At 42.0% G+C, this 144,179-nt stretch overlaps 1 protein-coding gene across 3 annotated transcripts; it reads right to left on the bottom strand.

Moving 5' to 3' along the window:
- Positions 1 to 7,219: 7,219 nt before the first annotated feature.
- On the bottom strand, positions 7,220 to 111,896 carry LOC148028368 (cyclin-C1-1-like). 3 transcript variants are annotated; one of them, XM_087690188.1, is made up of 11 exons: positions 111,750 to 111,896; positions 101,214 to 101,286; positions 101,016 to 101,056; positions 81,385 to 81,491; positions 46,378 to 46,417; positions 28,149 to 28,193; positions 10,094 to 10,212; positions 8,506 to 8,620; positions 8,207 to 8,251; positions 7,976 to 8,123; positions 7,220 to 7,883 (listed from the first exon to the last, which is right to left on the bottom strand). In XM_087690188.1, the coding sequence occupies exons 3-11, from the start codon at positions 101,045 to 101,047 to the stop codon at positions 7,770 to 7,772; spliced, it is 765 nt and encodes a 254-aa protein (XP_087546314.1). In that variant the 5' UTR covers positions 101,048 to 101,056; positions 101,214 to 101,286; positions 111,750 to 111,896; the 3' UTR covers positions 7,220 to 7,769. The 3 variants fall into 3 exon arrangements, with proteins under 3 accessions (XP_087546314.1, XP_087546315.1, XP_087546316.1); XM_087690189.1 differs by having other exon boundaries at positions 101,214 to 101,277; positions 111,750 to 111,836; XM_087690190.1 differs by lacking the exon at positions 101,214 to 101,286 and having other exon boundaries at positions 111,750 to 111,863.
- Between the last annotated feature and the right edge of the window lie 32,283 nt (positions 111,897 to 144,179).

Genomic DNA, 144,179 nt, shown 5'->3' on the forward strand with positions numbered 1-144,179 from the left:
ATGAAAGCTACTAATATTCTAACTTTCCTCCCCATTAATGTTATTAAACCAAAATTCTGAAATTCTCTTTCTATGCATAACTTAGCAAAAAATGAAACAAAAAATGTGATCTTATATTCGGTATAGAAGCAAATAAAAACATCTAGCAAACAAGCTTATATAGTGTTTTATTCACCATTATAACGTGGATACTTAGGAGCAATGGAGAAACCAATGTTGAGTAGATGGAGCAATGCTATACATCAAACAGAGTTGTAAATAGCCTCATATACTTTTGGGGATATTAGAAATTTTCTACCACATCCTACTTTTTGCATTGGAAACTTGATAGCTTTGACAAGGTGGGATTGCAATGTAACTTCAAGCTTTGATCGCAAGAGCTTGAATTTGCAGGGATTTACTAATGCTTGTCGGTACCAAACCCCTCTTACAACTAATGAGCCTGCACTACAAATACTCCCCCATGCATCTTCAAGAAACACATCAAACCTCCTAAACTTCTTTGTGCATTTCAAGATGTAGAAATCCACGAGCTCTTCATTATTCTGTGGAGCTCTTATTGTGAAAATATCACCAACACAAAGTGCATCGATCAAAGCATCATGGTGTCCTTCATATGTTGGATCTTCCATCTCATCTTTATAATCCACATCATTTGAAGGTTCAAGGATAACATATTCCGATGAGGGAACACATGTTTTTTAAAAACACCTTCTCCAAAGGCCTTGGTGTAAGCACTACAAAAGCATGAAAGCTGCCTACACCTTAGAGCCGGTTCCATTTTTCAAGGAGTATCTAAAGACTGTTACAATCCAAACACATGCACCCTTTCCATGACTTGAACTAAAAACATGTTGTGGTATTTTTATACTTGTTACTGTACCATATAAAGCAATGAAGTAGAAAGACCTCTTTGCTTTGAACTCTAATGATGCATCATTTGACCACACCCAATGTTCCTTGAATGACATCCCTAGCTCTTTCAACCATCCAAAATGGAGCATAAAACAATGTCAAACAAAAAGGATATCATGGGTTTTATCATCAGATATATAGAAATGATAGTACTTTGGGATAGTACTTGCAATATGCACATATGTAATGTGAAAAAAGATTGCAACTTGGCTAGTCTAAAAATAATGCATGGATTGCACTTCATTTTGTTATTTGAACGTGCAATTTTTTGCAAAATCTACTACAGACACAACCACATCCTCTGAGGGAACCAAAGCAAACACTCTTTAAATTGCTATGTCTACCACCTATAAACAAAATTATGCTTTATAAACTTCCCCAAATGATCCCTAAATAGTATGAAAAGTTATGTGCACTGCATCTCATTCATTGATACAACTTTTCTTTTCTTCTTCTTCATGGTATCTATACAACCAAGTTGAACATCCTCAAATATCTTCATTGTTACCATATGTGCACAATATGATTCCTATTCATTAGTCATTGAAAAAATAAAGAATGAAGTGGCAATGATGGGTGCTCGCCACCTATAGTGTACAAGCCTATGCATACTATAAGTGTAGTGAATACACAAGTGGTGTAGGTACATGCACCTTTATCCCCAACAAGTTATCAGGTACTTCATTCTTATTATCCACTTCAGGTTCCTCCTCGTGATGGCTGTCTTCTATTTCAATCATTTCACTTTCACTTTCTAGTTTGGGCACTTCCTTAACATGATTGTTTTCTGCTTCTTTAGACACTTCATTTTTACTATGCAATTTAGGCGCTTCCTTGACATGAATGTCCACCATTGCTTTGAACAATTCAATAGCACAAGCTTTAATCAACTTGAGCAATGCATTTGTGATTGCATGTCCAAGCCATAGCAAATAAGCAGCTTCTGTGAAGGTCCACATGATGTGCAGTCGCATGAATCAAACATTTTTATGCCAAAAAACTAGAAACACTATCCTTGGGGCACAAAATAGATTCCCAAAGTTGTATAATATTGGAGAAAGTTTTTGTATGAGAGTAGCATTTCTCATCTTGACCACAAATATCACATTGACAATTGCACTCTTTTCCATGTATACCATAGGAAACTTGTCTTATATGACCTACATCATCCCTAAAAAATGACATTTACACTACATACGTGATGTAGTAGCAAGTGTATCGATCTTGAAGCTTGCATACATAGTAAGGCTTCAACTACTCAAAGGCCCTTTGTTGGATTTGCACCTCTAGATGACTTTATTTAAAGGCAAGAAAGAACTCTACTTGCATTAAATACATATAATTAGTAAAGTTGATGAAAAGTTTCCAACACATTACTTGTTGAAAACAAAATACTAGCTCTCTTGGGTTGTAGATTGGTAGTAGCTTGGAAGTAGCACATTGGTATTGAACAAAAAACATTAGCTCTCTTAGGTGTGGTAGAGCGATAGTAGCATGGAACTAACAAACTAGAAGCGATAGATTGGTATCAAGCTGGTGACCAAATGATAGCTCCCAATCTGCCTACTGGGTAGCACATTAGTAGTAGATTGGTAGCATACTAAGAGCAATAGACTAGTGGCATATAAAAGTAGCAGATATGTATAAAGCAAGAAAGAACTTTACCTACATTAAATACAAAAATTTAGTAAAGATGTTAAAAAAAATCATAATATATTGATTGTTAAAAAAAAGTAATGCTTTTGTTAGTGGCAAACTAGTAGCAATCTAGAAGTAGCAGAGTGGTATCATGTTGATAACGAAATGTTAGCTATCTTAGGTAGTAGAGTAGACCTGACAAACTAAAAGTGGTAGATTGATATTAAGTTGAAAACCAAATAGTAGCTTCCAATCTACCAATGCAGTGACACAGTGGTAGTAGACTAGTAGAAGTGGTAGATTGATATTAAGTTGAAAACCAAATGGTAGCTTCCAATCTACCAATGCAATAACACAGTGGTAGTAGTAGACTAGTACCGATGCAGTAACACAGTGGTAGTAGACTTGTAGCATATCAAAATGAACAAATTGGTAGCATACCAAAACTAGCAGATTGGTATCAAGTTGAGAAAAAAATGATAGCTCCCATGTTGCCAATTTGGTAGGACACTAGTAGTAGCCTAAAAGCAGCTCACCCCAACTAGGTAGCACACTAGTATAACGTTGGAAACAAAACGGTAGCTCCAACCTACTGATCTGATAGTGCACTGGTAGTAACATGGCAACACCCTGATAACACCTACTTACCAAAAAGCAGCACCTCGATAGCATCCTAAAAGGGGCTAAAAGTGGAATGGTACCTTCCATCCTATAATATCCCAAGCTAGTAGCAGACTGGTAACTCTTAGATAGTAATTTTCGGGACCTTGAGTATGGAAGTAGTGTGGTTACTCTAACAATAAGTCAACGTGCTAACATAGGAGTAGATTACAATTTGTAATCACCTAAACCTTTCATTGGTTAGCAATATGTTAGCTTCCAATGCTTACAGGTAGCAGGTGATATTGGAATGGTATCCCTTATGTCATTAATAGGGTAATAGCTATAGTTTGGTAGTAGAGTGGAAGCTAATATTGGACTGTTAGCTGACAATACTCTAGTAGTTGAGTATTAGGTGGCAGTGGATTGGTAGTTGAATCAGTGTAGTAGGAATCTAACAATATACTAGTAGCTAACAATTTTGTGTCAATGAGAGAAAGAAGACAAGAATGTGTGATAGACAATGCAATTGCATATTGGACTTAGTGTACAACCATAGGCAATTGAAGAATGATCAAATCAATCATAGAACTGATGCTAGAATGAGGAAAACAAAATGATGCATTGGGTGTCATGTGTACACTTTTCTCCAAATACACTTTCAGTAGAAACCCTTTTTGTTGGTCAAGACATGTGTATTGTTTGTCTAGAAGGATACTACTATGTTTGACTTCCTTTGTAAGTACACTTTGTGCATGGCCCTCACACAAATGCAATGGCAACATTGTCTCCCTTGTGTTGCAATCAAGATCTAACTGCATAAAGGTTTCTTTGATGCATACCAAGAAGCCATGATGTAGTTGCTATATTTAGTTTCCTCATTTGGTTTGCAAAATTCAACATCATGTTACTTGCCCGTTTCAAGAGCAACTCTTTTGAGCTTTTTGGTTTCTTCATTGCCGTGAGCGTGTTGTGCAATCCATTCATTAAAAGACTTTGCTTAGCATTGGGAACCTCAGGTCAATTACATTGAATTTGTAGGCCTCTCAACTCTTGGTGTTTAAGAAACCTTTTGAGGATCTCCACCTTCTCCAACTTGCCAAGGCCCTTTGTGCAACATGTGAAACACTCCAACATCTCAGGACAAATTTTGTGTCATTTAGTGTCAAGTAGCCTAACCTATGTAATTGCAACATTCTTGGCCTTAACCTTTGCATGATATTCCTGCTTCCTCTTTGCTTCATACTTCTTGATTAGAGCTTTTTTGGATGAGTTACATTGAACTGGCCCATTGTATAGGCATGTAGTAATATAATTAACAAATGGGATCTCCATCATGTGGATCTTCAAAAGGAAAAGTAGAATGGAAAAAAATTCATCCCAATTCACAAATACACACCACCATAGGTTCCAAATGCAATGGTGTATCTATTAAGGGGGGAGAGAGAGAGAGAGAGAGAGAGAGAGAGAGAGAGAGAGAGAGAGAGAGAGAGAGAGAGAGAGAGAGAGAGAGAGAGAGTGTGTGTGTGTGTGTGTGTGTGTGTGTGTGTGTGTGTGCACAAATACCACGACAGAGAGAGACAGGGAGAAAGTATAGTAACTGACTTATAGAATATCATGGGCCATCAATTGGTCATGTTCAATTATGTTAGTTTAAATGTTTAACTTGAAGATGCTTCATCTTTCAAACAAAGGTTCTAATTACATTAAAGAGGAAGCCACAAGCTAGCTATTAGTGATGTCTGAGACATAGGTATCAAGTCCACCTATTCATGCTTACACCACAAAGGCTTTGACCACGTCAATTTGCATAATTAAAGACATCCCGTTGGGTCTACATAGCATACTTGATAGCAATCAAGGTGTTACCATTTTAGAGACTCTCTCTTATCAAGAAATGATTTTATGGCGTATATAAAAATCCCATTCTTCAAGCTTGTGGTGCTAATTTTGTGAAATGACAATATTGGCCTAGCACAATGTATGTCCCTTTGGTCTATTATCCCAATAGTCAAAACCTAGCAACTTCAGACCCTTTTTTTTGTTAAAAGGCTTGAAGTTTGAAAGATGCCTCAAGTGTGTACCCAAGGTTTGAACTCTTGCACACATGTACACACCTACACTCAAACCACTTGAGCTACAACCATGTTGGCAAAGTTTTGGACTTTAAAATCCAGCCCATGAAGAATCTAAGTCTTTCCTTTCCCATATATCATTTTCCATAATCCTAGACTTCTACCTACATTTGAAAGTGACAAGTATGCTGTGAAACTCGTCTTTCCATGCATTTGCCAAAATCAAACGAACATTCATTTTTATCATATTTTAAAAATTATTGTGAAAGATGATTATATAACCAACATTGCAATCCAAGAAAACCCTTGACTACATGTAGAAAAGATGCCATATCTTGAAAAAAAACCATGTTGGCTAGGCAATCTATGTTAAACATGTTTGTAATAATATGAATTTTAAAAAAAAGTTGGATGCATCTTATTTACATAATCTAAAAGTAGCCTCCACTTATTGATGTTGTAGAGGCCTTGTACATTGCCTATAACATAAATTTTTGGTGCAAACATGAGAAATATGTATAAGAAAACATTTAGCACCACTAGATTAGCCCAAATCATTCATGTCTTACCACTTTTTAGCACATTAACATAGTCTTGCAACTAAATGGTTGTCATTAGAAGTGGTAGCTTGTCCGATAGATGGAGACTCTACACTCCAATTGCAAGATTGTAATGGTCTTTGTAGCAACACAATCACCTTCTTGGGCTGCTATCATCCATCTTTGACGCTCCCCATCAAGTTCCTTCATATTTTCCTTACCTTCTCTTTTAGATTCAAGGCCACATTTGGTTGCATAATAGTATGTTTTAGTTGTCTAGCAACCAATAAGTGCTTTATCAATTCCAACCTTAGTAGACAAACCTACCTACCTAGGAAGTGATGAAATAGTATTACGTAAGGGGATTGCATTATCAAGATGGCTTTTGCTAGTTGCACTTCATAAACACCACATCATGCAAAATACAAGCCTTTAAACAAAACAAGCTCCAAAAAATCCTGTACCCATGAAGAGACATTATTCTCTCAAAAGAAAAACACATTCCCAAAACAAAAAATGATCGTATCTATTTGTGATAACTTCTAGGTTATTGAATAATGGCAAGCAATTTTGGATTTGCACTTGATACTTGGTACAAGGTTTACTCCGTATTATATAACTTTGTCAAATTTCTTCATTGAGAGTGTCAATGCCTTTGAGACATCTAAAAGGAGCTTAATATAGCACATGCGCACACGCACGCGCACACACACACACACAAAGGATTCCTTTTTTCTATTTCTTTTCATCTAGCAGTATGACATCCATAGAGAAAGTGTTTTGCACATGTTCCCTTTCAAGCAGTTGCTAAATCAACATAGCAAATCGAACACCCGTAGCCAAAGTTCTATAAAGCCAAAGGGTTAAAATACCAATAGGATGGCTTGTGGATGCTTGTAACATTCTAAAATGTTTTATCAAAATGGCATATATTAATCACAATCCTTTGCTTATTATTAACAAAATGGACTTACATTTCTAAGTGGCATACGCACTATATCAGCAAGTAGTAGATCATCTTCAGTAAAAGTTATTGCTACTATCTGTGAGCAGCCTACATGTAATTAGCAGACTATTACATCTATTGGCAGTTTACAAGCTAAGTATTAGAAAAGTATTATCAATCTACTCTTTGCAGCGTCATTAGTACCATAGCTTTATCCCAAAGTGCTCATGGTATTCTTCATGTGGACTAAAGCTACTAGTGTTATTAGCAGTCCGCTACTGGACAACTACCAGGGTCTTTTTATACCCTTGAAAGACAATAAACTGGGCTAATCAAGAGTACCTTAGACTCTTTGCATTCGAGACCATCTGGGCTTTAACTAGAATAGGTCGAAAGAAGAGCAAAAGCCCAAAACTCACGACACAACTTCACATCACAATCGCAAAATAACTGCGAGGACCATTATTTCTATCCATTGAAGGCATTACATTCGATGAACAAGGCAAGAAAGCAAAACACAAATCATTCATGGAGACGATCTAGCATCGAAAGTCACATGCCCTGCCACTAGCATCATGTTGATTGCACCATGGAAGCGGATTCTGGAGCAATCTTATAGAAAAAGAACAACTTGAGTTCTACTGTCTACTTATGTAAGGTGCAGTCTTGTGCTGGTGAAGAAGCTTTTGACAACAGGATGGTCACGCAATAGTTAACCTTCAAGTCTGCACAGCACTATTAAGAGAAGACCAAAATAGTTTACCTAGACTAATATTGTCAGTTCCTCCCTTTAGAGGACTTGCTTGATCCAAATACCCTCCCTCTAGAGGACTTTGGTTCTGTGGCTACAGATGATTAAAGCTACATGGTTAGAGCATGACTCGTATGGTCCTCCCTCTAGAGGACTCTGGCTCTGTGGCTGCTATGATATAAGCAACCTACGAAAGTTTGTCGGAATATGTGAGCCTGAAATATCTCCTCACAATCAGTGTTAATCCTTCCGGACCACCCTCCACTAAGAGTGGAAGTGGCCAAAATCATGGTCTTATGTACACCTCATGTTCTTGCTCGAATTTTGCTCAATGCCACGGTTACTCTGTCATCAAGAGGTGAATCAACATCCCGATAATTGTCATAAAAATCGAGAATCGCCATCAAGATGCTCTTGATCTGCAGAGGCACACTTGTAAAAATCATTATGGTTGTCTTTCGTTATAGAATTGAACAATCTGGATTCATATAAATTATGTCATAAGATGAACCATATTCAAGTCGACTCGTAGCTCCTCAAACCATCCGAAAGTATCCCTCTCCTTGTATATACAGGCAAGAAATATACAAGCCAATGCTATCATATGCGGAGGATACAGCAAAATGAGGTCTGTTCTGTACGTGTCATTAACCAAAGACCTGCTCATACCAGGCAACTTCATTACTCAAATATCATAACATGTATAAAATCACATAGATTGGGCCTTATTTAGCAAACTTACCATGCATCTGAAATAAGGTCATTTAGTCCTGCATCCTGCAGGAATCTGTTTGAGTAGAAACTTGAATGGTTAGTAAGAAGACTTGGGATAGCTACCCCATTACTAATAAGACTCGGAATAGCTTCCCCAATGCAATTGAAAGGAATTAGATGATGGCACAGAGTAACCAGTTTTTAGAACACCCACATTATGAATTAAAACTGTGCTACTGCAGTTGCACCTTAATGACCAGGGTGACTGTAATCTGCAAGTGTCTTCTAACAAAAGGATTCATCGCTACTTGAGCTTGGGTAGCATACCGTACAAGAGGCCGATATGGATGATATATAACAAGATAGTAGTCAAGTGCTTCCAGTAGCTTCATCTCCATCTCAAGGATGTCTTTGACTTCATATGAGCTTCTGTCATCAGGTACTAAAACAAGCAATAAAATGAATCAAATGGGCAGTTATTCAGCAGGAGAAAACCATATTCTACAACAGATTCGCTACATGCACTTTACACTAACATGGAATATTTCACAATCTACAAGGTATAGAAATGCAGAATTTACTACCCATTTATGAAGTTACTGCCGTAGAAATTGCAAAATCCAGACCTAAACCAGAAATTGGGATAGTTCAAGGAAACTGAATAGGAATCAGCTTAAGGAATTACTATATGATGGTGTACAATAACCAAGCTAGTTCAAAAACACCAAATAAAAGCATCTGCAATTTTAACAAGAAACACATAAGACACCAGAGAAGTAAAACTGGCAAAGACATTGTTGGTTTTAAAAACCATAGGGCTACAGGCTTTGCAAAAAGGGTACAAAAAAAGGGGTACTCGGTGCTTGTACAAAAAGATGGAGTTAGAAGGCAAAGAGCCATATTCTGCTGCCAGTTTGCACCCAACTTCTACAGAGAAGAACACATCCTGGCTCCCAAAGGAAAAGGAAGCCTCTGCTACTGACTCCTTATCTTCATCTCACTTTTGAGACATGCCACGCTAGAGTGCTGCTAAAATTCTCACACCTCTGACTCTATCTTGTGAGCTGCTCTTGCTGCAAGAATTCTCAAGTGAGCAGTAAGACCATGGTGTCGGGTGACTTTGATGCCTGGCTAACAAGAGTCCAAAGCAATATCAGAACTCGTGCATCACAAAACTGCTCCCCAAGAGATTCTTACCACTGACAATAACCTCAGAGCTCTCTACCAGATATCCTAACCCTGGCAGAAGCCCCACACGCACTGTATTTGAGCATCATTTTGTCATGGCTTTGTTAGGAACAGTACACGGGATGGTGGACCTGCACTAACTGCAGGCCTACAGCAAGTCCTTTCTAGGTCAGCCGCCAGATGAATTAAAACTATCCTTGAGCTCAAGAAAAATGCATCTAGTGGACTAAACGGAAGTGCATGTGTTAGTGGTTAACATTTAAGAATGAGTATAGACACATGTGCTAACAATCCTGGCAGGGGGACCATTGTTTAACCCCAATATTACAAAGTCTTGGTAGAGGGAACCTCATGTGCTCTTAACTCTACCTACTACTGATGCCATAACCCCCAGATTGCATCTTGGGGAACTACAATTTGCATAGGGTCCAGAACTACCATTATAGACTGTGTACCGAAAGCACACTACAAACCCTCTCATTTTGGGACACTACCCTTTTGCATAGGGCTCAACATTACCACTATGGACCCTGTAAAGCACAATGAATGCTGTAAAGTGCAGCCAAGCATGTCACAAATGGTTCTTTAAAAATACAAATATCACTTTTGAATTTGTTTCATGTCTAAAATTCTCTGGTCCTTGTGCCATCTTTGCAGGAAAACCGATAAGATAACTGTTGATAATGTTTCACTACTAAAAACTGCCCAAAGAAAAAGGACAACTTACATATCTTCTTCATGTAAAATACAAGATGCTTTGCTGGGACTGTGCTCTCTTCAGCTTTTGAGGAGAGATAAAAGCATGTTGGAGCTACCAGACATGGATCAAACTCTGTGAAGCTTTTCCTGAAACATTGCAGGCTAATAAGCAACAAAGAGTGTAAACTAGCAGATAACTTGCAGATCAAATTCCTCCTTAACTATCAGTTACACATGGATATTTCTCTAGAGTTGATCGTATATAAACATTACTTGCATATGCATGGAAATTTAAGTATGTTGGGATCCTCATACAATTTTGGAGAACAGATTTAGCCATAAAGCCAGTATTTGTAGGCTTTCTTGTGCTTATTGTTTGTGCAGAAAATGCCAAACCCCTGAGAAACAAATGCATCTATTTCAGATTTTGTCTACATGACCAAAAACAGGACAAACTGCAAATAAGCCATCAACATGGACTGTACTAAGATACTCTACTAATCTTAACGTAGTGCGGAGCTCTTACTTGCCAATTAAACCTTTCGCTTGATGCATTCCAGGATAGGCATATCCCCAAATATTTGACTAGCTCATGGGTGCTCTAGGACCTGGCCACAACAAATATGACATTTCTTTATCCTAAATGGTAACATTTTAATCGAGCCTTGATACAACTGGTCACCCGGACCTGGTTGATCAAGCCTCAGGGAGCCACTAATTGGCAGTGGAGACAGTAATCAGTTACTATCAAGGATGTGTTTTCTTCCAAGTTACAAACTACTGCGATAGCATAACTTCATTTCGGTAGGAGATACCCATCCTTGGACAAGGGTAGAAGGGTTTCCATCATTCATGGCCCCTCTAGAGTGCTCGTTACCTGAGTTACTTGCAACCCAACTGCCACATGAGGTAGGTAGAACACAGACATGAGCATCATGGACATTTTTTCCATCATTTCGATGGCAATAAGAAAATTAGCAACCCACTAAAGCCTGTGCCATAAATGTGAGTCAAAATCAGGCAGTACAACACCATGAAGTCAACTGGCTTCAATCACAGCGTCCATATACTCTAGCATGGGATGAGTGGCATAGAAGGGAGCACTAGGTGAGCAACCTTGTCATATTTACTAGTGAAGTTTAAAATATTCTGAAAGCTTGTTGCTAATAATGGGTAGTCCCATCTTGATATAACAAATCTACTCCTACCATTTCTTGTCCAAGATATGATTTTGGTCATCACCTTGTCACCTAAACCCTATGCATGATATCCACTTCAATTCATCCCTACATTAATACAGTGAGGGTCATTAGGAGCTTTCTCCACTCAAACCACAGTTCCAGGCACTACTCAACTTTTGGTCCACCTGGCTGCCTTTTGTTTCTTGCCCAGTCTGAGTCCGTTTGTCTACATATCGCAGCTTGTCATTTTGGTGACTGCACTTCACATACTTAACCATTTGGACCATAGTTGTCAGGTATGAAAGGTATGATACTATATGTTATGACAAAATATGGCACTGATTGGTACCTTAAGATTTTATAAGGTATGGTAAGATATTAGTATTGAAAATAAAATTTAACCTGATTATTTAAGACTATACATGATAGAAAGCCAAAATAGCAATGGCATTAGAGTTTATAAGATAAATACATGATGGTAACAGGCCAAAACCTCTTGCACAACATGCACAGTGTGCTATAAGCAGATAGATGGGAGTGGATATATCATACATCACATATAATACAAAAAACCAAAATGTAGGGTGGATGGAGAGAGACTCTTCAAATGAGAGAGATGTGAGAGTGAAGGTCAGCATCAAAGCTCAGCACAAAAAACAGTAGACAGTAGAGTGAAGCACGACACCCAATGCAATAGACTGAAAGAGTGTAAACTGAAAGTACAAGGTACAACCCTTAAACCTTAGGGTTGTAGGGGGGTGTTCACACCCGTACACGGTAAGTGCACACAAGTGTGTCATAAGCACATATGAAATAATACCATAAGTCTGGGGTAAAAAACCTCTCCTACTGGGAGTAAAAAGTGCCCCAGTGTCCTACCCATCACCGACACTCCGATGTGAGCGTAGGCGTAAGTGAGACGCGAGTGAAATACCCAACAAGCCCCCCTAGAGTGAAGAGTGATCAAGTGTACAAGGAACATCCGCCACCAAAGGAGATCAAATTTAAAGCGTGGCGAAATGCTTCAAATTTCTCACGAGAAAGAGCTTTGGTGAAGATGTCTGCCACATTACTGGTGGTAGGACAATAGACAAGGCTGATATCACCTGCATGTAGCCTCTCTCTGACAAAGTGATAATGTATCTCAATGTGTTTCGTGTGTGCATGAAACACTGGGTTCCGTGTCACTACAATGGCACTTTGACTGTCAGTGAACAAAGGAGTAGGCTTTGTAACAGATACATCCAAATCAGCAAGCAACCGTCTAATCCATACGCATTCAAATGTGGTAGTGAAAGCTGCCTTGTATTCAGCTTCACATGACGATGTGGCAACAGTGGACTGTTTCTTGCTAAGCCAAGATATGCAAGACGAGCCAAGAAAGAAACAATTGCCACTAGTGGAGTGACGTGAATCATAATCACCAGCCCGATCAGAATCATTGTAAGCATGTAACTGCAGTGGTCCCCCCTTGGCATAAAGCAATCCAAGAGATCTAGTACCCTGCAAGTAACGGAAGACACGCTTAACACCTTGCCAAGGTGACATACGTGGCTGATGCATATATCTGCTCAGGGCTGAAACTGCAAACTGTATGTCCGGCCTAGTGTTGCATAAGTAAATAAGACATCCAACTGCTGGAGCATATGTGTGTATATCAAACAAATCACTGTCATCTTGTAATGACAGTTGAAGTCCAAGTTTCATTGGTGTACAAACTGGCTTGCAATCCTGTAAGCCAAACTTCTCAAGAAGTTTACCAATGTATCTTAACTGTGATAACCCCATACCTCTAGCATCATGTATGAACTAAATGCCCAAGTAATAATGCAAAGACCCCAAGTCTGACATGTCAAAAGTTTGCTGCAAATTGTTTAAATGCTGAAATCTAATCAGCATGTGTCCCTATAAGCAAGAGATCATCAACATAAAGACAAATGATCAGCATGGATCCCCCCTCTTTACATACGTAAAGGGTAGACTCAGATGAGCTGTTTATGAATCCTTGGCTAAGCAAGAAAGCATCTATCTTTGTATACCAAGATCTAGGAGCTTGTTTCAAAACATACAAAGCTTTTTTCAGCTTGCATACCAAGTGTTCCAAGCCCTCAACTGCAAAACCAATGGACTGCTGTACATATACTTCCTCATAAAGTTTCCCATGTAAAAATGCAGTTTTAATATCCAACTGATGCACAGTCCATCCATAATGAGCAGCCAAAGTAACCATAGACATGATGGTCGTCATACGGGAGGTAGGACCAAATGTCTCCTCATAGTCAATGCCTTTTTTCTGTGCATAGCCTTTAGCTACAAGCCTTGCCTTGTATTTGTCAATGAATCCATCTGCATTCCGTTTGAGCTTGTAGACCCATTTTGTTCCAATGGATTTCTTCCCAAATGGCAAAGACACCAAATCTCATGTTTGATTCTTAGTGATAGAATCCAATTCAGCTTTCACTGCTGCCATCCAATGCACACTCTGTTGTGCATCTTCAAAACATTCAAGCTCTTCTTCAGCAAGGGTGCGCGCTGCCATAACAAACTCCATGGTATGTGCAGTATCATGCATACGAGCTTGCCTTCTAGTACGACCAGCCATGGGTGCATCCGGATGACTATCTTTCATAGTCTGTAAATACCATCTAGGCATTTGTCTTGCCTCTTGACTGTGCATAAGCTCTTGCTGAATTTCAGTTTCAGCACTTTGCTGAATATTCAAATCAGCCAATGGCTGATTTTCTGCATTTTCCAAAGGAGTAGCTGGCTGAACATTGAGTTCACTTGCTGAAACTCCAGCTGAATCACCAAATGTAATGGGCAGCAGCCCTTCAAATACATCACGGGCAGCCTGATATGTATCTAAACCAGTCAGGGACAATTCTGATTTTTCATCAAATATTACATCCCTACTGACAAACATCTTTTTAGAAACAGGATCATAGAGTCTGTAGCCCTTGCTCTCACTACTATATCCCATAAAAATGCATTTAACAACCTTGTTATCCAACTTTTTCCTGAGTATCTTTGGAATATGTGCATATGCAAGGCACCCAAAGGTACGAAAGTGTCCAACAGAAGGTTCTGGCTGTTCCAAGCCTCAAAAGGTGTAATTTTCTTCAATGCTTTGGTGGGGCATCTGAACATGGCAAGCACACATGACGGCTTCCATCCAGAAACTGTGAGGCAAGCTCTTTGCCTTCAACATACATCTCGCCATCTCCATGAGTGACCGATTCTTTCTCTTTGCAACCCCATTCTGCTGTGGAGTATAAGCAGTATGGACAATGCCCTTTTGCTTCAAAAAAAAATTCAGCATAGAGGACATGTATTCCCCCCCTCAGTCCGAACGGAGAGTCTTAATTTTACAACCAGACTGGTTTTCAACAAGTGCAAGAAAAGCCAAGAATGCATCATACACTTCTGACTTTTTGACCAAAGAGTAGACCCAGCAAAATCGAGTAAAGTCATCAATAAAAGTCACAAAATAGTAACATCCTCCCGATGACTTTGCCTGCATAGGTCCACATACATCTGAATGCACTAACTGCAACCTGGCTATTGCTCTAAAAGCAAAATCACGGGGAAACGAAAAACGATGCATTTTCCCCAAAATACATCCTTCGCACAAGTGCTCAGGAGGTCTCTCCAGTAGAGGTAATCCATCTAGCATCTGCGCACATTGTAAGAGCATCAAGCTGCCAAAGTTTACATGCCCCATCCTAGCATGCCATAACTCTGCCTGTATCATAGCAAGAGTAAGAGTGGATGTCAAATACGTTGATTGATCAACTGAAAGAGCATCCAACTCGTATAACCCATGACATAAAGTGCATGTCAAGACCAAAGTCATGTGTTCTTTGTCTCTCACCATGCATCGGTCATTATCAAATGTGACCTGCAATCCACAACGTGCCAAAGAAGAGACAGAGAGCAAATTCTTCTTTATGCTTGGCACAAATAAAGCATCCTATAGGCGGAGAATAGAGTCATCAATGGCTGTGACCACAATCTCCCCAATACCTCTAACAGGGTATGATGCATTGTTGGCACACTATACAGACTTGCCAACTGGAGCTACATGAAAAGATGCAAATAAATCTCTGCGAGATGTAATATACCTAGAAGCACCACTATCAAAAAACCAAGTGCCCGCATCCTCAGTAGAGCTAAAAACTTGATCTGCCAAAGAGGTGTCATAACTGCATGTGTAAAAACAATAGTCCCTATTTGCAACAAAGGATGCAGATTCCGTAGCAGTGGAAGGAGCATCAGAAACAAACATTCTCGACTCCTTTTTCTTCTCTTTAGCAATGCGCTTTTTGCACTCAGTGATGTAGTGTCCTGGTTTCTTGCAATAATGGCATTTTTCCTTTTTGGCTTGCGTGCCCCCTTGTTTTTTTGTTTGCCTGGGATGTGCCAAAAGTCCCAGAACTCTGCAGAGCATTCTTCACTTGGCTACCTTTGCCCTTCTGTCTAGCCATAAAAGCCTGCTCAAAGGCTATAGCATCCACACCACTATTCCTCCGTGTTTGCTCCTCCTCTAGAAGCAAACAGACTAACTGAAGAAAAGTGATTGGCTGCGCGGCAATCTTCATTGTGAGGTTTAAAGCCGTATGAAAAGCCAAGTACGAAGGAGGTAATGAGTTCAAAGTGGTGGATATCATCTGTGCATCCGAATAGTACTCATCAACATTCATGAGTTGCTCTCGCAAGTTCTGAATTTTGTTCAAGTGATCCTGAATAGAATCACCTTCGTTCATTTTCAATGTCTCTAGCTCTTTTTTAGGAAAGAGATGCGAGTCTCATTCTTGCCTACAAACATCTACTCCAAAGTTAGCCAAGCTTCTCGTGAAAAAGCTGCTAAACGAATGTGGGGGATGATTGACCGCTGAATTGCCAATGCAATCAGTGACAAAGCCTATGCATCCCGTGTATCCCATGCTTTTTAAGCTGCTATTCTTTGGGAAAGTGGCTGAACTGGAGCAGGTTGAGGTGCCCGTGGTGCACGTCCTCTTGGAGGAGGAGCAGTTGAAGCCACAACTCCAGGTCCAGCTTCTTCTCCACTGACATAATCCCAAAGATTTTTAGCCACAAGTACATTCTTCATCATGAAGGACCAAAGTGAATAGTTATTTGCATCCAATCTGTCCTCCTTGGATACATAGGTGAAAACATCTCCTCCCTCATTTGCCATGATTTTTCAATTACCGAAAATGCAAAAGAGCAATGTCGAAGCAGAACTTCACTGGAAATCTGAAAATTTCCAAAAATTACAGGAAATAACTTTCTGCAATTAGTGTATAGAGGTGCACTCTGTCAAAACTGTTTGTTATGCACGCAGTCCAACGTGCAATCAGTGTTCAGCAACACTATACCAGTAAAATCCCCAAAATTTCCTTGCCTCGGGTTTGTCAAAAAAAGTCTGTCAATGACTGTAACTGCAGTGAGTATGCTAATGTTCCTAGATAACATAAAAGCCCCAAAATTTTTGAAGAACATACCCAAAAAATTTGCATCCAATGTGTCCCAGACACGGTTCTAAATGTTCTAATTGTTGTGTAGGAACTCTTGCTTCCAAAAATTGCAAGATATAAAATTTTTTTTTTTAAATACCAGCAAAAAAAAACGCAAAGCCGCCACATACGCCTTCGATGGATATGGGTTGACTGGCGTTGGGCGTCGCAGGCAAGCTGGCGGATGTAGCGACTGACGTTGCAGGCGAGCTGGCAGGCTTGGCGACTGACGTTGCAGGATAGGGATAGCGCTGGACGTCGGGTGACGAGTTGGAACTGGCGGCGCTCGAGCTGAGCTAGCGGGTGACATGGGTACGTGTAGCAGTTGGCAGGCGACGCTGGTGACGGGCACAGGGGGCTGCGCTAGGCAAACAGACGAGTTGTGGACGCAGGTTCGAGACGGCGCAAGGAGAGGCAAGCGCCTGACGTCTAGGCAACACGAGCTGGATGAGTAGCTGACGAGGCAGGCACTGGCGGGGTGAGAGCTGTCTAGCGCGTGAAGGACGAAGTGCTACAGGACAAGGCTCTGGTCGAGCAGCTGCAGTCGTGTCGAATCCAACGGACAGAGTTGGAGCTCCCACAAGCTGAGCGGAGCTGAGCTGAACGGAACCTCGACTGAACAAAGCCAATGCTGCTCTAATACCAAATGTGAGAGTGGAGGTCAAGATCGAAGCTCAGCACAGAAAACAATAGACAGTAGAGAGTGAAGCACGACACCCAATGCAATAGACTGAAAGAGTGTAAACTGAAAGTACAAGGTACAAGAAAGAGTGTAAAAGGAAAGTACAAGGTACAACCCTTAAACCTTAGGGTTGTAGGGGGGTGTTCACACCTAAACATGATAAGTGCACGTAAGTGTGTGTCATAAGCACATACGAAATAATACCAGAAGTTTGGGGTAAAAAACCTCTCCTACCGAGAGTAAAAAGTACCCCAGTGTCCTACTGATCACCAACACTCCGATATGAGTGTAGGCGTAAGTGAGGCATGAGTGAAATACCCAACAAGAGAGAGAGAGAGATGATTGCTTTTACGGAAAAAAAAAGAGAGATGATTGCTTTGTGTTGGTTGTTGTTCCAAGCTTTGTGTGAGTGTCAGCAGCCCTAGTCTTTGATTGTTAGTAGGTTCTTCCTTGAGACTCACGGTATTAAGCATGGAACCTCTAGTACTTCTATTTCATAGTGGCATAAGAGAGAGAGAAAGAAAAAATAGTGGCCATGTAGGGATACAACAAGAGGATCAAACAACACATGTCCAACTGCGTGGCTGAAAGAGAGACAGATTTTTGGTTCCATCCAATCACGATCAGTGGGTATAGCATGTCATACATTCCTTATGAAATAGTACAAGGTGGCATTTAGATTGATCCTTGAGCTTTGTCTTGTGTTGCTCATGTTGTAGGGGGATCTCACTCACATCTCTCTAGTGTAGCCTTTGTGTCGAGTACCCCTGTATCCGTGGTCACCCCCTATTCGTATGGTTGCTGTGTGTCAAGTCATTGCTTGGAAGAAGTCAGTAAGCTATGATTGATATTCCCCTCTCTATGTAGTGCCTGCCTATAATAATGATGTGCAAAGCCTCTAAATCTCGACTAAGAATCGGCCCACCAGTCTTGGGACTCCATGGTCTTGGAAGGTGTCTCCTCGAAATAGCGTGGATTATCTATAACTTAGACTATGCTATAGGCTTTGCATCTCCAAATATAGTGCTTCTCATTCTCCGCCTCCTCCTAGCATAGTCTGTAGATCCGCTTAGCGTTGGGATGTGGGCTGCCTTCCCATCCTTAACTTCGCGTGTGTGTGTGTGGAGAGAGAGAGAGAGAGAGAGAGAGAGAGATTTCTTGCAACGTGGTTTGGATTCTAAAGTGGATATGCTAGAGTGTGAACCCCAAGATGTATTGTAGCAATAGGTTCCTCCCCTTGCACCTTCTACATTGCACGAAAATGCTAACATCGATTCTCTTCAGGTTGGACTGGTTGGTGAGTTGTATCCTGCTTGTCAAGGTTAGGCATTGAAGGATGCTTCATGGGTTTTGTGGTTAAACGCCATGCTCGACAGGACTCTCGTTCAATTGCTGTGCAATTGGTCGCTAATAATTTTACGCAAACTTTTCAACACAAGGGAAAAGGCTTTTACTCTAAACCTCAACTTCAACTATCTCGTGTGCCAGTAGTTGCACTAGCAAGTAATGGTGCTTCTAGTTCTGCGTTGAGGTTGCCTTCTCAAGATGCATTCCGTGCTCAACAACATACCGTGCATCGATTGCTAGATTGCAAAAGGCAGATCTTGTGGATGTTATTCGCCATGAAATGCAGAGATTTCAGGTTGCTAAATCAGTGGATGAAAAGGGGAAAGCGATGATCCAGTAGTTCTTCTCCCCTTTATTCATCACGAGGCTCGCTTTATGGAATGTTAAAGGGGTTTCATTGGCTAGCAAGTAATATAGGCTATGCAAGACTGTCTTTGCAAGTCATTGGGATGTTTTCTATCAACACTCGTTGACCGTTCCACCTATGTTTATAAGGCTTTGCTTCATTCTTTGCTGGTGGGCCTCCTCAACGGAGTTATGTTGGCTATGCGGTCTTCATCAAAGCCTTCCTTGGTCCATTAGGATGTTTGGGGTAGGTTCTTGGCCATGGAGGTTATGTATGAGGGGGAGGTACTGTGGTTGGTGGGTGTGTATGCTCCGAATATGCCCACGACTATCATCAACTTTGGAAAGATTTGCAATCCCTTTGCATGGCATATCAAGGGGATATTATGGGTGATTTTAATGTCCATGTGTCTGGATCAAGCAGCTTCGCCATACTTGGTTATGGATGGTCTTGAGCATCAAGCACGGGATGCTATGGCCATCGTGGCTTTGAAACAAGACATGTGGTCATGGCTTCATCCTTATGAGTTAGGACTTACATGCTGATATATTCAACATTTGGAAACCTAGGCCTGTCTAGATAGAATGTTCATTTGCCAAAGTGATTTTTTAAATCCAACTGAGTTGACATGTGGGTGGAGAGGCACCATGTCCTTTCAAATCATTACCCCTTGGTTTTGGAAATGACTCATCAGCCCATGCATGCCTTCAAGGCTTTGCTTGCCTTTATGTTTTAATTAGTCTTTTCTATCGAACGATTAGTTTATTGGGTCCATGCAACAATTGATTGGTGAGTTCAGCACACAAGTTTTGTACGAGGGTATTGATGCATGGCTGCCTTTTAGGGATAATGCTTGAGCTTTGTCCTAACAATATGGTATTCATCATGCCTTTCTTTTTCGTGCTATTGTAGTATTTACACTTTGCTGAAACAATTAGTTAGTGTACAACAGACTGGGGATAACTCTAATGACTTGATCACATGTTCTGAATGGCTGAAATGTAGAGTTCAAGCTCTTCAAGAGGAAGAATATGATAAGTACAAATTACTGGCTCATTTAGATGCTTTGCACGATAATAACTATTAGACTTATCATTTTTTTAATTGTCTACACTAGAAATATACCCGCTGTTCGTCTGCCTGGTTGCGTGTCGTCAGCTCGTCTGACTTCGCCTAACGCAGTTTCTGCCCGTCTGACTTCATTTGTTGCACCCGCAATGCCTGCAGCAACAATCGCTACTCTCCAGCATCCATGACTTGTCGTGTGCCCTGCAGTGACCACAGCAAACTGTCGTCTGCTGCTCGTCAAATCTGCCGATTGCTGCCCACCTACGGCACTTGCAACTCCTAAGCTATCTCGAGGAGCGTGCAATCCTTGCCAGCTCTGATACCAGTTTGTTGTGCCCGATGGCGCAAGGATCAAGACACACAGTGCTTACACACAGTAGTAGAGACAAAGAGAGAGTGCAGAGTAGTGAGAAGAGTGAGCACGACTTGTGGGTACAATGACGAGTGTACCACTTTAGGTTTTTGGATAGATATATATATGAAAGTACAATGTGCTAAGGGTGTGTTAACACCCGTGCACATATAAAAGGCACGATGGCCCTTTATTCTCAACACAATATGGAACTGGTCCTAAGCCTTAGACAAACCATTAGTCCAATTTGTTCCAATGGCTGCCTCTTCTAGCCATGCAAAGATCCTGGCTTATTCCAAGAGAACTCTGGGGGTAAGAAGCAACAGCAACAAAAGAAAAGAAAAATAAAATATTTATATAAGTAAATAAGAAAAGCAACTGTAAAAAGTATCACCACCTGGTGACACATTGATTCATCTCTTCATTTCTTGCCCTCTAGTGAGACAAATTTGGAGCTTTGCGTCCTGTGTGTGGACCTCAATGAGTAGGTAGTAGATGCCCATCTATTCTTGGGTGTTGGGCAAGTTGCCTTCCTCGTTCACTTTGCAATCGGATTATCCTTGCCTCTTCCACTTTCTCAGATGGATAGCTCTCTGGTTTATTTGGCTTAAAATAATGTCTCTATTTTTTGTTCTACCGTAGGTATCCTTGGACATGTGGCCCGTGTTCGAGGATTACTCTTATGGCAGATCTCTTCTATGATTTCAGCAGACCTGGTCCTCCCTAATGTGGTTGCTTCTTGGCTAGATAAAGTTTGCTCTACTCTGATTGTGCTGTATGTATGATACTTGTATGCTATGTTTTGGTAGCCTTTTGGCTTGGCTTGTGATTGACTGGATCTTCACGGTTGTCAAGAAGACCTGAAGAGAGAGAGCTTTTGCTCATGTAGTAGGTTGTTTTGATAGCTTGATGGCTTCATTACAGTTGTTACCATTTTGTTGGGTTGGCTTGAAGGCTTGGTGAAAATATTTCCATACATTAATATACACTTATTTACGGAGAGAGAGAGAGAGAGAGAGAGAGAGAGAGAGAGAGTTATGTGTGTGTGTGTGTGTGTGTGTGTGTGTGTGTGTGTGTGTGTGTGTGTGTTGGATAATCGTCTCTATAAGCATCTCCCTGGCATTATCAAGGGTAGGATTCAAGAATATCCTACATAATGCATTGAACATTTAGATGGGCATTTGATTATGCTAAGCACTCTAAGCAAGAAGTCATGCTAGTTTAGTTGGATCTTGAAAAGGCTTTTGATTACTTAGATTGGTCTTCTGTGGTAGAACTTATGTATGTTATGAGTTTTGGTCCGTGAATGTCTTGCTTGATATATACATTGTTAGTGCAAATGCCTCTTCACGAGTGATGTTGAATAGTGAGGTTTGTGAGCCATTCACTCTTGCACGCTCGATCACACGAGCTTTCCCTTTGAGTCCCTTGTTCTTGGCCTTGGCAACACATCCAATCCTCTCTATGTTATCTCATTTGGTGGACACCAAAAACCTGACTAGTATTTCTCTTCCTTTTGGCCAACATTTTGTTGGCCAATCATTAATTGATGACACTTTCATGATTCTCAAAGCAAAAGAGATAACCTCCACATCGCATTGGACATTTGAAATATTTTTAGATATGCTTTGTTCTTCATATTAATGCTACCAAATCCTCCCTTATTAGTTGTACTGAATCAGTACTAAATCAGATTTATAGTCCTAACAATAGCAAGATACAGTGATTCTGAAACTGGTCTATGACTCACATAAAGTGGTAGTCCCTTCAATTAATACCTAGTCTTTTCACATACACACACAAACAAAGACCTCACTTCCTCGCTCAACACCAAATTGGCCCAGAAGTCCGGCGCCCCTTTCGATATTTCTTTATCAATTAAAAGATGGAAAGTTACAAAGGAAAAAAAAAAAGAAATGTTTCAAAGTACAAAGCCTGTGAATAGTTGGCTTTCATATTTTCTGAGTAAAGTTTAGTTGCATGAGGACAGTACAGCATATCTAGGAACAACATCCCAAGTAGAAAAACACTTTCCGTGACCATAACTCAATAATTCAAGTGTAGAATTGCAATCTACAGAACTCTGTATTTACTGTTTTTCATATGTTTCTTGACATGTACTCAGCCTTATTCCATTCCAAATCTATTCCATCTCAATTGGACTCCAAACCCTTTGAGCCTCAGCAGAAGAGCAAAGAAAACACAAAACCGTACATTCGATTGAATCAGCCCATCATGCAAAGCATTTCCTTTGAGAATAGAGAGAGAGTTGACCACAGGGAGCAAGCTCTACCTTCGTACATGAGTCAGAGATGAAGAAGTACTCTCCACAGCTAATGTACTTGCAACAATCTGCCCTCAGCTCCCAAAAGAAAAAAAATTCACGCTCAGATCTACCCCTCCTACATTCAACGTTGTTGCTCTCTCTCTTTTGGGAATTTATGCCCGAATTGTAACACATGGCATACACGTAACAGTTTTCCCGTTTAAACCTTCCGATCTAGAATTCTCCATGATCGGTATAAACTTTAACCTCAGCACAAACTAGAGAATTAATCTTCGTGCAAAAACGAAGATAATGACGTGAACAGATTTTGGGGTCCAAAAATAATAACTCCCTAAATTTTAGGGATGGTGACCCCTGCATTCCTCAAGTTGTTCTAAGCAACTTTTATCATTGCAACCACATCAAAAAGTGTAATGCGGCTCAGTTACGGTGACTTTTATTTCGTGGACATTCTCATATGTGCATCTTCTGTCTTGGCCAGGCTCATTGTCTTGCACCATCTCCAGTGGCTAAGCTACATAGTCCCAAACCACTGGCATTCTATTCTTCAGTGCCCATTCAATCTGGTCCCAAGGCTCAGACAACAAACCATTAGTCCAATTTGTCCCAATGGTTGCCTCTTCTGGCCATGCAAAGATCTTGGCTTAATCCAAGAGAACTTTGGAGGCAAAAAGTGACAGCAACTAAAGAAAAGAAAAATAAAATATTTATATAAGTCAATAAGGAAAGCAACTACAAAAAGTATCACCATCTGGTGACAAATTATCCTTTGGTAATATTGCAAGGCATCTCAATTTGCCTTGGATGGCCTCTATCTTGAAGAATCTTACTAGACATATCCATTTTATTTTATGCAAAAAAAAAAAAAAAATGTACGTTGGTATCTCTTGAATCTCTTGGAGCCATGTTTTCATCATAGAAGTATGGGTGTTATGGCTATTCTAAATACACAAATGCACATGGTTGCTCTTCATTGGTCTCTCTTTTATGCCATGTGCAATGATCAATACCTTTGGGTCTTTATCACTCGTTTCTTCCAAAAAGATTGGGTGGTGCATGGTAATACAAGTATTCAAGACTCTTGGTGGCATGTTCTTAATGCCAATTCCTTTCTTGTCATCTTCCTCTTTCTTGGTCACTTAGTTGTGGTATGCTCATGTAGGTTGGTTCTTCAAAAGGTGTAGTAGCATCCTACATAGGATCGCCTGCTCACTAGTTCTTTTTAGATGGAATTGTTGGCTATGTAAAAGTTACTCTCTTGGGATGGGAAAACAAGAGGACTGTCCTAAATTTAATCGTATGGCATGCATGGGCTTATCTTATTTTCTTTATGCCACTTTGGTGAGTTGTAGTGGGTTGATGTCTTTCTACACTGCAAGGAGGTTTTTATTTCCCAAGGATATTGGGACTTATGGGACTAGCTTTTGATGATAGTGCAATTGAAGGAGCCCTTCCCTACCCTTGATTTTAGATCGTCCATGGCATGATTGGGAATGACTTCATCTTGAAAAGGCTTTGGCTAACCAAGTGTATCACCTTATGATTAAGGATGACCACTGGCTAACTACTAGGCTAATACTATTTGAGACTTGCATAAATCTCAAGTTTGGTGGAAAATGATTGGCATGGAGGACTGACACATGATGGTTGGTGAGCTTTCCCTTACCTTGGCGCTTCAAATTGAAGATCCTTCAAGACAAGGAAGCCTCGCAAGTCTTATCTCAATGCCTAACAATCCCATTCTTGATGCTATGGCCGTTGAAGCCCCAATGATCCAAAATACCTAGAGATTAAGAAGATTATCTCTCTAGAAAAGAAAACCTCGAAGGATAAGAGCAAGTTCAAGAACTATCTTCTTCAATATTAATTTCTCTATTATCAACAAAGACTATATGTAACCAAAATTTAGGAGTTGAAGAAGATCTTGTGGGAAGGTAACATAAGCACAAGATTTGAAGTCGACTTATCCTTTAGCTCCTCAAATGCTGAAATTTTCACCATTGTCCACTTAAAAGACACCCTTCTTTTGCACAGCATATAATGGAGATGCAATTTCAATAAAACTACGCATCTACTTTCTATAATAGAAACATAGATTTCCTCAACCTTTGCAGGGTCCATACAAATGCCATCAGTTGATACAATGTGCCCAAAAAAATTGGATCTCATGCAAGAAAAGCTTACTCTTCTTGCCATTTATAACCAGCCTATGTGTATGCACCGCATTCAACACATTCTCCAAATGCTTTCTATGCTCTACCTCATTCTTTGAGTAGACCATCATGTCATCAAAGAATGTCCACAAATGCCCTATGTGGCATGAAGATGTGATCTATCATTCAATTAATATGGAAGGAGCATTCGTAAGCCCAAAAGACATGACAATAAACTCATACAATCCAAAAGATCTCCTAGAAGCTATCTTGGGTATATCCTCTAGTCTAATGTGAATCTCATGATACCCACTTTTTAAATTAATATGGTTGAATACGGCTGCCCCCCTGCAATCTATCTATATTATCATCGATCGGAGGGATGAAAAACCAATTCTTTATTTTGATTTTATTTAAAGCATGATAGTCAATGCACATATTCCATGAACCATCCTTTTTTTGGAATCTACACCAAGAGCATTGGAGAACAAAAGAGAGATTAGTTAGGCTGAATCAGTTCTTTTTTCAACAACTCATTTACCTCACTCATTATCTCCTCCTACAAGGCTGCACTTACCCTCTAGGGTGGCTTATTAGGAGGGTTACTTGCAAGGATAATATCTATGCCATGTCGTTTGGCCCTTTAAGCGGTAGCTACCCTAGAAGTGAGTGAGAGAAGTAATTAGCATACATTTTTAAAAATGAAATGCAATCCTTTTCTAATATAGATATGTTCCCAACATTTTCATTATCAATCTTATCCTTGGTGAAAACCAAGTATACTAAAAGGTGATTTTTCATTACTTTAGAAAATGGCAATAATTGATAAACCAAGGAGAGATTTTCCCTTTCAACTTACATCCAAAGTACGGGCCTTGCCCTTATGCTAAATAGTGATCATTTTAGCATGTGAATCAATCACTTGATGCATATGATGGCACCAAGCCATATCAAGTAAGATATCACAACCCTCAAGAGGCGCAATGAAAAATTCTTTACTGTCCATATATCCCTGAATGTGCAAGATAAGCTTCCCAATAAGCAATGTAGAAGGCTTTGTATGGGCTTTAAATACAATACCAACTTCTCCCATGGGTCCCATCTCATCCTCTCATATGCCTAGATAGCGTGCCATGTCTGTGGAAATAAAGTTGGCTCATAACCTATTATCAAAGAAGATTTATACATGCTGATCTCTGATTTTTTCCCATACTCTGCATAATTCTTTAGCATCACCATTGGGTTGATCACTAACAACATCTGACACCAATCCAAGTGATGTTTTGGGCTTCTTTTCCTTAGGATCTCCTAGATTTTTTGATTTTCTAGCTTGCTGGCCTGTTGGGACAATCCTTAGTCATATGACCCTTCTATTCACAAACAAAGCATTTATTCGCAACCCTTAATTCCCTATGTTGTGCAATTGATTTTGCCTCTTTCTAGCTTGATTTTCAGATTTATGCTTTCTCAACACTTGAAACTTCTTATTTGGCTACTCAGCACTGTCTTGGGAGCTAGAATCTTTCCCATACAACAATGCATCAATGGTAGCAATAGTTTCTATGAGGTGAGACATACTAGATACAATGGAATTAATGCAAAAATTCTTGATTCCTTTAGGTAGTCCACATACATACTTTTCCACTTGCTCATGAAGAAGAACTAGACGATAATAAGTCACTGGCAACAAGGCATCCCAAAACTTCTTAGTAACTGCTCCAAATTATTGCATTCGGTTACATCAAGCTTATTTCAAGATGTTATGATGTCCACATCAAATGTACCAATCAACCAATCCGATATAAGTATTTGCTTGAATTGTATCCATATTGACAATACTCTACATTGCATTAAGAGTGTGAACCACCACTACAATGCATTCCCCTTCAAGAAATTGACTATCTTCAGAATCTTAAGAGGATTCTCCAATTGTTGCAATTAATGTGGGTACTTATTGTAGCAATGAGTATCATAGTGGAAACTATATGTATGAGAAAAATTGTTTCTTTGAAATAGATGGATGAGGCTTGTAGTGGCAATGAGAATGAGAAATATTTTGGGGATAATGATGCTGTATGTATTGCAAACGTATGGCTGTTAGGTTTCAATCACACTTGGGATGCAATCGATGAAACTTGCCATCTTTCAAGAGATGGGTATGTCATAGGGACCTCATTTATCTCTTGCTCTTTGGGCGCGTCCATGACATTGCATAAGTTGTGTTGAACAAGACCATTAGATTTAAGCATTGTGAAGAAACAATGAATTAACTACTATGTAAGATTGTGCATGCATTAAATATATCAATTCAAATGGACCTTAACTCTTCTCATCAACTGAGGATTGAGACCAGGATACGGTCCAAAAATATTTCCAGCAGAGCAGCACACATGTTTACTATTGCTGTATGCAGCCTGAGACAAAGGAGAATTCCATATGCCATTGTTCAAATACTTTGAGAAGAGGAGAAGGTTTCACTCTCTTCCATGAGAGTTTTGTAGCTCTTTCTAAAGTTGACTATTCAAACCAGTGACATTTGGGACTTTCACAAAATGAGATTCACAAGCATAGGTAGAGATTACATAGGAGCAGCAGACCAGCCCCTCTAGGACCACTGCTGACTCTAGGTTCCAACAGACCAAAGTGCACATAGATTGGTCAAGCCAGATGACCCAGGTTTAGGGGTTTCACCTGACAATCCAACCTAAATAGGAGGATCCAAGAGACATCAGAGAGGTCCTCCAGATATTCTGCTCCACAGGAGATTGATTACATGTTGGAAAGGCTTATGTGGGGAGTTCATCAGTTTCAGGCTATTACTACCACCCGCCCTGTTTTCTTCTCACCCCTTTAATCACACCATTTGTCACACCTCTTTGATAGCACACCCTACAGATGGTTGTATTTCATAAGGCATTTCATATGCCTTTGGTTCTCATAGCTCATATTAGCATTTTACTAGACATTAATATAACCTTTCATTCCTCCCATGCACACATTCTAATGAAGTTGAATGTAGCTGCTAGCACCATCCTGCTTTGAATCTCAACAAAAGGAAATAGTTGCAAATCCAACAGAGTTACTATATGTTTTCAATGATTCATATTGGAAATATAATGTAAAATTATCATCTTACTAGTGCAAAACTTACCTCGTGTATATTCGCCTGAAGTAAGTTATAGCAGTTGCAACAACTCTGCAACATTTTCACACAAGATCTTGAGCTGAAGGGAGCATCATTTGCTTGATAGAAAGAACATAGAAAAATTATACACAAAGTAAAATCTACCAAAAGAATCACGTTCAAGATGTCGAGGATTCTTTATACATGTCCAACACACACACACATACATCTCCTTAGAAGACAGACATCTCATTGATGCAGAGTTTCCTTTTTCTATTCTTACTTTTAGATCATCGACATGTTTTCTTTTTATAGGACACTATTCACTTTCTAGTCATATAGGTATGTTTTTCATCTTCTGTCATTCCAAATGAGTAACACATCATCATTGTATGTATTGCTTTGCTCTCATAGGCCACATTGGCCTTTTAGATACGTTAATACTCTCTCTCTCTCTCTCTCTCATAATCTAAGTGGCTACCCTTGTGGTAAGCCACTCATTTTATCAACCCACTACCCCAGGTCCAAATCTTCTTCTTTTTAAATTCCTCTACTAAATGAACCTATGGATGTAGAAATTGAGCTCAAGACCATTTGGTCACCATGTGTTCAGCTTAACCTCTCTCTTTTTTTTTTGTGAATAAGTTTGAATTAATGTGTAGAAATATTTACATCAGGCCTTCTCGCCAACTCTCTCTCTTTCCCAGACATTTTGTATGTAACATTTTGGTCTCATGAGCCAACTTGGCCTTTCATAGGCGTTAATCTCTCTCTCTCTCTCTCTCTCTCTCTCTCTCTCTCTCTCTCTCTCTCTCTCTCTCTGTGCACACAATTTTTGTTAAATAACATTGCATTAACAATCCATTTAAAAAGAGGCTGATCACTATAAATGTGTGTTGCCTAAGAAGACCAAAAGCACCCATTGAGAAGATCATATTGAAATCTGCCCAATTCATTAGTGACAAGGCTATCAAAAAGAGATTTTGACAGGCAGTTGGTAATAATAACCCATATGTGCAAATTTCCCCTCTTTTTGGGTCTCAAGTATCTAGGGCATGTGCTATTTCCTATATACAACTAGGGCTGGAGTGAGGTGCTCATCTAGACATATATTTTGTCCTTTCAAGGCTCCCCTCCTTGACAAGAAAGCCTTCTTGTTTTCCATATCTTCAAACTTGAGAAGGATCAATACCTTCATAATACACCCACATGCCATGAATCCATAATCGACACCTCATTTGCACCAATTTTTGCCCAAGTGGTTCTGCTTCTTCTTGCCAAGTGCCTTTCTCAACCCAACCCACTAAATGCACCCACAAAGTGCACACTCTATGGTATGCTTCTTCCTCGAGAGTGACATTCATGACCTCTACCTCTTCTATGGGTATCATCGTTTGCTTTTTAATCACATCAATCCATTGCAAGGTTTCCTCAAGCTTTTTCTGCATTTGTTTAGTCATTTTAGCCCATGACTTGATTTCTTTATCTACATACACATGAATCTCTCTTATGTCATGTACCTTGGGGATAATCTGGCCTTCCTCTCCTACATACAACTCCGCATATTTTTGGTAATCTTTCAGCCCATTTTAGAGTCCCACCATTATGTGACTTTCAAAAATGTTTTCTTTCATTGTTCAAGATGTCCTTTGCATTCCATGAGTTCTTCTCTCAACTCTACAATAACCACATTCCTTTCATCCATGTCATCTTTTCATGCCACAAATTGTGTATAGAACTCTCCCTCCATTTCTTCCTCACCTTTCATAAGCATTGTTCCACATTAGCAATGTACATTGTGTATAGGATTGGATGGGTCACTAGGACAAAAAACAAAAGACTCAAATGACAGCCCTGCTTGACCAAGTGCGCAAGAGCGAAGGGATTATTGACACCACCATTCAGCATAACCTGTGAAAAAGCATCATTACTAATAGTGTATATTGAATCAGACATAAGTGACCCAAAACCCATTGCATGCATAAGTTCCACGAGGAAAGACTAGTCCAAGTAGTCAAAAATGCAAATCTAATTGAACCAAGACCACCTCTTGATTGGAACGCTTTGCATAGTCAATACCCATCTGCACATTCAACACATTGTGCAAAATGTTTCTTCCCTTGATGAATCCATACTGATGGGGATGCACAATGCCTGAGAGATGCTTCCAAAATCTAGAGATGATTAGCTAGTACCTTCAAAAAAAATTTATCCATGGACCCATCAAAGAGACTGGTCTCCAATGCATCAAGCTATTTCTTTTTATCTAGAGTTCTCAATATGGGGGCCTCATCATCCAGAGAGCCTTCAACCATGAGACCATCAAAGAGCCTTCAGCAATCCTTGCATCTGAAGCTATATTTCAATGTAGAAAGTGCATAACCAAGGAGAAGAACAAGTTAGGGATGTCTATTTCTAATGCACCTTCTACTGCTACTGAGTCCTTTGTTGTAGACACGGACTATCGTTTTTACACATACAGTTATGACTCTTCTTGTGCTGATAGAGCATTTAGCTCTACTAAGGATACGAGCACATGGTTTTTGTACAGTGGTGCTTCCAGGCACATCACATCTTGCAAAGATTTGTTTGCTTCTATTATTGCAACCCTAGTTGGCAAGTTTGTACAATGTGCCAACAATGCATCATACCCTGTTAGAGGTATTAGGGAGATTGTGTTGACAAGCATTGATGGCTCTATTCTCCACTTGCAGGATGTCTAGTTTGCAACACGCATAAAGAAGAATTTGTTACCTATTTCTTCTTTAGCAAGGTGTGGTTTGCATGTCATCTTTGATGATAGCGGATGCATGGTGAGAGATAAAGAACACATGACTTTGGTTTTGACTAGCACTCTATGTCATGGGTTATATGAGCTGGATGCTTTTTCAGTTGATTAGTCGGTCTATCTAGCATCCACTCTTACTCCTACTATGTCACAAGCGGAGTTATGGCATGCTCGCATGGCGCATGTAAACTATGGTAGCTTGATATCTATGCAACATACACAAATGCTTAATGGTTTACCTCTCTTGGAGATACCTCCTGAGCATATATGCGAGGGATGTATTTTGGGAAAAATGCATCGTTTTTCATTTCCCTGTGATGTTGCTTTTGGAGCAACTACCAAGTTACAGATTGTGTACTCAAATGTATGTGGCCCTACGCATATAAAATCATTGGGTGATTACTATTGTTTTATCATTTTCATTGATGACTTTACTCGTTTCTACTGAGTCTACTCTTTGGTGAAAAAAAAAGTGTATGATGCATTTTTGGTTTTTGTAGCACTTCCTGAAATTCAATCTGGTTGCAGGATGAAGACTCTCCGTTCGAACCGAGTGGGGGAATACATGTCCTCTATGTTGAATTCTTTTTAGAAGCAGAAGGGCATTGTCCATCAATACACTACTAGAGATCGGTCACTCATGGAGATGGCCACAAAAGCAAAGAGCTTGCCACACAGTTTTTGAATGGAAGCCGTTATGGATGTTTGCCATGTCTTGAATAAGTTCCCCACCAAGACATTAAAGAATGTCATGCCTTTTGAGGCTTGGAACAGCCGAAAACCTTCTGTTGGGCATTTTCATACCTTTGGGTATCTTGTATATGCACACATTCCCAAGGTACTCAAGAAGAAGTTGGATAACAAGGTTGTTAAATGCATTTTTGTGGGGTACAGCAATGAGAGCAAAGGATATAGGTTATATGATCCTATCTCTAAAAAGGTAGGGATGTGCTTTTCAATGAAAAATCAAAATTATCCCTTGTTGATTTTGACACATCATGCTGCCAATGATGTATTTGAAGGGCTGCTACCCATTTCTTTCAATGATACAGCTGGAGTTTCAGCAAGTGAACGTAATGTTCAGCCAACTACTCCATTGGGTAATGCAGAAAATCAGCCCATGGCTGATCTGAATATTCAACAAGAGCTTGTACACAATCAGGAGGCTAGACAAATACCTAGATGGTATTTGCAAACTATGAAAGATAGTCATTCGGATGCTCCTATTGCTGGTTGTACTAGAAGGCAAGCTCGTATGCATGATGGCACACAAACCATGGAGTTTGTTATGGCAGCAAATACATTTGATGATGAGGAGCCTGAATGTATTGAGAATGCACAACATAGTGTGCATTGGATCATGGATGGCAGCAATGCAAGCTGAGTCTGATTCCATCATAAAGAATCAAACATGGGATTTAGTGTCTTTGCCTATTGGAAAGAAAGCCATTGGTACAAAGTGGGTCTATAAGCTGAAAAGTAATGCAGATGGATCCATTGACAAATATAAGGCCAGGCTTGTGGCCAAGGGCCATGCACAGAGGAAAGGCATTGACTATCAGGAGACATTTGCTCCTACCTCCCACATGACTACCATTAGGTTTATGGTTGCTTTGGCTGCCCATTATGCATGGACTGTGCATCAGCTTGATATAAAGACTGCATTTTTACATGGGGAACTTCAAGAAGTGTATGTACAACAACCCATTGGTTTTACAGTTGAGGGATCCGAACACTTGGTCTGTAAGCTGAAAGGCTTTATATGGTTTGAGACAAGCTCCTCGAGCTTGGCATGCAAAGATTGATGCTTTTTAGGTCTATGGCTGCTTTGGCTGCCCATTATGGATGGACTGTGCATCAGCTTGATATAAAGACTACATTTTTACATGGGGAACTTCAAGAAGAATTGTATGTACAGCAGCCCATTGGTTTTACAGTTGAGGGATCCAAACACTTGGTCTATAAGCTAAAAGGCTTTATATGGTTTGAGACAAGCTCCTCAAGCTTGGTATGCAAAGATTGTTGCTTTTTTACTCAGCCAAGGGTTCATAAACAGCTCATCAAAGTCTACCCTTTACATGATCTTTTGCTTACAAGGACAGATGCTGATCAGATTTCAGCATTTAAACAAAATTTGCAACAAACTTTTGAGATGTCAAATTTGGGGCCTTTGCACTATTACTTGGGCATTCAGTTCATTCATGATGCTAGAGGCATTGGATTATCACAGTTGAAATACATTGGTAAACTTCTTGAGAGGTTTGGCTTATAAGATTGCAAGCCAGTTTGTACACCAACTGAAGTTGTGATTGCATGATGACGACGACTTATTTGATATCCATACATATGCTCCAACAATTGGATGTCTTATCTACTTATGCAACACAAGGCTGAACACAGTTTGCAATTTCAGCCCTGAGCAGATATATGCATCAGGCACGCATGTCACATTGGCAAGCTGTCAAGCGTGTTTTCCGTTACTTGCAAGGTACCAGAACTCTTGGATTGGTTTATGCCAGGAGGGGGCACTGCACTTACATGCTTACAGTGATTCTGAATGGGCTGGTGATTATGATTCTCGTCACGCCACTAGTGGAAATTGTTTCTTTCTTGGTTCATCTTGCATCTCTTGACTTAGCAAGAAACAATTCACTATTGTCACATCATCATATGAAGTTGAATACAAGGCAGCTTTCACTACCACACTTGAATGCGTATGGCTTAAGACGCTTTTTAGTTGATTTGGATGTATTTGTCACGGAGCCTACTCCTTTGTTCACTGACAGTCAAAGTGCCATTGCAATGACACGAAACCCAGTGTTTCATGCACACACAAAACACATTGAGATCCATTATCACTTTGTCAAAGAGAGGCACCAAGCCCCCTATTACCACTTATACCCTCACCAATCCAGACAACGCCTCCCCCGTGGCCATGCACCTTCCTGCCAACTTATCCCAGCAACTCATCATCATCCCCCCTAAATTCAGCTAGGGGATGGCCCACCAGTCTTTGAACTTCATCAATGGGTTCTTGACTAAGCAGCAACATCAACATGAAGACTTGGTGGCACAGGTGGAGCGGCTCAAGCAAACCAACACCGCCCTCTCCGAGTAGCTCCACAAAAGGACACTACTCTCCGGAAGCATCGGCAAAGGCTAGAGGCATACCAACACAGCTAGTTGCCTTTGCGAATGACATCAAGACTAGAGCGCAACAGCTGAAGCGAGACAATGTCTTCCTTCAGTCCGCAGGCAGTAGGACTGTGATGATGTGGCAGGCTATGTGGTAGCAGGTCTGTATAGGAACAGCAGTCACTTGGTTGGAATCAGCTCCAAACTGCGTGAAGAGGGCTGGAAATCAAGTGCCAATGGATGGAGATAGCAATGGACAGCTTCAACTGAGATGTCCTCCGCGAATGGGGTGTGGGCAGCAAGTTGAAACACCTGAAATCTGCAAAAATGAGATTATAGACTGAATTGGAGTGGATGGCTTATCACTACAAGAGAAAGGCCCTATAGTCACGCACTGTACACGCAACGTTTCTTTTAAATAAACAAGGTTTCTTTATTAATTAAGCATGTTTTGGGGATGTTTAAGCAAAGCTAATGAATTTTTAGCTCAACAAGTAGAATTGGCACGGGTACTGTCAACTTGCTGGGATGGAGGAGGTGGAGGGGCAAAGATTTATGGATGAGTCAGGAGCTATGTCTAGGCATTAGAGTTTGGCTGGTCCGGGACTAGGAGCAAGAGTTGATCATGGCAGCCAAGAGTTCTCGGTGGAGCTTTTCCCATCGCTCTAGCCATTTTGCTTTCTAGTCATGCTGAGTTTCTCAATGATCTCTAAGGCGAGCGGGGTCGTGCCATTTGGACTCTCTACTTAGGCTACTCTAGTCTCTCTCCCTCCTGCAAGCTGTCCTACCTGCGTTTTTAGTCTTTCTCTCTCTTGCAAGCTAACCTGCCTACGTTTTTAGTCTTTCTCTCTTCTCACTGCTGTCTGCATCAGATCCAGCTTCTCACTGTTGCATTTGCTGGTGTTCGACATCCAAATGCTGCCTTGCTACAATTCGGGATCTGTTCAAAGTACGACACACTCTCCAACTCATTACTCCTGCCCTAATCCTTGAGATACAAGAGTTCAAGGTACGGTATTCATTCACTGCATAGTGTCTTTGCTGCATGAGCATCGTATATTCAATAGTCATATCACTTCATTCATTCACTGTGTTCATTGTCTCTGATTTACTCTAACCCTAACTGTGTTCTTTTATCAGTCTATGCTTTGTCGTACGGTTTCTGTTTATGTTTCTGTGTTAGGGCATTTCTTTATATGGTATCAGAGCCTGGTACTCTCTAAGAAACCTAGGCCTTGGATCTGAAAGCTCTACACAAAAGCAAAAACAACAATAGATTCAAATGACTTCGAACACAACAACATCGATTCAGTCTCCAGAACCAACTATGCCGAGAACCGAGCAAGACTGAGCCGATCAGCTTGCTCTACAAAGTTCCAACATGGTGGAAGACACTTTTGATTACATGGAAGAAAAGCTAGGCAAGCTGACCTTTGAAGAATACAAACTGATCATAGCTTATGGACGAAAGAAGATTGAGGAGCTCGATCAAAGGATTGCCCTTCATGAAAAGCTTCTAAATGAAGGTATACATGAATTTCTCTCTTCAGATGTTACGCATAAATCTGATGATGTTGCAGGGCCGTCAAGACCTCCATCAAGGATGGGCCCTCCTCTTGGGGAACAAGACCCGGAGTATGTTCCTTTCTTTCATCCTCTTCCGTCCACTCCAGTGCAAGGTACTTTGGATTCGTCTTTTGTTCCTTCTTCTTTTACCTCTTCTGCTTTGCAATATTCTGGTAGAGATCATGTGGAAGAAAGAGTCCAGTCTGTTGAATACGGAAAAGGTCCTCCTGAGGACTAGTTCTTGTATATTAACACACATCATCGTGGGGATTATAAGAAAAAGCCAGGTACCTTTTCTTCTGACCTTCCTTCTTTTCTGTCTACTTCACAAAATCAGGATGAATTTGGTGTTCCTTTTTCTTCATTACATGGTGCATCATCATCTTCACATTTTCATTTCCAATCATTAAATGATAAAAATGAACAAACTGCATCTGCACCTCACACACCACATTTTCAAAACCCACCTATCCCACCGCATTCTTCCGTTGCTTCTCCACTTCCATTCACATCATTTACATTTCCATTTCTCACACCTCATGTCACACCGGGGGGTTATGGAAACATAGGCACATCCTTTAGGACCTCATCCTTCCCTCAACTGGGTGGTGTTCCACCTACTTCACACACATTTTCGAGATCCTTGCAGTCTGGGTATCTCCCCCAGTCTCTCCCGAGTGTGAATCAGTTGACTCCACAGTTTGCCTCCATGGGTTTACCTAGTGGACCTTCTGGTCATATTGTTGTGCCCCAGCCTAACTTTGGAGAGGGCTTCCGTGTCCCAGTGCCTCCACCTACACCGACACCTTATGGAAACATTCATGTTCCAGTGCCTCCGCCTCAATCGGCACTCATTGGACACTCACAGCCTACTCCTCCCTACCCACCTCTACCCATCCTCCTACCTATCAGACATATCCACCTCCACCATCTTATCCCCCACATCCATCTTACCCCACCTACCCGACACCTCATGGTTCTAGCTCATCTTCTGCCAAGTATGCAATGATAAGACTCGTTTTAATAGGCCAAACTTTACCACTTGATCGAACTTGATGAGATATGTCCTTAACTCCAAGGACCTATGGGATCTTGTACAGGGGTTGGAACCCCAACCCAATCCCGCACTTGTCCCATACATGGTTATTCACTCATGGAAGGCTAGGAATGCCTCCGCTATTGTCAAGCTGATGCAGGGCTTATTGCCTGAGTTTCATTCTTAGCTTCAACATTTTGACTTAGCGTCTAAGCGATGGGCACACTTGGCTGACCGCTATGTGGCTCGAGATAGGACCCGTCATATCAATCTTTACCATGAGCTTCAGCTTTTCAAAATCATTGACCAGGATGACTTGAAAGTCAAGTTGCCTAAGTATCGGCATCTTCTCGCTGAATTATCCACTACAGGGACTCTTGTTCGATCAGTATCATATGAGTTTCTCTTCAGAGGGGACTCTTGTTGCTCATTCTCAGAAAGGGCAACAAGGGAAGGGAAAACAAAACCAAACCTCCACTCAAAATCAAAATCGAAATCAAAAGCAAAAGTAAAATCAATCCGGGGAATCACAAGGAACATCCCAATCTCTCAAACCTTGATGGCAGAATGTACCTAAAAAGAATAGATATTGTCAACATTGTCAAAAGGCTAATCATTTTGACGACGAGTGTTGATCAAAGGCAAGAGGCACAGCACCAAAATCTAGGTCACAGACCCCCGCCCCTCAGTCGGGCAACCCCCAGCAAGGAAGGCATAGTGATGGCAAGGGACAGTTTAAAGGTCAGACTTATACTACCACCGCTCAACCATCTCAATCGACAACGTTCTCAACTCCAGAGGGCTTGTCTAATAGGTCTGCAAAGGCCCATATCGTCTCCATAGAGGCATCAAATGCAAGTCTCGTCCACATCTGTGAGTTGCCTCCTGATGAGGTTACCGCAAAGGCCCACTCGTCACAGCCAAGCACTTCAGCTCCTGTTTGGATTGTGGGCAGTGGGGCTACACATCATATGACTCCTATAGCGGACATTTTTCATTCCCGAGCCCCTATAGCCGAACGGGTCCACGTAGGAAACAACTCCTCGATCAAGATTTAGACTCAAGGTTGCGCCAGTTTTGCCACTGATAAGGGCTCGGATCTAGCTTCCTTGGACAAGCTATATCATGTCCCTCAGCTTGGAATGAACTTGTTATCTATTTAGCAGCTTTGTTGATCGGGGCGAGCAGTCTTCTTTACAACCACCACAGTCGAGGTCCTTGACTCTCAGACTGGTTTAGTGATTGCTCGCAGTGAGGCACAGCCTAATGGCCTATACCACATGACACATTTTCTGACCAAGCTGACAGCTGAGGGTTCCATGTTCCATAGCTTCCAGGCCTTAGCCACATCTCGGGAGCCTACGAACAATGAGCGCCTTTGGCATTTTCGCTTAGGGCATCTTGGTTATGACTCTCTTTATGAGTTGTCACGCCGTGAGCTGGTTAAGGGCCTTCTACGCTTGAAGCTAGCTCGAGATGTCTGTAAAGCATGTCAGCTCAAGAAGCACCACCATACCCCATTCCCTCACTAAACCTCACATCGTGTTGAGGTGCCTCTTAGATTGATTCATGTTGATCTCTGTGGGCTGACATCCAGTGCCGCCTTAAATAGCATGTTGTACTTCTTATAGTGGATGATCACTCCAAATACATGTGGGTGTACTTTCTCAAGCATAAGTCAAATGCTTCCACATATTTTTCCACTTGGGTGCTACTCATTCATAACCAAACTAGTTGTCGTGCCGGTTGCATAAGGAGTGATACGGGTGGTAAGTTCATCTCCCACGAGTTTTCAGAGTTTCTACAGAAGCATGGCATCTCCCACCAGCTCACATCTACGAAGTCCCCTTCTCAGAATGGCATCGTAAAGCGTAGGAACTCGACAATCATGGAAATGGCACGCTCTATGCTATTCACAGTAGAGCTCGTTGAGCGCCTTTGGGTCGAGGTTGTTAACACTTCGGTGTACATTCTCAATTGGTACCCGACTGCGGAAAGACCTCATATGAGGCATTTTTTTGACTCTCGGTCTGTCATTTTCCACTTCAGAGTCTTCGAGTGTCGTACATACACACACGCCTAATGACAAGATAGGCAAGCTCACTCCCTAAGCTGATCTCCTTATTTTTGTGGAATATTCCTCTAAAGCGAAAGTCTATCATCTGTTTAATCCTCGGACAAACAAGGTGATCGTTAGGCGGGATGTCGTCTTTGACGAGAGGGATATCGTGTAGTCCTCTGCACAAGACTCCGTTTCAATTCCTTTTTCCACATCATCAGAGATCGTGCTTATTGAGCCTAGTCTACTTCCCGCTCCTAACATTTCCGCAAATTCTTCCGCTCTGAGGCCCCCTCCTCGAGACCCATTACCTTGTTGCTACCGGCAGACCTTGCGGGATTCAAGGATCCTACCACTAGATTCCACTCCGGAGGGACCTAGAAGATCTGCTCGACTTGCTCCTTAGGCACCATTCGCGTCGCTTTTTACAACTCATTATATAGCGCATTTTGAGTCGGATACATGGCAGCAGGAGGCTCTTCAGCACCCTCAATGGTGAGAGACTATGGAGAAGGAGCTAGAGAGTATTGACCGAAATGAGACTTGAACATTGGTGGATCGTCCGAGCCATAAGAATGTCATTGGGACAAAGCGGATTTTTAGGACCAAGCTAAAAGCTAATGGGACTTTAGACACGTACAAGGCTCGCCTTGTCATGCAAGGGTTTCGACAAAAGCATGGCATTGATTATGAAGAGACCTTTGCCCCTACTGCACGGTTGACTTCCTTTCGGTTGCTACTCGCGCTAGCCACTCACTGCGGTTAGCCAATACATTAGATGAATGTCAAGAGTGCCTTCCTGAATGGTTTCTTGGAGGAGGAAGTCTATGTGGAGTAGCCACCGGGCTTTTCTTTAGGGACCCCTAGGAATAAGGTATTCCGCTTGCATAAAGCTCATTATGGGCTGAAGCAAGCGCCACGGTCTTGGTTCCATAGGATGGATGAGTTCTTGCAGACTCACGGATATCATTCTATCCCTTATGACCCGAACTTATATGTTCAATCTACTGCAGAGGGGATTAGCTATATCTTGCTCTATGTTGATGACTTACTTATCACATGCTCAGATTCTACTGCCCTAGCAGAAATCAAGGCTAAGCTTAAAGCTACATTTGAGATGACAGACCTTGGTTTATTGTCCTATTTCTTGGGGATGGAGATAGTTCGTTTTGGGGGTAGTATTTTTGTGTCACAGCAGAAGTATGCACTTCAACTCGTGGACATTTGTAACTTCATCCGCACTGTCACGATGACATGATTGTAAAAGGGCACTTGGACAAGTGAACAATTCCCTTGCAAGGGCACTGTCCCAGTGGCACTGTTGCATAGCATTTTGCATGAGCATGATATCTTGCATCTCCCTTTGCATTACCCCATGCATGAGTAAAAACCCTAAAACAGAGAACGGTTCAAGAGAGTTTAGTGGAAACCCTAATTTTTTGGGCACCCTTCCACATCTATAAATAGACAGGCTGCCCCCATTCAGCCTCATTCCGTCTATAAAGGTTTCTCACTCCACATGTAAATTTCAGCCATCAACCTCCTTCCACGTGGCTGTCCAACCCTCCAGACTACTGCCACTCCATCCGTGTTTGCTCCTATAGCTAGTGCTTTCATCCATGTTGACGTCAGCTGCTGGCGACATTATCATCTGTTGCGATCTGATCATCCAGTCATCGCTAGCCACATCAGACACTGTTTTAACCTGCTGTTTACAGCAAACTGTGCACGGTTTCCAGCCTCCAATCAGCGGTACACTAATGCGATTACTAGTTTCCAACCTCCAGACTGCTGCGTTTTGGTGACCAACCTGCTGCCATTCACTATTCAGCACTCCTACACTCCGACTGGTGGTCACAACCTTGGGATCCGTCTCCGGTGGACGTCACACTCCGACATTGCTCTGCCCTTGAGCACACTATACACTCTTACATCCATTTACAGCATTCATTGACATTCGAGTTTCTGTGCTTGAGTTTTGAGTTTTGAGTTTTGAGTTTTGAGTTTAGGGTTTTAGTTTTTCCCTCTGTGTCTGTCTGTCGTGTTTCTCTCGTGGTCGTACACTTTGTGTGTCCTCAGTGCAAACCCTAGGAGTTTTCTTCACATGATACCATGTCAAAAGACGACGTACCAGCAAGACAGTAGGGTTTGGAGAGGAACACGGAGTGAACTCGGCAAACATTGAGAAGAGAAGAGAAGAGAGAAGAAACTCTGATAAATGGAATGATGAAGAACTGAATCATGGAGTGAATGTGATACAAGGGAACAAGGGTGTCGTAGCACAAGGAAGATGATGAAGACAGCCACGAACCATGAACCGCAATGCCCTCCTGAAGGGGTGTGAGAGCAGTGGAGAGGCTAGAGAAAAGAGGTGACGGCTGATTCACATTGCGGTTCATGGTTCGTGGCTGTCTTCATCATCTTCCTTGTGCTATGGCACCCTTGTTCCCTTCTATCATATTCACTCCATGATTCAGATCTTTATCATTCCATTCATTAGAGTTTCTTCTCTCTTCTCTTCTCTTCTCAGTGTTTTCCGAGTTGGGGTGTTGAGCTAAAAATGCATTAGCTTTACTTAAACAGCCCCAAAACATGCTTAATTAATGAAGAAACCTAGTTTATTTAAAAGAAACGCGATCCTAGAGAGTTTCTGTGTCCCATAAGCACAAACCCACTTGGGAGGGCCCAAACTTTCTATAAATACGCATGTTGCCCTCCATTAGGTCTACAATCTCGTTTTTGCATATTTCAAGTGTTTCAGCTTGCTACCCACGCCCTGTTTGTGGAGGACATCTCAGCCGAAGCTGTCCATTGTTGTCTCTATCAGTTGGCGCTTGATTTCCAACCCTCTTCGCGCAGTTTAGAGCTGATCCAGCCAGGCGACTGTTGTTCCTATGCAGACCTGTTGCCGTACAATCTGCCACATCATCACACTCCTATTGCCTACATTTTTAATCTTTCTCTCTCCTGCAGGCTGCCCTGCCTGCGTTTTTAGTTTTTCTCTCACCTATTGCCTGTGTTTTCAGCCTTTCTCTTGCAAGCTGTCTTGCCTGTATTTTTAGTCTTTCTCTCTCCTCATTAATGTTTGCATCAGATCCAACTTCTCACTGCTGCGTTTACTGGTGTTCAACATCTAGAGGTTGCCTTGCTGCGATTCGTGATCCATTCAAAGTATGTCACACTCTCCAGCTCATTACCCTTGCCTTGATCCTTGAGACACAGGAGTTCGAGGTATAGTATTCATTCATTGTATAGAGCATCGTATATTCAATAGTCATATCACTTCATTCATTCACTATGCTCATTGTCTCTGAGTTACCCTAACCCTATCTGTGTTCTTTTATCAGTCTATGCTTTGTCGTACGGTTTCTGTTTATGTTTCTATGTTGTGACATTTCTTTACAGCAGCGAGACGGCAGGGTTTAAGGGGAGGAACACGGAGTGAACTCGGTAAACATGGAGCAGAGAAGAAAAGAGAGAAGAAACTCTGATAAATGGAATAATGAAGTTCTGAATCATGGAGTGAATATGATACAAGGGAACAAGGGTGCCATAGCAAAAGGAAGATGATGAAGACAGCCACGAACCACGAACCGCAATGTCCTCTTGAAGGGGTGTGAAGGTAGTGGAGAGGCTAGAGAGAAGAGGTGACGGACTGAATGAATCACGCGTAAGGAATGAATGAGAGAGTGGCCTATAATTAGGCACAGTCAGTCTAGGATAGCGCCCCTTTTTGGGGTTGCAAATCCTAAACACAAAACGCAAAAACGCAAAAAAAAAAAAATGCAAACTCCGGGTGAAGGGTAAAGGGTTAGCTAAAAATGCATTAGCTTTACTTAAACAGCCCCAAAACATGCTAATTAATGAAGAAACCTTGTTTATTTAAAAGAAACTCATCCTAGAGAGTTTCTGTGTCCCATAAGCACAAACCCACTTGGGAGGACCCAAACTTTCTATAAATACGTATACTATCATCCATTCTGTCTATAATCTCGTTTTTGCATATTTAAGGGGTGTTTCAGCTTGCTGCCCATACCCCGTTCGCAAAGGACATCTCACCCAAAGCTGTCCATTGCTATCTCCATTAGTTGGGCGCCTGATTTCCAGCCCTCTTCACACAGTTTGGAGCCGATTCCAACCAGGCGACTGTTGTTCCTGTGCAGACCTGGTACCACACAGCTTGCCACGTCATCACAGTCCTACTACCTGCGTTTTTTGTCTTTCTCTCTCCTGCAGGTTGTCTTGCATGCATTTTAGTCTTTCTCTCACCTGTTGTCTGCGTTTTTAGTATTTCTCTCTCCTCATTGTTGTCTGCATCAAATCCAGCTTTTCACTACTGCATTTACTAGTGTTCGACATCCGGAGGCTGCCTTGCTGTGATTCGGGATCCGTTCAGAGTACGACACTCTCTCCAGCTCATTACCCCTACCATGATCCTTGAGATACAAGAGTTCGAGGTACAGTATTCATTCACTGCATAGTGTGTTTGCTGCATAAGCATCGTATATTCAGTAGTCATATCACTTCATTCATTCACTGTATTCATTGTCTCTGATTTACCCTAACCCTAATTGTGTTCTTTTATCAATCTGTGCTTTGTCGTACGGTTTCTGTTTATGTTTCTATGTTAGGGCCTTTCTTTGCACTACCATTCTGTATCAAGCTCGACCGCTATATTCAAGCTTGTTGCCCTGCCTCGGACGACCGAACTGTCTATATTCCAAATCCTTTCCGACCGTCCACTCAGCAACCTTGACAACAAGGCCAAGCATACACTACCAATTGGCAAAGGTAAATAGGTCGCCGCAGGGGAGCATGACGTCGCCCTGAGCAAGGTGGACCCTTCACCCAAGCCACTAGCTCCGAATTTCTTCACTTTTCCGCCAGCACCAATTCCACCGACCCCAAGTGGTAGCTCATGGTGGAACACTACAAGGTGCTCAAGCAACGTTATACAAAAGAAAAGGAGCGGATCTAGGTGCTTTAACAAGTGGTATTGGAACTGAACCGAGACTGGAAGACAGAATTCGACCTCCTTTGGCAAAAAGTCCCAAAAGAAGCGTAGGCTTGAGTGGCTCGAGAGATGAAGAAGGCCGACATTTGTTGCCCCAACCAGGATTCCGCAAACCACCCTTCCCAGAAGTGCCACCGAAGTGCGAGACTCCAACCCAAGGCTGAAGCCCGAACAAGAACCGTGCCAAAGCCCGATGCTCGAACCCCCCAACCCCAATGACCCAAGCCAGGATCAGGGAGACATCGATCCTCATCTAGACAATCCACTCTCTGAAAACACCTCCGCCTGCACTTCCGAAATCATGAAGTTAGCTAGCATCACCCAACTCCGAGCTCCCCTGACTCAATCCAAGGCCCTCTTCTTCAAACGTTGGCACCAGATCCACACCCTCCTCAATGCCGAGTCCCGACACAAACTCGAACTGGAAGGAGTCCATGCCTACCTCCTACGGATCACTTTCGGCCAAGCTCATCTACCACAATGTTCCACAACCGCCCCTCTGGACTCACATTGACCTATGGCTACACTCACACCACCTCCAATACAGCCCCCTCCCACCGCTCCACCACCCACCAAGAGGCCCAACACCACCTCGACTTTGGTCCCCCACCTAATTCCAACCTAGCTCACCCTCTACTACCTCCCCTTCCACCACCAGCCATTCTAGCCCCCACCTCCGCCACCACACTAGTTGCAAGCTAATGATGCGCCCAACACAAAACATGATAGCAACATGAGTGACTAGTTTTGTGGGTCTGACTCCACCTTGCGTACCAGTGTTAAAGGTGGCGGCATTCAACAGCATTTAAGCTAGAGTCACCAGCGGCAAATTAAGGAGTCAACTAGTCCACATCCAATAAATGCTATGGCACACGGCACATGGGCAGAGAGAATGTTCCATGGTCTGATATGGCACATGGGCAAAGAGAATGTCTTGTTGAAAGCAATGGCCTATATTAAGAAGGGGAGCCAATCATGGTAGTTGGTTGTTGTTCCAGCATACTCATACTCTCGAAGGTCAAGCCGCAAAGGGCCCTCTTGCTCCATGCCGTATCCTACCTGAGTCTTTTTGCTGGCCTTCTTTGACTGGCATCCTGGGTGCTCTCTAACAATAGAGCTATATTGTACTATCGACAGTCATCGAGCTTGGCAATAGTACTGCCTTGATCATTGTATCTTGCAATTGTTTAGTCCCCTGTATTGTGTTGCGACTATTTGGTCCATGATTGATGTACTAATTTCTACTTCAATAATACATTGTGGATTGAGTTTGAGTACACTTGTGTTTGATCTCTATGTTGTGATTATGTCTCGCTCTCCAACCTGGGCACTATATGTCAAAAGTGATGTCAATGTCTCTCTGTCGGCTCTGAGTATGCCTATCGTCAATTCTGTGGCAATTGTGCTTGGACATCAATTACAAGCAACGGCATACTTTGACTTGTGAGGCATTCACTAATATTTGGATAAAGATCATCTATACTTTTAGAGGCTGTTCAAAGCAATTCCATGGAGAGACAAGAGGCCTTTCTAATTATTTGGGATCAAACATCATCTTCCATAAAGGCATTTATTACAGATTTTTTTACTATTTTTAAAATGTTATCAATGACTATCCTTGAGGGGTCTTTTATTAAATTTTCTTTTTAGGAAATAACTTAGTTATTCATAGCTTTCTAACTAACAATCCTCACCTCCCCTATTCAATAAGACACAAGTATACACATTTGAACTTACACGGGCTCTCTCTCTTTGAGCTCTTTGGTACCAAAAAACATGATAATGGCTCCTAGGGAACTTCCTCAACTATAGGAGACATTAATGGTGTTATACCATTAAAGAATGAAAGTCCCACCTTTGCACACCTCTTACTCTACGTCCTTCAGCTCCTCTCTTGTAGAAACACCTAATCCTCATGAGTTGTTATTGTAGTTTGCTAAGCAGTTTGCCTAGTATTTGCTTTCATTTCCAACTTAAAAATTCAAAAGCAGGGTCATGTAAATAGTTTCATAAGTATTCTTCAAGCACATTAACTATGAAATATTATTGCATCATTTGGCTCATGTTCTACTTGATTTGTAATTTGAAGAAATGTTGATTGTTTTCCTCTACTTCTTGTCAAGCTCCATATCAATCATTTTTGCCATAAATATGACATGAATCATTATCTTCCATGTTTAGACCATTTGAACATGAAAATTTCGTAAACACATTCCTTTGACATCAGTATCAAAGTCAATCAGCTTGACCAAACAGTTCTAGGACTAAAAGGTTCTCCTAACAGATAGTTGACCTTCTTTAGTGTACATAAACTAATGGCTAGTACCACAGGAACAAAACTCTACCACTTGTTTGCTTCCTAGCTACTTTGCATGCCAAGGAAGTCACCTCGAAAGAGGCAAGAGAAATCAGTAAAACTTGCTGCTCCTCTCAAAATAAAGTCTCGCAATGATTAGGGTGGAAATAATGGCTTCCATTGAAATACCAAGTATGGTGCTCTACTTGTGGAAGGCCTGTATGAAAGGGTCGCACTAACCTAAAAGAGGCTTTTTTCGTCACCAAGAAACTCGAAAAATCCAAATCAAAAACCTATTAATATCATATAGTCAACATAAGCATACGCTTTTTCTCATTAAAATAGAATCAATTTGTTTTTACCTTTGCCTTACTTTTGCATGTTGTGCCAAATACCTTATACCTGTGAAAATAAAAACAGGGGCGGGGGGGGGGGGGGGGGGGGGAGAGGGGAGACATGAGGCATCAATAATTGTCCTTGAAGAAATTAAATCAAGTAGGTACACACTACATGCTAAATCAAGATGCAAAATCAACTCCAGTATAAAGGGAACTAAGACTGAATGCAGGATTTTGAACTTCAATCAGTACATTCACAGTGGAGCAACATTAATTTCAGCATTGCAAAAATGAACTTATTAATAGATGAATAATAAACTTCAATAACTGTGACTAATGCCAGGAAATCCACAACCGCATCATTGAGATCACCCCCTCTGAAAGGGATGGGGTGTACGAGGAAACCACTGGAGAAGGTGGAGGATGGAAAGGAACCTATTGAAAAGATGGTGCACAAAAAGGAACGGTTGTAGCAAGAGACAACTGCCTCGAAGGACCCTGCATAACAAAAGGAGAATGGAACCAGTAAGCCCACTCTCCTACCAACCTATCGCCACAACAGCTTTTGTAGAAGAATCCTCAATACAAACAGCCTACTCGATGAAGACAACCCTAGTACCAAGCCTAGTAAGGCCACAAACTAAGAGGAGTGAAAAGCCAAAGTCCAAAACATAAAGGGCATGTGAAAGGGAGCTCAATGCATGATCCAAAAACAAAAATGTGCCAACACCACTAATAGGCACCGATGCAATGTCACCAACATGATTGACCCTTAGAAGGGCATAGATCCTACAACAAATCGCCTCATAGAGTCATATGACTTGAAGCTCCACTATCAAGCAGCAAAGGCCTCTCAAAAGATGAGACAACCACTGAAGAAGTCTCCTCCAACTAAACAATATGAAGGAACATTGACTCGTGGGTAACCGCAACAGTAGAGATATAAGGATCGGATACTTAAGCTCCATCATTCACTCCCAGACAAAGGTGAAGGTACTTCTTCCAACCTATCTCCTTTGCATGTGTCCCCTTCCCACAATATGGACATTTAGGCTTCTTTAAATCGGAGTCAAGGCCTAAAGAACTCCCCTGTCGTTTAAGATTCGACTTCCGTTTCTTCTTCTTCTCCCCTCCCAAACCAACAACAAAAGCTTTGGTGGAGGTATATCCACTTGCAACCTCTTTCGCACGCTCATCATGCTCCAAAACAAGCGGAGCAAGCTCCTCCCATAGAACCTTCTCATGGATCCTCGATGTAAGAAGGCTAGTGTAGAAGACATCAAGCCAAGGAGATCGCAACTAAGTGAAAATAATCATGGCCATGTCCTCTAAAGAGATCATTCTACCAAGGGATGCAAGCTCAGCCCTCGCATCCTCTAACCTATTGATATCATCCTTCATGGAAGGAGAAAGAGCAAGCATCCATAATGTCTTTTGATGTTATAAAGAAGCATTTTTTGTCCAAACTTCCACTACTTTCCACAACGTATGCCATGCAATAGAATGAAATCCTATAAGCTCATAAAGAGAAAAGATCAAACTCTAGAGTTGAGCCCATCCCATAAGGCCACACGATCCATCAACGCTCCAACAATGGGATCCTCCAATGGACGAGGAATAGGGTGGGTAACAAACTCCCAAAGATTGAAGGTATCAAGGATACACTCCATCTTACAAGACCAAAGCAGGTAGTTTGAACCATCAAGCCAGTCTTCTTTGGGCAAAGAAGGAGTAAAAGCACCTGTATAGAGGGTGCCATGAATGGTATATGAAGGCTAGCACAACCGGTCTTCTATGAAATATGGAGAGAATGGGGAGGAGAGGACACCCATGCAAACGCGCTAGGTGACCTCTATTCTTCGCATGAACTAGCATGAGAAACACACCATCATTGTATGTATTGCTTTGGCCACATACGCCACATTGGCCTTTTAGAGATATTAATATACTCTTTCTTTCTTTCTTTTCCATGAGGGATGCAACAAATACTAGACTAACTCAAGGATATGCAGCGTTGGGTGGCTTGGAGAGGATGTGCTCAAAGGTGCAGTTTTAGGAACCCCATACCAAGATACGGCTCTTTGATACACTCGTCATCTCTACATTACTGCATGGAGTATAGATATGGGGCTCTAGTCTAGATTATCGCAGTTGATCATAGGTTGTAGATATAATGGTTGGAGGTTGATGCAAAGATCCCTTGTATCCATGATTTCCAAGATGATCAGATGTAAGGCCTTGATACCACAAGAGATCACCAAAGCTGAGCTACTAGCTACGCCAGTTGTAGTGGAGGCCCTCACATGATCAATCATTTATGTACAGACTATGGGATCTACCTAGACATAGATATGCACAACTAGCTCTTAAGTCCTCTCAATAGCTTGGCACGGAGGGTGACACTTCATGTTGGTATGCATAGATGTCAGCTTGGTTTGAGTCACATGGCTTTAGCATGGACAAGCTATCCATTGTTGTCAGGTACCAAAGGTGCGATACGGTATGGTATGATAAAATATGGTACTAAATGGTACCTTAGGATTTTATAAGGTACAATACGATATTAGTATGAGAGAAAAACTAACTTGATTATTTTGGACTAAAGATAATAGAATAGATGTTTAAAGTCTAAATAGCATTGCTATTAGACTATATAAGATGTATATTTAAGGGTAACATACCAAAACCTCATGCCACATGCACAACATACGCTACTATTACCTACAAGTTACGAGTACATAGATGGGAGTGGATACATCATACACAAGATTGTACAAATAAGAATAGACTTGAGAGAGAAGGTTGAGAAAGAGAGAGGCTAGAGAGAGAGAGAGAGAGAGAGGAGGCTTCAGCAAGAGAGAAAAGAGAAAGAAAGAAGGAAAAACAAAGAAAGGAGAAAGAAAGAAAGAAATACGTAGGCTTGGGGCAATGGCCAAAAAGGGCCAGTTCTTTCATACTAAATCGTACGAATATATACGGTACGTTACATAGATGGGAGTGGATATATCATACATAAAGGATCGTACAAATAAGAGTAGGCTTGAGACAGAGAGCACGTTGAGAAAGAGAGGCTAGAGAGAGAGAGAGAGGCTTGAGAGAGCTAGAGACACTTGAGAGAAAAAGAGGGTGTGAGAGGCTTGAAAGAGAGAGGGAGAGAGAGGCTTCACAAAGAGAGAAAGAAAGAAAGAAGAGAAAAAAGAAAGGAGAAAGAAAGCAAGAAAGTTGTAGCCTTGGGGAAGAGTGGCCAAAAAGTGCCAATTTTTCGTACTAAATCGTACAAATATGTACGGTATGGTACCATACAGATCGTACTATATGAATCAATCCGTACTACATACGGACACAACCTTGAGGCTACCCCCCCTCCAGTACTCCCTTGATGCACCATTGCTTACGCTGAGCACATTGGCAAGATTATCAAGATGGATCTCACCCAGCTAGATGTGAGGAGGACATGGTTGGCACCAGAACAAAAGCTAAGATGACATTCTATAGAGAGCATCTTCTCCAAACCACAAATGATGGATTTATTGTTCGCTCGAGATATATAGGCACCCACCTCTCACATGGAATTAAATGTGCTATTGGGCAGTTGTGTACTTCTTCACACCAATCAAAGATTGAGACTGGCAAATACAGTCCATACCACCAAAAAGGCGCATATGCCAGATATGTCAACTAGAACCAAAGACAAGGGAGCACTATATTTGCCAATGCCCAACATACTATGAGATTCAAGCCACTTCCACTATCTCTTTAGAGATGAATTCGGACCATTATCTAGAGTCATGGATTACACGAACCAGCAATGCCTTGGTCTCTTCCACTTGGAGATACGTTGGCTTCGAGACTTGCTCCTCAAGAGTAAAGCAGCTTTAGGACAGCAAGACCCCACTCAGAGACAACTTACTAATTTCTTCACAAGAGAGACCCAGGAGGTTTTAGAGCAGCTACAGCCCCAATCTTCTATGCATACACGAGGGGTATTGATTGATTGAGCCATCCACCTTGGTCAATCTAAGCATTTGAGACCCTGATACAAGCCCTAACACTACCACACACAAATATAAGAGATTATTGCCCGTGCTAGAGCCATACCTTAGGCTTCTACTTCCCCATGAGATCATATCTGTTGGAACTCTTTATTTGTCAGCTAGAGCTCTCTTTACTTATAGCCCTTGGTCTACGTGTATTGTTTACTACATTCTTATTTATTGTCCTTTTTTCAAACATTTGTACCATCACACAAATTATTGTAACTCATGGTCTCATAGGTCACTTTAGCCTTTTTATAGACATTAATATATCATTTCATTTCATTTCATATATATACCTCTCTTTTATTTCGTGAAGATAATTGAATTAAGTAGAAAATATTTACATCAGACCATCAGGTCAGCAGAGAAAAAAAGCACAAATACAACTAAAAGTCTACCACAACTACACATAAATGTCACTCGGAAAGGACAGCTGGAGTGGAGCAAACAATATCCAGCCTGGGAGAAGCAATGTCACGAAGAACCAGATCAGCTGAGACCATAGAGGAGATCTGCCATAACACTAAACCACGAACACGAGCCACATGACCATGGATACCCGACACTGAATCAAAAAGGAAGGCATTTCGAGTACGTCAAATATGCCACAGGGCTGTCCATCTAAGGAAATGGAAAAGGAAGGAATAATTTGAGTGCAAAGAGGACGAAGAAGTCATCTTTCCCATAATCCATGAACGAATTGATATCCGGTGTTGAGTTGCCGCGGACCACACACGGGAAACAAAACTCCAAATTTGTCTAGCAACAGGGCAAGAGACAAAGAGATGAAGCACTATTTCATCACATGTAGTGCAGGATTCCGCTCTTTCCTATATAAAATTTTGCAATATTTGACCAGGGATGATTCTCTATATATAGTGCCTTCAAAAGAACTAGCCTCAAGGTTGCCATATGCAAGTTAACATCCAACAAAGCTACTCTCCCCATCCTTTTAGGAGTATGCTACCACAAAATCCACACCTGGCCCAAGCGATTCCCTTTCTTTTTCCACAACATGAATTGGATAGGTTGAACCAATTCCAGAAAAGACTTTTTGGTCCAAGGAAGCAGAGGCAGGAAAAACGAAATCATACTGATCATGATGCATTGAGCAACCTTAAGTCTCACATGAAGAGGCCAGCCTTGAGACTTCTAGTACATGAACTGATCATGAATACGAGATGACATCCAATCTAGCAATGCACGGAGAGCTACATCCACACCAATAGGATAACCCAAGTGTCTGGTTATGTTTCCCTTAGAAATCACAATTCCATGCCAGCCCAAGGCCTGCAAATCATTCTCCGTGCAAGAAAGCAGTGTAGATTTCTGAGTGTTAATATGAAGTCTCGATGCCATAGCAAAAATATTCCATGCAACCATTGTTCGATTGACATTCGAGCAATCAACCTTAAGAAACATAAAGGAATCATCGGCCAAAGATTGCCCCAAAAGTTGGGCCCCACTGGGAAGAGTCAAACCAACAATTTCACCTTGATCGGCCAACTTGTCCAACAATGAAAGTATCGAGTGAGTGACTAAAGCAAACAGCAAACGGCTGAGAGGGTAGCTTTGCGGAAGAGACCACGATAAGGCAATTTCATCTGTGATCCCTCCATTAAGGGCGATGCGGGCTATAGCACCCTGAATAATGGTATCCACAAGAGAAATCATACGAGGCCCAAATCCCATGGTAGTCATTAACTACCGCAAAAAAGACTAACTAACATGATCAAATGCCTTTTCAATATCAAGTTGAAGCATAACAACCTACTGGGCTAGCTTTAGCATAGTCAATCTCCATTTGAACATTCAAAATGTTGTGCATTATATTCCGGCCCTTAATGAAACCATATTGGCATGGATGAACCAACCGCGGAAATACTTTCTGCAATCTGTTGGCAATTAGTTTAGAAAAGATTTTATATAAAGAACCCATAACAGAAATGGGACTCCATTGTTTCGAGGAGGATGGAGAGGGAACCTTAGGCGATTGTTGGTGGTGCAATTGCTATTTGGAGAGCAATGGATCCTTGGCAAAAGGAGGAACTAAAGCAGTAGGCACATCAAAGTATTTATCTCCGTGGCAAGAATAAGTACGAACAGGTTCCTATGTAGAGGAAGGGTCAAGAGGTACCATGGGTATGGAAGTCTCCTTTGCTTTCTCCTCATTGCACCGACCGTCCATCCTTGTATTTCCAAATCCAAAGAAGAAGGCGACTCATTTTCTTTAGATTGATCGGTCTGAAATGTTTGCGGCTAGGTAGAGGTTGATGGCATGTTTTGGTCCTTGTCCATGAGTTGATCCACCAAGGTACTCTTTCAATCTGGACATTCCGCCATGAAGTGGCCCAAGTAGGCACACAAGAAACAATGACCATCAAATGTATCCCCCTTTAGCTATAACCAAAGAGGCCACATACCGCTACATTTGAGGTACAAATAGTTGGGCCACTTTTTGGTAGTATCCCAGAGCATGCACAATCGGTTTCTATTGACTGCTTTTAGACTTTGGGATACTAGTACATGGCCTACTACAGCCAAGGCATCCTTGAGAAGGCCCCAATAAACAGCCGGGCAACTTTCGACTTCCACCCAGATTGGACATGCCTGCTTCAGCAAAGACTCGAAGTCTACCATTAGCCACCATGAAACAATGTGCACCAACTCTTTAAAAAAGCAAAGAGGCTGCTTAGCAAGGAGAAGATCTCGAGCCAAAGTGGAAAGGAACACAACCTCATGGAATCCGGGCAGACTAACAAAGTTCTTCTCCACACGATTGGTCTGAAGAAGAGATGTCAGTCACTAACGGATGCGGACTAGCACGTGCAGCCGGCCAATGAAGAGAACGGCACCTTGCTCGTAGAACATAGAAAACGAGCAAAGAACCTCCTAAGTATTGACCTATGTATCCAAAATCTCCTCCTTTGCACAAGCAAGAATAACTCAATCATTATGCTCAACATACTCTTCCAAAAAGGATTTTGCAAAGTTAAGCAACTGTTCCCGATTTGCTTCTTGCAAATCCTGCAAGGAGGAAGCCACTTGAGCATATAAGTGAGGCTGAGCATCACCCAAGTCATGGGCTTCAAGAGCAACAATAGGTTTAGCATGGAGATCCTTGTGTTTGACAGACAGCTGAACATCAGTGAGGGGGAGGAAACATCTCTTCAATGCAGGGCACCATGTCTTCTTCCAGCACCTTGTCTTCCACATCCATGTCCAGATCCAAGGCAGCACCAGCCTGATCCACATCCTCCATATTCAAGCTGGCCATGACAAGGCAGGGCAGTCAACTGTTCATGCTCTTCATGCGGTCAGCTGTGATGCCTGCAGGTACAGCAGGTTCGCAAACCTGCAGTACTGCACAGGAAAGGGCATCGCCAGGCAGCAACCTGCCATAGGGACAGCCCATACTCTAGGCAGAACGCAGGGACAGTACCTGCAGAAAGGGTGCAGGTCAGAAGGCGCACTGGGAAGGAGCCATCCCTCGCGCGCCCCCCCCCCCCCCCCCCCTTCTCTCTCTCTCTTTCATAGCCACCAAAAACATCAAAAACATTCAAAAACGAAATGCTAGAAATGCATCTGTAGGTTTCTTTCAGGAGGGGGTAAAACAAGAAACATGGGTTTTTTAATAATGGGATTTTTAATACTTTTAAACTACGGAAAGAGTTTTTAAACCTCTATGGAACTTTTTCTTGAACCAAAAAAGGCCAATTAAGCTCAAATGATAATACATGAGAGTCAATTGAGAATAATTATTACATATCCATGATCCATTATTGACGTATGTCAAAGTCTAGTCTTTGGACAAGCTATAATATGGTTCATGCCTCAAACATTATGATTCATATGGGACCATGGCAGCCCAACACCCACTGGATTTTTCAGAAGATCAGGACTAGGGACTTAAGGAGGAGCTTTGAGGTCAAATTCCTAGCAACTATTATTAGAGCCTCAAGACCTGTACTACCAGGGCTTCACTAGCTACCCTCCACTACAGCCGAAGAAAAGAGAAGGCAGCCTCTGCTCTTCAATCACCTTTTGAGATTAGATTCCGGCCACACTCTTGGACAAAGGACATAGTTAGTGTGGGAGAGATTCTCTTTACAGGTTGTTGTATCAGTGGCAGATTTGTTTGCATTCCCCAAGCCACCACAAGAGACTCGGAGATAGAGACTACAAGGGCTCAAGGGAGCCAGGGTTATGATTGAGGTTGTGACACAAGGAGTTCCACCAAAATGGAGGATAGATATAGGCACCTCTCAGACTTGGATCAATCTCTTCTCTAGAGGGGACATTCTTCTAGCACTCTTTGCGACTAGCAGAGATACAACATTTACGTTTATGGTTGAGGAGGATGGCCATCTCCAACAAGAGGACCTTGAGCAAACAACATTCACTGGATGCTCCAAACAGAGGATCAAAGTAGTCACTCATTTCGAGAGAAAGTGGAGCATTGACTCAAACCCAACCACCTATCTGGTTGATGGATGGAGATATTGGGCTTACCAAAGGAGACCTCCCAAAGACTATGGAGGGATCCGCTCATTGATAGACCTTGTGATGTGCCCTTCTTTGGCTACACTACTAGGTTGGGGAGGAGAATACAAATGAGCACAATCAAAGCATAGCCAACAGCCTCCCCCCATTGGCTCAAAGAGGGAATCACAAAGGAATTCCTATGCAACTTTTGGAGAAGGCTACATGATAGCTTCAAGCCTAGGAAGATTTCTCTCTTCCTATGCCTTGTAGCTCATAAGGGCCTAGCAATTGGCACATGGCTTGGATATGGCAAGGACCTAGTAGCACGTGCAAGATGTGACGAGCCAATCGAGACACAAAGACATTGCCTTTGGGACTGCCCTAGAACCCAAGAGGTGTGGAGGAGAGCCCTCAAGATGGTATTTCACGGTACAGACCATGGTGGCTACCTCAAGGGCTATAGCATGGGTCATAGATGGGGGCCCAGCATGTGGCTATGAGAATTTTCAAGGGAGCTACTCTTTTCTCATTATTGGACAGCATCTGAGCGCGATTCTCACTCCAGATTAGTCACAAGCACAGTGGACTTAGGGACATAGCCACAGATGGGAGTTGATTGCCAATATCACAGCCTGGTATATTTGGACTATGGATGCAGCCACGTCATTGACCTTTTGGATGTATCCACAAGAAAGACTCTATCAAGGATTTGGACAAAGATCGTTCACTCTCTCCGAGGGAGATGGGAGAGGATGCAGGGCAACTTTGAGAGGATAAGGAAGAGAAGAGAGGCTTTTCTATGATTATGGAATTCATGCACTTTTGTCCACACTATCCCTCATATGGTTTGGTATAACAGCCCACCGGATTGGTTGTTCACACAACCATTGTATCTCTAACGTACTTAGTTACTCTTCACAGAGTTCCTTGTACTTTGTATTTTACCTCAAAGTATTTGCTAAGGTGTTATCAATAGAAATTTCTTTTCTTTGAAAAAATTTTGAAATAAACATGTTACATATCCAATATGGAATGGGTTGAGTTGCAACATCATGATTCTTATTCCAAAACAAAATGACAAAATGTCAAAATCCAAAATGAATGATGATATATCATAGATATTTCTTAAATGACACTATAGTCATACAACCAACTCAAGAGATAAGAATAGAAATCAGAGTGACAGAGTCCAATAAGTAAACAAAGCCCCAAAAAAATAAGTCTATCATCCAAACTCCTAAGCCTTCAAGAGTCACTACTTTGACTCAATGTCATCATCATCAACATCACCAATCAGCATCATCACCACCACCGCACCACAACCATCATGATGATGTTTAACATTACCCGACACTTTTTGTCAAAAAGCCATGGTTTCTTGTTCCCTCCCTAACCCCCCCCCCCCCCCCCCGAAAAATAAATAAATAAATTTAATAAAATCATGTTTTTTACTATCAGAGGCGTTTCTTACTTAAAGAAATGTTTCATAAGTTTTAAATTCCACCCCCTCCCCTCGAAAAATAATTAAACAAATAAATAAAATTGATAAAATCATGTTTTTTACTATCAAAGGCGTTTCTTACTTAAAGAAATGTTTTGTAAGTTTTAAATTCAAAGAAATGGATTTCTTTGATGCTATGTGACTCTCTTTTTCTCATATTAGGTGATTTTTATCAATTATAAAACAAGTACAAGATTTCAAGATTACAAGGTGCAGTGTGGCTCTAGGCCATCATGGATAAACCAGATACAACTGATTTAGGAACAACAAAAGACAAGATTACAAGAGGCACACCTGACAGCATGGCCATGCTACAAAAGATCACGAGTTTTGACATGATTTCCCAACATGGGTCTGAGCCTTTGCCGCCAATGTCTCTAGTACACCGTCTCCAAAGAAGTCTCCAAGAACTGCAATAAGGGTTGGGTCTCTGATGTTCAACCCACGAGAAAGAAGGCACATCTATAGGGTAAGAAGTAGAGCTTAGATACTAGCAATCCCATGGAGTGATGACTCTACCAACAGCATCAAAGGCCAAATAGCAAGAGGGCCACATGCACGATGATGATTGGCTCAATTGCTACTGGTGCAATTGGTATTTGGAGGGCGATAGATCCTTGGCAGAAGGGGGAACTGGAGTGGTAGGCATGTCAGATGATTTATCTCCGCAATGAGAATAGGTACAGAGAGGGTGCTCTGTAGAGGAAGGCTCGGGAGATATTGCAAGTGCAGAAGTTTCCTTAGCTTTCCCCTTATTGCGTTGTTTCCAAATCCAAAGAAGGTGGTTGCTCATCTTTAGACTCTAAACGAACTGAAGTGTCTGGGGTTGGATAGAAGTTGGGTAGAAGTTGAAGGCATGCTTTGGTCCTTGTCCATGGGCTGTTCGCCCAGGGTACTCTTTCGGTCTTGACATTCTACCATGAAGTACCCAGTTGACCACACAAGAAAAAGTAAACAGCAAAAGTACCCCACTTTAGCCGGAAGCAAAGAGGCCACATGCCATTCCAATTGAGGCACAACCAATTGGATCTCTTTTTGGCGGTATCCCATAGCATGCATAGTCACTTTTTGTTGGCTACCTTTAGGCTTTGGGGTACTAGCACATGGCCTACTGCAGCCATGGCATCCTTGAGAAGGTCCCAGTACACAACTGCACAACTTTCCACTTCCACCCACATTGGACATGCCTACTTCAGCAAAGACTGAGTCTCCTGCTGGCCACCATGGAACAATATGCACCAACTGCTTATCAAAGAAAACAGGCTGCTCAGTAAGGAGAAGATCCCGAGCCGAAGTGGAAAGAAGCACAACCTCATAGAATCAACATGGACCAACAAAGATCTCCTCCACACAATCATTCTAAAAAAGAGATGTTAGCCACCACTGACCGATGCAAGCTAGCACAGGCAGCCCGCTAATGAAAAAGAGAATCACACCATGCTCATGGAATGCAGAAAAGGAGCCAAGAACCTCCTGAGTATTCACCCGTGTATCCAAAGTCTCCTCTATGCAAGAAGGAATCCCTCAATGATTATGCTCAGCATACTCCTCCAAAAGAGAATTCGCAAATTCGAGGAATTGTTCCCAATTTGGTTCTTGCAAATCGTATAAGGTAGAAGCTACTTGAGCATACAAGCAAGGTTGAGCATCACTCGAGTCATGGGCTTCAGGAGCAGGGATTTGTGATGCCTGCAGCCACAGTAGGCGTGCAGTCCACAATCTACCACAAGGAGGGATAGGAGCAACAGGAAAGGGCACATGGACAGGAGCATGCACACTCTCTCTCTCTCTCTCTCTCTCTTTTTTTTTTTCGTAAAAGGTAATTGTATTAATTACGAAAAAAAATACAAGATTACTTGATTACAAGATACATGACGACAGTCTACGTCATCATGTGAAGAGATTCTAAGTGCTACAAGTTACAACTTCATGGCAAAGATGCAGAGGAAATTGCCCTATGCCAGGGACGTAAGTCCTCCCTAGAGAGCAAATCAGAATGCCGGAGAAGATCCAACTGCCAATACAAGAGGCCCTTAAGCCTGGCAATATGCCGCTGAATATTATAGGCGGAGTCAAAAAGAAAAGCATTCCGGACGGTCCAGTTATGCCAGCAGCCCCAATATCGAAGAAAATGATACACGAGCTTCATATGTGGCTGTGCAGGAGCGGGGTATTTGGGCTGACCGAAAACCCAATCAAAGGGGCGCAGGGTGGAACCAACCACTCCTTGCCAGACAGCCGACATAAATAACCAGACTTTCTTTGCGATGGGGCAAGAAATAAATCGGTGGCGAGCAGATTCCACAGCAGTGGTGCAAAAGAAACAGTGGCCATTGGAGATTCGTCGCTTGGAGAGAGCCGAAGCAAGCGGAAGACCACCAACCATCATTCGCCAAAGAAAAACTTTACATTTGAAGGGTGTCTTGTTCAACCAGCCCGCCATGACAGTTTCCCTCCACCATGACCGGGATTTACGTAATCCCCATAAAGCATTCACTTTGGTGACGAGCCATTGATGATCTTTAATCAGAATATGATACACTTGGTTAGCAGAGGCTTTGCTTAAGGTCAGCCGGCCTTGTAGGTCCCAATCCTGCCAGGGATGATCTGAAGCAAGGGCAGGAAAGGGTTGTCTGCACTGGAGCACCCTCAAAAGCTGTTCCCATAAAGGCCTGTAACCACGAGGGATCCTGAAAAGCCGCCTGGCTGTACGAAAAGATATAAGCACATTACGACTGGCAAGGGTGGCATCCGCAACGGAAGACAAACCCAAACGGGCCATCCGGTTGAATTGTGGTCTGAGGTCCTGTTTACCTTCCCATGCAAGTAAACGGGAAACTGCCAGCAACTCCAATTGAAAAGAATTAGCAGCCAAGCGATCCTCCGCTGGATGCCACTGGGCCTTCTGGAGGACGTGTTTCCAAGAACACACCAAATGAGTGAGCAGCAACGAAGAAGAACTGGAGAACCGCGAATCAGCATTAAGAACATGCCACCAAGAACTCCGGATCTGGGTATTGCCATGTTGAAGCCCCTGGCCCTCAAGGAAATAACGGGCTATATCGACCCATGGATGATGATCCGAGCACATGGCGCGGAAAAGCGACCAACGGAGTGCCTGCATGTGAGTTTGGGCATCTAAAATAGCTCCGCCACCCATGCGTTTAGGAGTGCACGCATGCGACCAAGAGATCCAAGAAATACCTGCATGCAATGAGTCTTTCTTCCATAGCATGAAACGAATGGACTGAGTAAGAGCATTGAGAGTCGTAGTAGTCCAAGGCAACAATGGTAAGAAATATGTGAGCATTGGCAACATAATAGTCTGGGCCACTTTGAGACGAACATGGAAAGGCCAGGCTTGAGATTTCCAATACATAAACTTAGCCACCATTTTCTGAGAAATCCACTGCAGCAATTGCTTTGGGGGAACATCAACACCCAAAGGGTACCCAAGGTGCCTGACGATGGAGCCACGAGGAACAACCAGACCCTGCCAGTCCAAGGACTGCAAATCGGACTCCGTGCAGCTGAGAATGGCTGATTTGAGTGCGTTGATGCGAAGGCCGGACGCCTGACCAAAAAGGCCCCAAACATCCAAGGCTATTCGAAGGTTATCCCTGTCCGCACGCAAAATCATAAAAGTATCATCCGCCAGGGATTGGCCAATGAAGTGCTGTCCTGTGGGAAGTGCTAGTCCTGCCAATTGAGAAGAGGCTGCCATATGAGATAACATCGAAAGAACTGGATGTGTGGCAAGGGCAAAAAATAGAGGGCTCAAAGGGCATCCTTGCCGGACAGAGCGGGCAAGGACAACGGGCTCAGTAACACCTCCGTTCAGCATGACCCGCGAAGACGCTGCAGTGCTGATAGTGTATATGAGACTAGACATCCGCGGACCAAAGCCCATAGCAGACATAAGTTCAGCAACGAAGGACCAGTCTAGATAGTCAAAAGCCTTTTCCAGGTCCAGTTGAATCAGTACGACTTCCTGATTGGAATGCCTGGCATAATCAATTGCCAGTTGAGCATTCAATACATTGTGTAGGATATTTCGGCCCTTAATAAAACCATACTGTAGAGGGTGCACAATGGCCGGGAGATGCTTATGGAGCCGATTCGCCATTACTTTGGAAAAGATTTTGTATATTGAGCCCATCAAAGAAATTGGGCGCCACTGTGTCAACTTAGATGGCGAAGGAACTTTTGGAAGCAGTTTAATGAGGCCTTCTTTCCATGAGGAAGGCATGATCCCCGTTTCCCACACCTGCTGGAACAAGGCCTGCAAAGGTTTCACCAGTTGGGTAGCAAAAGCTTCAAAGAACTCATTAGTGAGACCATCCCAACCCGGGCTTTTATCCTTGGGTAAGTGTAACAAGACGTCCATAACCTCTGCCTCACAAATATCGGACTCCATAGTAGTTTGCATGTCCTGCGGAAGCTGATTACGGACCAGGTCATAAAAAGCCGAACGGGCCTGAGTAATTTGGGCCGAAGGGGGAGAGGTGGAACCGAGAAGGTCATGGAAATAATTTCTGCACATATGCACAATAGTCTGCGGATCCAGGATAAGGTGGCCTTCTGCATCCTCGAGTCTGGTCATATTTTCTCGAGCAGGAGAGGCATGGAGCGCTCGAAAGAACTTATGGGTCTGACATGCACTATCTTGCAAAGTTTCCATCAGATGTTGCAATTTGGCCTGCTGATATGATTTTAACTGGAAAGCTTTAATAAGATCAGCCACCCGCATGTCTAGTGCAAGCAGAAATGCATCATCCGGAGTGTCGACCAGCAGAGAACGAACCAAAGCCAGCAGATCCTCTGCTGCCTTGCGACGTTGTCGACAAAGAGAGGCATGATAAATCCCATACTGTCGAGCAATCCGTTGTACATTAGAGAGCAATCTTTCAAAAGACGCAGTGCCCTGAGAAGAGAAGTCCAAGACAAATCGGTCAATCAATTGCTGCATATAGCCCTGAAAGAGTGCATGCTTCAGGTAAGATGAGTTGAAGCGCAAAGGGAGTCGGTCCAGAAATCGCTTGAAAGGTGCAATGGGTTGTGCATGCAGCTCAAGCTGCAGAGGGAAATGGTCTGACAAAGCATATTGCTGCAACACTTTGATGTCGAGCATCTCAGGAAGAAAGTCATCATTCTGCATGATATACATACGATCCAGTCGTGACCATGTTGTTGCATACTGAGCCGAATGGAAAGTAAACCCTGTAGAAGACGGGTGTAGCCAGGACCAAAGATCTTGCTTAAGAACAGAAAGAGCCAACTCATGCCACATACGACTTTCAGGAGCGTCCATCACCGAATGCTCCGATGTGGACTGAGAAGAATCCACACACATATTAAAATCCCCCATGAAGAAGCCTCGTCTGCCAAGTGACAAGGAGGTCTGCAAAGTCTGCCAAAGCTCCCGACGAGATAACGAATCATTCGGAGCATAGAGGCCGAGTAACCATAAGATCTCCCCTTGGAATAAAATTTCAATCACCAAAAAGCGGCCATGAACATCATTTTTAATAAGCATAGGCTGATATTTGTCATGTACAATCATGAGCACCCCCGAATAATGCATGGCCTTAGTCCCTGCATAGAACAGTCGAAAGCCATTGCAATCCACTACTTTTCCGGCTTCACCGTGACTCTTGTGCTCAACAGCGCACAGGACATCCCACTGATTTTCGTGCAATACCGCCCACATGGCATGTTGTTTGTGGCGAGAACAAATGCCTCGCACATTCCACGTGGCTATTTTCATGTGTAGTTAAAACCAAATCAGGTACGAGGCACCGCTTGCCTTGATTTGACCTTGTCAGCAAGAATGTCCAGGACTCCCTCGTCCAAGAAATCCGCCAACACAGCAAAAGAGTTCTGAGGACCAGATTTGGAAGTAGACGGCATATCTGCTGGCTTGGAGTTGAAGCGGGGGTAACGACGGTCCCATGGGGTAATGACATTACCTCTGGTATCAAATGCCAGCTTAGCAGGGGGACCCTTTGGACGATCTGAATACATTTTCCTGGCAGGCTGATGACGTGGGGCAGAGGAAACCATAGCAGGGGCAGCGCGCTCAGAAGACAACATTTCCTTCCGGCGCATATATGTACGCATGGAATCTTGTGAGGGAGTAGACACAGTATTTTCCATGCCCGCAACAACCCTGTTGCCTTTTTTTGCTCGTACTTCCACCCAATCAGTGGCACGGGAATCTAGACCCGAAAGCTGTTGTTTACCTTTAGCCTGAACTTGGGGCTGGTGGATAGTATCCAGTGACGGGGCCTCACACACCATATCTTCCGTGGGCAGCACTGCATGGCCAACATCGGAGGTATGTTGCTGTTCCGGGCATTCGGCCATGAAATGCCCCAACTGTCCACAGGAAAAGCAATGCCCTGCGAAATTGCCCCATTTCAATCGAAAGTGTAACGGATGCATGCCCGAGCAATTAAGGCGCAACCAAGCAGGCCTTTTTCTTGCAGTGTCCCATAGCATACACAAGCGGTTGCGATTCACTGTCCGGAGACTGGGAGGGACGAGAACAGTGCCCACCGCGGCCATAGCATCCTTCAAGAGTGGCCAATAAACAGCCGGGCAATTTTCCACTTCTACCCATACAGGGCATTCACGTTGCAGCAGACGTTGAAAATCTGCCATTGGACGCCATGGAACCACATGAACCAACCGGCGTTCAAAAAATAAAGGCAGTTTAGACAGGAGAGCAGCACGGTGCGTCTCTGATTTCAACAGAACCTCAAAAAACCCCCGGGAGCCAACAAAAATCTCTTCAACACATTCCCCTTGGAGCAAACTGTGCAGCCACTGGCGAATACGGGAAAGCAGGGGGATTCGACCAGTGAAGAAGAGTATCACAGCGCGATCATAAAATACTGAAAAGGAGCGCAGGACAGTTTTTGGGTCCACGGTGGCGTCTAGAACATCTTCAGGCGCTGAGTCGGAAAAGGCTTCCTGATTATGTTGAACGTAATCGCCAAGCAACGTGTTGGCAAATTCCAGCAAATGCTCCCAGTCAACATCCTGGGAGTCCACAGGATCCGAGGCAACCTGAGCATATGAACGATCCTGAGGAACACCTATCTCTTCCGGAGTATGCTTGGGACGTTTACCCGCAGGCTGAATATCAGGACCAGGGGGCATCTCTTCATTGCACGGAACCATGTCCTCAGGTTCCTCGGCATCAGAATCCGGGCCAAGTGCTGCCACTGTTTGGTCGATGAAATCCAGATCCAAACCAGCCATCGTATGACAATTTGATCTTGAAGGAGGACTGACCCTGTCTCTCTCCCGCTCTCTCTCTCGCCCGCTGGTCTGTACAGATGCGCTGTCCAGGGGTGTATTCTGCAAAGACAGCTAATAAAAGCTGAGCTGTACCTGGCACCGTGCAGGGGCGGAAGGTCAACGGGACAGGCTGAGGTGCCGGGCAGGAATCCGTCGAGGTCAAGGGACAGGGCAGCAAGGGCGACCGTGGACAGGGCGTTTAAAGCAGGGCGTCAGAGACGGTGGTGGACAGGGCGCCAAGCGAAGAAGGCGGCGGCAGGCGTAGGGCGTGAAGAACAGGTCGCGATGGATGTCGTTAGCGGCGCAGGGAACAAGCACAAAGAAGGTCGAGGAGGCACAGAACTGCAGGCGACTGGGCGGAACGCGAGCAGCAACTGGGCACGTCAGCGACTGGGCGGGACGTCACGCCGGGCAGCAACAGGGCGGAACACGGGCGCTTCGAGGGAGAGGGACACGGCTTCACGCTGCGACAGCGCAGATGAAGGGGACAAGCGGGCGCGCAGGATCAGGCGAGGGCAGGGCGGCGCGACGCAGGGACGCCATCGTCAGATCTCGCGCTCGCTTACTCTCCTCTCTCTCTCTCTCTCTCTCTCTCTCTCTCTCTCTCGTCTCTCTCTCTCTCTCTCTCTCTCTCTCTCTCTCTCTCTCTTTCCCGTGAAGATAATTGAATTAAATGGCAATATTTACATCAGACCATCACGTCAACTAAGAAAAACAAAACAAACACAAATCAAGCCAAAAGGCCTCTAAGACCATAACACACAAATATCACACAGAAAGGACAGCTGGAGTGGAGCGAACAACATCCAACCAAGGAGCAGCAAAAATGAAGGCATTCCACGTACGCCACATATGCCACATAGCTGTCCAACTAAGCAAATGGAAAAGGCAAGAATGATTTGATTGCAAGGCGGACATAGAAGGCATCCTTCCCATAATCCACGAACGAGCTAATATCCATTATTGAGTCACTGAGGACCACACACAAGAAGCAACAAGGCAAGAGACGAAGAGATGAAGCAATGTCTCATCGCGTGTAGTGCAAATTACACAGCAACTACCACGGGAGATCTTGCAAGCATGCAACACATCCCAAGTTGGAAGTGTCAAAAGATGACGTACCAACGAGACAGTAGGGTTTGCGGGGAGGAACACGGAGTGAACTCGGTAAACACTGAGAAGAGAAGAGAACAGGGAAGAAACTCTGATGAATGGAATGATAAAGATCTGAATCATGGAGTGAATGTGATACAAGGAAACAAGGGTGCTGTAGCACAAGGAAGATGATGAAGACAGCCACAAATCACGAACCGCAATGTCCTCCACGAGGGGTGTGAGGGCAGTGGAGAGGCTAGAGAGAAGAGCTAACAGACTGAATGAATCAGCCATGATGAATGAATGAGAGAGTGGCCTATCAATAGGCACAGTCAGTCTAGGATGGCACCCCTTTTTAGGGCTGCAAACCCTAAACGCAAAAACACAAACTGTGAGTGAAGGGTGAAAGGTTTTTCAACACCCCTCAGGCCCAAAAAGGGGAACAAGAGAAGAGTGAGGTGGAGATGCAATGCTACATGCTTAAGAATGCTCATGCAGCAAGTGCCACTTGGACAGTGTCCCTCGTGAGAAAATTGTTCACTTGCCCTAGTGCCCTAGTACAAAGATGATGAAAGCATGCAATGCATAAGAGGAATGTTGGACTTTGTGAGGTGCCGAGAACCATAAGGACATGCATGTACTCAATCTCGAGAGTTGGCTCCATGCTGACCAAGGGACGAAGAAGATCCACCCTATAATCTGAGAATACCACTTGAAAGGAGACCTTTGAAGATAGGCAAGAGACTGCATGAGCTATAGAACCTGAAACTCAACCTCGGGAGAGAAGCCACTAGCTCCATGACTCCATGCTGGAAGGAATACGAAGGCCTAGCCACCAAGTCGCTGCTGAAGACCCAAGGGCCCCAATCTACGTAGATCCTCTAGATCCTAGGTAAGAGTAGTGGAAATGACTGCTCAAAGAACAGCCACTTCTCAAAAGTGAAAGGTGGTGGTGTGTGAAGAACTTCATGGCACATAGGGTCCCTCTTTGAATTGGAAGGAGTAGAAGTAGGATCCTCCTCTGAAGCCGAAGAAGAACTGGAAGCCCCCTCTGAGGGCCAAGTAAGAAAATCTCCCTCTGAATCCCAATCTGAGAGAGAAAGGGAATCCAACCACTCATGGCTCACCGACTGTGAAGCATCTAATGAGGAAGAAAACGCCGCCGGTCGTGTTGAAGAAGGTATCTGAGGCTCGGAAAAAGAAGCCAGAAAGCACATAGAAGTAGCCTCTCGAACCTGAGTGGAAGAGGGTGGAGAAGAAGAAGGCTTGGGATGAGCCAAGGGTAGTGAACAGTCGCAGGATCCCAGGAGAGTGGACTATGGAGGACATGTGGGCCATGGAAGCCACTATACCTGCAAGTAGGTGGGGGAACCCTCCTTGCAATGGGGTGGTCTCCAGGAGGGCTTATCACCTTGTAAGGTCTTAGAGCCTCTGTGTGCTCAAAAGGACTTAGTGTGCATTGGGTGCAGCTTATTGCCTTGAGCATAATACTCTGAGAGCCGATGTAGAATGATCTCTATGGCCCAGAAAGGAGAGGTGGCACAAGGAGTGCTTGGTGGAATACGCATATACTCCGAGGGGGTAGGGAGCAATGGTCCAAGTCGACAGTCTTTGGTGGGATGACCGTGTGTGCCACAGTAGAAACACCCAGTAGAAGGGCAATCTGTCAGAGGAGACACCATGGTACCAGTGTGGTAAACTGAATAAGGGAGGGTGGGAGGGAGAAAAAGGATATCTCCCAATGCACAATAGTAAAACGCAGTAGTAAAACGTCGCAGTAAACCGCAACAGTAGAATGTCGCGGTAAAACGCGGTAGTAAAACACAATAGAAGAAGAAGAGAAGTGGATACCGAATCCACCGGCGATCTTTGCCGTCACTGGAGTGGAGGATCTTCGCCGTTTTTTAGCAAATCCAGCTCTGATACCTTGTCAAAAGATGACGTACCATCGAGACAGTAGGGTTTGTAGAGAGGAACACGGAGTGAACTCGGTAAACACTGAGAAGAGAAGAGAACAGAGAAGAAACTCTGATGAATGGAATGATGAAGATTTGAATCATGGAGTGAATGTGATACAAGGGAACAAGGGTGTCGTAGCACAAGGAAGATTATGAAGACAGCCACGAACCACGAACCGCAATGTCCTCCTGGAGGGGTATGAGGGCAGTGGAGAGACTAGAGAGAAGAGGTGACGGACTGAATGAATCAGCCGTGAGGAATGAATGAGAGAGTGGCCTATAAATAGGCATAGTCAGTCTAGGATGGCGCCCCTTTTTGGGACTGCAAACCCTAAAAGCAAACCCTAAACGCAAAACGCAAAAACACAAACTGCAAGTGAAGGGTGAAGGGTTTCTCAACAGGAAGACCCCCAATAAGCAACCTCCATATGAAAACTTCACCCCATGGAGATAGGGAACGCCCGTTCCGGCACATAAGAATGGATTAACGTGTTCTGAGAGGTCTAAACCCAAGAAATGCTTGCGGAACATTCCCGCCCGTTCCCTGACCCGTTCCGAGCTGTTCCCTGGCCGTCGAGGGCCGTTCCCTGTTTGGAATGGCCGTTCCAGTAGTGGACCTTTTTCTCGCCCTCTCTCTCTCTCTCTCTCTTTTGTGACAAATAGTTGTATTAATTACGAAAAAAGTACAAGATGACAAGATATAGGCTGGCTCTAGGCCATCATGTAGAAAAAGATACGAAGTTGCAGCAATTGAATAGAGGAGATTGCGGTATGCCAAGGTACCAAATCCTCCCAAGGGACAAGATCAACATAGTAAATAAGATTTAACTATCAATGCAAGAGACCCTTGATTCTGGCAATGTGTCCTTGGACACCTACAGTTGAGTTGAACACGAAAGCATTCCAAGTAACCCAATTATGCCAACAATCCCAAAAACTGAGCAAATGAAACATAAGCTTCATATGTTGCTACAACGGGGCGGGATGGAGTATTTTGGCTATAGAAAAACCCAATCAACGGGGCGCACGAGCCAAATATCTAACAAGAAAGTCCGGATTTTCCTAGTTAAAGCAAGAGATAAATCGATGACATGAGAACTCCACAATGGTCATGCAAAAGAAGCAACTGCCATTCGATTCTGCCATTCGATATTCGACACTTCAAAAGAGCTAAGGTGAGAGGCAACCCACCAATGATCGCTCACCAAAGAAAGACTTGTATTTAAAGGGTGTCTTATTTAGCCAACCCTCCATCACAATCATCTTCCACCAGACCTTCCTTTTATGCATACCCTCAGTCACATTGGCTTTATCGACCAGCTAATGATGATCCTTAATCATGAGAAGATAAACCTGGTTAGCTGAAGCCTTTCGAAGGTTAAGACGGCTAGGAAGATCCCTTGCAATCATAGTTTTCACAGGTTTCAAAAATGAGTTTCAAAAGCAAGAAACACACTTTCAAAGTTTTGGCCATTTGAAAATTTTACAAAAATGGACATTCAAAACTTATAATAATATATATAGATAACTTGTGTGTACATATGCATATGTATAATGTATGTGTATCTGTCTCTACACTCACATATACACGCACATACACAGCTAGAATATAGACCAAAGAACTGGTGGTAAGTGTATTAGAGCCACTCAACAATCTTACGACACTGAATATGAGTGGTTCAAAAGTAGCACATGCACAATTCACAAGCTCACATAGTCATCCAATTTGCAAGATGTAGAATTATCCAAAATGACTTACAAGGTTTTTCTTTATTAACCGAAAGGGAGATTTGTTTGCCCTTAAAAATTTTGGGGCCCAAAATGTGTTTCCCTATAAAACAAAAACTGGAAGAAATGTCGACACAATTAGCAATGGCTAGAGGCTATGCGGCTTCTAGAATGTTTGCTAAGACAAAAACACAAGTATTGAAACCAATCTTCTTTTTTACAAAAGGGTGGTGGAACCCTAAAATCCACTAATTTACAACAATTTAGAGCAAGTACTAAATTCATAAAACATATTATGAATAGAAAATTTAAGACATTACAACTTTGGGCTACATTGCCCTAAAAATTCTGGAATGAGCCACCATCCGATTGACTCTAAAACATTGGCGCCCCTTGCACTATTTCTTTTCACATTAATTCCAAAACACCTATTGTACAACCAAGAATCTAATTGAAACCCCAAAAAGAGTCTAGTGCTCCTCCGAATCCAAGAGAGATGGCTCTACAAGGATCCACTCTTCCTCTATAGACTCAGGCAATCTTCCTTCAATATTTTAAATAGTAAGTTGTCCTCAATAACCAACAATCACAAATTTTAGTTTGTTCCTTGATCCAATGCGCATTTGGGTACCAATTGGGTCTGAAAACGCTTGCATGCAGATCACAAAAGACCAACAATATAAAGCCTCAAATTGCCCCTTGGCTATTCCATAAACTTAGCCTACATGTGGATCTAGAATCTCACCTATTTTATTATTCACTAACAAAATTTGCATCTACAACCTTCCTTGATCATAGAGGTATGCATGCACACATTCCAATGCTCCCATGCAAACCCTAATCCCTCTTGGAAGCATATTAAGAATAGCAAATCAACAATTCTCAACACATCAAGTTCAAATCCAAGGCTCAAGTCTCCAATTTCCTTCACTAAATGGTGCATGCATCAAGCACAAATGAGAGATGAGAAACATGAGAGCAAGAGAGAGATCTGATTTTCCACCCCTAAGATAATGACCAATGTCAATTCGATGCCAAGAAAGATGCCCAAAAGGACCACCAACAACTTTACCCAGTTTACCCCTTCACTTAGAGTACTCCAAGTATCAAATTGGGTCTTCTTCGATTGCATGCAGGTCACCCTTATTGTAGATGACCCATTCCCTTTATACCTGCTATAAATCTTCAATTTGGCAGCAAGTACTCTTCATGCATGGCTCGAATTTGTTGGCACACATCCCAATATAGTTGATAAGCTCTTACCCAAACCCCACAAACGTTTTCTCAATTTGCATAGGCATTTTTGCTAAGTGGCAACCTTCTAAATCCATTTTTCAGCATTATCAAGTCATTTAATTAATTTTCAAAATTAAATAATCCTTAAAAGTTATTTCAGTCCTTCTAACCCTACCCAAAATTAAATATTCCCATTCATAATTAAATTGGCTGGGTTATTTGCAACCTAGAGTGATCCCCAACCCCTATTGACCTTAGACTAGCATTAATTAATTAATTAATGCTAGTCCCTAATGTCACCACTGACAATTATTCGCCAAATAATTGTCCTAGGGTCAAAATTGACACCAACTAACCCCCAAAGCCCAACTGGCATAACTTATTGCAACTTTTGCCTTTGACACCCACTGCATCCTCGAGGTCCTTGGCCTATTACCATGAAATAACTGCCACATGCATCACATGTACTTTGACAATCTTGCACATTTGATTAATAACTTAAACAAATGTTATTGGCAAATTAAAGCATCTCAAAATTTCACGTCCCCATGACACATTGCCAAACATTCCTATTTGCATACAAGGACCATTCCAATGTGACTGTACGTGGAAAATTGTTTTCCACAAGCCATTCAAAGATACATTGCATTCCTGACTATATACCAAAAGAAATAATACCATGACCAACCATAGCATGAAACATGGATCCTCCACAAAAATATGCCAAATGTCACATATTTGGATGCATATGTTGCTGTCCAAAAGGCATGATGTTTGCATTACCAAGATTTCCATGCATCTAAATCATTTGACTCTTGCTAAGTTTTCAACATTAATATATCTTGAAGTCCCAACTTCATCCAACAAAACCAGCATTTCTAACAAGCTGCCCATACTAAAAGCCCATACCATGATCGGGCAACATATTATCTCCATTGTCTTCTAATGAGACATCACCACAAGGCAACTCTACACTTTGTGAAGATATACTAGGGATTACACTAAGGAAACACATGTACAACCAAGACTAAAACACAAAGACTCAAATAGTGACAAGCAAAACTCAAAACTCAAACACAAAGACAAACACAGAGAAGAAACTCTAAAGTGAATGAATGTTGTAAATGAATGTAAGAGTGTATAGAATGACCAAGGTCAGAGTAATAGAGTATCGAAGAGTGCCATCCACCAGAGACACATCCTGAGTGCTATAACTACCACTCAGAGATAAGAGAGTGCTAAATAATGAAGGGTAGCAAGCTAGTCACCAAAACACAACAATCCGAGGTTGAAATTTGGTAAACGCGGCAATGTACCACTAGAGAAGGCTAAAAACTCGTCACCCAAGGCAGAAAACTGTCAAGCAAAAATAGGAGATGTATGTGCTCATGTATGCGGCTTACAGGACACCAAAAACACAAATACTACAGTAGTTGCACGGTAGGACACATGGCAACAGCCTGTCGCTTGGCACCAGATGCTGAAAATGCAAACTGATCAGGTGCTATGATGAGGCAGCAAATGGAGACCTTCAAACAAGGCAATGGCTGAAAACATGCCACCTAGGGCTGGATAGCAATGGGTTGCAATCAATAATGGCTGAACAACATATGGTAGGTGGTTAATCGCTGAAATTTGTACGATAAATTGAGAAACATGGACAACCGGATGAGACTAAATGGCGGGCAGCCTGTCTATTTATAGATGTTGAAGGGTGCCCCAATAAATAAGGTTTTGGGGGACTACTAAAGCTCTCTCAAACTGAGCACCAAATTTGTGTTTTTCATTAGTTAAGCATATTTTGGGGCTGTTTAAAAATGTTAATCAATTGTGAGCATGTTTTAACTCAACACCCCCTCTCAAGCCCAAAACTAAGCCAAAAGGAGAGACCAACAATGTTTACCCCAAAGCATCCCACCCCAAAGCATCCCACCCCAAAGCAGCCAGGGCATCAAACAAAGAATGCATAGTGGCTGCCCAATGGCCTACCAAGACTACAAGGGCGATGGTTATCTTACCACACCAAACACATCACAAAACAGTGCAAGCTTATCTATCCACGCCATGATGTTGATTATGAGGGAAAGGTAATGAAGTATCATGTAAAGAAGGATGGTGGTGTAATCCGCCGATGGAAATAGCTTAGGATTTGTCCAGTGGTGCTCTCCACAATGGGATGCATAATATGCTACATATTGAAGAATGCTCAAACAACAAGTGTTAGTTGGACATTGTCCCCTGTGGAAAAATTATTCACTTGCCCAAGCACCCTCGTACAAAGATGACAAAATCGTGCAATGCATAGGGGAAGGTACAATAGGAGAAAAAGCCAATGTCAAAGACGAATGCTAAAACCTATAGAATACCAAGAAGGATAGAAACCCCCTCTCAACCTGGATGTCTATGCTCAAGAAGGAAGAGAAGCCAAAGGATGTTGGTTTTTGTGTGGTGCCAAGAACCATGTGAATGAAGATGATGAACCATCCCTACAAGAAGAGCAAGGATAGAAGACACTACCATGATAGGATCAAGAGAGATGCTACATGATCCGCCACAGAAGGGAAAGCCTCCATGCCGGCAAAAAAACAAAACTCCAAGTAGATGGAATCATGAAAGCAATAGCGCGTAGCTCCTATCTCTAACTCAAGAAGGACTGGTGAAAACCTGTATGCTAGCCCTATAAAGAGCTACAAGACCTTGCAAAAGAAATCAAAATCTGCAAGCACAACGATGAGAAGTGAGATGCTCCAAAAATAACAAAACTGAAAATAAAGCAAAGCAAAGCTAAATGCAATGCAACGAGTATATAAACATGCAACCGAAGTCTTCAAAAAAAAAAAGGAAACGGCTAAGTGTGTGGCCACCATCGTGTATGACGAGGTGGAGAAGTCATCCTAGAAGGTGCAGTGGATGCCCTTGCGATGCGTAAGCCACTAGCAAACTAATCAACTAATCCTTCAAGTGTAGTGAGGGAGATAGATTGTTGAGGCTGTCCATGTGCCACATGTCTAGTAGCCACTGGGGCAAATGGAGCAGATACTACAGCAATAGGAGACATAGCGCCACCAAACTGGCCAGCTAGAGTGGAAGCAATTGCAATAATTTGTTGTGGTTTTCTAGGTAGAAGACATTGGGTCTTGGTACAACACTCCTCGTCCACATGGCCTGACCTCTGGCAATGTATGCAAATCCTATTTTTCTTAGAAATTTACTAACAAAGGAGTCATGTTTCTTTGGTTCCGTCGGAGGAAGGAGTGTCACCCTTGTTTTGTCTTGTCTTCGCATCTTACGAGTTCTTGCCACTATTGGTTTTCCCTCCTGAAAAAGAGGCAACCGACCCTCACTCCTCTAAGCAAGACTATGTAGAGAGTCCATACTTTCTTGTGAACTTGATCGTGCAACCTTGCGTAATGCAAGAACTAGCACTCAAACTCCTAGAAGGTTGGCAATCTAGGTAGTGAGGTAATTGCTAGATAAAATGGAAGTATTTATCACACAACTTGTTCAAGAAGAACGTGACCTAATCGTCATCTAGCTTCAAGTAGCTAATAGCAGCAAACTTGGTGAGTAATCATCCATAGTCAACCAACTTGACTTTCAAATTCTCCCCTTCCTTAATGGAAAACTCTTGAAGCTATAAATCGGCATTGATACATTGAATGTGATCTCGTGCCGCATAACGGTGAATTGGATGACTCTAATGCTCACATGCGAGGGGAAAATAATATAACTAAGAGTGAAACTCAGGAAGCAATCCCAACGTTAACTCAACATTGGTTATAGCTTTGTCCGATCTTCATTGATGGATGTTATCAAGATGAGCTAACCAGCATAGGCTCAATACCAAACGACAAGGTCCCGAAGTCCCTAAGATTCAAGCACTTGTTATATAAAGTTCGACCAAGTGGTGAAATTCAACCCATTAAAACGAGTCTTATCCATGAAGACATTCTTAGTTGTTGCAACAAGAGTGATAGTGCTAGGAGATAAAGAAAGTGTACAATGGGGATAAGGTGGATAGGAGGGATAGGGTGGAGTGGAGTACATATGGGAAGGAATCCCAACGTGCCCACCATGCATATGAGAAGTGTGCATAGTGGCCCCAAATGTGGACATGGGTGGATTGGGTATGGGCATGGTAGCATCATGAGTAGCCCATGGTAAAGAGATAGAGACACAGGGAACAAAGGATAAAAACCCCTCCGTAGGAGTGACCCAAGGGATGTGTGACAACAATCCCTAAGCAAAGAATGAATATCCTTGCATCTGAAAGGTCATGTGGGAGGGCTGTGAGTGTTTGGGGATAGTAAGGGCACATGAGGGCTCTGAGTGTCCGGGGGTAGTGAGGGAAATACCCATCATAGCCATCCCAAAGTATAAGGATGTGGTAAAGTGGACATACATAAAAGGTACAGTATTAAAGGGTTGCATTCCCCACGCGGTGTGGTGAATGGAGCGTAGATAGAGTGTAGGAGAGGAAATGAGAAAGTGCTAGAGGCAAAGATGAAAGATCCAACCCCTGGTGTGCTTTGAGTGGAAGTGGATCAAAATGTGAAGAAAACAGTGGTGGGATGGGAGGAAGTTACCAAGTGTGGTTTAGTTGCTCAAATGAAACAGATGGTAGAGATATACTTGATGAAGGGCATCTGCTCTTCGAGAGCCTCCTCTATTAAGGTTAAGACACTAAAAATCCTCCAGATCCTACACAATAAAAGAAGAAACAAGCGAGGATTTTGGCTCTTACAACTCAAAAGCATTATACAAACCTGACATAAGGCTTGGCTGAGATGAAGGAGATGGATCACCAAATGCACCGAATACCGTGGTCCCTCCAAAATCAAAGAAATGGTCAATCTCAACACAATCAATCTAGACGGAGTAGTAGCACTTGTTGGAGGGGTGTAAACCTAATTGTACATGATGCGCAAGTACTCCTCAAACTCTTCATCTATAAGATAACTAAAACGAGAAGAAAAAGGTAGCAAAGGCAAACATGTATCTACCTCCTCCTCAAAACCATAATGCCTTCTCAGAGCCTCCAATGATGGAGAAGCTTGATATACATATATACATATGTATATACATACATATGTATATACATATGTATGTGGTACCATCCTCGTATGTAGTTATCCATATATATATATGTATGTATGTAGTTATCCATCACGGAAGAGGCAGTGGTACCATCCTCGTATGTCATAGTATATTGTGCTAGGACATATATATGTATGTAGTTATCCATCACGGAATAGTGCTAGGACATATATGACAGTGGTACCATCCTCGTATGTGCTAGGACATATATAACAAGAGTGATAGTGCTAGGACATATATATATATATATATATATATATATATATATATATATATATGTATGTATATACATACATATATATATATATATATATATATATATATATATATGTATGTATATACATACATATATATATATATATATATATATATATATGTATGTATATACATACATATATATATATATATATATATATATATATATATATATATATATATATATATAGTATATATATATACATATATATATATGTATATATATATACATATATATATATGTATATATATATACATATATATATATGTATATATATATTAACGTCTACATAAGGCCAATGTGGCCTATGAGACAAAATCCAGAATACATCCATGTCTAATGTCATCTCATCAGTAAGGTAAAGATAACATTACAAATAAGTGGGTGGCCTATGAAACAATACTAAAAATAACTGAAAATAACTATACGATGGGACAATACTAGGGTTGAACCATGTGTAGTGTTGTTTCATCGATAGAAAAGAAAAGGAAAGAAAAGGAGAACCAGATTTGATAAAGCCATGTACAAAAGTGTGGTGGAGACTATGGGCTGTAGCTGATCTCAAGATCTGCTAGGCTGGTAGTGTCAGTAGGGTCGGCTCTGCAGAAAAGTATGTCACTGCTCTCTGTGTGTCCTTCTGGATGAGCTGGCCTCCTATCTCGCAGTAGTGCAGTTTGGTGCCTCTCGAGCTCCAAGAGGAAAAGACCTAGGCATCTCTGGTCCTCATACTCCATGACGCGACGAAGAGGTCCAAATCCATCACGGAAGAGGCAGTGGTACCATCCTCGTATGTCATAGTATATTGTGCATCTGCATATGTAGTGCTCCTCTGTCTCAGGCTCTCGACCACAAAGCTGGCAAGTCCTATCCTCTGCTAGGGTATTTGTCCATCTACCTGTCTCCATCTGAAGCCTATGTGAGGAGGTGTGAATCTGTCCGATAGCAATTCGTACGCTATGGGAGAGATGGGTGTTCATATATGCTGGCCGAATAGTGAAACCATCATCAGAGAGAGACAAGAAATGATTCCTGTAGAACTCCATCCTCGATCCTAGAGGGAGTGGTGGATGGATCCATGTCCTTGCTGTCTCAATCCTCAAGATATCAGCTCTGATCACCTGGTTCAACTCTGATCGGCTGAGAGAAAGTGTGGGGCAGTCAATACTATAATCCAAAGGTGGAAGACCGTCAATATCCAAACCATGTAGACTCATCCAAATAGCCATCTGTGAAAACCAACAGTTCTTCTCGCCTCCTGCTGCTAGTTGTCTAGATGAGGTTAGTGCCAATCTAGAGTATCTATGGCATGGAAGTTCCCATAGTCTGTGCCAAAAGGTCACTACCCTGAAGAGTGCCTTCGTAACTATAGGTGTTGCCCCTAGCTCTGCTTTGACAATGGGATGTGGGGTGGAGGGCTTACTCCTAATCATCCGTGCTATCATCATGATCAATGGCCTTTCCATGCTATCCCAACCATCATAATAATCCCTCTCTACTCCAATCTGATCAATGAGTGGGCTAATACGCCTATGGTACAAGCTACAACCCCATACCTCTGCTCCATATAGTAATGTAGGTGTGACTAGGATGTCAAACAACCAGAGTTTGGTGCAGGGCTCCTGGAACTGTATGTGAGCACATTGACTCTGGAGTGCCCCTAGTGCTGCGTATCCATGTGCCAGACGCCCCTTTGATGCCCCTCTCAACGAAAAACGTGGACCAGAGAAGGTGACTCCCAAATAGACATATTTCCTCACATGCTCCAATATCTCTCCCCCAAATGTGAACTAGTACATAGATCTAGTCACCCATGTTGCTGACGTATTGAAAACAATGGTTTTGGTCTTCCCAAGGTTCACTGTGAGGTCTTTATCTCTACAGAAGATATGCAAAGCATCTAGATGGCACCGCAATCCCTCTGGTGAATCTGAAATGAAAACAATATCATCTGCATACAGTAATATTAGTATCAACACCCCTACCAGACTGGCTCCAGCTCCTCCTCAGTCTATGTAATCAGACACTTCATCTATGTATAGACCAAACAATGTAGGTGAAAGTGGACATCCTTGTTTTACTCCTATGATACTGTCAATCCTCTTTGATAGCCCCCCAGGTGCTCGTACATGACCTGTCACTACCTCATATAATGCATAGACACCCCATCGTATACCCTCTGGTACTCCAATGTCCTACAATCTCTGCATGATGCATGTACGAGACACTGTATCAAAAGCTTTGCGAAAGTCTACAAAGCAACAATAGATCCTCTTGTCTCAGGCTCGACCCTCCTCAATAATGGCTCTGAGTGTGAGAATATGGTCCAGCGTGGTATATCCTCGTTTGAAACCTGCCTGTCCTTGTGCTCTCTTGCCTTGCATTTCAGCCCACTCACTGAGTTCATGCTCCAATATAGATCCATATATCTTGGTCAAAGTATGACCGATCATGATAGTCCTGTAGTTGCTAGGAATCAGGGGATCACCGCTTTTAAATAGCGGGATTATAGTATTGTCTGACCAACTCATAGGGAAACCTTCACATACTGCTCTATATATGTCACAAGCATGTGAGAAATGTTCTGCTACTAGTCCATCCTCATCCTGTGCCCTCCCATTTTGTAATCTATAAATTGCATCCTAACCATTTTCCATGTGAAGAAAGACCACTGTGTTGGCCTACAAGCTTGTGGGGGCTGTATAGATGGCTGTCCTGGCGATCATACAGCTGTCTCCCATAGTCAAGCCAAGCATCTGGTGATGTAATCTGTATGGGAGGCTCTCTTTCATGAAAGATCTTCCATGCGCTCTTGCTATCCCGCCCCAAAAATAGTTGATATATCTCTGCTTCTGCTTTTGCTAAGTAGTCTCATTTCTTCTTCCGCACAAGGCGTTTGAAGAACGCCTTTGCTTAGCGATGTGTCTGAGTGCCTAGCTCCACTTCTCTTTGTAAGCGAGCTCGAGTGACTCCACTCATCATCATACTAACTATTTTGGGGAGCAGTAGATTGTGTGGGTCTACATCGGGGCAAGGTGTGTGGGAATGCATACATGGCTAATCCATGTATGGCCTTTGCTAAATCCCTTGTACATTCTTCCAACAATCTACTCAAGTCCAATGTATGTAAACTGGTCTACAGAGAACCACTGTAGATATGTGAGGTGTCTTCTGTAAAGTAGTATTTGGGATGTCTAGGGAGGCATGGTGTTTCATGTTTCATATGTACACAAGAGAGCATGAATATCAAAATAGCATGATCTGCTACTATGCCAATTGGTCTCTTAGATATCTTAAAGTTTTGAATATCTGGTATCAATGCTGGTGAGCCCATCAAGTAGTCCACAGTCCTTGCCCCTCCTTTGTGATTCCAGCATGTCAAATTGTCAAATCCTAGCCATTGTGGCAGACCATTAAAGATGGCTAGTCTATGTGTACTTCCCAAAGTCAATAGGTGTGTCCCATAGGTACTCATTTATCATGGGCTCTCCTGCACATGCCTATTTCATCTATGTCGATCTCTTTGAACACGGCATTATCATGCATATAAAAGTCACTCTGTCTATCTCCACTGCGTGCATTGAAATCTCCTACTAATAATATGTCCCCAATGCTAGCATATCTCATGATATCCTCATAAAGTACATCAAAGGGAGATCCATCTCGTGTGGCATAGGTAGAATTTACAAGAGGGAAGTAGCATATTGTGATGAATATATCCCGTGGTCTTCCTGCATGTATTCTAATCCATAAATATCGTGCATCATCATCTCTTTTCATTACTTGCACTATCCCTTTGAGGTCTTCCCGGTATAGTATGGCCACACCTCTAGAACCCCTAGTGCTTCCTGATTTTCTAGCTGCTGGACAAAATGCACTTTCCCACCTGTATCCCCGCACATCCGGTAGTCGGCCACCTTTACATTCGTGTGTTTCTGTGTACATTGCTATATCTATGTTTCCGAAGCTATCTTCAAAGTAACCAACATCCAAGCGTAGGGCTCCATTACAATTCCATATTGACATCTGAAGTGTCTCATAGGCCTCGTACCGTCATGAAGTCCTTTTGTCAGTGATGATGACTCGTCCATCTCTATAAACAGCTCACTTTCTCTCTTTGCGAGCCTCCAATACCTTGGGCATGTGTTCTCTGCGATGCGCTATTTGTGCTAGGGTAAGGTCCTCATCCAAATAGATATTCTCACCCTTGAGGGCTCTCCTCTTGGAGAGGAAGGCCTTTTTTTTCTCTATATCCCTAAAGCGAAGAATTAGAGCCTTGGACTTAAGAGTCCTCTTTCCCCACTCTCCAAGCAATAACGATAGGTACGTTTGAAGCCCCAATTTTGTCAGCAAGTGTCTTAGCATCTTCCTGTGGGCTGCTCTTCTCCTCCCATCCTACTACCCATACGTGTAAAACCCTAGCCCATCTCCTAGCCTCTTCTTCCAAGGTAGCATTCATTACTTCAGTCTTGTTCATGGATGTTCCCTTATTCTTTTTTACTACCTCAATCCATGGGCTAGCTTCTTCTATTTGCTTCTGTGTTGTCTTTGCCACTTCTGCCCATGAGTAAACCTCCTTTTCATATGCCTTCAAAGTCTCTTTTTTTTTTGTAGTTCTTCTTGCACATTCATTTCTTTTTTCTTAAATGTATTCAATTATTTCCCCAGTTCTAAGATTTCAGATTTGTAGCCATCTACCACTTTCAACATTTCAATTTTCAGCGTATGCATTTCGAATAGCATTTGTGCCTGTAAGTCATTCTTAATCATTATCTACATGTCTTGTGTTTCTGCCCTCTCATTTACTATCAGTTCGGCTTTGACCTGCTCTCGTATTTCTTTCCCTAATTCTTGTCTCATAATTCGTAGTTTAGAGCGAATCATGAGATGAATTTCTTCGTATTTCTTTTCATTCATGGTGCGTGAGGTCTTTCCATGCCTGCTGTCAGATGCTGGGGAGACGGTCTAATCACGGACCCTACGGTCATACATCTTGTACCGTGTGTTCTTAGAAGAGTTGTTGAACATTGCTTCTTAGAGAGTGTTGAATAGTAAAGGGCAGCAAACTAGTCATCATAACACAACAATCGGAGACTGAAATCTGGTAAACGCAACAATGTACCACCAAAGAAGGCTGAAAACTCGTCCAACCGACGCAAAGAACTATCAAGCGACAATGGGAGACGTGTGTGCTGATGTAGGCGGCTTACTGAATAACAAAAATGCACATACTGCAACAATCATCCGGTAGGAGAGATGGCAGTAGTCTATCATCTAGCACCAAATGCTGAAAACGCAGGCTGATCAAGTGCTATGATAGCGCAACAGATGGAGGCCTCCAAACAACAGGGCAATGGCTGAAAATAGGTTGCCTAGGGCTGGATAGTGATGGGCTACAATCGTTGATGGCTAGACAATGGACAGTAGGTGGCTGATGGCTGAAATCTACACGGTAGAGTGAGAAACCTGCATAAAAGAATGAGACTAAATGGTGGGCAGCCTATCTACTTATAGATGTTGAAGGGTGGCCCAAAAGTTAGGGTTTTGAGGGACCACCGAAACTCTTTTGAACCGCACACCAAATTTTCCCTTTTCATTAATTAAACGTGTCTTGGGGCTATTTAAAAATGCTAATCAGTTGTAAAATATGTTTTAGCTTAACACTGCCTAACAAGACATGCTTGCTGAATATTGTGACAGCTGAATACAATTTCAGTCAATTGATTGCAATCCTAACTTGCAATCAAGTGACTCTGGTCTACCTAGTCAAGAGAGTTGATGTATATCAGTGATGGAACTGTGAAACCAGCCTTTCTTTTTACAGAAGCATGATGGAACCCCAAAATGCACTAATTTACAGCAATCATTGAATTCATAAAATAAATGACAAATAGAAAAGTTAACACTTAGCCACTTTGGGCTAACACACTGTTGGCCACAAAACGTTGGTGCCCCTTCTACTATTTCTTTTTAAATTAATTTCAAAACACTTGTTGTACAACTAAGAATGACTTGCATCCCCAAGAAGAGTCCAGAGTCAAGCATCTTGGACCAAACAATTTTTTCTTTCTCGCATATACAGGCACAGAACGAAGTTCAATCACTGCAAAGGTCTCACATTAAGATGGACATCATATGATCTCAGAAGGCAGGTGCACAACTGGATTGAAACAGAGTCAACTATGCTGATTATTATATATAAGATAAATTTAGATATCAAGAGATTTACAATATGTATTTTTCCTTGAATATGGTTCAGATTTGCAGATGGCAACCAGGTCTCAATAAAAAATGAACAAACAGTCAGGCCTCCAAGTTATTGTTTTATAAACATACATATTGACATCCCTATCTTGATAAGTTTCACATCCTCTTCTGTCAATCCACGCTCTGCATCAGCAGGCAGAACATTATTAATTTTATCTTCATCGAACAGTGTCTTGCTGCACCAAACAAGACAGCAACTGATGAGCTAGTTTCCAACAAAAATCAAAAGCATTACAGCTTTCAAAGAGCTGGGCAAACAATATCAAATAAATCTGAGTTCAAATACATGGTTATGATAGCCTCTCTCTCAATCTGTGCACTTGGTTCTTTATAGAGACCCTGATACACTCTTCATTACAGATACTTGAAAATATCACTTCTAAATAATTTTATTATCAATCCAAGCAATGGTCCAAAGAGTTTTGACCATCCAAACTGCTAACTAAATGTCAAAAGCAGTTACTGAAGACAGTAGGTCTTGGCAACCAAGCTGCTGTGACCTGAGCCTATACCAACGTAATACACTCCTACATGGTCCTCCCATGAGGTGCACTAAGAGTGGAGACAGAAGAAGGATACACTACTCTGAATAATGTCTGCTTAACTTGTACAATTGACACCAGAAACTGGTTCGTGATCTGCAATATAAAATTATGGTTGCATCAAAGCTGTATGTGCCAATCAAATATAAGGTTCTTCCAATTGGCTTATTTTCATGCTCTTTTATTTGAAGGTTCCTCCTTGCTTCATGTCCAACTTTTGCAGCGCCATCCTTTCCCACCAACACATATTTCTATGCTGTTTCAGTAGGTTAATCAAGGGTGTTTATTATTGTACACCACAATATTTGTTGATCTAAAAATGCATTAGCTTCACTTAAACAGCCCCAAAACATAATTAATTAAGGAAGAAACCTTGTTTATTTAAAAAGAAATGTGTTCCTAGAGAGTGTCTCTATCCCATAAGCACAAACCCACTTGGGAGGGCTCAAACTTTCTATAAATAGGTATGTTGCTCTCCATTCAGCCCTAATCTCGTTTTTGCAAGTTTCAAGTGTTTTCAGCTTGCTGCCCACATCCCATTCACAGAGAACATCGCAGTCCAAGCTGTCCATTGCAGTTTTCACTCATCTTGCACCTGTTTCCAGCCCTCCATCATCATTTTGCTACTCTTTTCCAGCCAGGCAACTATTGTTGTGCATCATCCAACTGTCGAACAACCTGCCACGTTGGCATACTGCTGTGTTTGCAAACCCCAACTGCCACCCTACAGATTTCCTCTCTCCTCTCAGCTATCGCTGCAGATTTTCTCTTCTCAACCTGCATTCACTGTTTTCTCTCTCGTTCCAACTACATTCACTATTTTCTCTCTCCTCACCTACATTTTGTCTTTCTCTCTCCTACACTACCATCAGCATCAAATCCAGCCTTCCTTTGCTGCATTTGCTGGTGTTCGACATCTAGAGGCTGCCTTGTTACGATTTGGGATCCATTCAAAGTACGACAAACTCTCCAACTCATTACCCCTACCCTAATCCTTGAGATACAAGAGTTCAAGGTATAGTATTCATTCACTTTACGATGTGTTTGCTATATGAGCATTGTATATTCAATAATCATATCACTTCATTCATTCTCTGTGTTCATTGTCTCTGAGTTACCCTAACCCTAATTGTGTTCTTCTATAAGTTTGCGCTTTGCCGTATGGTGTTATTTGTGTTTCTGTGTTAGGGTATTTTCTTCACAATATTCAGCAGCCATAATCCTATACAAGAGCCTGGATTTGTAACACAGCGTAAAAGCATTTAATGTCCAAGTTTTGCCCAGTTGAGCGTACATATGGACACATGCCAATTGAACCATATCGTGCAAGGGCTCAAGATAACTATGTTCACCAAAGGAGTTGTCTTGATGCAATGAAGCTTGATATAATTTGCATTCCAAAATAAGGACTAAACCGTGATGGATCATGATTTGATGATATCGAGGCAGGAAAAACCCACAACATGCAAGTGAAATATCAGTGACCTAAACAAGCCAAAGTATGCAATCAAGCATTATGATTTTCTTTGTGAAAAAATATGTGCCTAGTCATATTACTCAAAAGAAATTACAAAGAACTACACTTGCTCAATAGTCTAGCAAGGGCTGTCTACAAATCAAAATCCACTTATATATATAAGCCTCTCATGGCAGCATGGAAGTGGAATATAATATCACCGAGGATGACTATCCTATAAGATGAAGAATAGGCCATGGCCACCCTAAGTGTGAAGGAACTGCTGCCAAAGCTCCCATCGGTGTCAAGAGTCTTCTTAGAGCTACTCCCAACAGCATCCTCATAGAGGTGGATATAGAATAAAGACAGCTTTCCAAGGTGCCATACACAAAGAGGCTCTTACCACTGAAAATCATCTCGCAAAACATGCCTTCCAAATGTGCCACCTTGTGAAGCTCTCAAGGAGCTCCCATATATCCAATCGCGATGCAATATGCTCCAATGCCTAGTGGCATGTCTATATCATTGTGCTTCTGTCATGGCCGTACACCTTGTGTTTCCTCAATGTAAACCCTAGCAACTACTACGCAGTTTTCTTCACATGGTATCAAAGCTGATGCTCTTCTACATAGTATCCTGCAGATATTGTGGAGTGCTAGTTTTTGCAGGAGGCACATAAATGACTTAAAACTAAATCACATGTCGCAAGAACCCTCCCCATGATGTCCATGATGTCTTATCAAGCTTCTCCATGATTGGAGGCCCTTAGGAGGCATTATGGACTCAGCGAGGAAGGCGACACCCCACCTTCACCTTCACCTTCTTTGTTTTCTCCTATTTTAGATTTTCAGTATCATGACAAAGGAGAAGTTTGAACAGTACTTGTGCATCACGTATAGTCAAACTTACATCCCTCCTACTAGCTTTGCTACTCCATCCAAACCAGTTGGTGAGATTGGCCACCTCTCCAATCACGAAGAACATACAACATTTGGGACAACAGACAACCCATCTTCTTCATCTCAACCAAGCCCAATGTCACATTCGTACAACCCCTTTGAGTCATATGAATCAAAACCCTCTCTTGTTTCTCCTTTTGGTATGTAGGATCTAAATGATTTTCTATACGTGAACTACCCTTAAATAAAAAGATAAACATTTAATCATATTTTGAAACACTTAAATAATACAAATCACCTTTCAAAGTACATGAGCATCAAATTAATTTGAAATCATTGAGTCAATATGTCTTAGTAACAATTGATATACAAAAGCTTTGTTACATGATCAGCATTTTTAAACAGCCCCAAAATATGCTTAATTAATGAAAAATGCAAATATTGTGTGCAGTTCGAGAGAGTTTCAAGAGTCCTTCAAACCCTAATTTTTTTGGACACCCTTTAATATCTATAAATAAACAGACTGCTCATCATTCAGCCACATCCCTTCAATGCACATTCTCTCCTCTATTGCATTTGATCCATCCAACATCGCCATTCCACAAATTGCATCCTTCATGCGTTCGACTCTCCATTAGCCAAGCAACACGTGGTAGTCCTCCCTCGTTATTAGGTGTCAACCCTACAGTCTACATTCGACCTTCTAGATGACACATGTCCTCTTCTAGATGCCACATGTCTTCTTCTAAATAATCATATTGGCCAAGTATAATTATAGGGCGTTTTGGCTATTATATAAATTGCCTTTTAAAGTATATGAGCATCAAATAATTTGAAATCATTGAGCCAATACATCTTGGTAACAATTGATATGCAAAAGATTTGTTACATTCATGCCTCTTGAAATCTATCTTATTCTCAAGACGATGCTTGTGAAGTATTTCTAATCCTACAATTTCTTTATAAGCTGCAAGTGTTTCTGGAGAGTCTTTAAAATACTCTTTTGGCATTCATTTAGAATCTAAATGAGAGTAATTTTTAAATTTCAAAAGAAGTTTTTTAGAAATGTTTCTTTCTTGTTTCTAGATCACATGAAAGACTATTTGCTTTGGTTGAAGTATTTCCTCCTGTTCATCCACTTCAAGTGGATCCTCTATTACACATTCAAATGGTTAAGGCCCTTCATAAGGCTTCAAAAGATGAATATGAAAAGCATTGTGAATTCTCCAATGCTCTGAAAGTTATAACCTAGAACGAACATCATTAATCTTTTCAATGACTTGAAATGGCCCATAATTTCTTGCTGCAAGCTTAGTGACTTGGGATAAAGACTTGTTAGAGTGTCTTAGACAAGCTTTGTCCAATTTCAACCACACTCAATCTCCTTCTTGTAAACTCAATTATCTTCAATACTCATCTGTTGCTTTCTTTTGTTTTTCTTGAGATTCTTGAATAGCCCGTCTAACTTGGACGAAAGTTGTATCTATATCATGCACGAACTCATCAGCATGAAATATCTCCTCCTTGGTTTTAAGAATAGGTAATAAGAGTGGTTTTCCATATATAATCTCAAATGGTGCTTTACCTGTGGAAGTATGAATTGTGTTATTATAAGTATATTCTACCAAAGACAAATACTTTTCCCATTGTTCATTGGCTTTATCGCAATAGCACTTCAGCATATCCAATATTGTGAGATTGGCCATCTCACTTTGGCCATCTCTTTGAGGATGGTAAAAAGAAGAAAATGTAAGCTTTATATCCAAATTTTCAAAAAGAGCTCGCCAAAAGAGACTAGTGGTTCATGGATCTCTATCACCTACGATGGATTGTGACAACCCATGATAATTAAAGATTTGTTGAACAAATATTCTAGCCATGTGTTGAGACTTAATAGTCTTCTTAACTAGAATGAAATGAGCATGTTTACTAAACCTGTCAATAATAGTCAATATGTCATCATTACCGTTTGCTGATTTTGGCAAGCCAAAAATAAAATCCATAGCAATACTTTCTCAAGGTTGGCTCCGAATTGGTAATGGTTGCAAAAGCCTTACAAACTTTTGGCGATCAAACTTAATCCTTTGACACACAAGACGTTCTTTGATAAATTATTCAATGTCTCATCAAAGACTTAACCAAAAAAAATACATTTTAAGTGTCTTGGTTGTGGCCAAAATACAACAATGAGCCATGTAAGGAGTCGCATGGCATTCTTCCATTACTTTAGACTTCAAATCTTTAATAACACATAACTTATTCTCTATCAAAAACAATCCATCTTTGATAACATAAGAGTTTATCCTTTTACCAAGTTGTAAACTCTTTCAAATGGTTTCAAAACTTCATCAAAAGCATACATGTCCCTCATACTAGTAAAATATGTATAATGAATCGTGAAACTGCATGAAACTGAGATCTTCTTAACAAGGCATCAGCTATCTTATTTTGCTTCGTAGGAATATGCAATATTTAAAAGTTAAATTGAGCTAAATAATTGGCACATCGAATGTGCTTTTCAAATATCTTTGGTTGGTTGAGAAAATATCTCAAACTATCATGGTCCGTCTTGATGAGAAATTTTCCACCTAAAAGATAGTGTCTCTAATCTTTTAAAGCTTAAATGATGGCCATTAACTCCTTTTCATAGGTAGCACTATTCTTTTTTACATTTTGCAACATTCTATATACACAAGCAATTGCATATCCTTACTAGTTTAAGACTGCACCAATGCAATCTCCTGAAGCATGACATTCCACAAAGAAAGGTTTTGACAAAATAGATATAATTAAAACAGATCCTTTGTTGATATAAACTTTTGCCCTTCAAAAGCTTCATTATCTAGTTTAGTCCATCGGAATGCCACTGATTTCTTACTTAAATCATGCAATGGTCTAACAACCACTGCAAACCATTTAATGAATCTCATGTAATAAGAGTATAATCCCAATAAACTTCGAACTTCACGGACACTAGTCAATTCTCGCCACATTCTACAATAGCCTTGACTTTTTCTAGATCCGTCCGAATCCCATCTTTGGATACAATATGGCCCAAGTAGTAAATATCTTCTAGGAAATTTGGCTCTTTTTGCTATTCATATAATGTTTGTGTTTGCGGAGTTCTCAAAAGTTTCATGATCTACATAATCTCCTATCTCAATTCGTAGTTTTCCAAGAATGGCAGCAACTTCAAACTCCATTCCTTGAAAAGCAACACCTGACCTTTCTGGTGTTCCAAACCTCTCCTTTGGTAGATGTAAAGTTTCAACAATCTGAGGATGGATATGATGATATGTAGCTCCTGTATCAAAATGAATGAGAACATGTTAATTAGCAATCTTAACCCAAGTCATAAAAAGCTTCCTTTTCTCTAACAAAGTTTCATCTTATTGCAAGGATTTCTTAGATACAATCTTTGCTTGAGGTGTCTTTTTGGGCAAGTTTTCCTTCTTTGCCTTATTCGGTCATGTGTCCTTTTTCTCCACAAGAGAAACATCGTCCTTCTCTTATATATTCTGCTAACTATTGAGATGTTAGGTTCTTTTTGGATAGCAAAGGTGGTCTATCTCCATCCTTATGCTTTGGTTCTTGATTATCAAACTTTTTTTGGTGAGACATCTTGGTCTTGTTCCTTTGTGGTTTTTCCTTTGAGGCTTTACCAAGCATCAATGGCATATGCAGTCCTTCAACTTCTAAGGTTGCATCTCGGGCTGCCTCCAAAGCATAGTATCTCAAAACGTCATTTCGGAGCTGCTGAAACGGACCGGCCGTTTCAAACCGGCACAGAAACGGCAAACCGCTGGTTCGCGATCATACGGCCCGTTTCAGTGTTGGTTATCCAGCACGCCGGATCGCAATTTGAGTCATTCCAGGCTTCTCGACTCGCACGGCACACTCCAGCTCTCGTCTCCTCCTTCTCAAACCTCCAACTCCCCCCCCCCCTCCCCCTTCTCCTCCTCCTCCTCCTCCTCACCAACCTTAAGGAAACTCCGAATACAGACCATAGAGGCGTAAGTAATAACATCATATGCAAAGGCCAATTTATCCAAAGTTCTTTCGTAAACTGAAAAAAGCTTAGCCCTCTTTCTTTTGGTCCTAAAGTTATAACATGTTTTTCACGCAACAAATGTATCCAATCAATCTGGCAATTGTTGACTGAAAATTAATGAAGTTCTCCTCCTCCTCCTCCTCCTCCTCCTCCTCCTTTTAATCCATTACCTAAAGGCTAATCATCATATCATGGCGCCAAACCCATATTGGAGGCACGTCACTCCAATCAAGGGATACGAGAGCTCAAGCGGATCAAAGAAGTGGCAGTGCAACTATTGTGGATTGGAGAAATCGGAGAGCGTAATGCACGTGAAAGACCACTTGGCATGCATTCCCAACAAAGACATCGGACCTTGCGCAAATGTGCCGACAGAAGTAACAGTAAGTCTCCATCTTTGCCGTCGAAAGCATATGGGTATTGAGCTACAAGAGGATGAATCCTCTCATCCAACACCACATCGGGCTAATGAAGCACAAGTGGGGCAAAGAGAGGCTAGTGGGCCTAGTGACACTAGCCAAATTGGAGGTGTCAGTGGCCCATCAAAAAGAAGTGCATCCATATCCGTATCAGGTCCAAGTGCAAAAGGACCCCATTGCCATCTCCTAGTGGTGGTGGGCAAAAGGGCTCCTTGCATGGTGCAAATGTCCAAGACTTCAGAGGCAAGCCATTATGGAGGCAACTAGAGAACTCACATGCTTATTTATTTGGTGTGCTATCCCTTTGAATGTGGCCACTACACATCAATGGAATAAGACAATCACGACAGTAAGCCGCATAGGGTGTGAGTGGAAAGGCCCATCTGCAAATGCATTACGCACACGAGAGCTTCAAAAGGAGAAAGTATCCATAGAGGCTCAATTGAAGCCCTTGAAGGAGGTAAAATATGGATACACAATATTATGCGATAGATGGTCAAATATGCGCCGAAGGAATGTTTACAATGTTTTGGTGTCTTCACGTAAAGGCACCATGTTCAGTAAGGCTATCAATGCCTCTGCCTCAGGTCTTACCATCATAAGAGCTTTCATTTGGAAGCACATGCGACACGTCATCTTGGACGTAGGAGTCCAAAATGTGGTGCATGTGGTGACAAATAATGGAACCAATTGTGTGTCTAAGGAACGTATGATTGAGGAGGAGTTTCCTAGCATAGTATGGACTCCATGTACATCCCATTGCCTAGACTTGCTTATTGAAGATATTGGACAAATATCTTGGGTAGATGATATTTTCAAGACGGCAACAAGCATGGTAAGATTTGTAAAGAAGAGACTATCTATCACAAGCATGTTTCGAGCCAATAGCACACTTAAGCTATTGAAGCCCTCCACCACTAGATTTACTTATATGTTTATTGTATTGGAGAGATTGATACGGGTCTGTTGATACGGGTCCATCCAAATTTGATATGGACCATAGCATGCCAAGAATGGCTCACATGGAGTAAGAGAGAGTCTCCAAAGGCTCTTGCTTTTAGGTACAATATTTTAAATAAGAGTTGGTGGGTTGAGGCAGAGGCATTGGTGAAAAGTCTCACTCCTATTTACATTGTATTGCGCATCACTGATATGGAGGGAAGTACTTTGGGACTTCTATATGAGTATATGGATAAAATTGACGAGACCTTGCTTTGCAACAATTTTTTGCCCCAAGACAAGTAAGTTTTTGTTTAACTTTTACACATATAATTACTTGGTATTAACGACTCCTTGATGATTGATCATTATTCTAACTTCTAAGTTTTTAATTTATTTTATCTATAGGGTCGATGAGATTCGTGCAATGTGGAATGCACGATGGGATTGGTTCCATAAACCAATCCATGATGTCACACATATCTTGCATTCCCTTTGGCGTAGCGAGAAGCAATGCACTAGCGAGGAGTTAGAGAAGGGCTTTATGGAGTACATGAGACGCCTCACAGGGGATGATATAGATAGGATGAAAATAGTAGAGGATGATTTGCTAGCATTACGCAATCATTCTCTTCATTTTGGCCGATCCACAACTAGGCTTCGAGAGACACAGCTTCAACTTGTCTCTTGGTGGGAGAAATACGACAATTATGCTCCTACTTTGATATGTGACTGGTGACTTTTATATTTTGAATCTTGATTATCTAATACATTATGCAACCTAGGTAATAGGTTTTATAATCTATTGTCCACTCAAATGTTGATTTTGCCGCTTGCATATTAGCAATTGCCAACTATTTAACCTCAATCTCTTAAATTTGAATAGAAATGCATTGCCATTCAGGTCCTCTCGCAAGATTGTAGTTTAGAGCCTGCTAAGAGGAACTAGAGTACATGGGCTCTCTTCCACACCAAAAAGAGAAACAAGCTCACAACTGCCCAGTTGGAGTATTTAGTGTTTTGCCATTGCAATCTACAGCTTCTTGTGAGGATCGCTCTGTCCCCTGAGTCTTCACAAGTAAATTGGTAATAATTAGTATTATGTATAATTAACTTTTTAACCTTGAGTCCTTGAGACTTGACATTGCTAATTTGCTTGGAAGTTGGATTGTAAATTGTGATATATATGAACATTGAACATATTGAATCTCCTCTCATATGATATATCTTTGTCTCGTTCACATTTACAAGTGAATGTTGATAAGATTGATATAGAGAAGGTGCGTGGCATTTCGCAGATACCACAGGAGGAGCAGAATATCTACTCCATGCTCTATGAGAAGCTATCGGCACCAGTGCATGAGACTCATGCACAAAGCAGGGTTAAAGTGAGGGCCACACATAGTCATGCGTCACAAGCAGAGTCTGAGCTAGAGTCTGAGAATGAGACTGAGACTACTTCATCAACTTCTCGATCAAGGTTCTTCGAGTTGGACGAGAAGATGGTGCACAGATCCTCAAAATCCGAATGAGTCATGAGTCATGACTCGTGATATACAGAAGTCAGTTTAGCAATGCAAAGTCCAGACTAGACTTGCCAGTTGTTCATTGATGTTGATACTTATAGCCTCACTGGACTTTGGAGTTTTGATAGATTATTCACATGACATAGTTTACATGTATCATTGTATCTTAATCCCACTTATTATGCATCTTGATTCTTGTTTCATTATTCTTAATGTCAGACTTCAGTCTTCAGTGCTCTTTAGATCATAGATTATTCATGAGTCATAAATTCTAATTCATTTTATTGCCTTCAGTTTTGAAAATTGAGTCTTAATTGTGTTAAGTTAAGTTTCAATCATTGAGTCCTCAGTCTTGACTCCTCAATCTTCACTCGTGAGTCGTGAGTCTTGAAATGTATAATGAATCATGATTTCAATCATATGACATAAAGACTCAAAGTTTTGTATGAAATTTGGGTACATGTTGTTGTAGGCATTGATATATTTACATACCCACATAATACTGTTTTTTTTTAGTGTATAATCAGAAACACCGTTTCTCCATTTTCAAAATTTGGCCAAAAATCTAGTTTTTTCCGTTTCCATTTCCCCCGTTTCCGAAACTCCCCCATACCATGCTTCTAAGTATTAGACTTTGTCATCTTGACAGCTCGTCGTACCGTCAAAAATAATCCATGGATAAACTTTCTCATCTCTATATTGGAAGAAACTCCATTAAAAGATCTAAATTTAAGAGAAATAGCTACAAACCTGTTGATATATGTTTCAACATTGTCTCCGTGCCTTTGCTTCAATGTATCCCATTCTTGTTGCATATCGGCTTCAAAGGATAAAGGCAGAAACTTCCTGTTGAACATCCTAAGAATCTCTCTTATCATAGAAAACATCAAACTTGACACTCTTCTCTCCAGGCTTAAAGCCTCTTTTAATATCGTTTTCCTTTACTAAAAGCGTCTTTGGAGATTCAGCTACCATGGAAATAGTTGGTTCTTTGACTTTCTCCTTGCCCTTCTCCATGGAGGGATTCTTGGGACAAGAGGAGACAACTTGTATATGATGAGACTTTGAAGTCACCACTTGGGTGGATCCTCGAATTATACATGATATGTTACGTTTCATGGACTTAGTTGCATCAATAACATTGATACCTCTCATGCTCAATAGGCCTTCGTAGCTATAATACCATCTATCTCAAGAGCCTTCTCGGTAAGCAAATCTTTAAAGACCTTTACTTCAGCCCGTACTTTAGCCCTTCTCTCCATCAAACCTTAAATTTCTGGATCGGCTTCCAACTCCTTATATCTTTGTATCTTCTCATAATCAAAGAAACATACACATACATAGTATTGGGAGCCTTCCAATTGTTCATCAAAATTCTCCTCTTCACCTCTTGACATGGTGAGAAAGTTGGGCCCAAAGATCTTGTCACTCATAAAAGTTCTTGCAAATAAGAAGTCTTTACTCTGATTTCAATATAAGCATGGGGAAAAACATGAGAATACAATGCTTTAAACTTAACCAACTCGATCAATTATCATCATTATAATTAGAAGGAAGAGAGAGAGAGAGAGAGAGAGAGAGAGAGAGAGAGCGAGAAGAGTCAACACCATGTTGAGAGGGGAACTGATCCCTCCCCCTTTACAGGAATTTATTAAAACAAAAACACAAGCACCAAGTGCCGGAACCATATACAAAAGGTTGATTTATTGCAACTCTGAAAATTAGGGTTTTGAGATCCTAATTTCTGCAAACTTGGGTAGCAAGCTAATTTTCTTCTTTAGTGGTTGGATTAGATCAAATTAAGTAGAAAGTGCTTCTTCGATGAGAGATAGATAGAAGAATACAAAGCATTTGGCTGATATTTCAGCATAAGAGCTTATTTCAAATGAAAAGAGATATCTCTAATATAATATAGGTGTGGAGCTTGGGTACTCAAAAGTGAAAAGTAAAGGCTACAAATGACAAGTGTTTCTTGAAAATGACAAGTGTAAGAATACTTGTCTCTTCAAAATGACACATGTCTTCTTCTAGATACCACATGTCACTTTTCTAGAGAAAGAAGCTTTCAAACCTTCTACTCTAAAAATCTCTCAAATGGTTAAGAATTTGAGATAGCTGCTAAAGACAAAATTATTCATTGTGAAATTCCAAAGCCTTAGCGCAAACAAAATTTCTATTTAAGCAACTTTCAAAAATAGTAACCTCCTTAATTTTAGGAGTCGCCAAATTTAGCTTCTAAAGAGCTTAATTATATAGGTTCACCAATTCATGGTTTGTTTCTTTGAGCATTTGGTTTCACTTTTTCAAACCACTCATTATATAGGCTTCTATTCAATGTGACTATCTAAGTGTAAAAGTCTTAGTTATCTAAGCTTTCTGGTCAATCTGACTGCTCAACTTAACTTTCAATTTCTCTTGGGCATCTCCTCAATGACGACCCAAGTATAATTAAAGGGCATTCTAACCATTGACTATCCTTAAATAGAAAGATGAACATTTAATTATATTTTAAAAACACTTAAATAATACAAATCGCCTTTTAAAGTAAATGAACATCAAATTAATTTGAAATCATTGAGCCAACATGTCTTAGTAACAATTGATATACAAAAGGTTTGTTACATGATTAGTATTTTTTAAAAGCTCGAAAACATGCTTAATTAGTGAAAAATGCAAATATTGTAGGTTGCCCACCATTCACTCTCATCCCTTCAATGCACATTCTCACTCCTCTGCTACGTTTGGTCCATCTACCATTACTAGTCCACAAACTGTCTCCTTTGTGCGTTCGGCTCTCCCTCAGCCAAGCAACAGGTGGTAGCCCTCCCTCGTCTACAGCAGGGGTCAACCTTGCAATCTATATTCGGCCTTTTCACCCCCTAGGCGGCAACTAGCAACCATATTTTCCCTGTTGGTGGCTATCCCACAACTGCATTTGCAACTTTTTACTACCACTCTCTACTCCAGATACCTTCCCTGCTATCGTCTCAATCATCTAACCCTCCAATGATCAATGTTTGGTATTTATCTCAACTTTCACACTTTGACTCATGGTCACTACACTCGGGATCTGTCTCCACTGGACGTCACTCTCCGACACTGCAGCATTGCTTAACCCTTGGGTATTCTCTACACTTTTACATTCATTCACTTCAAATTTCTTGTCTCTATGTTTGTCTTTGTGTTTGAGTTTTGAGTTTTTGCATTTTGCATTTTGCATTCAAGGTTTGAGTTTTACTTGTCTCTGTCTGGGTCTTTACGTTTCAATCTTGGTCGTACATACTGTGTTTCCTCAGTGCAAACCCTAGCATACCTTCACATAAAGGCCTCAAACTTCACCCCTTTTCCACCCTCATCTTAGTCCTTTGTTGTCCCTTTGGGAGTCAAATTATTACAAACTAGCTACTTGCTACCTTTGCATCATAACAAGCACTGTAAGAAGCAATTGCATGACTAACATTTATTCCTTAAGCCCCATACATACCAAGGGGTACAGATGGATTGTCATACATGTCACTTTGTGCCCCATGCATCATGCCAATACTCCCATAAATGAGGTTTTGCATTCCACTTGCCATACCCGAATGCATTGGGCCTTGCATTCCATGCATTGGTTGTTACATACCCTAAGGAGTTGTGCCATGTATCCCCATATGTGGTCCTTGACCCACCATAGTATGAAATATAGTATAACCACCAAAGTATCCTAGCTGCCCCATATATGCATGCATGCCCTGCTATCTAGAATCCATTGCATTGACACTACCAAGATGGCCTTGCATTTTCATGCCTTGCCCCACTGGCACTAATTGCTTTTGCTCATTGACAACATTGGGAGTATCTTGAGATGGTTTTGGCATTTCCTTCAATACATCCTGCTATCCCAAAGCTCTAGAGGATGACTTCCTCTTTTTCCCTTGCTGTCCTTCTTAGAAGCATTCAAAAACGAGTAAACTGAGGATCCTTTGCCCATTGTGCAAACATATCAGCTGCTCTCCTCAAATGATCTTTGAATTGGTCATCAAATTCTTCATCTTCTTGGTGATCATCAGCATTTAATAGCCTAGAGAGACATAGAAGCTCTGAGATTTTATCATTCAATACATCTATTAGCCATTGTCATTCACTGCATTTCCAGACTGTTTCTCTCAGATTTTGCGGCCTGTTTTAGGTGCATTTCAGCGGCATTTTGCCATGTGGCAGCTAGGTGTCATATGCAGTCTGCAGGTCAGCCAAATTTGGCACATGGACTAGCATTTATTGTTGCCAATCAGCCACTTTTGATGGGCAGCAGCAGGTTGGCCCTTTCTAGGAAGCAGTCGAAAAAGAAGTGTGTCTGCTCAAGAAATCGTGTCTTTTAGCAAAGGTTTGCAAATGTGAAATGAATATACGACTCTTTAATGGAACTCAGTCTAAAGTTGCTCTTTTAAGTTTCTCTTCTATACATGATTGAAAGGCTAAGAAAAAGCTAACTTTGTGGTGTTAAGTTCTTGCCTTTTCTAGTTTTAGTAAGTGTTCAATGAGTGCTCAACTTGCTACATGGGCTAATGTGGTACATTTCAATCTAGAAATCTAACATTAAGGCTGAATACTGATAAGAGCAATTTACATGAAGAGTTTCTCTTGTTTCATAAAATATCACATACTATTCGTGTTCAAGTCTACTATCATAGATGTGGTTACGTTAGCTAATAATTGATTATCCTTTAAATCATTCATATATTCATAAGGTCCATCCTTTCATTGAAACAAGTTAGCTATATTCTAGCTGTGTGGTCTTTCCTCAACAAAATGCTCATATAAGAAACGAAAACCAGCCATACAAATAAGAGACCAACATAGACCACATACATTGCTTAAGTCGGTCGATTTTCAAATCCCATTTCTTAATGAAAAGCACTCTTAATTTAATCTCTCTAGACTTCCCAAGTCAAATGTCTTCATTAAGTGTCACCCATGCACTTCACACTTTGGAAAGCCTACTTTTATTGGCTAGCTCTCAAAGGTCTCACAAATCTAGGAACACACCTTGGATTTTGTGAGGAAATTAGTGAAAGGTTTTATGCTTTCAAGAGCATGACCATATAAGTGACAAAAGACCTAATATCATCACAAGAGCCCAAGAAGGGACCAAGTATCAAGAATGTTGAAGATATTCTCTTTCAAAATCAGTTCTTAGTTTAAAATGACCAAATTCCAATGAAGATGATAGTGATTTTTTGAGATATGCATCAAATGTAATGTGCTAAAACCTTAATAGTTGGATACTTCGTCAAAGTTCATAAGGCTATGATTTAGTTAAGTGGTAATGGCACAATTAGGTTAAATAATGCTCCAATACATTATCAATTTGACTTAGTAAATTATGACTTAGTGTGACTAGCCATGTAGTCAAGAGTGCTCTAATATGATGCTATATAGATAGAGGCCCTTTCACTATTGTTGAATATCTTGATCATAGAGACTAGAGCACTAAGCATTTTTGGCCTTACGATTGCTTAGTTGAGTGAAAGATCAACATGTTTATGGTCATTTGAGAAGTGGTGAGCCTGTTTCAAACACAACTAGCCTTATTATGTTTTATTTCTTATTCTCCTTTTTTCTTTTTGGTTGTTTCGAAGGGGGGGTTTTGGGTTGTGGTTGTTGTTTGTGCAAGGGGATTAGGGGTGTGTATTCTGTTCACATAGTTTGTACTACAAAGTGTCCAAAAATGACAAACCAACCAAAGAGAATATAGGGTTTGTGAGGAGAAACACAGAGTGTGTACAGCAAACACTGAGAGAGAAGAGAAACTCAGAAACACAAAAAGATGAAGAAGATGATCACCAACTATCAAGTCAACGAACTGTAGTCCTCTCATGCCAAGGAGATGGCTCAAGCAGCAAAACACAAATTCTAGAGAGTGTCAGAGCTGTCAAACACAAGGAGAGGAGCCCAAACACTGACGTCGAGGGATGGATGATGATGCAAAATGAAGGGACAGCCACTAGGAGGATAAACCTCAGTGATGGGCCAGGGCACCTGAAGGAGAAGAGGAAATATCACCACGAACTACAATGTCCTCAAGTAGGGGTATGGGCAGCAATGGAGTGGAGAAGGAAGAGTGTGGGAGTGACAGAGGAAGAGGAAGATGGGTAAAGAATGCCTGAGGTGGTGTATGAATGAATGAAGTGACTGCCTATTTAGAGGCATAAGCTATCTAGGGTGGCGCACCACTATGTGGGCGTCCACTAAAAAAGTGGCCAAAATGTGACACTAGTCCTTTTTGGGGCTGTCAATGTAAAACCCTAAATGAAGTGTGTAAACTAAAGAAGTGGTTCTCAGCACCCCCTCTCAGGCCCAAAGAGGGATGAAGAAAGAGTTGCGAAGAGATATACAATAAAGATATAGAGGATCCCGAAGATCCAAAATTTCCACGTGAAAGGTAACCTGTAGTAAGGAGTAGTGAACGGGATGAACTGTAGAAGTTGGCTCCACCTCAAAAGAGAAGCCACTAGCTCCGCAACTCCATGCTAGAGGGAATTCGAAGGCCTCATCACCAAGTCACAGTTAAATATCCAAGGCCCTGATCAAAGTGGTCTCTGAAGATCTTGGGTATCAATACATTGCTCGAAGACAACCATCCCCAAAGAGTAAATGGTAGGTGAAGAACTTCATGATGAGGAGGTGCCCCCCCTGAGGGTGGAGACACGCGGGCTCCCTCTGAAGCCAAAGAAGTAAAACTCTCCCTTTGAGGGAAAAAAGGGCACATCCCCGCATCATGAGGAGCTGCCCCCCCTAAGGGTGGAGACGCAAGGGCCCCCTTTGAAGCCAAAGAAGTAGAAGCCTCCTTTGAGGGTAAAAAGGGTACATCCCTCTTTGAACCCCCCTCTACAAGAGAGAGGGAATCTAAAAACTCATGGATCACAAACTCTGAATCAACTAATGACGAAGGACAAGCCATCGTCATGTTGAAAAAGGCATCTAGGGTATATCGAAAATGTCAAAGAACTCCCAGAGGTGGCCTCTAGAACTTGAGCAGTTGAAGGTGGGGAAAGGTGAGCCTCATGCTGAGCCAAGTCATTGTCTCTCAATGGAGCAGACTACACAACCGAAGTAATGAAAGGTGTTGAACAACCACTATCTCGTGCCGAGGGGTGGACTGTCGAGGGGATGATACCCAGCAATCACCATCTCTTGGTAGAGCGGATTGCAGAACCGCAGGTTGTCGAGGTGGCATTCCTAAAACCCTAGAAGAAGTAGAAGCAACCTCCACAGCAAATTGCAGTGGTCACGAGGACGTCGTGGTAACAATCGATCCTCTTGTGGACTTAGGGTGTATCGGATGCATCTTATTGCCGTGAGCACAAAAATCTAAAAGCCAGTGCATAATCAACTTTGTGACCCTAGAGGGAGAGGTAGCACAACGAGTGCTTGGGGCTAGACGCACATAATTTGACGATGTAGGGAGCAAAGGCCCATGTCAACAAGCATCGGTGGTAGTTTCAATGACACCGCAAAAGGAGCACCCAGTGCTCTGTCCATCTGCCTGTGGAAAAGTCATAGCATTGGAGTGTCAACCTATAAAAGAGAGGGTGGGTGGGAGAGGAAGAGAAGGGTATCTCTGTCTCCTGGTAATGCAGTCGAAATGAAGGAGGAAATCAGTAGATGATGCCGAATCTGCAACCTGTCTTTGCCTTCTCTGATGCAGAGGATCTTCATGGCTCACTGAGTACCTATGGCTCTAATACCATGTCAAAAAATGACAGAGACCAGAGAGATAGTAGGGTTTGTGGGGAGAAACACAGAGTGTGTACGGCAAACACTAAGAGAGAAGAGAAACTCAAAAACACAAGAAGAACATAGTGATGATACCTTGAATCAGCCACCAAGAGGATAAGTGCAGTCTGTGAAGGCTTGTCAACCCAAAAACGCAAGTATCTGGGGCTGCAGAAATTGACGCTAGATGTGGGGTGACGCCAAGCAAGGTGGAGCCTCCAAACGTAGGACTTGAGTGATGGGCCAAGGCACCTAAAGGAGAACAGGAAGCGTAATCACGAACTGCGATGTCCTCCAGAAGGGATATGGGCAGCATAGTTACCAGGAACGGGGAACAGGAACAGGAACGAGACCCCTCGGAACGAGGGAAACGCCTAAAGTTAGGGAATGGGAACGGAGGGACCGGTATATATATATATATATATAGCTCATAGATTAAGTTAGTTGGAAGATTGCAAATTGGTTTATCTAGTAGCATGGTGGAAGTGAGAAGGGTGGCATGATATGCTAGGTACAATATGGGACAACTAGATTATGGGTAGTAGTATGGTAGGCATTGAAAAGGTCATGTTCGACGTGCCAATTTAGTGAGCTAATGGATCACGCTTTTCAAGGGGGGACCAACAACACAATTAGTAGCAACATGATTAGTAATCATATGTCACACACACCCACACATGCACACATGTTTGTATATATGTGTGACGTGTGTATGTGTATCTAATATCTATCTCGTGTGTGTGTGTCTCACCCACTCACTCACTCAGGCAGGCAAGAGAGGCGGGGGGCCGCAGGCCAGGCGGGCAGGAGAGGCGGGAGCAAGTAGGGCCTAGGTGAGGTAGGCAGGAGCAGGCAGGCGAGGGAGGCGGAGCAGGTGAGGGAGGCAGGAGAGGGAGGCGGGCGAGGGACGGCTGCTGGAACGGCCCGGAATGGCGCGGAACGGGCACGAACGGGGCTGGGAACAGGCAGGAACGTTCCATGGGCGTTTCGCTGGTAGATACATGCCGAAACGAGTTAATCTGTTCCTAAGGCCCGGAATGTGAGACTATGGCTGGTGGAGAACATATCCCATGCTCACACATGGTTTTCTCATAACAAACTTGAATAACTTCTCAACAAACACTAGCCACGTAGCATTTTAGAGAAAGAAGAACACAGATGACCATAATCCTTCTTTCACTGTAGCATTTTGAATGGGGAGCATGTTCCTCTGACTAAATGGAAAGCAGTGTGCTTCTAAAACCTGTCTGCTAGGGAGTACATCTAGTCCCACCACAATGCAATCACTACCTTCAGCAATGAAGATGGTATCATGCATCTCCACCTCAAAGAATAAGTGCCATCCAAGCTAATAGATCTCCACCCCCCCCCCCCCCCCTCCAACCAAAAGTGAGGCAACCAAGACTCGCCTCTATTCAAAGCAAAATCTTGCAAGCTCCTGGTCAAACCATTCTAGACACACAATATTGCCTTGGTGAATTTTCATCCAGACAGAAATATGGGTGACATAACACAGAAATGTTTGCATATCAGCAATCTCAAAATAAGCTGTATGATATCCACATTCGTTATTTATATTTGTGAGAGGCATTTACAATCAAAACACATAAAACATAATAAGATGCTTGCATTGAACATCAAAGCTACACAAAATAGAAGCATGGCTGCAGGAACATCAAACTTGTAAACTCTATCATCTGCACAGCATCCCATGGTGTGCTTCTACTATAATACAACAGATGCACAAAAATATGTGTGCAACATTTTACTATATCAAAATGACCATTGAGTTGGGAAAAGGATAGATCATGACTTTGAATACAGCATGTCCTGTACAAAATCCTCTTTATACCTCTGTTCTCTAAATAGCAATTGTCAACTACAGAATGCCATGCTATCTAACATAAAAGATAGTACATCACACCTTGGAGCTATCATGTGCAAACTAACATATTATTTATAATTGAGCATCGACAGTCCTGAAGCCACAGGTCACAATGGACAGAAAAGTGCAAATGTCTATTGCAGCTAAAACATCAGGCTGTCGAATTTGGAACTTAACGATGAGAATTTAGCTGTAAAATAAGTGCACAAGGAATAAGAATCTTACTAGTGAGAAGAAGTCCAAAAATTTGCAGCCATTCTTCAAAGCTGTCAACAAGCACAACAATCGATTAAAAGATCAATGAGCCTAAGATGGAGGTTTCTAAATAATTTTTAAGTACTATCCTTGGCACATGCTAGTAAGATGCAGCTTTAAGCAGGAGAGGAACAAGGTCATTCAATAGGCCAATGGTTCAAAATTGACCTTAAATCAGCTGAAACATCATTAACCTATCCAACAATGTCAGTTTCTTTCATGAACTCCTCATCTGACCAGCCTAACCACAAACCACAAGATATTGCAAGGTGTTAAAAGATATCGATTGTAGATGAATGAATTATATTTCACATACAAGTTTGTAAGATCTTCACAACTGTAAAATGTTGAAAGTTTACCCAAATAAAAGTAAGTAATACCCAATTCGAGAAGCAGGATGTATTGCCTTATTCTAGTTTGAGTAGTCTAAAGAGTACTTCTTAATCATACCAATTCTAAGTTGGAGAACCAGTAGCCTAGGTTGAGTCGCCATTAGATATCCAGCCAAAACCATGCACTGAGTGTCTGTTTAAATTCATTGATTCTCCAGCAAAAATTGAATTGTGTATTAGAATAATTTTCACAGCTGATTCACATCTATATGTGATGCCTCAAGTCCCAATGCAAGTCTTACTTGATTGTGCAGCAGTCTTAAGCTGTTATTCTGTGTGTGTGACACATTTTTTCCACATGCTGACTACAGTTTCCAGCATGTCTATATTGTGTTTCGCTGCTTCATGTGTCCTCAACTGCCAATCACCTGACTGCTGCACTTTCATTTCCTGCCCGCATTGTGATCAGAAGCAATTGCATGCTGACTGGTTAAGATTTGCCTGTGCCACATTTTGGGCCTGCTGTCACATGCAGTGCGTGTTTTGCCTAATCTCAGCATTGAATGCTATCCTCGATTTGACTTCAATTTTTAGGCAGAGTTCATGATCGAGGTGTATGAGTGGTTCTAGTCTAGATGCAGTTCAGTTGTGGATTAGTGCAGTCCCAAAGCTCACTTCAGCCAAGGACCGTAGCTGCCAGTATGCTCACAATTTTAATATTCACTTATTTTTGAGACTTAAATAGTTCAAAAAAATACAAGGAACGAATACTTGAAGCTGAATATTACAGTTATTTAGAAAATCACAGCCATGGACACATGAAAGAAACGGAGACAAGTTGAGGATTGAAGATGGGCAACAACACACCCCCCAACCCCCGAAGCAATGGATTTTTGCTCAACCCCAATCCTTCCAATACTTTAGGTTTGAGCTAAGTTCCAATCAGCTTGAGAATGACAAGTATTTCTCACGCTCACAAGATCATGCAAATGACGTACATGCAAACATGCATATGCCTACAATGCAATAAAACAATTGTTTTCTTTACAAACTAAGAATCAGTAAAGAGAAAAGCATCCCTTCTTCATGGCATCACCTATATAGTGGCATGGTGAAACCAGCTTGTAGATTTTATCTATAGGGCAACAAACATAAATTTATGGCACACACACTATTCAATTCAACTAGGGTAATAAATGGCACAAAGAACTTGAGAGCTAGAGCACTCTTGCATGGTAGACAACACCAAATTGGCCCTCAAGGTCAGCGCCCCTTACGATATTCCTCTAATATTGATGATGGACCTTTACATGAACCACTTGTGGCCTGACCATGTGGTCAACACAAGTATCACAAACCAGCATTCTCTTTGCTAATGATTCCTGCCATGCCTGGTGTAAAGAAATACCCTAACCCAAAAACACAAATAAAAGTGTACAACAAGGCATAAACTCAACACAAAACACAATTAGGGTTAGGGTAACTAAGAGACAATGAGCACACTGAATGAATGCTAAATATACAATGCTCATGTAGCAAAAAGACTATGCAAGGAATGAATACTGAACCTTGAACTTTGATGTCTTGACAACTGAGGGAGAGGTAATGAGTTAGAGAGTGTGTTGTGTTAGGCTAAACCTGCATTAGCCTAGCTTAAGCAGCCCCAAAACATGCCTAATTAATGAAAAACCTTCTTATTTTAAAAAGAAACGCAATCTTAGAGAGTTATTGTGTCCCACATGCAAAACCCTAATTCGGGTGCCCCAAACTTTCTATAAATAGGCATGTAGCCCACCACTCTCCCTCAAACTCGTTTTTATAGGTTTCAAGAGCCGTACCTCTGCTGCCCACACTCCGTTCGTGAAGGACATTGAGGTCAGAGCCTTCCCTAGACCCTTGCAATCTGCTATCATCTAGCCCCTAATTCCAGCCTTTGTACCTGTCACCTACCTCCTGGAGCTGTCACCATTGTTAGGAAACTTGCATTAGCTGCTACCAAGGCCCGTTGCCATCATTTGCATCCAGTCGCCATCAATAGGAGCTATCGCCATCATCATCTTGCTTGCATTTGCAATCAATCTCTCATCTAGCTATCGCCATCAGCACCTACACTATCGCCATCAGTTTTCACCTGTCGCCTAGCACAGTCAACTTACATTTACCTACTCCACACAGCCACCAATTTTCTCTCTCCTCAAGTACCTGCGTTTTTAGTCTTTCTCTCTCCTACACTCCTTGTCTACACAGATCCAACCTCTCTAGCTATGTTTACTAGTGTTCAACACACGAAGATTGTCTTACTACATTTTTGGGATCCGTTTCGGAGTGCAACACACTCTTCAACTCATAACATCTGCCTTGATCCCAGAGATACAAGAGTTCAAGGTTCAGTATTCACTGCATAGTGTGTTTGTTGCATGAGCACTGTACAGTCAATAGTCGTTCACTTCATTATTTATTGTGATTACTATCTTTGAGTTACCCTAACCCTAACTGTGTTTTATGTTTATCAATCTGTGTTTTGTCATAAGATTGGTTTAGTGTGTTTTGCCTTTAGAGCATTTCTTCACATAGTATCAAAGCTAGGTACTCTCTGAGAAACCTTGGACTTTGATCAAAAATCTCATCCGTAAAAGCAAGAACAACAGAAGGGACAAATGACTTCGAATGCATTCACACTATCACTCTAGTCTCCGTTGTCAAACATGGACAAAAATGATTAAGAGTGGGCCTCTCAGCTTGCTATTGCATGATCTGACATGGGCAGAGAACCATCAGACTACCATGAAGTCCACAAACCAGATCAAACTTCTGTGGGTGTGATCTCATCCTTATGCATAGGCTCAACAAGAGGTTAAAGGTAAGCTTGAGTTTTCTCCTTAAGATTCAATGGACAGAACTAATGATCTTGCAAGACCTTCAAAATCTCCACTACGGACTGGCCATCCGCAAGTAGAACCTAGCTCGAATTACACATCACTTCCACAATACATCTCCAATGCCCAGTACGAATCCTATTATGTCAAATTCTATGCCAACTAATTCTGTATTTTATGTTGGATCGAAGAATGCTCATCAAGAAGGGACTTATCAAAACAACTTTTGGTTTCTGAGTAATGGGAAAGACAGGTATTTCTTTATGAACATAAAACTAGGTAAAAAGCTGAAAGAAAAACTTGTAAGTATTTATTCCCATCCTTTTTCTTCAAATGATTTTATTTCTCATGGTTAATCTGAAGTAGGTGTATCCTCACCCAATGTATTTAATGGACAAAAGAAACCAACCATGTTTCACACAACAACATCAATTACTAATCCATTTAGGCTCCCACCCATCCTTCCCTCATCTTCCGTTACACCTTCCTTTTCGATTCCACTAAGTGTATCACATTTATCACCACACACTACACCAAGGGGTTCTGCATAGCCTTAAGTACCTCTATATACCCATTTCCAGGTAGTGTATCTGTGACGGAGGCTCCACCTCCCATACACACTTTCGAGTTATCCCTCTGAAAGAGAATCCTAGACATACTCGAGTGTGGATCCTTTGGTACCGCAGTTTGCCTCTATGGCATTACCTAGTGGACCATCCAGTCATTCTATTATGCCCCAGCCAACATTTGGATAGGGCTATCATGTCCCAATGCCTCCACCTCCACCTACAGTATTATACAAACCTATGTTTGTTTTGGTACATCCACAGCAATCGACACTTAGTGGACATCAGCAGCCTATTTCTGTCTATCCACCATTATCCCTTCCTCCTCCTTATCCCCCACCACCACCACCACCACCACCACCAACTTATCCTCCATCTTACCCACCTATCCATCTTCACAAACACCTCATGGTTCTAGCTCCTCATCCACCAAGCATGTTACTTTAATGACAAGACTCATTTCAACAAGTCAAACTATACCACTTGGTCCAATTTGATAAGACATGTCTTGGACTCTCAAACCGATAGGATTTAGTGCAAGGATTGGAACCCCAACCTCGTCTCGCACTTATTTCATATGAGGTCGTCCGCTCATGGAAGGCTCATAACGCCTCCGCTATTGTTGTCAAGCTTATTGCTTGAGTTTTACTCTCAACTTCAACATTCTGACTTAGCATCCAAGTGTTGGGCACACTTGACTGACTACTATGCCACTCAGGATAGGACCTATCGCATTAATTCGGATCATGAGCTCCAAAATTTTAAAATCACAAACAAGGATGACTTGAAAGTCAAGTTGGCTGAGTATCGATGTCTCCTCGCTGAGTCCTCAACCACAGAGGCACCTGCGTCTCCTCTAACGATCAGGCTACCCTATTTCTTAACAAGCTGCCAAGAAAATATTTCCATTTTGTGCAACAAGTAATTTCATAGTCTCACATGCCCACATTTTATGAGTTTGAGTGTAAGTTATTGCGTTAACCACATCTAGATTATAAAATTATCTATTAAATTCTAAAGTTGATATCATATGTATATTAGTTTATTTGATCCTAGAAGGTAAAAAACCCTTGATCACATAATAACAACCGCCAAGTTCATATCAATGTGCAAAGAGAAATATTTATCAAAAAACCATAGCATGCCATGAATAACATCCACATGGTTAAATTTCATTAATCGGAAGTCCAAGAGCTCATAGTACTCTAGATCGAAAGATCGAAGCAATCCAAGAGTTCATGGTACTGCTAGATCGAAAGATTTAAGCTCGACACCATCTAATCCCAACAATTCACAATGGGGCCCTCCACACAACAAACAGAATAAGCTTGGTCAATGGGTACCATGTGAAACTGCAATTTTTGCACCAGCCAAGAAGAAAGAACTGTAAGTAGAACCATTATCAAGTAAAACTAGAACTTCTTGGCCATTAATACAACCAATAACCTTTAAAAGATCATGTGGACCCAATACAATTTTATTTATGAAACAAAACAATCTTCCAATAAAAATTCAAAAGTAATACTTGAAGCCTCTACAACATTAACCGAAGCCTTTGAAGTAGACTTCGCCTTCTTATTCTAAGGACACTCTCTATCACCACCAAAATGCTCCACATGATGGCAGGCGAAGCGACAACCCTTTGAGCAAACCTTGCTTTGAGTTACTTTACACTTATATCCTTTTTCTTTGCCCGAAGATGACTGACAAGTTGCTACTAGAGTAGAAAGTTTCTTTGCTTGAAGGTAACGACAGCTCAGTAGGCAACAGTCATCAATTGGTTGCCCCTACTTGTAACAAAAGTATTATCAAAAAATTTAGTGTACCTGTAGAAGTCCTCTAGTGAATGTAACGGATTACGCAACACCTCATTCTGATAGTCCGACATGGCAATCCAAAAAGATAATGCATATAGAGCAACCCCTAAGGATCATCCAAAGCTTTCGTTTTGTGAAGAAGATCTTGTAATTCTTGTGAATACACATCCAAGGTCTTCTTTTCCATATCGAGCTCAAACAATTTACAGAAATTTTCAATCCGATCATCGATTACAAAACGCTTTCGAAAAACGGATAGATGTTTCCAGCTTGGAGCATAGACTTGCCCACCAAGCATACACCTTCCCCCAAAACATGATTTTGTATCTCACCAATACTGTGAGCATCATCAAATTCATACAAATCAAAATAAGCCATCCATTTGGCCAACCATAAACCGATGTTAGTCTCATCACATTCCTTATTTTCTCCTTTAAAGCGATCAAGCTGGAATTGAAAAGGAAATGTTCTCATGGCTATGGACACAAATGAAAAATGAAAAATGCACATCTCGACCAATTGCCATTTCATGTCTTTAATTTGGGCTTAGAGAATCACCACTAGTGACAAATCTCCATCAGGTTTCATGCAAGAAGATCCTTGGGGACGCTACTTGTGCATGTACTCAGGTTCAACGAGCATCCTCCATGTGTTGAGGTTCGGTAGGAATGGGAGCATCAAAAGAAGATACTCTATGAGAAGCCATGATAATGAGAGAGAAGGAATAATCCAAAAGAGAACAAAAAGATTGAGAAAAAAAAAAACTAATGTGAACGTGAGAGTAAGTGGAGATTAGAATCGAGAGAGAGAGACAATGCAAATGAAGACAAGACTATAAACAAAGTGCATTTAATGTGAATCTGTTCAATTATTTTTTTCCCGAATAAGGGGGCAACGTAGGGAGCTAGCTTTTGTGGAAAGGGAAAAGTTTGAATTGAAACCTTAAGAGAGAGAACAAAAATATTATACGTAAAGAGAAAATCAGCCAAAACTAAGAACTATCCCATATCCACGTGGAATACACACATTTCAGAAAAAGAAAGCCACTTGACTATTATCATTTTTGCCACATAGATAAAGTCCCAACACACAACCACCAAGTCAATGCAATCGACTACCATCTCCACATGTTATGGATACATTTAGGCCCCTTGTCCCCTCCCCCCCTCCCCCCCCCCCCCCCGAGGGAAAAATGAAAACATCACAATGGGTGACTTGGCACCTAGCTGAAATGCAAACAGACCGCCTCATACTAGCCGCTCTGGCCTAAGGAACAAGCTACTACCCTACAACCTTCAATGTCCTCTCCATCCTCAACATCGCTCCTTTCTATCCTCGCTCTCTTTCTCTCACTCCAACTGCATCATCTGTCTCTTTCCTCTTTTGTCTTTCACTCTCCTCAACATAAATTGCTTCAATTTCTCTCTCTTGACATCACTAAGTTTCTCTCACCCCGACATCAAACTTTTTTTATGTATAGAGACTTAACATTAAATCAAAATGATCAACAATGTTGACATAAAAATTAATGAAAACATTAACATAAACATTTCAAAGTTAAGAATCATAGTAACTTTAATTGTGAATTAACATTGAAATTATGCATAGCATTAACATCTAATGTCACATCGATTATCAAGAGAGACACTCTAATGCCAATACAAGCCAAGGTTTCAACTATTGATGACAGTCTACCATAGACTCCAAGTGGCAACTCCCAAACTCCCTTACCGAAAACCCCCATGCTCATATATCACCCAAACACAAAAACCCAAGTACGAGTATTGGACAAGAAACATACCTTATTGTACCCACCACCCGCAACATATGCACACCCCTCTTGCTATAGCACTGTCCTATATCACCCTAAACAAGATAACCTGTCATGTGTGAACCATCATGGTTCCATGACAAAAGTGGTTTTGTGCACATCATTGAATCTCATGCCAAATTGCATGTTGACGCTTTAATACCAATGAAATGCCCCCTAGGATCCAAGCTGCACACAAGACACAACACACCACAGGCCACATTCACGAATATAGGGGACTAGACATCAAACTCATCTCCCAACCATAGAGCCACATGGGCTCATCCCCAAGCCTCAAAGCTAGTAGCACTCCAGATCACAATCACATCGCAAGGGTTGGCATCCTATACTACCAATCCACAGCATCCTAATATACGAATGTGTTGGCCAACGTGCTAAGAGTCCAAGAGTGGTGATTACACAATAATATGCACAATAGGACCTTAAGTCTTATAAATAGGGCTCAATTGCCCTAGCCCTAAAGTGTCCTTAGTGCATTCACACTCAGTCACTTCATAACCACAATGATCAATGCTACTAGTGCCCATCTAGATGTCCAAGGATATAACAATACCATAACAATGATTTGCTAGAAACTTGTAATGTTATAGTGTATTATACAACATGGATACCCAAGCAATGGGTGATCAAGACACCACCAAGGTGCCTCAAAAACACATTGATGCCAATGTTGATTCACAACAATCCCTGACTACAATGAGTAAAAAAGCCTAAAACTTGATACCCATCATGAACTAGCTCCATGGAAACCACATCATGGCCATGGATTCCTTGCCTTTGAACAAACTACCTAAGGGGTCCCCTTAGGTAATAACAAACCAGGAGCAAGCATTGCTCGTTATCAAACACTCCCATGATGATCCTCAAAGACACAAACCAACTTTAGGATCTGAACCTACCAAAAACTTCAATTAGTACCTGCAGAAAGCCATACTTGAGGTCCACTACCCCTGAATATGGATGAGGCCTACACACCCCATCTTCACCATTCTCACTCTCTCTTAGCTCAACAGTCTTGAGGGATAAAAGCACCACTAGGACTAGAATATAGATTCCTTGGCCACCATGGACTTGGTCATATGACTGAATTATCGTCGATATCTAAGGACAATGAGGAGTGTCCCTTCTTACTCTTCATGTCACCCCTCTCTAAAGCAACAAGGGCTCATTCATGGATACTACTAGAATGCAATGCCACTCTCTCCTATAATCTAAGTGCAAATTCGTGTCCCAATAAATAGAAGTCATATGCTAGAAAATTGTTGAAGTTATTAGCGTCTGAGCTCGTTCAGTCATGCACCACAACATCATACTCAAAAGGCAGCTTGTTAAGCATTATTCCCACTAAATGAGCTTCAAGAAGGGCAAACGGCACATGGTGAAGTTGGTCTTGTATCTGGGGGACTCAAACCAGATGGTTTATAGCTAATAATAAAAGCGTGATAGCCCAGGTCAATGGAGCCTCATACATGAGTCGAAGATTCGTCCACACTTTGGAAGATGTCCCATAAGAGGTGACCACTAGTCGAATGTCCTCTAAGAAACATCAGAGAAGCGCGGAGTATGCTTTGGCATCGTTTGTATTCCAATCGAAGATTGCTTTCTCAATTGCATCTTTGTCCAACTGAATGGTATTGGTAAAGGGCATTGACGACAAGGAGCCATTCCCAAAACAAGGTATCAATAGTCGCTTTTGCACAAACCAAGCTTTCATGACAACACTCCAAGTTAGGTAATTAGGGTCTTTGACCTTGTCATTAGTGTTAGAACAAGGAACAAGGAGGAGCCATTGAATGATGAAACAAAGAAAGCATTGAAGTAAGGGTATGAAATAATACTTGGCACTTATGGTCACTACACCCAAAGAATCAAAGGTTCAACAATTCAATCACACAATTCAAACAATTTAAGCAAACAAGAGAACAGATCAAATAGTAAAGAGATAGAGCGAAGCATGCACAACAACTAACAAATATGAATCCTCTCTCAAGGCTGAAGTAGCAGCCACAGTGTAAACACAAGTGGGGCAGGTGAAAACGGAGGGTATCGATCAGCCAGAAGGTACAAAACAGGTCATCAAGCCGCTGGATGAGCAAAGGAAGAGATAGCCCAGCTTACGAGAGCCTCCCCTCTCCAAATAGAAAAATCCTGAATTGGACAGCAGCCATAAAATGTGTGGAACACAATGCCAATCCCTTCCAATTGCTTCAAAAGGTATGCTAAGATAATGATACCGCAAAAGAGGATACAGTATATCTATCATCAAGCTATACAACCAAAATCCCGCTCTCTTCGCCTAAGGTTGCATATGAAATAAATTTTGCTGAGCTCAATCCCATCGTTAAGGACTGAGGTTGAGAGTAGGAAGTCACAAACACCTCGTCAGGGTTGCATTTGTTCAAACACTTTCTTTGCCTCGTCTACTTGCAAGATACGTATCCAAATCAGCTCCACCTTTCCAAAGGTTCATTTGCCACGTGCTGTAAGGTTGATCAAACACGTCCCTCTTGTTGGAAGCAGCTTTGGGCATGTCCAACATAACCATGATGAGAAAACCGGTGATAAATGCACCCCACCCCCTTATTGAACACTGTTTCAAGGGTAACACATATCAATCAACCAGCTTTCCCCACATCTACCAGGACAGCACAAATGGCTAATGGAAGCATGTAACGCCCCTAACTTCCTATGAAAGCATGCAACCAACATGCTCACCAAAATCAGCTTGCAGCATCATTGCAAAACCATTCTCACTTGCCTCAAGCTTATGCAATTCCAGATGTGCACACTAGAGCTGGATATCCTTTCAAACGCAGTCTGCATCAGACAAGTGCTCCAGGGGGGGCGGATAAAAAACGCAGTGTGCATCAGACAAGTGCTCCAGCTGGATATCCTTTCAAACGCAGTGTGCATCAGACAAGTGCTCCAGGGGGGGGGCGGATAAAATGAAAACGAGAACAGCAACTCTCTCTCTCTCTCTCTCTCTCTCTCTCTCTCTCTCTCTCTCTCTCTCTCTCTCTCTCTCTCTCTCTCTCTCTCTCTCAATGGAGAGTATAATGCAATGTCAAGCTGTCAATTTTAGAGGCAAATCGCACGACGACGCAGATCGATTTGGTATCAATGCAATCAAATGAATGTAATTTGTCGTGAAGATGCCAATTTTAAAGACAAATCGCAACAAAAAGAAATAACTCGCTGCAAGATTAGAGGGGCGCGCAGACAGACAGGCGCAGGCAGACACAGACAGACAGAAAGAGAGAGAGCGCGCGCAATTTGGCTCACCCGGACTGCGGACGCGCACCCAAGGTTCATGGTGTAGGCTGCTGGCTCCCGAGAGTTTATTCAAACTCTATACCACTCTGAAGAAAGAGACATACATGGTGAAATGTGTGTTAGGAAAAATACGCCTCAATTTCCTAGGTTGGCCGGGTTACCCGCTAACCATGCTTTGTGCGCATTTGGGGTTGTTACAAAACTCTACACCTCTCCAGCTTCATGTTTTGGTGAGCAACGTGATCAAAGGGAAGCAACTGCATGATATCTCACGAGCTTCGTGTTTTTGTGGGCAATGTAATCGAAGGGAACGTTTGCATGTAATTGTGTGTTTTTTAAAGCTACTTGAATCTATGATATAGATTCTTAGATGTTGAATGTAGGCCATTTATGGGAGTCAACAATTCCTCATCTAAATAACTTTGTTCTTTGTCAAACCTTCAAATAAGGCATAATCAAGCTTTGCACGAAAATTTATCAATGTGAAGCTACATATGCCTTAGTAGCTCCTTAGAAGCTTTGCATTTTCTAAGTAGCAAGTAGAGTTCTTTTTCCAACTTTGCATTCATCACCCACGGTTGGCATCATGATCCCTTGCAGTCAAAAACCACCACCTTTTCTTGCAAGAAGGCACTTTGCTAGAAAAGAGAATAAATTGCAAGAGAGCTTTGAGAGTGAAAGAGAATAGTTATATTATGCAAGTGCAAGGCTCGGGTGGAGGGAGGAACACCCAAACGTTTGCAAGATGATAGCTTGTTACAATGCTTGTTTGCGCACTTGACCTCCCTCATACACTCCCCCCCTATGAGAAAGCTCCAGGTCCTCATTGAGCAGGAGTGGGACTCGTTGACTCAAAAACCCGAGGGTCTTAATCCACTCCTAGAGAACGGATCAGTGTCTGCCTGCTGCTAAGAAGACGTCTAACTAGGACTTGTGCCTTGTCCACTAACTCAATACAAGTGTGAGACAAGGACTTCTTATTGAAAACTACAACTATTTATTGATACTGAATGCCTTGCCCGCTGACTGGATTACAGATGTGGATGCAAGGACTTTCAAAGACAAAACAATTGGCCTACCCACTACTCACTTACAACTTGTGAAGCAGATGATCACTCATGAGACAAGGGAGGATGATAGAAGTCGGGATTTTCTCGCTCATTGTAGAATTGGAGTAACAAGTCACGAGCATGTTCAATGACTACCGGTTTGGCGACCCATTAAAAGCTTCTTTGATTGGACGGTCCTTCCACTTGAGCAGGAACTTTGGATGTTTGGCAATGAATCGAGTTTCCAAGATGAGTTCTAGCTCAAACGGAAGCTAGACTAGTTGAGCTGGAAGAGATCGTTGTTGTTGCTCGAACCTAGTATCTGCATGAAAGTGCCACAGCAATTGCACATGGAATGCATCATGGATTAAAACATTAGGCAGCAGCTATATCTTGTAGGTCACATCGTTGAGTCAAGTCACTGCTTTGTAAGGACCATAGTACCTATTGTTGGATTAGGGAGTAAGGTTCTTGGGCAAGTCAATGTTTTTGGAGCTGACAAGTACCAAATCACTTGGGAAGAACTCCACATGTTTACGTCATTTGGCATTGTATCTCTTGACAATTAGAACCTTATTGTGGCAAAGACTTTCTTAGGCCACCTACATCCGTTGTTTTCATTTGAGGAGGAAATCTTCTGCATCTGGATCATCCACATATTGTTTACCAACTGCTAAAGCCATGGGAGTGATAACTTCTTTTCCTATAGCCACTTTGAAGGGTGTGAATCCTGTGGAACTATGCAAGGTTGCATTGTAATGAAATTCCAAGATGTCAAGATATTGTGCCCAATCCTTTTGATCTGCTTGAACATAGCTACGAATATAATCTTCAATGCCCTGATTTAGCCTCTTAATTTGTCTATCTATTTGGGGATGAAAAGCAGCTGAGAACTGAAGTTGGGTATCCATGAGTTTGAATAACTCCCGCCACATGTTGTTGAGAAACTGGGATCCCTATTTGAAATGATTGCTAAAGGCAAGCCGTGATATTTGAACACCCTGGAAAAGAACAACTTGGCCACTTTCTGTGTTGTGATGGGAGATTCTGTAGCAATAAAATGAGCTTGCTTGGAAAAATAATCAATCACCACAAAGATGGCCGTGCAACCATAAGACTTTGGCAAATCTATTATGAAGTCGATACTAACCACGCCCCAAGGATGAGAAGGAATTGGGATCTCTCCCCTGCTGGCTTCATCCATTGTGTTTTCACCATTTGACAAGTAGGGTAGGTACGTACATACTCTGTAATATCCTCCCGCATTTTAGGTCAATAGAAATATCTTTTAAGGCGGTTGGATGTCCTCACTTGACCAGAGTGACCACCTATAGGGCTTTCATGACATTCCCAAAGCACTTGTTTTTGGAGATCATCATTCTTGGGAACATATAGGGCTCCTTGATAATAGATGAGACCATTCCTCATTTCATACATTCTCCAAGGGGTATTTCCTGTTGTTATGTCCTTCAATAGAGTTGTTGTGCTTCCTCATCTGTATCCATTTTCTCCCGCACTTTGAGCACCAGACTTGCTTTCAGCCAAACTAATGGCATGTAACTCCATGTGTTTTCTTAGAGCATCGAGCATCTTGTTGGTGGAGCCTGACTTATGAAAAACTTCTATGTCAAACTTGGCTAGGAAATCCTACCATCTAGCTTGCTTGGGAGACAGCTTGGGCTTGAGTTTGGAAATATTTGAGGAGATGTTATCTGTATACACCTTTGTTGGTTTGTCTTGCATATAATGTCTCTGCTTTCTCAAGCAGTATACCACTGCATACATCTCTTTTTCATATGTGGTCCATCTCCTTTCGGTTGGATCCAATTTCTTTGGCTCATAGCACATTGGATGGCCATCTTGCATAAGCATGCTACCAATGGCATAACTAGAAGCATCCATAAGGACCTCAAAAGGTCTAGAAAAATCTGCCATCTTCAACACTGGGGCCTGAATCAATGAACATTAGTGAGTCCTTCTGGCATAACTAGCCATTCATAACTTCCATACCAACTTCAAAAAGCCGTCTTCTCTTCATCACCTTCCCCAATCCTGATTTGGTGGTACGCTGACTCAAGTCAATTCTACTGAAGTAGCATGCCCCTTGTAACCGATCCAATAATTCATCTACTACTAGCACAGGGTACCTATTCCTCACTATTGATTTATTGAGAGCCATGTAGTCCATGCGCAACTTGAGAGACCCATCCTTCTTCTTGACAAAAAGCATTGGAGCACCATAAGGCGATCTACTAGGTCAAATGTGCCTAGATGCTTCCATTTCCATTAGTTATCTCTTTAGCTCCACCAATTCTGTACCCCTCATCCTGTAGGCTGGCCTAGCTAGGGGCTGAACTCTTAACAAGAGATCAATCCTATGATCTACACTCCTATGGGGAGGCAACCCAAGAGGCAATCGGTTAGGCATGATATCCTAGAACTTGTACAGGACCTCTTACACCTTCTCATCTCCTATTGTCTAGATGTCTATTGAATCACCGACTCTTCTTCAATAAGCCGCATCATACATAGCCATAGTTGGCCCCCATGTTTCAACTCTTTTTCCAGCTGCTTGTTGGCAATGATCTCTATGGGACATTGAACCTCCGCTTGTTCTTCATGTTTCCCCTAAGTTGTCTCCATTGCTTCAACCTGGTCCTTCACCAACTCTATCTCTAGTAAGCTCTTAGCTTGTTCCTCATGTTTCTGATCCTTTACTGGCCCCTTTGGGACCCATACTTGCATGGCACTATCTTTTAGAGTGCTTCTTGTGTTGCTCACCTTTGTGACCACCAATCTAGCATCTACTGCATTGCATGCTGGTAATGTTTTGTGGCCCTTGCACTTTGTGCAAAAGTACTGTAACCACACTATTGCATGTGAGGTTTGTAAATAGATCTTATTCTTTCTTAGACCCATTATTTGCATGACATGGTTGTCTATCCAATCCATGCTCAATATGCCTTCAAAATAATCCACCGGAACCACTATGAAATTCAAGCTTGCTTGCCATTGCCCAATCTGAACCAATACATCTTTTACGAATTCACAATACCTATATTTCCCTTATACAAATGACACCTCCAATCCTTCTGTCCTCGTAGTCCTCACACTTGGTCAAGTGGCTACTTGAGGCGATAGAAAATTGTGAATTGCACGTGTCCAACATCATCACTTGTGGTTGATTTCCCACCTTATCTTGAGCGAGCATGTTGGTGATGCTCATAATGAAAGTTGGCACAATCGATGAGGGTTTTGCCCCAACAACACCCACCTTGGCCTTTGCTTCCCACTCCTTGCCTTCATCCTCTATTTCTGTAATATGAATTGTTGACTTAGGCCCCTCTGTCTCTGCTTGTGCATAAGTAAATCTAGACCACTTGTTGAGGATGTTGCACCTCTCAGACACTCTTGAGTGAAGTGAGGTCCCCCACATATATTGCAGGACAATGGGCATCCTCTACCTTGATTGTATCTATTTCCCCCTCTCCATAACCTCCCCTGTTTGTATAGTTCCCTCAGCCCACTTGAGTTGGTAGTTCTAGAGCTGGCAGAACTGTTCATGGAGTTGACTCAAACTAAGTTTTCTTGTTGTACTCTAGCCTAAGGAGTTGTTTGTTATTCCATTCACTACTTTCGGGTGCATTGCTTTGAAATGATCCTTGACTTTATGTATTTCCCCATGTTGAGTTTGTAGGAGTGCTGTTACCCCCTTGAGAGGTAAGGGCTATACAATTTGGCTAGAAGTGGCTATTGAAAGCAAAGGACATATGGGCAAATGGGGTGTGTTCCAACAACTATGAGCAAAGGCAAGTTGGATCGTCCACACATGGTGAAGCTAATCCTAATGCTGATCATGATGGCTTGAGGAAGGCAATGTATGCACAATTGTATGGAGCTTTAGAAAACTATTAGATCTTGAGCCTGCAACATACACCTATATGCAAATGCGATTGGCTTTAAAGCATCTTCTTGCTTTGTGAATGCTTGCAACATATGTAGGTGTGCATTTGGCTTCAAACCAAGTTATTGCTTTGCTTAATTGCTCAACTAGTATGTAAGAAGCAATCGAGCGATCGATTAAGCATGCCTATCATGGTGGCATAAACATGTGCAATCGTGCTTGTTCTAGGCTAGGATGATACCTCCTTGAAAATTTTCCATGCTTTTACAATGCTCTATTGTGCTTTTAAAGCCGTACTACTCAAATGACTTCAGCTAGAGTTAGCTTTTAGACAATGCGATCCATTAATCAAAATGCATGTACACATGCATGGATGTCATCAAGTGAGCCACCAAATCCTATAGCAAAAAGTGGGAAGCCACCAAAAACAGCAACTCGTCATTTATGATTCAACTACCACGTGCTGCTTTGTATGCTTTCTTGCTTATCACCTATCCCTCCCTTCAATACCATGCCCCGCCCATTTTTCTCCACACACACACACACACATGTGCGCGCGCGCATGCACACGCACACGCACATGCACACGCACACACACAAACCATCATTCAGTAACTCTCTTATTTTTCTTTTGTGGAACTAATGCTCTAATTTTTGTTCCTATGAAAGTTCTTTGGAGAGAGAGTATTAGGTTACTAGAACTTTCAATGAAGACATGTTGAAGGCAATTGATATTCTATTTTATAACTTCCCAAGGCTTTGAAGCACTAAAGCAACGACATTATGCACTCTCAATTATTGGATGGCTTACAACTTGGGATCGAATCTACCTAGGAGGCAGCTTTTGTTTTATTGAACCTAAGGGATGCATAATCATCCGATGGTGATGCAAAGGAGATTAGGAAAATGTAGGCCATGGCTATAGTTGATGATATTCATGCCTTGTAACTATTGACTAGATTACCTCTAGAGCACTTTCAAGAAAAAGCCAATGTGTTATTGCAATATCTACTAGGCAATTTGGTGGTAATAGTAAAACATGGTTTTAATCTAAATCAATTGATGGGAAGTACAAATGAGTTTTGCAAACTTGCACTAGGGAATGGAGCTCCATGATAAATAAAGATATCGCAATTTTTGTGTTTACGGAGACGGTGGCCCTTCTAATAGGTTGTTTGGGGATGGAATTCGTTACGTACATACCATGCCTAGCATTATTGATGTCTTGCTTCTCTAGAAATTGGTAATTTAATGTGATACATGCTAAGATTTTCTCATCTAAGTGACTTCTCTATTCCATTTTTGTAGCAACTAATGTTTGCAATAGCTAGAATTTTGTCTAGATTTTGAAACTTAGTAATCTGCTAACAAGCCGCACTATTAACTTATTTTGCTTTCTTATTTTGGGGTTCAACATTAAAATAAACCTAAGTTGGTTTTGACTACTTTGAGCATTTCTAAAATATAGGAAGAGAAAGGTTCTTTGTGCCATAGGAGGGTGTTTCAATAAGCTAAGATTTGGGGGACATAAAACGATATGAAAGGCACCTTAAGAGGTTAATCTTCAACCTCTGCATCAAAGACCCCCATATTTAATGGCACTATCATAGAGCTAACTTGATTAAGTGGCATTGGATGGTGTCGGTAAATAAACATATGTATGTATGTATGTACACACATATGTATGCATGCACGCACACGTGTGTGTGTAGATGGTTAGAGGCATCTATATTTGTTTGAACATCTACCTAATAAGAGATAGAGAGACTGTGTGTGTGTGTGTGTGTGTGTGTTGCTTTAGGCTGGCCTTAAAAAGCACAACAATTGAGAGCTTTACATGCATCAAGAGAAGACCAAGAATATAAGATAGAGGGGAGAGAACCAATTGGTCTCCTAATTCTATTGACAGTTGTTTATCAACAATTGGTTGTGTATATGCATAAGTCAAACTAATTTTTGCAAAATAGCAACATGTTCGGATGGCTTCATTGCATGTGCCCACCCTTGAAGCCTCCTTGCTAGCTCTACAGAAGGATTCTTCCCTTGCTTAGAATTGATGCCATCATGCGTTCTTACAAATGGGATACTATCATCAAATGCTGCAAGTGAGGATCTAGAAAATTTGGACCCCCATTTTGATAGAATGTGATCCCTTCCATTTATAGTGCATCCATGATCATCATGGATCCTAGTTATGTTGAGAAACCAGTATTTCTAAAGTACTAAAATACTATTAGAACCAAATGCAAGCTATAGTAATGGAAGCAAGTTGGCAAATCTCAATATGCCAAAGTACACTATGCATATGCCCTATCAATGACATTTCTTGTGCTAACTACCATTGTAGGTGTACACACATAGCTTATTACATGACTAGAAGGTTGTATGGGATGGAAGATTACTCAGAAGCAAGAAAAATATATGCATACAAGTAGTACAATTTCTTTGCAATGGTAACCTTTCATGTGACTTGGTAACAATAGTGGGTAACACCTACCCTATATGAATGCAACTCTATCATCTATCCTATATGCCCTATATGTTGTTGTTATGAGTATCATTGTTGCCTCTCTCTCTCTCTCTCTCTCTCTCTCTCTCTCTCTCTCTCTCTCTCTCTCTCTCTCTCTCTCTCTCTCTCTCTCTCTCTCTCTCTCTCTCTCTCTCTCTCTCTCTCTCTCTCTCTCTCTCTCTCTCTCTCTCTCGTAAAAGGTAATTGTATTAATTACGAAAAAAATACAAGATTACTTGATTACAAGATACATGACGACAATACAAGTCATCATGCGAAGAGGTGCTAAGTACTACAAGTTACAATTTCATGGCAAGGATGCGGAGGAAATTGCCATATGCCAAGGACGAAAGTCCTCCGTAGAGAGCAAATCAGAACGATGGAGAAGAGCTAACTGCCAATACAAGAGGCCCTTAAGCCTCACAATATGTCGCTGAACATTATGGGCGGAGTCAAACAGAAAAGCATTCCGAATGGTCCAGTTATGCCAACAGCCCCAGTAGCGAAGAAAGTGATACATGAGCTTCATATGTGGCTGTGCGGGAGAAGGGTATTTGGGCTGGCCCAAAACCCAATCAAAGGGGCGCAGTGTGATACCAACCACCCCTCGCCAAATGGCCGACAAAAATAACCAGACCTTCTTAGCGACGGGGCAAGATATAAATCGGTGGCGGGCGGATTCCATAGTAGTGGTGCAAAAGAAACAGGTGCCATTGGAGATTCGTCGCTTGGAAAGAGCCGAAGCAAGCGGAAGACCCCCAATTATCACTCTCCAAAGAAAGACTTTGTATTTAAAGGGTGTCTTGTTAACCCAGCCCTCCAACACAGTGACCCTCCACCACGAGCGGGATTTATGCAATCCCCATAAAGCATTTGCTTTAGTAACTAGCCATTGATTGTCTTTAATCAGGAGATGATACACTTGATTAGCAGAAGCTTTGCTGAAAGGCAGCCGGCCTTGTAGGTCCCAATCCTGCCAGGGATGATCCAAAGCAAGAGCAGGGAAGGGTTGTCTGTTCTGGAGCACCGTCGCGAGCTGTTCCCATAAAGGCCTATATCCACGGGGGATCCGGAAAATCCTCCTAGCAGTACGAAACGAGATAAGCACATTGCGACTGGCAAGGGTGGCATCCGCAACTGAAGACAAGCCCAACCGTGCCATCCGGTTGAATTGTGGTCTAAGCTCATGTTTACCTTCCCACGAAAGTAGACGCGAGACTGCCAGTAATTCCAATTGAAAAGAGTTAGTAGCCAGGCGATCCTCCGTTGGGTGCCACTGAGCCTTTCGAAGGACGTGTTTCCAGGAACACACCAAATGAGTAAGCAATGATGAAGAAGAACTGGAAAACCGTGAATCCGCATTAAGAACGTGCCACCAAGAACTCCGGAGTCGGGTATTGCCATGCCGAAGCCCATGACCCTCAAGGAAAGAACAGGCGATAGCGACCCACGGGTGATGATCATCCGAGCACATGGCGCGGAAAAGGGACCAACGGAGTGCCTGCATGTGGGTTTGGGCGTCTAATATAGCTCCGCCACCCATGCTTTTGGGGGTGCATGCATGCGACCACGAGATCCAGGAAATACTTGCATTCAATGAGTCCTTCTTCCAGAGCATGAAGAGAATAGACTGAGTGAGAGCATTCAGAGTCGTAGGAGTCCAGGGCAACAATGGCAAGAAATATGTGATCATTGGCAACATAATTATCTGGGCTACTTTGAGGCGAACATGAAAAGGCCAGGCCTGAGACTTCCAGTACATAAACTTGGCCATCATCTTCTGAGAAATCCACTGCAGGAACTACTTTGGGGGAACATCAACCCCCAATGGGTATCCAAGATGCCTGACAATAGAACCTTGAGGAACAACCAGACCTTGCCAGTCCAAGGACTGCAAATCCGACTCCGTGCAGCTTAGAATGGCTGATTTGAGCGGATTGATACGAAGGCCTGACGCCTGGCCAAAGAGACCCCAAACATCCAATGCTTTTCGAAGGTTATCCTTGTCCGCACGCAAAATCATAAAGGTATCATCCGCCAGGGATTGGCTAATGAAATGTTGCCCTGTAGGAAGCGACAGTCCGGCCAGCTGGGAAGAGGCGGCCATATGTGATAACATGGAAAGAACTGGATGTGTCGCAAGGGCAAAGAATAAAGGGCTCAAAGGGCACCCCTGTCTGACAGAACGGGCAAGGACAAAAGGCTCAGTAACACCTCCGTTCAGCATGACTCGCGAAGACGCCGCAACACTAATGGTGTAGATCAAACGAGACATCCGAGCACCAAAGCCCATAGCGGACATAAGGTCAGCAACAAAAGACCAGTCCAGATAGTCAAAAGCCTTTTCCAGGTCCAATTGAACCAACACCACCTCCTGATTAGAATGCCGGGCATAATCAATGGCCAATTGGGCATTCAAGACATTGTGTAGAATATTTCGGCCCTTAATGAAACCGTATTGGAGAGGGTGCACAAGGGCAGGGAGATGCTTATGGAGCCGATTCGCCATTACTTTGGAAAAGATTTTGTACATGGAACCCATCAAAGAAATGGGGCGCCAGTGTGTCAACTTAGATGGCGAAGGAACTTTTGGAAGCAGTTTAATAAGACCTTGTTTCCATGAGGGAGGCATGATCCCCGTTTCCCACACCTGCTGAAACAGAGCCTGCAATGGTTTCGCCAGTTGGGTAGCGAAAGCTTCAAAGAACTCATTGGTGAGACCATCCCAACCCGGACTTTTATCTTTGGGCAAGTGTAACAAGACATCCATAACCTCTGCTTCACCAATATCTGACTCCAGAGTAGCTTGCATGTCCTGCGGTAACTGATTGCGGACTAGGTCATAAAAGACCGAACGGGCCTGAGTAGTTTGGGTTGACGGAGGAGAAGCAGGACCGAGAAGGTCACGAAAATAATTCTTGCACATATGCACAATAGTCTGTGGATCCAGGATAAGGTGGCCTTGTGCATCCTCGAGTCTGGTCAAATTCTCACGAGCAGGAGAGGCATGGAGAGCTCGAAAGAACTTATGGGTCTGACATGCACTATCTTGCAAGGTCTCTGTTAGATGTTGCAATTTGGCCTGCTGATACGATTTTAACTGGAATTCTTTAATAAGATCGGCCACCCGCAGGGCCAGTGCAAGTAGAAATGCATCATCCGGAGTGTCCATCAACAGGGAGCGAACCAAAAGCAGCAAGTCCTCCGCTGCCTGTCGACGGCGCCGACAAAGAGAGGCATGATAGATCCCATATTTCCGAGCAACCCGCTGCACATTAGAGAGCAATCGGTCAAATGACGCAGTGCCCTGAGAGGAAAAGTCCAAGGAGAATCTGTCAAGGATTTGCTGCATATAGCCCTGAAAAATTGTATGCTTTAAGTAGGAGGAGTTGAAACGCAAAGGGAGTCTCTCCAAAAAGTGCTTGAATGGGGCAATGGGTTGTGCAAGCAACTCGAACTGCAGAGGGAAATGATCCGACAAGACATATTGCTGCAACACTTTTATTTCGAGCATCTCAGGCAGAAAATCATCATTGTGCATGATATATATGCGGTCCAACCGCGACCATGTTGTGGCATACTGAGCCGAATGGAAAGTAAAGCCTGGAGAAGATGGGTGTAGCCAGGACCAAAGATCTTGCTTAAGAACAGCAAGAGCCAAGTCGTGCCACATACGACTTTCCGGCGCATCCATGACCGAGTGCTCCGATGTAGACTGGGAAGAGTCAACACACATATTGAAATCCCCCATGAAGAAGCCGCGTCTGCCAAGTGACAAGGAAGTCTGTAAAGTCTGCCAAAGCTCCCGGCGAGATAATGAATCATTCGGAGCATAGAGGCTAAGTAACCATAGGATTTCCCCTTCGAATAAGATTTCAACCACCAAAAAGCGGCCATGAACATCATTTTTAATAAGAACCGGCTGATATTTGGCATGTACAATCATGAGCACACCCGAATAACGCTTGGCCTGTGTTCCTGCATAGAACAAACGAAAGCCATGGCAATCCACAACTTTACCGGCGTCACTGTGACTCTTGTGCTCAAGAGCGCACAGGACATCCCACTGATTCTCATACAATGCCGTCCACATGGCATGTTGCTTGTGACGAGAACAAATTCCTCGCACATTCCACGTGGCAATTTGCATGTGTATACAAAACACAATCAGGTACGAGGCACAGCTTGCCTCGATTTGACTTTGTCGGCGAGAATGTCCAGGACTCCCTCATCCAAGAAATCTGCCAACACCGCAAACGAGTTCTGAGGACCAGATTTGGAAGTTGACGGCATATCGGCTTGCTTGAGGTTGGAATGTGGGTAACGACGGTCCCACGGAGTAATGACGTTGCCTCTGGTATCAAAGGCCAGCTGTGCAGGTGGACCCTTGAGACGATCCGAATACATTTTCCTGGCGGGCTGATGGCAGGGGGCTGAAGAAACCATAGCAGGAGCAGAGCGCTCTGACGACATCATTTCCTTCCTGCGCATATATGTTTGCATGGAATCGTGTGAGGTAGACGGCCCAGTACTCTCCATGCCTGCACCAATCCTGTTGCCTTTTTTGGCGCGTACTTCAACCCAATCAGTAGCACGGGAATCCATACCCGAAATCTGTTGTTTACCTTTAGCCAGAACTTGGGGCGGATGGGTAGGATCCAGCGATGGAGCATCACACACCATATCTTCCATGGGCGGAGCAACATGAGCTGTATCTGAAACGTGTTGTTGCTTGGGGCATTTAGCCATAAAGTGCCCCAACTGTCCACAGGAAAAACAATGGCCAGCAAAATTGCCCCATTTCAAACGAAAATGTAACGGATGCATGTCGGTGCAGTTGAGGCGTAACCATGCAGGCCGTTTCCGTGCAGTATCCCATAACATGCACAAGCGGTTGCGATTCACAGCCCTGAGACTGGGAGGGACCAAAACCGTGCCCACAGCGGCCATAGCATCCTTTAATAGCGGCCAATAAACAGCCTGACAATTTTCCACTTCTACCCACACAGGGCATTCACGTTGCAGGAGGCGCTGGAAATCTGCCATTGGGCGCCATGGAACCACATGAACCAACCGACGATCAAAAAACAAAGGCAGTTTAGACAGAATAGCAGCACGGTGCGTCTCCGTTTTCAAAAGGACCTCAAAAAAACCCCGGGGTCCAACAAAAATCTCTTCAACACATTCCCCTTGTAGCAGACTCTGCAGCCATTGGCGAATACGGGAAATCAGCGGGATGCGACCAGTGAAGAAGAGTATCACCGCGCGATCATAAAATACCGAAAAGGAGTGTAGGACAGTTTTTGGCTCAACGGTAGCTTCCAGAACATCGTCTGGAGCAGAGGCAGAGAAGGCTTCCTGGTTGTGTTGAACATATTCACCAAGCAGAGTGTTGGCAAATTCCAGCAGATGCTCCCAGTCCACCTCCTGAGAGTCCACCGGATCCGAAGCAACCTGCGCATAGGAATGATCCGGAGTAACGCCTATCTCTTCCGGGGTGTGCTTGGTACGTTTGCCCGCAGGCTGGATGTTAGGACCCGGGGGCAATTCTTCAGTGCACGGAACCATATCCTCGGGTTCCTCAGCATCAGAGTCCGGGCCAAGTGCGGCCACCGTTTGGTCTAGGAAATCCAGATCCAAACCAGCCATCGTGTGTGACGAACTGATCTCACAGAAGGACTGACCGACACACTCGCTCTCTCTCTCTCTTTCTGTGTACAGAGCAGAGGGCACACGATCCCGGAGGCTGCCTCTCTGACGAAGGTCAGGTTTAGGGTTTCACAGGAGCTGGGCGCCTCTGCACGAAAGGAGGGGCAGACGCAGGCGGCGCCTCGAACCGCGGCAGAGGTTAAGTTGACAGGGCGGCGTGGGTAGGGCGGCAGAAACAGGGCGGCAGGGCGATAGGACGTCAGGGCGACAGAAACAGGTGAATCTGGCAAGGCGCACCTCTGCAGGATGTGCGGGCAGGACTGGGGTAGGGAGGGTACTCGGGCGAGGAGTATTTCGGCGGGGCCTGCAGGCGACGGCGGCGGGGCCTATGGGCGAGGGCGGCAGGGCGTGCAGGCGAGGGCGACGGGGCGCAGGCGACAGCGATGGCGAATAGGTAACAGGGTCACGCTTTCCCTCGACGATGATGACGACACTCAAACGCCCGATGAACGAGGCTGAGGCGAACAGGGGGTGGCGCCAGGGAGGGCTTCAGGCGGCGATGGCGCTGATGAAAGCAACCGCAGGGCGCGCCTGACCTAACGATGGCAGGGCGGCACGGAGCAGGAGCAGCATCGCGATCCCGTCCTCTCTCTCTCTCTCTCTCTCTTCGCTCTCTCTCTCTCTCTCTCTCTCTCCCTCCCTCCCTCCCTCCCTCCCTCCCTCCCTCCCTCCCCCTCTCTCTCTCTCTCTCTCTCTCTCTCTCCCTCCCTCCCTCCCTCCCTCCCTCCCTCCCTCCCTCCCCCCTCTCTCTCTCTCTCTCTCTCTCTCTCTTCCCCCCTCCCCAATGAGAGGGATGCCCTTTTGGCATGGTGCATAGATATAAGGATAGGGACATTTACACAGTGTTTTCTTGGACCAATAGGTTTGTTGAGTCCTCATGACATTGAGAAGAGTGTATTTGGATTTTAAATCTTGGAGTCAGATAAGGTTGCGCACAAGGGAAGGCCTGATGAAGGGAGGGACAGGGACCCCAATGGTAGTAGAGCACAAGCCCGAGTAGCTATCTAATAGGGTCAGACATGAGAGGGAAATAAATAAATATTGTACCTAGGTATTTAACAAGGCCACATAGGAGAGAGGGAAAAAAAGAAAGAAGACTCACCACGGTTTCATCATCTAATGGCCCAACAAGCACTAACTCCAACACCCACCCCCATACAAGCACATAGCAATAAGAAGTCATTTGCTTCAACATCTCCATTATTTGCTACATGATCTACACATCCTTCATTGTTAGCTCCAACATCAACTCACTATCATGAATGGGGCATGCACCTTAGGGATTTAGAGAGAGAGAGAGAGAGAGAGAGAGAGAGAGAGAGAGAGAGAGAGAGAGAGAGAGAGAGAGAGAGAGAGAGAGAGAGAGAGAGAGAGAGAGAGAGAGAGAGAGAGAGAGAGAGAGAGAGTGTGTGTGTGTGTGTGTGTGTGTGCACGCATGCGCGCATGTCTATGTGCATGCATGCATGCTCGTCTAATTATTCAGTGGGATATTTTGAGTCAAATGGTCATTTAAGGTGAGGCATATGCATTCAGAGGGGTATTATTGCAATTTGACTCCATGACTTTATATTTAGGCAAGTAGAGACTATGCTTCTTCCTTGCTATATGCTATATTCCACTTTTAGGATTTTTATCATTAAAAAACCCTCAAATTTGACAGGTCATGTCCTATATAGGACAAGTCTCATGAAATCTATGTGGTTGTTGCTTTCATGGTTTGATAATCCAATAAAATGTAGGCTCTTGATAGACTAGGAGTTTGGATCTCCTTTTTGCATTGACTTGTTAGATATGCTCAATGCCCCACACTTGCAAGGTGCCACCAATGATCCATGGTGCTCAAAGTTGTAAGCCCCCCCCCCCCTCCCACCTCCCCCCCCCCCCCCCCAGGAGAAGAAGCCATGAGGGAGGTCAGTTACTTGTATGCCTTGACTTGCTCAATACCCCACACTCATAAGGTGCAACCAATGATCCATGGTGCTCAAAGTTGTAAAGCCCCCATTCTGAGGAAAAGCCATGAGGGAGGTCGGGACTTCTTGACTTGTATGTCAAATGAAGTCTATGTGACCGAATGGCAAAGAGTGATTGCTATGGGTCTAGCCTTTGGGTTAGATAGAGTAGTTAAGCTCCCTGGAATGTTTCCTAGCTGACTAGGAAAGGTTCATTGGTTGGACATGCTAGCTAGACTACCTTCTCAGGCTATAAAATCAACTATAACATAGTATAGGTTATCACAACACCACTCCATTTGTCAAAGCTTCGAATAGAGTAGGTTTCATGATGACAACCTTTTTCATAATATGAGATGATAAAATGACAAGTTTTGATGGTATTATACACAAATGATATTTAAAATCTTTTGATTGATGGAGACAAATGTCACTCTTATTGAGCCCATTCAAAGCCACTCAAAGGTAGGTGAGCATTATAGAAAATAAGGAACTATGCAAATTTTAGAGCAATTTCAAAGTCAACCATATAAGGATATTTTTATACTTTTGAAAATAAACTATACGATAATATTTTGGTAGTTTTTGATATTTAAGAGATATCTTAGGGGTTCCTAAAAACTAATGGGCATTTTGGTACTTTGTCTTACAACTACTTTTAGGTTTTCATGTTAGTGTATTTGTAACAATGTGTGCTACTTATACATATGTGTGTGTATGTGTGCATGTTTTTTTTTCAAACAAGAAAAGGCTACCCATGTGTGTGTGTGGGTGTTTTTTTTTTTTCCAAACAAGATAAGGCTACCAAAGATCACCTATTATATTTGACAACATAAGTAGAAGATAATTTTTAAACCATAATGAGGATATGGAGAAACGTGAGGTACAAGAGGGCAACAATCCTTGATTCTGGCTTGAATATATGCTTCAACCATCCTTTCTCCTTATAAAGATTAGTCTTCAATTGACAAAGCTCAAATTTTGAAATATGCTAGCACCAAATCATAATGAGGTGTTGATATTAGTGTTTATTCAAGATAGCATTCAAAAGCTTTCATAGTGAAGTGTTTGTGAACTTGGAGAGAGGACTTTCCAAAATGTATGGTCAAGGTATCAGTATATGTGGCTTTCTCAATTGTTGATATCTTGTTAGTTGGAGTAACTCCTTGTTTGTCCTAAGATGATTCCATGTATCTGCCATATTCATAAGCAAGATGGTATATACATCAAGTTATTATTGTTTTTTCAAAAGGATGTTGAGCTAGAATTTTTTAAATCATGAAGTCATTTGTTTCTCAAATTGTTGATATGATTATTAGGAAAATATGAATGTAAAAATAGAAAGAAAAGTTAGGAGTTGAGGGATTTTGTTAACTTGCACATTATGATCTATATCCAAAAGAAACCAAGTTTTTTAAAGGGTTAAGAAGCCTTAAATTGAATGGTTGTGCATAGTGTCTTTGAAATTTGAAAGATGTACATTTATAGTCATCGATTGCTTAACAAAGTGTACTTAGACAAGGTTATGATATGAACAACTAATGCATTGTTTAGACATCTCTCTATGGGTGTAAGGATACAATGGTTATATTAGAACAATATTCAAATAGATTTATAGGCTTATGAGATTCTCCATGTGCTTTTACTCAAACCTAATGGTTAATAGGTATTCATAATGTCCATTATGATGGATGTATTGTCATATATACCTAAGCATGTTTTTAAATGTGCGGGGCATGATAATCTAACAAAAGTAGCACCCCATGTAAGTAGGTATGCATAAGCTACAATCTAAAAATTCTTACATACATGTAGCTATAATCATGCATTCTTAGTGTATGTGTCCACTAATACATGCACCAAGGAGTGTATACAGTATATTTTCAAGTGAGCAACTAATGTAACAAGGAGTGTATGTAGTACACATTTTTCAAGTGGGCACACATTTGTCTACTTGGCCAATAAGGGAAATAATTTGGAGATAGATCAATCTCCATATAAATGAGTAAGTGTGAACTTGGTGTATGTACATGTGCTTGCCTGCATGAGCATGCACGCGCTGTGTGAAAAGAATCTAGATAACTAAAAATTTGTCAATACAAAGTAACTAAAGGGAATGCTGAGATTGAGAAGTTGTGTCAAATTAGTAAGGAAAATCAATGATCATGCTTATACATTCATTGTTGAATCATGTGCTTGTTATGTGATTTAGATTCAATCATCATCAAATTGATGAATGTTATTGGGACGATACATAAGAGTCACGCAATAATTTGAACTTCGCTTTTTTGTAAGAACACAAAAGCACAGAACACATGAGGAAGAAGTAGTCTTATTACCTACAAGCCAATTGATAACATGATTAGGAAATCCTAAGGAGCATTAATGGGTTGCAAGTGTCAATGCATCACCTTAATTGTTAACCATCCCCTTCCCATCACAAGGATGGTACTTGTTTTAAAGTAGAAGAAGCCATAGTGTAATTTGAAGCACAACAATTGTCTTTGTCTCTCGAAGGTAATGCACATGTATTGAGTAATCTTCAAAAAATTTTGACTGGACTTGTGGGGGAATAGATTTAATAGCACGAGAGTTATGCAAGGGAGTATTGAGTTGGGTGAGAAACAACATAAAGAGGAGAGATTTCAAAGGTTTTGGCAAATGTGTGTGTGTGTTTAATATACATTTTCCTTTAAGAAAATTGGATCAAATAATACTATTGAAAACTTACTAAATTATCTCACAAGTGCAATAACTAATTGAAAGACATCTAACAAGATATAAAATTAAAATAATAAAAAATAAATAAGGAAATAAGTAGAAATTACAACCAAATTAGATCCTTTGGCACAAAAGAAGGATAATTCTACTTTGAGAATGTATTGAAGTATATGGTATCATTGAAATACAAGTATACAAACATTGTTGAATTTTGTCAATAGCAGACCATACGGGTAGTCCTTCTGAGCCTAAGTAAGTGAAGGGTCTAGTTGTTACCTACATCCATACAAAGTAGAAGGTTAGGACGTTGCTACTAATGTGCATTGAAGGTGTCATCATAACACTCAGTTGTCATCCTTGTCACAACTACAGAGATGCTAGAAAAACCAAACCTTAAGGACTTTAAAGATACCAATATCCTTGGCCAAATAGTCTAGATAATTTACTTTTCTTAGAAAAAAATAACAACAACAAAGCATAAATGTTAATAATCTAAGACTAGGCTGCTTAAGTTAGTATTTCATAGGGGTAAGCAACTTGTGAAGCTATGTCACTACAATAAGCATTTTCATAGGTCAACCCTTAGTAGGAATGATAATACAACTAGTGCTATACTCCTAAAGCTAAAATATTAAAAGATGACCATAACAAAATAACTTTCGAAAGGCTACCACTTATTTTAGCTTACATCACAATTATTTAAATTATTTGATTACGGAGTTTTGGATATTAACTCAAAGGCCTAGACCAGTTAAACATTCCAATTTTCCAAAAAGAGAGAACTTACATAACTATTGTCCCAAGGGTATCACAAGGCTCAATAATTACAAGCATTTGAATTAGGACTAATCACCCGGGGAGTTCGGTCTCATAAATATATATATATGTATCACATGGGTTCAACATAAGGGATTTTTAAAATGCAATTTTCACATATTTTTTACATATAGAAGGGTCCCATATAAAGGGGTTACTTATAGATTGAATAGAAAAGGGTTATGTTTTATTAAGGGAAACTTTATAGATAAGGCTTGCAAGGAGGCTCTATGGTTAGGCTATCTAGTAGCAGACCTTGATAGTACTATTACTCTTACTATATTGCATTCAGATTCTATGAGTGCTATTCAGTTGGCTAAGAATCCGGTCTTTTGTGCGAAGACAAAGTACATTGAGGTTCATTGACACTTCATTAGGAAAGTGGTAGAGGACAATGTATTGAGCTTGTGAAGATCTCAATTGATGAAAATCCTGCAGATCTACTCACTAAAAGTCTCTCAGCGAAACATGCTTTTCGTAGGAAGATGATGGGCATAGGATGAGATGATTTTCATTCCTCCTCCTATTGTAATTTATGTACATTTATATTTTGTTACCACTTCTTTCTTGTTCTCTCCTCACTAGAGGTACATTTGACCTTAAGTGGGAGGTTGTTTGGCAATAAAGGCACCTATGCCTATGATGCCCTATATTTACTTCACATGCTGTGACTGCATACTTGTACACTACAAGTGGCAGTGGGTGCCCATCATTGTCACTTTATTCTTTATATTTTTAGTGACTATTCAATAAGGGGAAGGCACACATTGTGACTATTCAAGCTCCCATAAATGATGTCTTTCTCTCGTGCTCTCTTGCTCATCTGCCATAGCTCTTCCTTTGCCCTTTCTTTCACCTTCCACTCAAGCTTTGCCTTTCACTTATTATATGGTAGAAAGCCCGACATCCAAAGACTCGCAAGTGTGTATATAAGGGAGGCTTACCAAACCATACCTTCTTTGTAACTCAATCACCAAGAGTAGTGCATGGGGATCTATTGATGAGATGCATGACAATAGTAACTACCTCTACCCAAAAGTGTTGTGGTAGCTTTCCAGACTAAGTATACTTTGGTCTCTTTTCTCTATAGTCATATTCATGTGCTTTGTAATACCATTTTGGGTGGAGTATATGGGGCGGTCAACTGACTCTTAATTTCCCTCTCATTACATAGCCGCTCAAAATCCCTAGAGACATATTCGCCCCCATTGTCAGGCCACTGTAGGCATTTTAGCCTATACCCATACCAGTTCTCAGCCATGGTGAGAAAGTGCTGAAATGTAGGCAAAACATTCGATTCTTGCTTAATGAGATAGGCCCAAACCTTATGTGAAAAAGCATCTATGAATGTAACAAAATACTTTACATCACCGAAGGATTGATGGGGCATGTGGTCACAAACATTTGAATGCACAAAATCCAAAGGCTCACCCACACATGTAGAAATAAACTTTTTATGCGAATTACGAGTGTACTTGCTATAAAGACAATGATCACATTAATCAAAACAAGAATAATCCAAGGGTGGGAGATACTACAAATGGATCATTACTTTCATTTCTTTATGGGCATTCATCCTATAGGAATACATAGACTACCTAGACCCATCATGACCCATCCAACTAAAGCAATACTTTGATATATTATGTAGAGGAGCTAAACAAGGACGAAGCATACGTGAACCCTTACATCTCATACGACGAAGAGGTAAACCCCATCTTGATGGATTTCATACTAGTGCCAATGATAGCATAGGGAAGGGAAGAGGTAGAGGTCTAGGAGAACAAAACCAAGAACCCATCATGTGCTGGACTTACGGTCACCCATCATGTGCTAGACTTACGGTCACCCATCATGTGCTAAACTTATGGTCACCCATCATGTGCTGGACTTATGGTCACCCATGGCATATCTCATCTCGTTGCTCGAAAGGGAGCAATCCAATTGAGACAAAGCCAACCTTAAATGTCCAGAGTGTAGGATCACACACCACACCGATCCCATTGAGCATCATGACCCAAGCACAAATGAAGCAAGCTGATATCTGATTACCCAGACCTAGCAAACTTGACACAGCTTTAATAGGGAAGAAGAGTTGTAGAAGAAGGAGAAAGAGGGCTAAGACGAAGGTAACACTTAAGACAAATAATGACACCACATTACCAAATGGGAAGCAAGTTACAAATGCAGAAGCACAAACATCTGCTCCTAAGATGGCAAAAAAGGGGATTGCCAAGATTGGGGAGTATCCTAATCCAAGGTGCCAACCAGAAGTAGTGGATAAGGTCAAGGAGTGGATCAGAGAAGCCCAAGAGCACCTCAAAGATGATGAATCTATCATAGAAGATGAGGTTGATAAGCTGTCTACTATGAACACACAAGTCTCACCAATGTAGTTAAGATCAAGAAATGCATTTGCACCCCATGTAGCAATGTATAGACAAAGCCTAGATGCCACATGCAAGTAGACCACCATAGAGTGTAGAGCCTAATGGAAAGCAAGTGGTTGGCAATCTACTCATAACATTGGTGTCATCCCCCGTATGACTCTACCTCTTTGGGAGAGCTGCTTAGGCAAAACCCAATACTATGGCAAGGGTTGAAGTAGTGGTTAGAAAGACCCAACGAGCTTGGAGCGATCAACTTGCATGACCACGACATAGTAACACACATACCGAGCTTAACCCTAAACTCAGTGCCTAAGTCTTTGCATGTGAATTCTTTTTGGAAAGGCACAAAGATGCACGTGGTCTTACCTATCAACACATTAAGAGATGCTACAAGGAAGGAATTGTAGATACAAGAGTGGGAGTCAATGTGCTCATCCATACAGTCTTGTAGGCTTGGGGTAACCCACATGTGAAGACCGCTAGATTTAATGTCACACTGGCTAACTAAATAAATGTTAAATCATTTGGGGTACAAAAAGATTGGCCCTTGAAGATAGCAAGAGTCCAATTCTTAGTGAATTTCATAGTCATGAAGAGAGTGGACTACAACATCCTGTTAGGCAACCCTGGATGCAAAACGTACAAGTGATAGAAGACCGGGGCAATGATCTAATATTATTGGGCAATGAATAGATCCTTGGTTATGTGAAGTACCTAAGGTATGGAAAAGTCTCATTACTGGGCTCTGGTGCATATTTTAAGAATACTTGTCATGGAGGTGGTCATATCAAGAAACACTATCTTGTAGAAATGTTGAGTTGGTTTTATAGATGCACCTTCCGTCACTCCATCACATTGGAGAATGCTAATGCTACCACATTGGCTAAATCTCTCACTCAAAAAAGCCACATGCATAATAAGGAAAAGAGACAAAACACATATGCAGTGAATCTACAACATGGTGCATGACAAAGCAAAGGGAAGGGTCAAAATGGGCATTATATGAATCCTCTTGTGAATCCCCCTTAAACCCTAATACTAGGTTTCATATAAATAGAGCTCTTTTAGTTCATTTCCTATTTCATACTTCTAATGTTTTCTTCTCTTATAATCCACCTCATGGCCCACACCAAGTAAATTGCATAATGTATCTACCACTACTGGCCAAGGCCAAGGACAAGTTTTCACTTCTCCACCATAGCAAGGCAAAGAGATTTACAATTTCACCCGACGGGATGACTCTAGTAGTAGTGCAACCTGGTCGTTCCCTGTCCTCCCCCCCCTTCCATCCAAAGGCTTGAAGACCCTGCCTCAATCAGCCTTGGAGTCTTTGAAAAGAAATTGCGAGCAATAGGAAGCTTCTGAAAAGAAAGAAGCAAGCAAGGATTTGGAACTTGACAACAATGAGCTGGAGAATAATAAGTGAGACGTCTCTACTGGTGAGAAAAGGGAAACAATGATGATGAGGGCAACATTGATGACAACATCAATAGGCCCTAGGACAACTTAGAATGGCTAGAGGCTAGTGGAGATGCAACCGAGGGATACTCCAATAGGTGTTAAGGGCCCATGCAATGTCCTTAGCTAAAAACAAAGTGAGCAAAATAGCTTCCTCCTCCTGCTCCTCCTGGTACCCCTCCTCCCCACTCTTGAACCACTGAGAAACTCCCAACCCCAAGCCCAACAAGCACAAGGATGACAATCATGATAAGGCCTAGCAAGACGAGTCCCAAGGCAAAGGCTAAAGTGGAGGAAGAACTATCAGCAAGTGGCTCTTAGGGAGATCCACAAAGTACCAAAAGAGCACGGACCTACTGATGAGGGAAGTGCCCTTTGCACGCTTAGTGAAGGAAATCCTTCACTCTTATGGATATCAATTTTGCATGCAAGGGATTGCAGTGGAGGCTATCCACGAAGCTATAGAAGCATATCTTGTCTCCCTTTTTGAGGACGTATATCTCTATGCAATTCATGCCAAGCAGGTGACCATCATGTGGAGAGACATACAATTAGTTAGGTGGATAAGAGGAGAGAGATATTAGAGCTACCAAGGGCCTATAGTTTTTGTAACACACTATAATGCAATGTACTTTGTGAGCATCAACAGGTAATGAAAAACCTTTGCTTTTTATTGTGCCTCAAATGTCTCATATCATATTTGTATATGATGGTGTAATGATTAAGTTTGCAATGTCAATCGAGAACTTGACAATTAAGTAGAATGAGAAATCAATTATCGAGCCAATGGTCTAATTAACCTTTCTACTTTTCCAAATGATAAGTTAGCATGCATCATACAAGCGACGAAGTACTAGGAAATTTTTGAAAATTTGATGGTCAAAAATTTGTGGTTCGACGCACCAATCGGCTTAGTTTTGGTCCAAAATGATAAAAAATGACATCAAAAATTTGATTTGAGTTGTCTAGCAACCCCTCAACGCTACGATGTATGAATGGGCAGGACAATTCTGAAAATATGCACACCGATATCACATAACATCGGTTCGTAAAATCCTTTACTCTTTAAAAAATAGACAATATGCTCAAGAGATATATTACAATAAAAATATATTTGTATTAGACTGTAAAGTATAAAGGGCTTTTCCTTTCTAGGACTATGGTTAGAATCCTAGAGCTCAATATAAGTTTTAGGCCATCTTCAAGTGCTTGATCTTCTCATGGGCCTACTTCTGTCTCTTCTTAGCCTCTATTAGCAACCCTAGCTTGACACTCTCTTGCATGGCGGCCTGGTTGGATCCTATGGCTTCGCCAATCCCTATGGCCTATGGTATCCTTTTGCATAGGCGTGTACCAAACACGTACTTCACCAACTCCTTTTTAATAGGAATGATCTTGTGCTCATTTGAGGTGATGGTAGTTGCACATACACTTTTGATAGGGCCTTCGGGATAGAGAGTTGAGCCCATCCGTCCAAGGTGAAGGTGGCATGGATAATGGCTATGTTAGCAAATGGGGATCCTTCCAATGTAGTGTCCTATGGGGGCATCCTTCCCAAACACTCCCTAGCCCTTCTAGTGACTTGCAAAACCATCAATGTCGAGCATGCCTACATTGACATGAAATTATGCTCAAAATAGTATACATACTGTCAAGATAGATTATTGATACACTTGCTTCTTGCTTGATACCAGTAGCAACCTCTGAGGGTTTGGTCAAGTCCACACTTAACTTGGACTTGTCATTTAGGGGGGGCTTATTACTCTTCCAAGGGCACTTGTCGTGCCACCAATCTAGCTTGCATTGCCTCAAGCTCTTGGGTGCCAATCGTAGCATGCTCCACTAAGTCCACGATATTTGCAAGAGCTATGAGTGTGATATCTGTATCTTCTAGCTTTGGGTTGATGTATTCCATAGGTAGATCATTAGACACAAGGGAGAATTGGTGATTGCCAGCATCGACAACATCTCATCCTCCCTTACTCCAAAAAATTTCTCCACATCATGGAGAAACACGAATTCTTTATCTTCGATGAAGACTTTGCTCATGCTATCTATGCGACACTCTGCATCACCGAGAGAGGGGGTAGCCTCTTGCTCACCTAAGCCACCTCCTAAGGTATTACCCACAATAGTTATAGATCTAGTGACCATAAGGTCAAGAGCTTTTGCATCTTTTGCAACCTTTACTTCTTCTCTAGCATTGTCTATTGGTGAAGCCTTTGGATTAGGGACATCCTTCAGTAAGCCTTCCACATGCTCTTCAACATCCACTATGACTGTAGGTGGATCCTCACCTTCATGCAATAACAAAATGAAAGTGGTAGTCCATTAGGGGTAGTTAGTGCCATGCTAATCAAAGTTGTATTCCCTGGCTTACTAAGAAGTGAGGTTCTTGAAGTAGGAGAGGATAAGATTTGCACAAAAATGACCTAGTTGTTTTTGAAATGTCTCCCTACCATTGATGTACTTCAAGATATTGCATGGAACCCATTCCTTATTAGAATCCTAGAACTCAATGGTATATTCTCGTAAGTATGTGTTCATGTACTCAAGAGAGTATTGTAGGCTTGGACCATGCCACAATACCATATCATAGATTGTGGAAGCTCTCACTCAACCACGAAGACCCACAAACTGTTTATTGTTTAAAGCATTTCAAGAATTTCAAGCCAAGTGCAATGACTACCTCTTACATAGCCATGCACACTCTCACACCTACGAGTGTAGTGAGCTTACCTTCATACCCAATTGAGTTGCCTCCTCCCATGAGCTATCAAGTAGCTCCATGATCCAAGGTGCAAGCTCGAGCAAGCTTGATCCTCAAGTTCCAAGCTCCAAGCTCCATTACCATGTGCGAGACAAGAGAAGAGAAGGAAACATAAGAAGAAGAGAGGAGAAGATGGAGAGCTTCTCCACCATGGTCCCTCACCCTAACACACTCACTCCCTTACTCTCTCACACTCCTTCTCTCAAGCACAAGCACAAGCACGAGCAAGAAGAAGAAGAAGAGAGCTAGTTTTGGCCAAACACAAGAATGAGCTTCTTCATTCACTTTTTTCTTTTTATACATGCTCTACTTCTCTTGGGAGCCCATCCCTTTTTTTACAAGACTGGCCATTTTAGCTTGGTCCCTCTTTTCCTTTTCCCTTCTTATTTACATTGCTCCTTCACCCATAGCATCTATATTTAAAAATTGCACAGGAGAGAGCCTGGCGCTCTTTTAAAAGGATTTAGGATGCACTTTTATATTTAAAATGTGCCTTTCCCCTTTTGCATTTCCCTTGGACTTTTAAGTTTGCTTCTTGCGGTTTTGCCCGTTTTCCTCCTGTTTTTTGTTGGGCTATCTTTTTCCACTTTGTCCTACATCTTTTTTATTATCTTTTGCTTTCTTTTCAATTTTTTTGCATCGAGGTTAACATTACCCCCCTCCTAGTCAAGTGCCAATCCCATGGCACTTGTTGGTGAAGGGTCAAGTGGTTGAAGGTTTGCCATGTGGATCGATGATGGGGCTTTGGGGAGATTGGTCATGGAAAAAAAGCATGACAAAATGGATGAGAGGTTGCAGAAGCCAAGGATAGATTGACTAGGTGATGGGGCCTCCAATGTCAATGGTTGATCATGGGTTATCAAATGTACCTGAAAAGGAAAAAGAAGTGCACTACCTGGGGGTGTGTCTATCTCACCGTGCATGATGTCCCACACTTGAGGACCTAGTTCATGTGTACAAGGGGAGGTACTATGGGTTTGTCTCAAGGAGACAGGTCTAACCCTACGCAAGTGTAAACTCTCTAGGTGTGTCCTACCCTTAATGTACCCTAAGTGTGAAGTGGGGGAGGGGCTAGGGATATAATTGCCTCTCTAGGTGCAGTGTTTGTGGCACTCAGTTGGGATTTGTTCTCCCACTGCTCCTAGATAGCTAGTTCCTAGGCCCAATTGATAGGATAACATTCCTCTCTATATGAAATTTGGGCCTCAAGAACTTGCTGTGTCTTTTCTTGGAGTCTCCTTTGTACCAGCTCAACTTGCTCTCTCTGCCTGTGCTTCCTTTCCACAATGCTCTTAGGGGAGGCTTCCTCACCCTGCTCTTCTGTTTGTGCTTGCACTTGCTATGCTGTGAGTGTGACTCTCATGGTTGCTCTTCTTTGTTGAAAAACATGAACCTACGGCGATACATTATCAGAATGAGGAATTGTAACTCAAGTGAATTAGGTTCCAAGATAGATTAGCTTAGACTCATAAACACAATCTTGAGTGACTCAAATTGGTAGTCTCGTCATTGTGAAATGAGTGTCAAGTACATGCCTTTATAGCTTTTTAGATAGTACCACTGTACGTCACTGTGCATATAGAATTTTGGACATCTCTTCCTAGAGCTTCTAGAGCATACATCTTTGTCATATCTCTCATACAAAGCCTCTTATGGGAAGCCTCTTTTAGACATATATCCAACCTCTACGGGCATACATGTAAGCATCATTCACTATTCTCAACACCCCCCCTCAAATGATGAATCTGTATCCTTGCTGGATTTTCCCCCCTTCATGATGACATGGCCCGGGAGACTAGCTCTTTGGCAGCTTAATCAAGTTAAGGCTTGAAACTTTACATTTTGGTAGGGTTTGTTACATCCACTATGGGAAACAAGAGATCCACTTATTGGAAGAGAGAGGGAGAGAGACAATGTAATGGAGCAACAACCTAACCTTCAGGTCGTTCATCATCTTCCATTATTTCATAGACTACTAACATAACATAAGTGCATACAATAGTACTAAGGTCCGTAGGACCATTCACACTGGGTTTAAGACCACTGACTTATTTAATGTCCCACACTTGCTGATACAACTAGACAAGACTAATGTTGGTCATACATACCAGCAGGAGAATAGTATGAGCTTGATATTCTAACACTCCCCCTTAAGCTCAAATCATCTGATGAACTCCAAGTAGCTGTCTAAAACTACTAAACTTATCTTTACCCAAAGACTTGGTAAAGATATCTGCAACCTGTTCATCAGTCTTCACATGCATAAGATCTACTCTCCCTGCAAGAACCATCTCTCTGATAAAATGGTAGTGTACCTCTATGTGTTTTGTCCTGGCATGATATACTGGATTCGTTGCCAGGAGTACACTACTGAGATTGTCGCATAGTAAGGTCACTGGAGTATCCATGTAAATATCCAAATCAGCCATAAGCTTGAGCAGCCATGAAATCTCGCATGCTGCCAATGCAGCACCCCTGTACTCTGCCTCAGTACTAGACAATGCAACCGTTGGTTGCTTCTTGCTGCTCCAGCTGATCATGCCACTTCCAAAGCCAAAAGCATAACCACTTGTAGATTTGCGATCATATGAGTATCCTGCCCAGTCCGCATCTGTGTATCCAACCGGTTTCAAGGGCTTATCTCTCATATAGAACAAACCATAATCTACAGTGGACTTAACATATCTCATAATCTGCCTAACAGCATCCAAATGTGGCTTCCTAGGCTTCTGCATAAACTGACTTATGAGCCCAACTGCATAGCTCAAATCCGGCCTAGTGATGGTCAAGTAGATCAGACTTCCAACCATCTGCCTGTACATAGTCACATCCTGAATTTCAGCTCCAGTGCTAATGTTCAGCTTGACATTTTGATCAAGGGGTGTATCCAATGGTTTGCATTCAACCATGCCATACTTCTTTAGCATTTCCATGGCATAATGTTTCAAGATCAGCCATAAACCATTTCCAGCCTTGATTACCTCAATATCCAAAAAGTATTTCAATTCACCTAGATCTTTCATGTCAAATTCATATTTCAGGATCTTCATTACATGTTGTATGTCCAAGTCATCATCACCAGTGATTATCAAATCATCAACATATATGACCAGCACTACCAAGTCTTCTTTGTAAATAGGCTATGATCAGCCCTACCAACAATAAAATCCAACCTCTGCAAGTAGTTACTGATCCTAGCATGCCAAGCTCTCGGAGCCTGCTTCAGCCCATACAGTGCCTTTTTCAGCTTGCATACATAAAGCTGAAAATCAAGGTGAACATACCCTTCTGGCTGAACCATATAGACATCCTCTGCCAAGTCACCGTTAAGAAATGCATTCTTAACGTTCATTTACTGTAATTTCCATCCTCTAGCAGCAGCCAAAGCAATCACAGTGTGTATGGTTGCCATTTTGGCAACAGGGCTGAATGCTTCCTCATAATCAAGTCCATACTGTTGGGCATACCCCTTAGCAACTAGCCTAGCTTTGTACCTTTCCACACTGCCATCTAAATTGCATTTGATTTTGTAGACCCATTTGCAGCCAATGGTCTTTTTTCCTTCAGGCAGTGGCACAAGATCCCATGTCTTATTTTCAGCTAAGGCATTCATTTCTTCATCCGTAGCTGCACACCAGTTCTCATTTTCCACTGCTTCAGCATATGTACCTGGTTCTTTGATCTCCATCACTTTTGTCATGTAAGCATAATGCTTTGTAGTGTAGCCACTATATGTCAACCTGTCAACAGGGTATCTAACCCTCTGTGAGCGTCTAAGCTATGGTGCACTGCTCGATTTCCCCCTCTCATGAGGTGAAATGTACCTGTTCTACCTTGCACCACGCTTATAGATAGTCGGAATACCAAGTTCACTGTCTAAAGTGTCAGTAGACTCATATCCAGAAGTCATACTACCAAGTGTCATCATACCAGATGCATCCTCAATAACTTTCTCTTTTCCTTTGCTGTCCAAGACATCATATCTCCCCCTCACTGACATACTGGTGTCAGTGGACGGTGAGCTCCTCAATCTCCCTGTCCATGGGGATACTATCTGACTACTAGGTCCTGTCATAGCAGTGCTCTGCTGCATATCACCTGTAGATACATGAGTGGAAGGCATATCCGATGGCATTGTTGCCGGTGATACATACCAAGAACCCATCTCATAAAAAATAACATCCCTGCTCACCAAGGTCTCCTTGGTAGAGGGATCATTGCATTTGTATGCCTCCTTCTCTTGCGAATATCCAATGAAGACACACTTATGTGCTTTTGGATCCAGCTTCTTCCTTTTTTCATCTGGAATATGCACATAAGCAAGACAGCCAAACACTTTCATGTGACTTACATCTAGCTTATAGCCATACAGCTTCTCAAACGGTGTCATCTCATGAATACCTGCAGTGGGAGTCCGATTCAAGATATACATGGCTGTCATAACAGCCTCAGCCCAATAATAGAGCGACATCTTCTTCTCATTCATCATGGCATGACCAGCTTCCATTAAGACCCTATTCTTCCTTTCAGCTACCCCATTCTGCTGAGGAGTGTAGCTGCAGGTAAGCTGCCTACGTATGCCATTTTCAGCCCAAACTCATTTGACACATACTCCCCACCGCTATCTGACCTCAAGCAAGAGATATAACAGTCAAATTCCTTTTCAACCTGCTTTTTAAACTGCTGAAAAACAGCAAACACCTCATCCTTTGTCTTCAAAATGTAAACCCAAGTATAGTGACTGTAATCATCAATGAATGTAACATAATACTTCGAGCCTCCCATGGATGCATTATGGGCTGGCCTCCAAACATCAGAGTGCACTAACTGCAATGGACGTGTACTCTGCCTTACATGCCTGACAAATGGCAACCTTGACTGCTTACCAAACTGGCAAGCATCACATACATGACCAATATCTGAATATTGGAACTTGGGTAAACATGTAACAAGCTGTTTTTTCTGCATAATTTGCAGCCTTTGCAAATTTACATGCTCCACTCTCTTGTGCCAAATTTCCAAGTCTCTGATAGTGCCAGAACCATGGGCAAACATGGCTGAATTCAGCTCTAGCAAGGTAGCATCAAGAGTAAACATTCTGCCATTCCTATGATCACGAGCTATTAACTTGCATCCATTACCAAACTCTTCAATAAAGCAACCATGCTTGTTGAATCTAACTTGCAAGTTCTGCTCCGTCATCTGACACCAACAAACAGTAGGTTCTTCGTAATTGAAGGAACATGCAATACATCATGCAAATTTTTCTTTTTGCCATCATGAACCACAAGAGGCACTTTGCCTTTATGCTCAATGCTATGATGTGTGTCATCACCTGTACAGACATAGCCATTTTTCAGCCACCATATCAGTGAACCAATCACCATGAGGAGTCATATGGTTCGATGCCCCTGAATCAATGTACCAAACTGCATCATCAGTGCATTTTTTAGCAACTCTGTCTTTTACATACTGCATGGCAAACAATCTATCTCCTGAAGTATCATCTGCCTGACTAGATGTAGCAAAATGCCCATGTTGTTTGCCTTTCTGATTGTCCTGCTTCTTCCAGCAGTCCTTGGCAATATGCCCATACTTCCTGCAGTAATGACAATCCTTATCCTTGTTCGGATTGTCAAATGGACACTACTGTTGCCAGGAGCCTCTACCTCTAGGGCTAGATCTCCCCCTGCCTCTAAAGTTTCCACCATCTCTTGCATTCGATATCTGCTGATTGTTATTGCCATAAGATGCATTTTACTGGCCTCCTCTACCAAATCCATAGCCTCTACCACGGTTTCCATGGCCACGCTGATTGGAATAGAAAACTGCATCCTTGTTTTTAGAACTGCTAGATCCTGCAGCCAAACCAAGCTTAACCTCTTCATGGATAAGCAATGCAACCAGCTCATTGAAATCAGGCATTTCAGCCCGCATAGACACAGATTTGTCAAAAGACTTATACTCAGGCCCCAAGCCGTTCAAGATCATAGCAACCATGTCTTCATCTTCAACCTGTGAATCAACAGATGCCAACTGATCTGCAATTGTCTTAACTTCCGTGATATAATCCTGTATAGATCTGCTCTTCCTCTCCATGTTGTTGAACTTCTGCTTCAACTGTATCTTCCTGGCACTTGTGGTTGTGCCATAATACTTGACCAAAATATCCCATGCATCCTTAGGAGAGCTGCAGTTCATTATCTGCATTACCATGGCATATGAGATACATAAAGAGAGCTAGTGCAAGACTCTACGAGCTCTTTCTGTCCAAGCTCGGTGTAATCGTCTCTGATCAGCCGTAGGTCGATCTGGGAGCTCAGATTCAGCTTTCACTCCAGTCATCAACTCCCAATAGCCTTTCCCTATTAAGAAGTTCTCCATGCGGAACTTCCATATGGCATAATTGTTACTGTCAAGCTTTTTCCCCACTATCTAGGTTATGTTGTCAGTCCTTTCTGCATTAGGCATATTGTACAAGATAGTATATAGTCACTGCCTGACTTCCTGCAAGCCAACAAGTCACTCTGACCAACTTCAGTCCTTGATTGTTTATGATAGTTTTTTGAAGCTATTCTCTGCAAAAAAACCAGGGAATTTCAGCCCTTTACAACCTCAAAAACATCCACAAACATGTGGTACAACCTGTAGGTACATCAGTCAGTACATAGACTTTGCAGGTACTGTAACCCAGTGTTATGCAAGCTTATTGTAGTAAAGAGAATACGAAGTCTGAAACCTGTAATTTTTCAGTAAAACCAGCAGTGAATTTACTATCAAAAACTGCTTTAAAACATGTCATACATGCTCCAAACTTTCCCAGACATTTGCTAGTATATGTAGGCAACTAGATATAGTCATACGGGCATAGAACAGTGCATATCTAGCAAGTACAAGTGACATAAATATGCTCTCAAATTGTATACAGCCAATAAACTGTCAAACCAAGATGTATTTCAGCCCAAGATATCCTCAAGCCACTTCATACATATGCCACTGTATGTAGGGATCAATACATAACCATACGGGCATTCGCAGACTCTCTATCTTCAAGAAGTAGTCAAAAAGTATATAGATTTTTTATGACCAGCCAATACACTGTCAAAACATTTGTTCTCTGATTTAGATTTCAGTTTTTAAGAGCCTTCAATAATCATAGCATTC

Source organism: Lygodium microphyllum, chromosome 12 (genome assembly GCF_053477565.2).
Source record: "Lygodium microphyllum isolate KBCC chromosome 12, Lygodium_microphyllum_v1.1.10, whole genome shotgun sequence".
Taxonomy (NCBI): Eukaryota; Viridiplantae; Streptophyta; class Polypodiopsida; order Schizaeales; family Lygodiaceae; genus Lygodium; species Lygodium microphyllum.

What these genes read in the sequence shown, in the direction of transcription:
- LOC148028368 (XM_087690188.1), bottom strand. Translation starts at nt 101,047, where the DNA reads ATGGCTGCAAATTTTTGGACTTCTTCTCACTA. An exon ending in CAAGATAGGGATGTCAATAT is followed by an intron (nt 46,418 to 81,384) that starts GTATGTTTATAA and finishes TTATTTTCACAG; the next exon opens with GTATAAGGTATTTGGCACAA. An exon ending in GACCTTATTTCAGATGCATG is followed by an intron (nt 8,124 to 8,206) that starts GTAAGTTTGCTA and finishes TGGTATGAGCAG; the next exon opens with GTCTTTGGTTAATGACACGT.